Raw genomic sequence first — 121506 nt, 5'->3', positions numbered from 1 at the left:
ATGCCGACCAAGAGACGCTAGTGGATTCCATGCGCTTTTCTGATAGGACACCGGTCACTGCCATAGCCAGCATGTAGGGAACGAACCCCAGAACGCCGCGTGGTACGGCTGGTCAACTGGTCGTTTTACGTATCTAGCGTGCGGCGGTGTCAGCGTACCAGGCTTCTGCTTTTGCCGTAAAGCGTCCAAAGAACACGTGGAATAGGCCTTCTTGCGTTAAGCCTAACGACCAGTTCTGGCTTTGGTGTTGCGGGACCGGCCGTGTTAATCCGACATGCTCAGTCCCAGCTTCAACAGTAGTGCGGGAAAGCAATATCTCTAAGCTACAAGATTTTTCTAGCAGTTTGCTCAAGTTGGAAGCGAATGAGACGATAATACCAAACACGAAAAAATGATTAATGATCGCCTATATGACACGTAAAAAAACTGTCTTGCAGAGAAGCCTTATAAGATTCAGAGAGGATTGCGATCTTGATTTTTAATATTTATGTTCTTGCTTACGGTGTTCGTGGTTCTGAACACTTCTCCAGCTTAGGTCCATTTTTGATACGCGTAGCTTACGTAACGGTATCGTCAGGAGCAAAATGCGATATCGTAGTGCGAGTCGCGTGGAGATGAGAAAGAATAAACTTTTTCTGTTTAGCAAAACAACAAGGGATCTATCTCTGAACGCATACGGTAGTCCATTCTGTCTTTACCTTGGCTGTCTTTTATCTCAAAGCTAGCAGCGCAGTACTAGATTCATTCTCTGCATTCTTCAGTGCGATTTGTACGCCAAAAGATTTTCTGTTACCTCCTCTCACGGATTAACTAAATATTAAGTAAAGCAAAGTGAAGTGAAGCCCTGGGCTTTCGTGAAGCCACGCGTCTTGCTTCAGAATACCTTCCTTTCTGAAGCGAGCGAAATAGGGCAATGATGTGCGTTGCACTAGGATTAAGTTAGAACACCATGAAGAATTTCGGGGCCGGTGCTGTCATTAGCGTAGTTAATTAGCATTTCTAGCATTTTTATGACGGGCGAAGTTGTCTTCCTTCCATTCTGACCCTGAGCTCGGCGTTACAGTCGCGTATATATATTATTTATCTTCGCATGTAACTTCTAGAGAGCTTCATCTTGCTTCGTCAGGTCTTTCTTGGTATCACTGAGAAGTCAATTTCGTCTTCTTCAGGTTTTTATAGAGAGTCTTTACAGTGTCCACACGCTACACTATTCCGGGCGCATCAGTTTGGAACATGACTTTATTCACGTTAATTTATTTTCTTTGTACCTTTTTCTAAGAGCTTGTCGTCTCGATAACAAATTCGGAATTGCAAGGAGCATCAAGATGCTTAGTTCTTTTGGCCCATTCAGTAGTTTATAGCATGGTAATCCGCTAAGACAGGCATTTTGCAACGTTAAAGAGTACTGTACTGCTGCGGATCAGAAATGAAACAGAATATCTTTAGTGGATTGATCTCAAAGGCGCACTAACCTGCGAACCCAACGAGAGAGAGTAGAAGGCAGACGTCTGCGGCCGTAACCGGCGCTGGTATATGAGGCTCAAGCGGACCAGCTGCGACTTCGTAATCTCGACAGGAATGGTAACAGGAGTTCAGGGCTGAGTATAGTCGCAGCTGTTTTGCACTCTGTAGTTGCCGCGCGTTATCAGCGATGCCATGTGCAGCGCAGATGATGTTCAGAGTAACGGTACGTGCATTCAACGAAGCACGCAGCATGCCGCACGTGGCAAAGCGCAAGTGTTTTTTAGCCCTGGCACGAGGGCCTTGCGAGCGCAGCTATAGCGCTTAGAATAAAGTGTGCGGGGCCGTAACATCTGCTGAATTGCAGCTTACAATATATTCGCTATTAACAGGATTTTAAAGAAAGTGGGGTTTAACGTCCCATAGCAGCATACGTGCTACGGAGGACGCCCCAGTGAACTGCTGCGGAATAATTTAGACCACCGGATGTTCTTTGATGTGCGGTAATGTCCAACTGGATAGGGCCGTTTTTCATTTTGCCGCTATCGAAATGGAGCCAGCGTGGTCGGGATTCGATCTCGCGACCTTGAAAACATTACTGGAACCCCAACGACATCGCCACTGCGGCAGGTCCTTCCTACCATGCGGTACGAAGAGCCTTGTTTTGCTTGCTATTCTTTGGAGTGCAGTTTGGTTGTTGCATAATTTTCTGTCAAAGTAGCCACAAAATCCTGAAGCTAAGGCAGTAAAACACAATGCAAACACCATAATGAAGGTTTATTCAGAGAATTTATGCTTGGAAGAAACCTTGTAAGCAAGCGAGTTGTGTATTAATAAGCAAGCTTTTAAAAAACATTAAGTACTCTAAATCTTCTTTCTGTCTTTTCTGTCTTTTTAAATCTTCATTTCATATATCTAATCCTGTATGTGCCAATTTTCTGAATGAAGAAAGATATTTAAGAGCTTGGGATGCATGGGAGCAATGTCGTTTCTGGGCAATGTCTACTTCCTTTTACTTTTTTGTCTTTCACTGCACGGGCTCAACACCCACTTGTGCAGACAAGCTATCTGAGGAAAATAAATCCAGTGAAGCCATTTAAAGGGCCTTTTAGCGCAAAATAATCGTTTTACTTTCCTCTTCGGCCAGTATAGCGCATCTGCTGGAGACCTGTTGTGGTGGATGCACCGCCATTGTTATACCATATTAATTTACTCTGCAGGACTATGAGAAAAAGTGTGAAGCTTTGAGTAAGAAGGTAGCTTTCTGACAATGCATAGCAGCCCCGTAATCAGAAACCGTGAGTCGACGTGTGAGACAGAAAAGAAGAATAAGTGCGCGGAAAAGCAACTATGCCGTTTTGCTTTGCAAGTTATTGTGGTGTCTTGGACTGAGTTAGTCTCGTATTGCCTAGAATCGACACGTCAGTAGAATTACAGCTTTTCACACTATCCCTCACGCTACCATACTGGATGCTTCGAGAAGTGTTTATGCGGCAAGGTGATTGTTGCGGCTATTTCCTTCAATTGCGAATCATGCTCTATGGCTTTGAAAAAAGCGAGCATGGACGCGGGAACTACCGTGTCGCCTGAAAGCGTCCCCGAACGGTTGCTCACCGAAGTGTGAGAGACATGTGTGACAAAAAGCCCAAATGAAAAAGCCTCCGTTGAATGCTGATCATTGTTTGCTTACAAAAAGGTTTGATAAACGGTGCAGCAACGCCATACTACTGCGCCTGGAGAATATTTCAAATTCTCACATTTTTCTTAAACTTGTAACATGAATTGTTGCGAATTTTTCAGTTGTTTTTTTCTGGAGCCACAGTAGCTCTTAAACTCTGCCAAGATTTCGGTTTAAACTTTCGATGTAATCTTCGAGAAAACGACCGCGAATCGGCAATTAATGAAATGAGAGTTTTTGCCACCTCACCGTCGCACTAGTTACGTAGAATCGCGATTACCGCCGCCTAGGGCATTACTTGCAAGTACACAAGCATTAACATTGCAACTACACTTCGAATGTACCAGAAACGACATGCAAATTTTTGCATCTTTTCTACATTCAGATTACTTGTTTTAAGTGCTACGACTCTGAAAGTCCCTGCGCTTGGCAGCAGTAGTCCCACTTTTTGTTGCTTCTTCTTGCGTCGTGCTAATTTTGAGGGTTCCTTATCAACTCATAGTTCTACACAACGTGTGGTTCTTCTACAAGAGTGTTTCTTGCACCGCGCTCCGTGTTGAAGATAATCACTCAGGAGAACTCCGCGAATTCCCACGCCCAGTCTTGCTTCAAGGTTTTCTCGCAGCCATTTTTGGAAACACAGCTTAGAAACCAAATGAGGATCCGGTTTATTGTTTTCTGCCAATAAAATCTTTGAATCCCTAGAGAGAACTCCTGATTGCACTTTCTCGCACTTTGGCTCTAATCTGCATGAACCTTTAACACAGAACTGCGCGAAGCACATTACACTGAACCTTGGAATGCGTTTATTTCATTCTGTTTGCATATTACAGCCTGCTTGAAGAAGATAAAGCTGAAAACAATTGTGCAGGGCTCACTAACACTTGGAACTTTACTCGGGCAGGCAAAATATTTCGGACACATCGCGTTTTGTATTTGTTAGTGCTCAAAAGCACTGTTTTGCGGTCGGGATGTGCCAAATAACCGCTTTATTTGGCACTGCTTTGCTCAGGATTTCCGTAGAACCTCCTTGTTCTTGCGGATGGCGATGGAGCACTTGGGGACAATTATTTTGCGGGAAAGACGGTGACGTAGAAAGGAGGGTTCTGTGCAATATCCCAGATTGGTCAAGGGTCTTTCAGAGTGGGAAGCTAAGTCAGATAGTTGGAATACAGAGCGATTTGGGTTAACTTTACCGTCAAGTGGCAAATTGCTGAACGAAGAAGAAGAGGAAGAAAATATGGCACAGGGTGGGTGGAGAGATAAGAAAAAGCAGACGTATGACGCTACCTCGTTTTCCCACCCACCTAGGTTTGTGTAACATTGCATGAAAAGTGCTTGAGAAATCGCTGCAAGATTCTCGCTGAAATGCAATAGCTTTGGAGCATCATCGCCGGACTTCTGTTGTCAACGCGGAATACTCGACAGTGCGCGAAGCCGATTTTTCCCATTTAAAGATTACGGTACAGATGAGTGTGTATTTAGATAGTCCTTTTTACCAACAGCTGCCAAGAGTATTGAGTAGGCTAGTTGGTTACTGAATTCAGACATAACAACTAGAAAAAAGTGACACCGGAGAGAAAATACAGGGCACACGAGCTAGCGTCTGCTCTAACTTTGCGCTGCTGTGTGATTATTTTTGCGCTAGTTACTTTTTCTAGATTGTCAATAACGACAATTAACGTGTGCAAAAATTTGATATATATTGCTTATTTCGAACTACCGCGGCAAACCATGAGAGCTACCGTCTGGTGAGAATGCAGCGACTAAGAAAGGAGCATGTTAGTGCAAAACGTTGGTTAGTGCCATCGTGTTATGTAGGGCTACACAAAACAACCCCTGAGACACAACAGCATTCTCATCTTGAACGAACGTTTTCGTTCTGTACAAGGACAGAAAGATCCAACGCAGATGCGGAGGTGAAAGAGAAAAGAGCGGCAAATTGGAAAAGAAAAAATTCCGGTGAATGAGAGTTTAAACAAATTGTTTTGTAAAAAGCTTCTTGAATTAACGTGTCATTTTCAGATTGCGTATGAAATAAATTAGTTATAAATAGGACATGTGTCACAAAATTCGGCGCATTTTTCAAACAAACAAAGAAAAACCGCCGCGCGCACGGCGTCTCGCCGGCGCGAGCCAAACGGGAGAGAACGAAAACCCCCGCTGTGTGCGTGGCTCCGTCTCCCCCTCCACCACCGATCACCGACACGGCGTGCGCCGAGGGAATGAGTCATCCACGCCGATTTCTCTAGAACGTGCGAGTCGTTTCTACCGCTAACCGGGGGAAGAGGGGGAAGCCTTGCGTGCGCTAAGACATGTCCCCCTCCCCTGCACTCGGACGTCGGCGACGGCGCCACGACAGAACACGCTCGAAACTTCGAGATGCGACCCCCGTACTCTGACCAATGGGGATGCGCGGCCGGCGAGAGAAAGGAAGGGAAACTACACGGGAGATGCTGAGTAAAGGCCCTCGATAATTTGAAAGTAGCGACACTCTCCTCCACTCCGGCGTTTTCCTCCTCGAATATCCTCGCCCGCCGGCTGCGCGCGCTGCAAACGGCACGCTTTTTTGGGCATCGCTCGCTCGCCGTCTGGGCAGTTGGCTGACACATGCGCGCGCTCTTCAGTTCGCGCTTTTTCCACGCTCTGTTATTGAATAAAAACACGAGAAAGACATGCGACACGCGCGACTACCACGAGCCACATAAATTAGCGTCTCGTACGCGCAATGAAAGTGCCAATTACGAGCGCTTGCGGCACGAACAAAACCACTTGCTGCATACATCTCACATTCTTTTTGTCTTTTCAATACCGTCTGTCTCAACACGACATAGTATATCAAGCATAACATTTACAATATATTTGAGCATTCCTGAATATTTTCAGCATACCAATGTTTAGTTAAATGTAGATTCACTTCGAAATAATTATTGCAGAAGTACAGTTTATGAAGTTGTTCACGAGTGGAGTTTCAGAAGTGGGATGATTGCTGGGAACAAGCTGGGGCATTTGCTTCGATGGCCGTCCTAAAATTTTTCAGTAAGGTTCAGTCTGAGTTTGGCACCGCGCAGTGCACATGCAACGGCTTAATCGTTTTTGTAGTTGAGAATTTTCGCGGCGGCTTGAAAACGAATACGAACTTTTTTCTATTAAGCATGAAACGACTTCAGCTCCCGCTGTCGGCGACCTTGAGGTGATGTCGAGCCGAAGCCGAGAACCAAAGATCCGCGCACCGGTTTTCCGTCATCCAAGGAAAGTGCCCGCACCCCAAAATTTGGCCCTCTCAACCACCGAAATATGACCTTGTCCGAATTTCATCAAAATTGGTGTCAAGCCTAATTTTAATATGACCAATTCAATGATGGGCTCCAAAATTAGGTGGGCTATCCCCAAAATTTGTGTCTCTGGAACCCATAAATTTGACGTAGTCCATATTTGACCAACATTGGGGTCCAACCTAATTTGATTATGGGAAACTCAGTGTTGGCTTCCAAATTTTGGTAGACCACCCCTGTGTGTGACCGGCGCTGTGTGTGTCTTTTCTATCTGTGTCCCTGCCTTTTGCGCTGTTTTGAAGAATCATGGTTCACCAACTAGCCTGCACGTCTACCGTTGTAAGCTTCAACCCCAAAGTTTGGCACACTTGGGCATTTCCCGCCCATATTCTATTCCTTTTTAAATCCGCTTAAAGAGATGTTATGTTAGAAAAGAAAAACACTGATAGCAACGACCGTGACAAAACTTAAGAGAAAGTTATAGGGTCTTAGCAATTTGGTCAGCCACTGTCAAGGCTATCCTAAAGCAAGTGCCTGACTTATATAAGTCTTGAGTATAAATGCATTCACAATATGACACACAGTTTTTCAGATGCAATGTTTATTACAGATTAGTCGTGTAGTTTTACGCCGAAAATATAAATAAAAACCACGAATAAGCCAGCTGTGGACATCTGTCACCCGTTGGGTGCAGTCCTCAAAACAAAACACAGAAAACAAAAACATACTTAGGGAAATGAAACAGCTCAGATGTAGGCCTATAGTTTTTGAGCGGATGATGTATTCAACAAAAAGCTACGCGACCATGCTCAACTAAGGCAAATGATCACAAACTGTAGAAATGAATATACAAAAATGGCATGCATTGGATATTTACAATACTTGAGTACATTCAGGCAACAATGGAATGCACTGAAGCGATTAAAAAATGAATTATTTATGTGAATGCAATATGAAGTCTTTTCCGAGAATGTGGCATTGATAACCTCAAATGGTAGGTAAAAGCGTAACGGTTCAGCAAAACAACAAATAAGCGTAGATCGTTAGACAACTTGCATTCATAAAAAAAAATCTTGGTTAAATCTCGCTCGGGACATGCGCCGCTTTACTGCGATGTGCACCATTACCAGAGGTTCGAAAAATTTACCGCACCGCGGTTACCGCTGCACGCATACCAACACTTTTGCTTCCACACTTGCTAACACATGCACACACATTGTATGCATCAGCCGCCGCTATTATAGCATGTTGAGCGGAACCATGAAGTGACAACAATAACACGCATAACGACGCAAAATGATCAGTGAATTAAGAGAGGTTGTTGGTTTGTGATGCGCATGCGTGCAGTTTCAGTATACACAGTCGCTTGGAAAAAATGCACAGTTGCTCGCAGAAGTGGGCAGTCTTCGTCGGGGTAAAGTTCTTGCGGCCCGCTTTTTTCTTCTAATGCTGTCTTTCTTGTCGCTCGGAATCGCGAAAAGAACAAAGGCTTTTTCACGCCGGCTAGTGCACTGAAATGCGCAGCAACTCGGCATAGTGCTGCACTAAAAGAGCGCGAATAACGCGAAGTGCAAGCGCGCAATGCCAGGGAGCTCGGTCGTAGCAGCGGCGGCTGGCAAAAAAATGGCGGCGACGAAAAATGAAAACACAAAAAGAGCGAACTTTCCGCGCGCTTTTCCCGGAGACCGCCCGCGGAGCCAATCACCGTTGAGAAAAGCGCCGATGGGAGACATGAGAGAGGAGGATCGGCGAGGGTTCGCGGCGCGGCGGCATAGTTCACAGAAAGACGCTACTTTCAAATTATCGAGGGGCTTTAATGCTGAGTGTATGTGCGCGCCTACTCGGGCGCGTAGAACAAACAGACGTGGAAGCGAGCCTATAAACGAAGGCGTTGACCGCTCTCAAGTCAGTCCGGACCGCCGTTTAAGCTTCACCGAAGCGCGCCCGTTCGACTCCTGGGAAAACACCACTCGGCCAGCATCGGACCAACGAGACAACGTTCGCCAGTCTGCGAGACGGCATCGTCGTGGAACTCTGGTCGTCGGACTGCCGCAGTGCCCGGTGAACAAATTGTGTTTTGTTTGTTTACCTCTCTCTCGTGTGTTAGTGCACTTTAGGTGCAATATTGCCTTTGTATTGCATTCTCCCTCGAGTTTAACTTTGCACGAGTCGCATTGTTCTGTTAATCACTTTGTATGTGTCTGTACTAGTGCTTGTGAAACCCTCTGTATCGTCTCAATTGCTGTATAAACATTGTTTTCTTTGTGAACCTTTGGCTCCGACCCATTCTCTGGCTTGCGACCGGCGAAAGCTGGGCACCAAACGACCAAAAACCTCTTGTCACTTGGTAGCTAGTCTCCGCTGAGTTTGCCACGCTGAGTCGAGGGCATCTCCTTTGAGTCCGAGACCGCTACCCCCACACGCTCTAAGGGTGTCTGGGAGCTTCCCACGTAAAAGTGCGCGAAGTGTGGGTGACAACATGCAATGTTTTCAAAAATTGCGAGCTGCATTGATGCATTATTGTTGCTGAAAAAAAATAAGACGAGGACACTCTACGACATTTTGTTCAAATGTCTATTTCTGTTTCATATCAGGCTAAAAATTTATGTCCTGATTTTTAACCCCGACTCTCGAAAGATATAAACACCAGTAGCCATCGGCATAATATAAACGGAGAGGCTAACATTTGCCTGCCCGTGCGAAAAGTTGTACGAAAAGACTCTTGAAAAAAAAAATACTGTCTAGTCAAAGAAAATCGCTTACTTTAAAGGTTAGGAACTACGTTAAGTACAAAAGACGCCAGGATATATAAAATAAATGGTTCAATCGAGAAACCAGAATAAGGTACATAAAAACAATGTTTTACCCTCGATGACCCGGTACTTATGTAAATAATGCGACAGATCGTGGGCACTGCTCTTTGGTGGCGCTGTAATGAGCTCCCCATTCTTCACAGACAGCACCCGCCTTCTCAAGTGAGTAAAGGGTTCGTTTCCTCTATTCCCTGAGGCCACTGTCATGCCCCACCAGCGCCCTTCAGCACAAGCGGCGGCCTGACGCTCGCTCAGGCGAGAGAAGGAAGGAGAAGAAAAAGAGAAGAGACACGAGGCGCGGCGCAAGCGGCGCGAGGAGACGAGCTCGGGTAACGGAGCAGGCGAGGTCACGCTGAACGGCTTCTTGAACCCGGGTGACCAGGCCTGGGGAAGCCATCCTCGCCCAGCCCCGCGCAACCAGGAGCCTGCTGTCTCCTGTCTCCCGTCTTTTTTTTTTTTTTTTTTTGTTTTTTTTTAACACTTTTTGGACCCATAGCCAGCGGCTAGTTCGGGTCCAAGTACACGAAACACGTAAAAGCAAATTCAAAAACGGCGGACATATACAGAAAAGCGTAAGCGTTGTACAAGATTAAAAGCAAAGCAGTCTAAATAACACTGGTAGATAACATTCGGCGCGGCAAAAGAAAGAAAATAGCTTTGAAGACATGACATGCAAAAAGAACTTTCGGACATCAAGTGTTAGTAAAAACTATCGTGTTACATACAAAGTACATAATAACAGAAAACTGTGACGAAAAAAGAATTTCAGGTTAAATCAATTATTTCAATTAAGTGTTTTTTAAACATACCAGCAAAATTGTGTGAGTTTTTAAGAGAAATGGGTATCGCGTTCCAAATTTTTACCCCAGCAGACTCCACTAAACGCTCACCATATACATTGCGGATGGTAGGGAGGTTGAAATTGCCGAAAGAGAGGTTTCTAGTGGACCGAAGCGGGAGATGTAGTATTGATGCATGAAAAGGGTGGTTGTGTCTTACTATGTTGTGAATACATACAGAGATTTTTAATCGGTACAATGAATCAAATGGAAGGATCATTGACTTGCGGAATAACGGTTTCCTGTGCTCATAACGGTTGGACTTGTTTATTATTCTTAATGCACGTTTTTGAAGACGGATAATAGGATTTAAATACGTATGGTAAGTTCCACCCCATGCTTCGACACAGTATGATAGATGGCTTTCGATGAAGGCAAAATAAAGCATTCGTAATGTAGAGATGTCAAATAATTCCTTAACCTGATGAAGAGCATGACATCCAGATGCCAACTTCCCGCAGACTGCCTCAATTTGGTGTTGCCAGTGTAAGTGGCTGTCAAATGTGACACCAAGATATTTAAATGAAAATGTGTGTTCTATTAGTGCATTATTTACAAGGATTCTGACATCAGTTGGGGCGATTAGTTTTCTTCTTGAATGGAATATCAGGTATTTAGTTTTTTTCGTGTTTATTGTCAGCTTGTTAGCTGAGAACCATTTCGCTATTTTATGGACTTCTTGATTCGCTTTTTCCTCTAGCTCTTTCATTGTATCTGCCGTTATAATTAAACATGTATCATCAGCATACATCAGAAGTTTTGAACAGCCGATAAATGAAGGTAAGTCATTAACGTATAAGGAAAACAATAATGGACCAAGTACGGATCCTTGCGGTACTCCAGTGTAAAGCTTGTGCGGTGAGGATGTAAAGGAATTCATTACCACAACTTGTTCACGGTCAGTGATATAACTAGTGAGTAGGTCGGAAATATTATGACGAAAGCCGTAGTGTTTTAGTTTTGTTATCAGTATAGAATGATCAACTGTGTCGAATGCCTTTTTTAAATCCAAAAATATTACTCCAACTAACATGCCATTGTGCAAAGCCGTGTTAATTTTCTGGGTAAGTGACAGAACTGCTGTGGAAGTTGAATGGTGTGACCTGAAACCATGTTGTTGTGTAGTGAGGATACCGTATTTATCTAAAAACTTGTTGAATCTGTTTGCAAGAATTTTTTCAAAGATGTTATTAATTGTGCTAAGAAGAGATATTGGCCTGTAGCAATTTGCGTCGTTCCGGTCACCGTCCTTATATACTGGTACTACCTTCGCTGTTTTCAATACAGACGGATACTTGCAAGCATTAACAGAATGGTTAAAAAGCGAGCACAAGACGGGACCAAGGATGTCAAAATTTTCTATCACAGCCCTATTGCTTATGCCGTCTAAACCTGTCGCTTTATTCGTCGGCATCGTTAAAACAACAGACTGTATTTCTTCTAGTTCAATTCGGAACAAAACAAAACTATTTGGAATCTTAGACTCAAGGTCTATTACATTTAAGTCCTGTAGGTTCTGCGCTAGGAGTGGGCCCATAGAGGCGAAAGTTGAGTTGAAGTGTTCCGCTGTCCTCCTGTCTACTGTTTCAGGGAGTATATGCGGAGCCTGTTTGCTACCCACAATGTCTTTGAAAATGTGCCAGAGTATTTTTGAGTTTCCATTTGCCCTCTCTATGCGTTCTCTGTAAAATTCTCTTTTACGAGCTCTCATCATCGTTACCGACTTGTTACGCATCTCCTTAAATTGACGCAGGTAAAAGTCGTTCTCTTTTTTATGCTTCCATTTCTTGTACCAGTAGTCCTTTTTCTTTAAAACTTCAAGAATGGGCTTATTCATCCAGGGACAAATTGGTATGCTGCGAGAGCGACCTTTGATCTTTTCAGTACTGTTTGATATCGCACCTGTAAGAATATTAATAAAGTTTGAAAATTCGGTGTCAACATTCTCGTGATAAATCTCATCAAAATTTACTGATAAAAGATTGTCACGCAATAGTTGGTAGTTTATCTTGTTAAGGCGGTGAGAAAAATAGGTTTCTGCTTTTGGCAAATTATCTATGTCGACAAATATGGGAAGGTGGTCAGACAAGGGGTCATCGAAAACATCAGCAGTAATACCTGTGGTGAAATTAACGAGTGCATGATCAATTAACGTTGCTGATGTGCTCGTAACACGAGTAGGTGTCTTGATAATATTTTGAAAGGAAAAAGACTTGAGTAAATATGCGTAATCGCTGTGATTTGCATTGTTCATATCAATGTTTATATCTCCCACAATAAGAATGCGTTTGTTTGGCTTTCGTGTCAGGAAGGATAAAATTGCTTCAAATTTATCAAGAAAAGAAGCTTGGCAAGAATTAGGAGGCCGATAAACGACACCAACTATGAGCGAGGGTTCTAAATGAATAAAGAGGGCTTCAATAAAAGAAGTGCTACATGTGACATCATGCAAGACAGAGAAATGTTGACCTGCTTTTACAAAAAACGCAACGCCACCGCCGCGAGTGGAAGACAGACGAGGATGAGATGTCATCGTGTAACCTGGAACGACTACACTCTCTCCTTTTTTCAGCCACGTTTCTGTTGTTGCGATTAGGTGAAATGTTTTTTTTTGTAATGATAGAAAGGTGATAAGTAGATCTATGTTTTTTCGGATACTTCGAATGTTACTGTGAAAGACGGAAATGGTTTTGCTGCCATCCGTTAGCGATGCCATGAGGGAACTGGTTTGTTAGGGAATAGGAAAAGATACAGCTAAAATACTTTGTCGAGGTCTTCTTCGCAAGTCACATGAATGACCCGGGAAGTTTCTGTTTTCCGTAACAGTATTTTGCCTTCAGAAACCCATGCAAAGCGCCACTCATTCTCTCGTTTTGCCTTGATGGCCTTTCCAAGAAGTATCTTTTTCTCAGCACACAGATGTTCATTGATGAATACTGGGTCTTCTTCCTCAAAGCCCAGGTGGGATGTGTTCAGTCTGTGTTTTTTGGCTGCTTGCAAGACCTTATCTCGGGTAGCTCGTGAAAGAAACCGCACTGCCTCTGCCTCTCGCTGCCTCGGAGAGCGGGCGCCGTGCCGGGCACAGGCAGGTGCTGCCTGCCCGGAGATCCTGCCGGCCTTGCTGTCAGATCGTGCCTGCCGTCCCGTGGCTGGGACCCCCTGCTGTGAAAGGGTGCCTTCCTGGCCGTGCCCGGGTGTCCAGACCTGGGCGGCCGTCCCCTCTCTGGTGCGTCGTCCGCGCCACTGGTACTGGTGCTCCGCGCCCGACTTCCGGCCGCAGGGAGAACAGCCCCGCGGAGGTACTTGGCCAGCGCCTTTCTGGCGACGGGCAGCGGAATCTCACACCGGAGCCACTCCTCGACCCTCGGCCGCACAGCTCCATACCCGTCAGTGACTGCTCTCCTGTATTAACTAAAACCATTTTTGTTACATCTATAGACGTGCTCGGTCTGGGACGATTTTTCTGGATCCTCCGGGGCCCCACCTCGGAGGACGCTCGAACCTGCTGGGGGCTTTTTCCGTTCACAGCCACGCAGCAAGCAATGCTCGTGTTGAACGCGGCGAGGCAGGGGAAGCAACAAAGCGTCGATGATGGCGGCTCTAAGAGCGCTTATCCTTGGAACTGGCAAGCCGCTGCCAATCCCATTCCATAGCAATCTCACTCTGCTGGGCTGCCGAAGAGGACAACGCTGGCAGGTGTAGAACCCATAGCGCATAAGCTATGAGCACTCCATTAAGACCAATGTGCGCGCCGAGTTCGCTGAATTGCGGAACAATAAAAAGTCTTAAGGGATGCCATAGGAGCATTTTGTTAATCCCGCTGGATATAATCTATAGACGTAGGTCCTAGGTTCAGAATTGAATTTTCAAAAGGAACCTGTTCTACACAAACAGCGTACTTCAGCTATCATATGTAGCAAGTTACAGTAGTACCTGAGATCCACTTTCCAATGACAACGTAATTTTATCCACAGTCTACCATTTAGATTGCTTTCGTGCGCAGACTCTACAAGTAGGAAACCAAGCTTTAGGTTTCTTACCTTCTGCTAGGAGTATTTCGTTGTGTAGCCTCGAAGGTTTTTATTAGGGACTTTGAAATGTGGTCGGGTTTCCACCGCATCATTGTCTCCACGAAAACGGTCGGATGGCTCTATTGCAACAGGTCACGCAAAGAAAATTGCCAAGAAGGGCCCAGGTCGCCTACTTGTGTCTCTTTAGGGCCTTGAAAACTCCCACCTTCTCAATCTGGCAGAGCTTCGCCTTCATCCGATGCACAAAGCGGTCTTGTGTCGCAAGGAGCGAAAGTAATACACGAGAACCGCAGTGGCGTAACCGAGGTCGAGGAGTTCTGTTCCTGGGACGTATCAGCGACCACGGAGTCAGCTCGGCATCCGGTTGACATTGAAGGATCGCGCAATCAATTCGCCTCCCGAGACGGGGAGCAAAGCACCCGCTACAACGTGACGGGGTCCTCTTCCGACCCGATCGATGCGTACGGAGAGTCTCCAACCGCAGAGGCTGCGATAAGCCCGTCTGCCCTACGCTTTGGCCTCGCCCTATCGCTGTTACAGCTGGCGCACAGAAAATGACGGCACTTTCACGTTGCATTTGACGATCATTGTGCCATCGTGGCATTCCGCGGCTGCTGGGCGAGCAGAGCAGTTCCGATGAGTTCGTGACTACAGTTTCAGCCGCGCGTAGGAAACGTGACACTGTGCCACTTTCACTTTAAGATTAAAGACGAATGCAACTGGGGCCATATGAAAATAAATATTTATGCGACCGAATTGAAGAAGAGACTTTCGATGTAGGAATAGAATATGCGATCAGTGCCACCCGATTTGTTGCCTAAAATATTGCTTGAAGAGGCACGTGTACACAAATACAGTTGGTGAAGGAAACAGTAAATGCGTTGGAGAAAAGAGGAACGATCTGCCCCCCAGGGTTTCTGTTGTCATATCGGACATTTTTTTTTTTCAATTTGTTGACTATGTAATCAAATTTACAGTTCGTTACTGCGTAAAAATTATAAATCAATCCAATATCCTTATTAAAATGCATGCAAGGAGTACTAGCGTTTTCTTCTTTCATAAATGAAATTTATAGATTTTAGTCATATGCTGCGTGGCACACCGCTTCTTTTGTGCTCTTGTATTACTGCTATAAGATTGAACGATTGAACGTTAACTGTCCTGACGATGGCTCAAATCTTTTTTTCTTGGTTGTGATTGTAATAATATTAAAGCACGGAGGGAAGAAACTGATTCGCTTGGAGTCGGTCTTAATGCGCGTCTTGAATACAGGGTTGGAATAATGTCTTTGCTTCAAATGAAGTAAATGTACGATCATTAATAGTTGGTAACGAAAATCCGCCGGGATACTGTCTAGCTTAGATCCTCTATAGTGAAATTTTTTCGGGTCAGCAAGGGAAAACACAGCGGAAGACGGTTGAATGCCTTGGCAACATACCTGAGAAATTTCACTTGCATCACCTCAAGATGCTGCGGAAATAGTTCTAGATGTAATTCTTGCTTTTCTCCTCACCAACATAAGCTTTAATAACTTAAAACTTTTCTCAATGAACCGCGGCTGTGGCATATTGGTTTGAGCATCCGCCTCGCATGCCGGAGGTGCGGGGTTCGACCCCCGTGCATCCGGGTACCCACCAGTGATAAAATTGGTGCGAGCTTTCTCAGGCCTGGTGCTCGGCTTATTCAACTTGAAATGCTTGGGAAATGGGTCTTTGTCCCCACCTTGAGTAAACGTACATACCTTGCCCCGTGGCCCTCTTAGGCCGCAGATACCCCTGCGGTGCGAAAATTCCACATCATCGGCTTTTTCAAGTTTGTTTAAAAAATATATATCTCTAAAGGCTAATTAATGGTCCGAAATTTTTCCCCCTGACGCTAACCATAGCGTCCGCTCAAGAAAGATGTAGCTAAATAAGCGTGCCAAAAATCCTACGGCGGGTAAGTATTTTGCATAATGTGTAACTATGCAGCGCACATATGCTTGTGCTCCTCGTACTTTTCATCAGAGCGGTACTTGGCACAGTTTCTTAAGGATTACAACAGTAGACTCAGCTCGGGAATAAATACTGCGGCACTAACACGAAGGTTGTACGCGCAGGAAATTTCTGGCGTTAAAGATTTTTGTGGTGACTGGTTGAATTTAATAATAAAACCGTGTAATAGGAATTATAACATACTAAAGAGAGCTCATATTAATTACATATGGTCGTTTTTTATTTCTTAAATAATTTACAGCGCAAACGCCGCGATATTTCAATTTATTTAAATGTACAGTGAAGAGAAATCTGAGCCCGTATTTTTACCGCCGCAACTCGATCTACACGCCCCGAGCGTTCTTAAAAACTTCGAAATTACCCCGTGTGGCTGATTTCCGTAATTTAAATGCGGTTAAACGTCCCGGATTTCACCTTTTTTTTAATTCCCCGCGGACGGTGGGAGAGGTCGACCAACCTTTTAGCCAGTCCCTTGGCGGCTTGCCGCTCTGCCATCGGCGGAGTGATACGGAATGGTCGGCGACAGCAAAGAGTCCACCCGTGTTTTTATTTCCGTGGGTCTAATTTTCAGCTGTGTAGTCGCTGACTAGATCTATTTATTCACAGAAACCTAAAAAACAAAATAAAAGCAAGAGCACAGCCGCCACGTCACTGCCTGAAAGCCACTCCAAGAGTTGGTCGACTCTTCCCACCGCTGCGGGAAATTAAAAAAAAAAAAGGTGGGAGCCGTACGTCAATCAGATTTAAATTAGGAAAATCGGCCGCACAGGGCAATATTTCGCAGTTTCTATGAATGCTCGGAACTTGTAGATCAAGTTCCCGCGGCAAAAAGACGAGTTCAGATTACTCTTCAGTGCACCTTTAAGACTGAAGAAATAAGTGTACTTATGATTCTATAGAAAAACATGGAGTAAAGAGCTTAAAAACTTCAAGAGTAGACGTCTGTGGATCTCAGTGGCACAGCATATGTGGTACAAACCGCTAAAATTCGGCTATGCTCGGAGCTTGACAAGTAGGAACAGAATAACTTCGATTCGTTATTTGGAGTGCGTTTGGAGTGTGAAGAAGTGTGAGAGATGCCATTTTATGAATATCCAATGAGGGAAAGGAAATGCAACGCGCTTTAGAATGCTTAATTTGGGCTCGATTTTTCGAAACGCACAGCATATTAAAAAAGATAGAAAAACGGTGCATTACCTTGCCCCCTAATATCAAAAACGAAAAGTTTATTGGTCAATGACAGTTAATTATAAGTTGATTTATTAATGCATATGAGGTATATAATGTACAGCTTGCTGTATAATCCAGCTCAACAGATCGCACGAACGTACCTCTTACATCATGTAAAATAAAATTTGTAAAGTTAAAAAAATCAGCTTCTCGATTTGACCTCACTGCGCATGCATGTCGAACTCGCGTCTTTAAGAGTGGACGAAAAAGAAAGCGTAAGTGCATTTTAAAAAAATATGAAGAGGTCAAAAGGAAATTCAGTAAAGTAGTGTGGGTTCCCTATGGAGCTAAAAAACAAAGGACGAAACTTTTGTCGATGTAGCTTGTGTCTGCGCAACAATGATAAAAAAAAAAAGAATTTAGTAGCTTTCATTAGTGATCTTGTTACTCTCGGAAAAGCCCGGCTTCTCTTCCTGATGCAGTGCGGCCAACGCTACTGCCGCACTTGGCGGCCCGTGTCGCTCAAGTTTTGGGTAACAAGCAAAGCGCGCCAGCTTGCAGCTCCAGCCGATTAATTTGAACCAGCGACGAGGACTGCGGATGCGCAATAAACTTTCCCTCTTTCATTCTCACTACAGAGTGAACATCTCCAAGTTGTGCAAGGAAAGCTCTTGTTCGGGAAAATTTGTTTCTGGCGAAATTAATGTGAAGTCGCCGCTACCAACGGGGACAGATAGTACACGCGCAGACGACGGTAGGAGCATAGTGGCAAGTATGGCTGGTCCCGTCATTTGTGTGCGTATCAACTATCCCCTTTTGTGGCGCCATCGTCATGTTATTTTTTCCGGTTTGTAGTTAGTGGATTGGATGTATTCTCCTGCTAGGTTATTATAGCGTTGTTTTCTACAAGACGGCTCGGTTTCTTCGCTGCTTATATTGTGCGTGAAAGTGCGATCGTGGCTCCCTCCATTTATGGGAATTGAACCTCCTCCATTAAGAAGGGCCCCATCTGGACTGAACTTTTCGAAGCTGTGGTTTCGGAGATTCTGAGCGACTAGAAGCTTCTCAAATTGGAGAAGCGTTTACTGCTTGAAAAACAGAAAAATTCTACGCTAGCTGTGGTGCCTGTCCTTTAACTTACATGCGCCAATAGATTTTGCCGCCCGAAGACAAAGAAGTGGCTACGTCGTTGTACATTTACATCCCTTGGTCAAATGTTTTTCTTTCCTTTGTAACCGTATGGCTGAGCTCGGGTGGATGTCAGTGAGTCTTTACTCTCATATTTACATCCCTTGTTAAAGCGACCGAGTCAATTTCTCTAGTTCTGATAACTGCACAGGACTCTGTGGTCTTGCTTCATCGGATTAAGCTCAGGAGTCAAGACCACCACATAAAATATAAAGATAAAGATGTCTATCTTCGTAATGCGTGCTTAAGTATATTTTTGTTTTATGGATTGGTTCATACCGTCCGCTTAGAAGAAAAGCGGAATGCGAAATCCAGAATCAAGAGCATTCCTTGTCTTCTATGTTCTTGAGGGGAAACATTTTTGCAAAAGATGTGTCAGCTCTTCTTTCACTTCCTTGCTTAAAGTGCCGATAAGAAGCATTCAAGACAGATACTTTGGACTAACTTTGTCAAGAAGCAAAAAGATACTCAAAGGAGGCAAGTGGTTCCTGTGTCTGCCAAGGTGCGATAAAAAATATAATTCGGAAAATCTCAAGGGCCCTGGTCCCCCGAGCTCCGGCTAGCGGAGACCAAGAAGCGCATGGTGCGGTGAGATGAGGAGAGGCGCTCCTTCATGAGTTATTGTGACGGGGCAACCATCCCTGCCCGGAACGATGAACACCTTCACGTCGGAACAGCGTTTCACGCGCGGGCTGTACTCGTCTCGAGCCATGACGTTAAGAAAACAGCGAGCGAAGAAAGTGTCGCCGAACAGCGTTGGCCAAAGTAGACAAGCAAAGTTTCTTTGACGCAGTTTATTGACACAGGCTATGTACGCAGAGGCGCGAGAGAAACTTTTCCCCCGCATTCGAAGCGTTTGAAACACTGATACACCAAAACGGTAGGAACAACAACATACGGAGGTAAACAAAAGTTCAAAAGTGCTTTTGGACAAACTTTTTAACACTGAAAGTTTTTCGACGCCGGGTAAACTTTCGAACTTCAGTTTGAAGTTTCCTATTCGGTTCACTCCTTGTTTTTCTTCGCGAAAATCATGGCGTCTATCCCGACTACCACTGCAGAGATATTGTGAGGTAGTTGGGCGTACACTTCTTGTTTGTTCGCTGCTACAATTTAACCTCATTCCGCATGCGGAATCTATTATTTGTCTGGTGTATAATAGCGGTGTACAGATACGCTGATGCGCGTTTTCTGTCACACTGCTGAAACATACTGAATACATTAATTCCTCCTCAGCGCAGTGAGAGCATATTGGTAAGATGTATGTTGGTTGCGGTGATTGGTAGATCCCATTTATTGTCCGTTAGCTGTGTGGAGGGCTACCAGAGAGGCCGTAGTTGAAGGCAACAGATTCATTTCGACTGGCTCTGATTCTTTAAGGTGCACACTCTGTGACATCTCATTGTGATGGTGTGCATATTGACTCGATCGTAATGCGGTCGCCACGTTGGCAGGACCTCGTTTAAAGCTGTATAACACCTTAGCCACGGATCTACCAGGCCATGTACGGTCTATAACAGCGGGTTCGAAACTTGACATTCTTTGTCGCAACACTGCGAGCATGCAGCTATGTGGTACTGCATTTGGCTGAGGTTGTAGAAGGACTCTCTTGTTTTGAATGGTTTTTGTTGCAATAGCGTTTGGCCTAATCAGAAATCTTCTTGAACGCTGCTGCGGCTTGCATGGGGTGTTCTTTATAGCGCATTGAAAATTAATGAAAACGTCTGCTGTTCTAATTGAGCTGGGTCAGAGGACAAACGTGGGTTAATGGTACCTTACCCGCAGTCAAGAGGAAGAAATGAGGTTGTTCAGGGCATATAACGCGAATGCAAGACAACCGATGGTCGCTGAGGGCAACGGATTGAATTACAAGTAAAGGAAAGCGCAACAGGGGCGGGAGAAAGTTGGAGGAGAGGATGTGATTAAGATTAAGATTTTTTCGTGGATAGGGTTGGTGCAGATGGCACAGGACATGGTTAATGGTTAATTGGAGAGATATGGGAGAGGCCCATGTCCTGCGATGGGTGTAGTCAGGTTGGAGGTGATAGTTTTAGGTCACCAAAGTGCAGCAACCGTAGTAAGTTATGAATGACACAAATCGGACAGCTTTAATCGCGGTTCCACGTATTGCACTTCTGCGTATTTTTTTCTCGTAAAAGTAATTATTGATGGACAATAGCATTCTGAGATTTCAGCGGTAAGGTTACATATAATAAATGTGAGCCGAGTGCTGTTGATGTGTACCTGGAGGCAATGCCTGCTACTTGAAGCTGTGTATACCAGTGTTTTGCCCAGCGGTCTGTCTTCCCCGTATTCCTTATAGTGTGTCACAGCGAAATAAACTTCTTATTTGCCTTTACTGTCGCAGCGAGTACGTCGTGCGCATTTTAGATAATGTTGCTTTGTAACGCCTCAGCTCGAATGACAATGACGACTAAAACTCTTAAAGTAAGGAATGCAGAGATTAAGTTAGAGCAAAAATTGAACAATTTTAAGAAAAGGAACCCAGATTTGAGGCCTAATAATAGTTACAATGAATCCCTCATTTCAGAGAGTAAAATTGCTGCGGTATGCTGATAGTTCATCAAAACAGCATAGATTTTTACTTTAAGTTTAATCATGAGTTTAATCTCGGTAAGTTTAATTATGAGAGGGAAATAACCACAAGAATACGAATGGGGTAAAGCGCATATGGCAGGTACTCTCAAAACATGAATAGCAGTTTACCAATATCCCTCAAGAGAAAAGTATATGATGGTCGTATCGTACTGCTACTCACCTATGGGGCAGAAACGTGGAGGCTAACGAAGAGGGTCCAGTTTAAGTTAAAGACAACGCAGTGAGCTATGGAAAGAAAAATGATAGTTGTAACGTTAAGAGTTTGGTAGTGGGCAAAGTGGGTGAGGGAAAAAAACACGGGTTAATGACATTCTAATCGAAATGAAGAGGAAGAAGTGGGCTTGGGCAGGGCATGCAATGCGAAGGCAAGATAACCACTGGTCCTTAAAGGTAACGGAGTGGACCAAGAGAAGGAGAGCTTAGAAGGGGCGGCAGAAAGTTAAGTGGGCGGATGAGACTAAAAAGTTTGTGGGGATACGGTGGTCACAACTGGCAAAGAACACAGTTAATCGGACAGTCATGGGAGAGGCCTTTGCTCTGCAGTGGGCGTTCTGCCGATGATAAGGACGATCACGTTTAATACACTTTTTTCCCGCCGCAAGTCTAGGGAACGAAGGACGAAGTGCCCACTGTGCACGTGATTCCCCGTGCTCACTCGGCTACGCACCAGCAGGAGAGAATGAATTATCAGGGCTCGGCAACTAAGCAGGCCGGGTGGCAGTTAGGGCAGGAATTCTCGCATTGTGTTATGGCTGACAGGTCAAAGTGCTCCAAAAAGGGATCGTTATGAAGGAACTCTAATTGCGTATTAAAGTTCGCCTATATCGACTCATTCAATGACAATGAACAGCTGTTTTGCCTCGAAGGAACGTGAAACCAGTCAGAGGAAGCTATATAATCGAGTTTTACTGAGAACAAAAATTAGATGGAGTAGACCTCACCGTTCTTTTAAATTCAAGTCGTTAAAAATTGCTCTAGTACACAGGAGTTGAACTCATTCATTATTGATATTTTCAGCAAAACATTTATCGCCTTAAGCCCTCCTCCCCCCCCCCTCCCTACACACACACACGCAAAAAAAAAAAACACTGCGTACCCCACATCTGTCCTAAAAAAATACTGGTCAACCTGCTGAACTTTAGCAATTCTTTCTCAGTCAGTTCACGTCATTTGATTCTTATTCAGAAATAGGTCTGGAAAATATTGATTTAGACCAATTCTGCTTTGAACCTCGTGCTATCTCACACGAGCATATAAGCGCGAGAAAGGCCATTACCGTGCTTTAAGAAAAACGTACCGGCCACCATATTTCCCAAGAGGCTATACAGTGGAGTTGTTGCGGTTCTTTTGGTATCGTAGGCTCCAGACGAATAACATCGACAGTTTCTTTCAGTGTGATAAGGCGAGGAGTTGCTCGTGACGTAAATCTGGTCATACTTCAGGGGTCTGAAGGCAATCAGGTGTGTTCTGTATGCTCGAAGTGAGCTTGCGTAGCCGAAAACAAATGATCAAAATTGACCGTCTTACCTGAGTGAAAGGAGACACAGGTTGTGTTATAAAAAGAAAAAATTGGCAAAAAAGAAACGTAGCTCATACAGGTTCGACGTTAGTAGTCAATTGACGTCCGCCTTTAATGCAGGTGTAACAGACACGCTCTAGGATAAGCCAGAAATTCATAGTACCGGATTCTGCAGGAGTGTCGGACTTTTAGCCTTTGAAGCCCAAAGTGAGAACTTAGGATTCTGAGTGCATTATTGTAAGTTTAATCTTGTCGCAAAACTGTTATCTAATGCCATAGACCTTACGTGCAAAAAATCATAAAAACGCCAATCTTACTGACCGCCGAACGAATAGAGGGGCAGTGGCCACATCTAAGTAGGGTCTCGAATCATGAATGCGGTGTGGAAATACAATCGGGTTGTTTGCCAGCTCAGCATCGTCATCGCCCAAACCAAACCATCTTCCTTAAAGGGGCTTTGAAAGGAGCACATTGCAGGCGATTATGGCAAAAAAAAACGAAGCTTGAGTAGATGCAACTTTTATCCGCACGTAACACAATTTACTTTAGGAACACAAAGTGGAACGCAAAGGGATAGAATTTTTGTCGGTAGGAAGTTCTTCCTGCAAATTTTAATTTCACGTTTGCCCAATGAAAACAGCATACGCTAAATAAGAGAGCAAAGTGCACAAAAGTTTGGACACAATGCAGCGCACCTGTATGTTACATGTTGGAACATACATAGCTTTCGCAGAGAGCAATAAAAGTACCTAAAATGAAGGCTTCCTAGCAGAATGTTATGTGACTTCGCCTTGCTCTGGCCATGCAAGTACTTGCACACGCGAATGTAACTCAAATAAATATCTTCAGTTGCACATGCACGGATTGTTTATTTCATTTATTTATTTACGAATACTGCCGTCTCAACTGTCAGACATTGCAGGGGAGCATGGTAATAAAAAAAGAGTAGGACTACACAAACACACGTAATTAACAATGAAACAAGGCTAAATAAGAAAGAAAGAAGAGGTAATTTAACTTGCCATGTTATTACGCAGTGGATCAACCAATGCACTAGCTTGGAGCACTCGCACGGATCCATACAACTATTCCGCAGCTTAATTGTGGAAGGAAAAAAAACCGAATGTCTGAAACAATTCACGTGTGGTATATACAGGCAGTGGCAAATTCGATCACATATATCTTACGATGAGTATTATGACACTCCAAGATTATGCTAGTTTGGCGCATGTTTATAGCATGTGTATGGTGGCGTGGAAGTTGCGGAAATAGAATGAGGAAATTGATATGCTGTTCGCCAGGAACAAGGGATTGCACAGTTTTCTACATTTTATGCGGCTTTATGAAGAAAGTCCGAGGCCGATGCATTGCTCCCAGAAATTGCAATCGGTCCATGCCCGCTGAAGCTACTAAAGAATTTAGTGTAAATAAAAGAAGAATATGTCACGTCGGCTGCAGTTCGCAAAAGGGATTCCTTACGATGTGTTATCAGCAGTTCAGTGCACTGTGCCAAATGCTTTTCACAGTTGATTCGCCAAAGCTTGCTGACGTGGCACGGAAATGTGTTTAAACTTTTGCTTTAAATGAAAATGTTTTGACGAATATTCAGCTGGAAGGTCTGTTGCAAGTCGAGTTCTTGACCTGCCTGTGCACGTTCTGCATTATGAATGGCACTAGCGACGTTGCTTCTTTCCTACCTCCGCACACCACATCTTTCGAGTCATTAATTCATTCACTCACGGTGGTTTTAAGGCGGCCTCCCTGAGGAAGAGAGTCACCATGTTTTTTTCCGTTTTTTTATTTCCTTCTCCTTGATTCGCAGATACCAGGTGTGACCATACCCTCTCACAGGGATGCAGTTGGTTCACAAGACTCACACGCCTCATGGTCAAGGCAAAATGCACAACAGAGACACACGTTTAATGACAATTGTCTGAGTGGCTTGACTTGTCATGGGATGAAGCCCATGACAGGAAAGGAGTTGAATGTTGTGAAGTCATGGGTGATCACCAGGTTCAGTTATAAACCTGCACTTATTGTTGCGTTACAAATTCCAAAGGAGTGAGGTATCAGGGCAAGGTTCCGCCACTGTGCTTGCTAGCTTGAAACGGCGTCAAGGAAAGTCCAGATACATGGGTCTACGACCGGTTAGTGAAAAGTATGATTTTGATGGCTGTCTTTGTTTTGAGGTCTTTACTTATGGAATTGATAAATATTAATCTCGCGCATCCTCTCTGCAGACAACAGTAATGTCTTCATCTGAAGTTCACGAAGGTCAAGTCCAGGCGATATCCTTCTTGTTCTTGCGTCCCAAGAGTTTACCGCCTTCACCAGTGCCACTTCCACATTCGATAGCGCTGCTTACGTTTTCCCGCACACCGCATCGCAAACACAGCAGGTCTCGGAATGCCCTCCGGAAGTCATGATGGAAAGTTACGTATATTACGGGGTTTAGCGCCGAGTTGGCATAGCCAAGCCACAACGCGAAGCTGTGAGCCCACGGCGGAAGAGGCTTGCCTCCTAGCGGCCTAACTAGTGCGATTGCAAAAAAGGGGAGCCAGCACACTGTGAAGGCTGTGAGGATGATTCCGAGTGTTATGGAAGCCTTCCGCTCCCTAACGGCAGCTCTGAGGCTCCTTGTGCGAGGCCCCGGCCGCGCCCTGTGCTCGGCCTCGACGACCTTCTTGGCAGCCTTGTGAATCCTCCAATACATGGCGAGCATTACCAGCAAGGGTATGTAGAACGCTCCTAGCGTTGCGTACAATTGGTACGCTAGAAGCTGACTGACGAGGCACGTGGGCATCTCTGGAGTCCCGTGCTCGTTCCCCAGGACCAACAAGGGCGGAACGCTGATCAGCGCTGCCAAGATCCACACTGCACCGATGCAGGCCCACGCTCTTCGCGCCGTGCGTCGAACGCCGTAGGTCAGGGGACGAGTGATGGCGAGGTACCGGTCCACGGAGATCATGCACAGGTTCAAGATGGAGGCGGTGCAAGAGGCCACGTCCACGGACACCCAAGCGTCGCAGGCCGCTCGGCCCAGGTACCAGCGGTGACCGGTTAGTTCGAGGTGCATGGCGGGCGGCATGACCAACATAGCCACGCATAGGTCCGAGACGGCCAGTGAGACCAGGAGATGATTGGAGGGGTGCCGCAGGCGGCGAACGAGGCATACAGAGAGGCAGACAAGAGCGTTGCCCACTGCCGTGGCGCCGATCAGCGCTCCGAGGCAAAGGGCCAGCGCCAGCGCAGTCAGATTGAAAAAGGACGCGGCGCACAGCCGCCACGAATGCTGCTAATGCTGCTTGTGGTCATGTTCCATCGGGACTCGCGCATCCTGCGCAGAAAGCAAAAAAAAAACAAACAAGCAAAGTAAGTAATGCGCTTTGCTCGCCATTTCCTTAAGTAGGGTAACTGAACGCCAGAGTCAAAAGTTAATCAGAAGAGAAAGGTTTAATGTCGCTTAGAATCAAGTGGAGTCTTTTTTGCCTGCTCCGGATTAAAGGTCGTCTTCGGTATTTAACCTGTTCCGCTGACTGATATAAAAGCCGTAAAATATTCGCCTGACATTTCTGTAAATATATGAACGTTTTATGAACCTTTCTATCACACCATAGTCTAGTCTTGTTAAATATCAGAACATTCTATTTCTGTGTCCATCTGTACCCTCTTTCCTGCGATACAATTTTTTTTATTAGGTATGTACATTTCCGATATGAAGGGAGCTCTGCGTATACTAAACTTGTTTCAACTTTATTACCAACCGGTGATATTTCCCGCAGCCATGGCTTAGTCTTTTACATTATTTTAGTTTCTATACAAGCCCTTCAGGGAATGAAGACCTGCCCGAAAGAACGGCAGTGCTGAGGATTTTGGAAAACGTTGGCGACATAAATAAATGGAGTAATTCCATTCTAAGCTGTTAGAAAACTCGAAGAGGATATTTGCAGAAACCAGTGGAGTTAAAGGGCACGCAACACGATTGGAAATAGCAGCTCAGTCTAGCCGATAAAGTATTTCTGCAAGCTTCGACAAATTTCTAAATGCGACCAAGTGTTGCAGAGATTTTCCTCCTTTTTCGTAATCAAAAATTAATAATTTGCATTCAAATCTATTTTCTTTATGAAGAAGAACGCAACCCTGAACAGAGTGACAGGAAGCTATTTTACTGCTTTGCAGAGCACTTTTACATGGCGCATATCAACGATGCGCATCGATATTGCAAATTTTTATGAAAGACACAATGATGTTCTAATGTTCATAGGGAACAGCACTCTCTGGGGCTATAAAATCTGCCAAAGCCATCCCTCGGATTTGTTACATGCAGCTTACCTTGATTTACCAGATTTACTCATATAAATCTAAAAGTTCTGCTTCTCTTTATATATTTTGTGTAAATTCTGGGGAGACTGTTCTGTGCGGGGAGAATGACCTTATTCCATATGTTTTCTTACGTGAAACGCACTGTTATGAAAAGGTGGCCATCACTCCTGGCTCGCTCTTTTACAACAATATGTCAGTGGATATTGATGTAATGCCAAGAAGCACATATTTAATGAAAGATATAGACAATTTTGGCGATATACAATGAGAGGAATAGGCCAGTTAATGCTTCCACTCTTGTTTGTCTCGTACATGTCTCTTGTGTACGAGACAGAATCTGCTCGGTTTTTCAGGAGAATTGAAACTGCGAAGAAAAAGGCGGGGGGTGAGGGGTGGAGGAGCTTTTTCGAGAATGGGCAGATGCTTGGTATTTTACGGTAGGCACGGCGGGCGCCGGCGAGCAGAAAAAGGACTGCAACACGATGGTTTATGGACACAATTTTTGTTCTGTTATCCGCGGCCCCTTTAATTTCCAGGATTTGCAAAAAAATCGCTACTTATTGAAAACACGCTTTATTTATGAAAACATTTTTTAAAGACTCCGTTAAACCGCATCAAGACACGATCGCGCTAGTAGAAAAGCGCAAGGTGGTCCCCACCCGTTTTGGGAGTGCATAACAAGCTACCAAAAAGAAACTACTTCTACTAAGCATTATGAATATTTCCGGGTTAGCACACCGCATCAGGATTGGCAGCTTCACCTGTAAATGGGTTAATGTACGCCGTAGGCTTCATCGCACAAGAAAGAGAGAGAGAGATAAGCTTTCAAATTGTATTGGGCATCGGCTACTCCACTTGTACAATTTGTCGCTCAAATATGAGAGATGGATCCGGCTTGCACAATTAAGCTGCCACCAGAAGTTCTAGGGCCCAGCACCAAAAGTTCATAGTTTTTGTAGTCACATAAGGAGCCCGTAGCGGCTTGATGCCTTGCGTCATCACTGATGCGAGCATACGAATGTTTACCCCACCCATAACGTGGGCTTCGCTTAAGAAGGGCGATTTAGGCACCTGCCTAGGGCTGAACCATGAAATTTGACTTTAAGATTTTCTAGTTTTCTCTGCGTCCTTAATTGTTGCAGATGAACTCTTGTCAGCGCACCGGCGTACCAGGACAGCCGCTGATGAGTGATCGATAAATCAATCATGAGCTACTGTTCTTTACAGTAGCGGGCCGACAGTGTATTTCGTCGTCATTCCAGCCGCTCGCAGCCTATTTGCAAGGAGAACTATGAGACTTGGCAAGAAAAGTAATTTAGCGCATCAATTGAAAATGCCGGCCCATAAAGCAGCGATACTAAATGCAAGAAGGCCAACAAAGCCAGCTGCAGGTTGCTTGGTGGCGGGTGTAGTTTCTATAATAGCGCTGGATTTTAGCGAGGGTAAATCTGGTATCAGATTCAAACGAATGAAAACACTGCAATAACAGAAAGAGCACAAATGAGGATGAATTACATACACGAAGTATTTTTGGCCGTTAATAGTATTCCGTCAGAAGAAGAAAGTTTGCATTTCCATACATACAAAAATGCAGGAAATGTTACAACCCGATTTCTTCTTTTTGTCGCAGTTGATCCAGCATTACGTCTTTCAGGTGCCCTTTATTGTAAGAGGATTCTGGTGTGGGCTAGTTGGTTCATGCTTAATAAACAGATTCACAACAGCGCTACGGAACGAGGGCAGAAGGAACACGAAAAACACAGGACGGGCCCTTTATTGCTTCGATCGAAAGCATATATTTTATCTTATGTAGCCCATGTAGGCCCCAAGAAATAGAATTCTTTACTTTTCGAACCGCAAGCAAAAATGGTTAGTATTGCATGAAGAAATGAAGTTTCTTAGAAAATGTGAAAATAGCGTGAACGTATAATATGAAAACACCTTTACAGAATCAACATTCCAGGGAGATGGAATTGTTCATGGTTTCGAAAGAACACACGATGCAAGAAATCCAGATCAAAAATCCATAGTAGTACTGGCGGAAAAATTTGTGAGCATGAAAATGGAGCAGGATTTGCCAACGAGCTCATCGTTTTGTGAAACACCTATTACTGATTTCATTTGGCAGAAAAAAGCGACCTGTTTGCAAGCAGTAGGATCCTGAATCCGCCTGAATCAAAGAAATCTTTGCCTGCTAGAGCAGACTACAAGAAAATGTTCCGAGTGCACAGTTAATATTATTGTGTAAAAGGTGCTTTTAAGGGTAGGAGTCCAGCATCGTCAAATCTTCGCCTAAATGTTCAAGCATTGGCATCAACTAAGTTTTCCTACGTATTTTAATACGTTCGATGTAATACTGAACAACTGTTCAATCTTCGTGCATCCCAGAATGACGACAAACTAGTTGCGTAAGGAGGGGAATGTGGTTTGTATATAGGAAAAAGTTTCAACAGTGAGCGATTTTCTAATACCCATTTTTACCTATATTTTAACAGAGTAAGACGTTCGCCGCATGTGGTCTTTCGTTTTCATTATAGTTTGAGGGAACTTCTGCTCGAACTACTTTTGCCGTATGTGAAAGTGCACGCACCAACGTGCACATGTTCTGGTAGGGTTGTGATAAGGCTGAAAAGATTCACTCAGTCTTTGTCCAGCGTGAGACCTAGATAGAATACAAGGCGGTCCGCTTGCCTTTCTGGAATGTTTTCTACGAGTATACTTTCATAGCCTTTTGCCTCACACACCATACAAATCTCGTAGTACGGCGCTATGTTTCACTCTCCCTTAATCGCACTTGCAAATTAGTGTCATTACACAGATAGCCAATCCCAGATACCTTGGAGCTCCTCCCCGACCACATTAAAGTGCAGATCGATAGACCTCATTTACACCCAAGTGCCTGAATTGTTGAGTTACTGCTCGCTTCCTTTTGTTCGCCTTTGTACCCTGGGTCGAAATATTTCGAGCTCGAAGGTTAAAGTACCAAAAGCCGTGAAGAAATTGCGCTCCAGACATCGTGCCTTAAGTCGTTTTCTTTTTAATTAGGCGCTCTTCGTCACGGACACTCAGGCCCATTAATAATATGTCTTATTTCTCTGCGCGCCATGCTCCTTCTATCCTGTGGTGAGTAAAGGTATTTGGTAGTTGACAACTTTTCTACGATTAGTACGGGAGAAAGAAAAACAGCAGAGCACATCTGTTTGTCTAGCGCCGAAGTCGGATCGAAGAAGTTGTTTTGAAATCAAAAGTTTGCAGGTCTCACGCATGACTGTTTTGTGGCAGTTAATAACGTGGATGAAAAAAAAGAACACTTCAACTGGTTACAAAAATGTTGATGGTCAACCGCAATTACTTAGTTACAGACATTGCTTGGTTATAGGAATGACCTTGTTAATGACCTCGATCGCAGCCGTCGCATGAGGATTGGCTTGCCAATTGCTGAGCAGGTGGAGGACGATATCGACGGCGTCTAGCATTCTTCTGATTAGTGCTCGATCCGAAGCCATCCAAAATGTGCGCTGAGGATGAAATCTATGACGCGCCCCTGTTTTTAACCCTGCCCGTATTGGTTTCAGCGCCGGCTTTTCTTGTGCACATTTTAGTCCAAGGCAGCCTTAAAGAGGCGCAGTACTGTTCCGCATGCCAGCGAATCTTGGTAGATCATCCGAATGTACGAGCCTCGTGAAAGTTTACCCGGATTGTGCTCCAGCCTGCAGAAGCTTTGGTGCCCAAAAAGCGGGTCTTCGAGGTACAATGTTGAGGACCCCGAGATACTATTCGAAATGTTTACGCCGTCTTCTTGACGCTGAAGTTGATAAGACCAGCAGGAAAAGGGGGCACGGCGAAAAATCGGCCCTTAAAACTTCCAATCCCTCAACATTTTTTATTAGCTTTTCCGCATGACCCACAAAACTCGTTGCCTTCACTTAGACGGCTTCGCCACAGCGCTGCAGTGTGGTACGGTGGAGAAAAAAATGCCAGACCGAAAGCTGTCAGTTGATTCATCACGAACTTCATTTGGTCAACAGAAATCGTCGTGAGCTTTCGGAGTCCTCCTCTATCATTCGTCTTGGGCTTAGAAAACCGGATGATCGTCGATGCAGACAAACACAATAGACACACTGATAACTAGATGCGCTACGTGGACTATCATGCCCAACATTTTGTGGACAAAAATTTTGAAAATTGAGAAACTGTAAAATATTGGTATAGAAATACTGAAGGAAATGATCCATTTTTCCGATAAGTACAAGCATCTTTTCTTTTATAGTGTTTCAATCGCACGCATCTAACAGTTAAGCCAGCCATAGAAAAGCAATGGGGAAATGATAGAAAAACTTTAACAGCAAAAAGTGAAAGCTTGCCGACAGGATAACTGCAGATATATTGATTGTTATAGTGAAAACTTACAATATATGAAAAAACTGCGCTCATACTTTTTTTCTGTTCACAAATGCTTTTCTGTGTTGCTGTTCGCCATGTGCACAGTAATTTTAACTTTCTGCGTTCAATGGCCGCTGTAGTGCTGCGCGGTGTAACAAATCTATATGTCCTGTGCCATGTGGCCTGCGTGGTTAAGTCGGTGTCCAATGCATTTATTTCTCGGAAGATTTTATTTCATGAAAACGAGATATAAAATACGGGATCTTCTTAGAGAGTTTCCACGGGGATTAGCGGTTACCTTATTAAACCCACAGCTGTTAATGCAACAACATTCGACTTATATAATCCGGTTTCGCGCCCGTTAGTCATAAAAGTCGCTGATTGCTTGAGAGGGCGAAGATGCCACAACCTTGTGACGACATCACAGCCTGCCAACCATGTCAAGTGGTAAGTGAACTAATTCAAATGCATAAACAAAATTGCCACCTGCCCACTGTGTCTCTACGTCATGCGATTTCGCGTCCTACGTTAGTCACAAATATCGCTGATTGGTCACGATCACGACTACGTCATCAAGACGGTCGTCACGTCACCAGGAAAGAGCGAGGCAAGCACACTGGAAGCGATTGGGTGGTATCGGCCCTCTACTTGGATGGAGGGACAGAAGGTCGTACAGGACGAACTGTACGAAGATATACTGAGGGCAAGGTTACATGTGTGCCCATAAAGATACGATGACAGTGAACACTTTGAACATGTGGTGAATGAACTGACACAGACGTAGAAACTTGTAATAGCAACATTGCTTATATTGCTATCGCATTCCATTCCTAAAGTTACGTAAGTGCCAATAATTTTTTATTTTGTTATGAAATGTTTCGTTATTGTGATGATTGGCTGTAATTACGTGTTAGATATTAATTTTGAATACGATTTTTTTTACTCTTTTTCGCGGTGGTGCTACCTGATGGCGTCTACAAATCCTCTACTATTTATGCGCGGCAGAAATACAGTGATTTGTACGACAGCCACGCAGCCCTAGAAAACAAAATTGATCTTAGAAATGGCTTTCGAACGCGTATCTTTTAGTTGGCCGTACAGTCCTCAAAACAGACTGAAAAATGTCATATATAAGCTTGAAACTGGAGAAATCTTGGGCTCACAGAAACAGCCATCCTTAATCGCTTGACGGCATGGTTTAGCATCAAAGATGGGCACCATATGCTTCCCACTATGCAGGGGCTGAACGTCTTGTAGCTCAGAAATAGGCATTCGACTTTCATTCAGCTCTGCGAAAGTAAGATTGGAGCCATTTTGTGAGCAAGCATGCAAAAATTCATGGCTTAGGCACTTATTGTACGCACTCGTGTGGGGTTGGACATTGAGATATAGACTTATCGGGGAAATTACAGCTCACACCGAGAAGCTATATTGTCTAAAAGAGTTGAGAAAAAGCGGAGAGAGGCTTCCTGAGCCTCAGCTCTTGAAACACTGGTTATTCAGTTTGCCTGCGAGAAGCTAAACGGCACATCAAATTATGGGATTCAGAGTCCGTTTGGTCCGGAGGCTTCAGCGCTTTTCTACGCTGCGGAAGAAGTGCATTTCTTTTCTTGCCCTATGAACGAAACTTCGCTGTTGAGTTTGCGCGTTTGGTTAAAACACGGGGTTTTGTTTCTACCAGGTCTGGTTCTTGCTTGAAACTCTATCCCAAGGAGAGTTATGAGGAGGATCAGTATGCTAGGAGAAGTGAACCAGTGGACTGTTTTATTCGGAGTGCTTCCCTGTATAGTGAATTGGCGCGACGAGAGTGCTTTTCTACGTTATGGCTGCATTTCACCGCCTCGGCGACCTCATATTTATCAGGCCTCGCAGGGTCATCCGCGTAGTTTCGCCTTAAGACATTTCGCCGGCTAGTGGGTTATGGAGCATGTTTAAGCTAACAGCGCAATCTGAGATACGCACCGTTGAACGAAGAAAGAGACGAACACATTTCCGCGTTCGTCTCCTATTTGTGCATCTGCATCTTCATGTATCTCAAACTGCTCTGTTCGCTTCACGATGTGTACGTTGGCATAGTGCAGAAAAAGGTAATCACATTGATGAATATCTGCGCCATAAGTCTATGAAACATCACTACCGAAATGACGCGCTCAGGAAACTGCTACAAATATGTGCTACACAGGTCAATATTGATGAAACCAACGGCTCACTCAGGTCTGGTCATCAAGATGGAAGAAAAGAAAACGGAGAGCTGTACCTTACCAGAACATCGCGTCGTGAACCACCTGTATTGATGCGGATAGGAATGGTGTGACGTCACCATATTTAGTACGTTTGGGATTTGGTATAGTTTGGACTTGCGCCTGGGGCGAATAATCGCTCGCCGAGATACCCTTCAGGCAACAGCACCACGACTTATGTAAAGTGTGGGAGTATTGGATGTCACTGCAGATATGAGTTGAAGAATAACTAAGACTTTTGACGCTTGCATGCGCATTGTTAATTCTTTATACTGCTTGAACAATGTCGCCGCACAGGCGTTTTATTAGTACTTTTATTATTATCAATACTGTTTTCGTATGGTTTGTGGCGCTGCATGGGACGCTTTCTTCAGTAATTTTTCGCTTTGCATATCCGCAGAAACAAGCCGCAAGCAAGCTATAAAAGCTTCTTGCCACGTGTGATGCATTCAGGCTCGCGTGTTTTTACCTCGAGGTGCAATAAATGATTTATACTGCACTTCAAGCCCAACTATCTTCACCACAGGGATACGTGTTCCTTGCAGAAATCGCATTATCTTCTGACACTTTCCAGAACCCCATCAACGAAGCGAACTAGGACATGGCTCAGCTGGAGGTACTTGATTCACCGTCTTTTTTCAGAAATGAGCATCGGTAGAGGTGCTGATGGAGAGAAATGCAGGTGTACGGACATTACGACTGGAGCTTGGGACTTCTGCCACGCTTAAGGATGAGGACGTTATCAGGAGGTAAAATGCGCCTGCATTTCAGCAGCAATCTCGCCGAGTACTTGCGAAAAATCACGGGTCTCATCTAATGCGGAAAGAGGGTTTTAGCAGCCAGGCTGGCGGGAAAACAGCCATGTAAGTGCTCTAGTGGCATCCTCAAGTTACGCCGCTGTCCGAGAAATAGCAGTGGTGAGCAGGATACGGCGATCAGAGTAGACGCGGTGAGAGGTTCTTCGAGAGCACACCTCAAATAGAAATATCAGGACGGCCCTGGCTACCATTCAACGTGCAGTTTTCGTAATCGTCTGCCCTGTTTTCATAATTTTTGCGCCTGAACATGCTATCAGAATGAAATGAAGGATGTCAAACATCTCAGAGTTCACAAATGACCACGTTTTGACGAATCTTGGCAGCAGAACCCATTGGGTCACAGAAATCTATTACCATCATATAATAAATGAGGAAAATACTTGACTAAAGGGTGACAGTTCGCGTGCTAATTTTTCCTTCTTCCATATAGAAAGAAGTTGATTATTTTTTGAAATAATTTTTTTTCAGCCAATAAAAGGAAGAAGGTTTAGAAGCTTACTATTATTCCTATCATGTAAGGCTCCGCATCTCGAGGCATCCATGGAAGTGGGCAAGGGAGGCCTCCGTAATCAGAATGCTAGATGCCTGGAGGACACACGTTTCTTGATTGTCTAGATCTTTGTCACTAATATCATCTGTTGCGAGTATTCCAGCCTGATATCAGAAGATACAACGGTACAGGTACAACAAGTCCTCACCTCTCTCAAAGAATAATTTCTCCTGGTGATGCTACCGTTTTTCTCGTCTTCCTGGCTGCACCAAGCACCATTGCATGTTGAAAAAAAAATTGACTGTGGCTTAAGTACTGCTCAAACTTATTAGAGAGCGAAAGCTCTGATTTGATCTCATCTGAAACAAACATATCAACTCAATTATTACGGCAATTATTCTGTTTAATTAGTGTTTATTAGTTTGCTCCCTCTTTCCATAGATGGATTACATGTGGACATTTTTACGTTTAGTAATTATTGTGCTCATTACTATACTATGATGTCATAATGGCTAGCCGCTGTAAAGAGTACAAACCTATATGCTATCAGTCTAGCGATCCAGCGGAGCTATGCCGGGGCGAAGCGAGGAGCTCGGCGAAGCGACCACCTGTTTCTAGACGCAGATCCGGTTGCTAGTGACGCCGTTGCTAACCACCGGCAACACGCAGCGAAAGCTTGGTGCAGACCAGCGTAGTAGAGCTTCCTAAAAAGCAGTGACTGGCTCTGTTCAAACCGCTGCATAACAATGCACAGAGCCTGAAACCGAATTTCTCGTTGTTGCTGGAAATTAAAGGTCATTTGGTGATCTGTACTACCCCTTTCAAGATAGTTGTTTTCAGCTGAAATATCCATGCTGTCTGGCACCTCACCCCTAACGCATCATGTTGCGGGTAGACGGAAAACTCAAATATGAAGTAGTGGCACGTAGAGTTCGCGCTCGTCCTGTTTTCTTCGGTTTGCCTTTTCTGCACTGATTTTGCCTCTTAGAGTAAGCGAACATCATTTGTCGCCATAGACTGAAGAGAGATTTCCACGAATATTTCACAGCTACGACTCCATAAGAAACTCTTCAACGCTACCGGCATTCCTCTCAGCTGAAACCTTATCGAGGTCGCGTTGGGCTTGCCGTAGGTGCTGTGAAATAAAAGATGGGAAAAAGAAGAAAATGAAACGTCGTCGTGCATTTCGCACTTCCATTTCCAAAGTGCACGCAGGGCTCAAAAGAAGGGCAATCGAAGAACGTCAATAGGAGGAGCGAGTAGCGTGATTCAAAGAAAGAAGACCACTCGGAGCAGTTGATCGACCGCAAAAAGCTGCCAGCCACTCCGAGGGAAGATCTCTCGTTTCACCTTCGTTCGAAACGGGCCCCATACTTGACAGCAGCGAAGCTCTGTCTGCGGTACTCTCTTTAGAGCTCGGTTCAAGCACACACACCAGTGACACTGCTCGCGTCTTCACTTCTTCGAAGGTGATAGGAGGCACTGTTTGCTGTAATCAAACTCTCGTCGTACGGTATAATGCGGTACCAGGTTCTTTTTATTTGCGCATTCAAGATGAGAGCTCTTCCTTTCGACGTCTAGGTGGGAAAAGAAAAATACATTGGCGATAATAACGCGAATTGATGCGGAGGACGACTGCGCAGAAAAAAAAAAGGATGGAGTAGGTACGTTTTTCACAGAATTTAGCCCGTTGCTTCTTCGCAGAAAATATTAAGAAATATTAACTCACCCCTGCATAAACGACAACTTGTGAGGAAAGTAATCGTTTATCCACTCATTATTTTGTGTTTGCGAGGGCGGACTGTCCTGCGTGCGAGCACTGTACACGCGACGAAAAAAAAAGTACATCTAATTTCGCACTATTCCGGCTTCGACACCTAACGAGTGTCCCCAGAGTTATCACTGTGGAGAACAGATTCTCGTCTCTTTGCTGAGGGAAGATTCTGGGAAGGTCGCTTCAACTTTCATGAACGCACAAGGGCACCAAAGCACTATCCGCGTAGATTAAAACCGAGGACTTGAAACGCCGGGTATAACGCGCTGCGGCCGTGTTTTCACTGCCCACAAAAGAGCCGTGACCAAGGGCAGCACCGGCAGGTTTTTGAACAGCTTTGTTCGTTTTTTTATGAATACCTGTTTTCCTTTGGTCGTGTTCTCTGTAGGAAAACGTGTATTATCATGCCTATCCTACCGGATTCTTCTTTCCTCTTGGGCTGCTTTGATAAGGTGTCATTATTTATTTTTTTACTGACATCGCATGTTTCCCAGAGACTAGATTCTGAAAACTGAAAGTTAACTCTCTTACGGGGAATTGAGTGGAACCAGTTGATAAGCTTCCTGCTTTGCGCCATCAATTAAAAGAGCTTCCTCGAAAGTCAATGCTGCAGGCGTTTTAGTGCGAAACTGCTATTCCGATGAGTAAATCCCGAGCAATATCTTGCGATGTTTGTGGATTTTTCCCAAGTGAATTAAGAAAAAAAAAAGAAGTCAGATATAATTCTGCGACTGGAATTTCAACTCACGGAGGAGCGGAAAAAATCAGCTTTGCTGGTCACTGCGCGAGAGCACTTGGCTCTCGCAGTAGCCGAACAAGCTTCCTGTTGAACTGCGCCACACTTTAGCGCTGTGCATTGCACATCGTCTTTTTTATCAGCTAATAATATTATCGAACTAATATTCGGGCTTTGACCTATTTGGCGGCACTGACAGAGAGATGGGCGCTGCAGGCCTTCACGTGGACAACGCTGTGCCGGAAACGCTGCACTAGAGAAATACGTGTTGGCCTCGACAACACTATTGCAGAAACGCGGCACTGGAGCATAGTCCACCGGCGTACATTGCGCAAATTGGCATTAAAGATTAAAAAGTTTCAGACACTCATATCTCGCTCTCTGGATTAGTGGACACCTAAATCCCGCTTTCAGGTACGAAGCGATTGTGCCCAACTGAAGAAAAACATTTAGTTCGCACAATATTTCGCGCTTAGCAATGCCAAACCGCACACATTTTTTTTCTAGACATTTGCACTTTGTTGGGCTTGTGGAGAGCCAGATGATGCGCTTTTTTATGTAATGCTCCTGCAAACGGCAATAAAGAACTGATGTTACTCAACGTTTCAATTATTTGAGCACATAGTCTACACGCATTGCGTACAACATGTAAAAATCTCACTGAGCATTTGATAATGCAGATGTACTTTTCCGGTAAGCGGATATATCATGAACGGACATTGTGTCACTTGGATGGGCACTTGTGCAAGGCGATATTTTTTTATTGCGATATGCAGTTTCTACTCTCGGGACCGTAATATATACGTTATAGAGAATTCCTTTAGAAGTGACGGAATTTCAGTACTCTTTGCCGGCAGCTGACCGATGGTGCAAAATCGTGAAATCAACATGATTTGGGTTTAAAAAACATTGGCACTGCCAGACACTCGGAGCCACCAAAGTATTTTTGTCGATGGAAAATAATCTCATGCTTCCATATTGTCTGTAATCATGTTCAGCCGCAGTCTTTTCGAACTCATGTCACTACGCGTAATCATTGAGAAGCATTTCGGGTCCCACAGCTCTACAGCCAGCGAAGGAAAATGAGAGAAATTGGAAAACGGCCCCGCGCCCCTCATGCCGTATAATGTTGCTTCTACAGCGGCAACGCAAGCGAATACTGGTCGAAGATTTCTTCACAGTTGGTTGATCACTGCGTTATAAGTATTACACTATTAGCAACCAGCTGGTGTCTTAATATAAAGACGTATATAGAAATCCAGTACAGGCGAAAAAAAAAAACATATTTCTAGCCCGGTGATCTATAAATGCCAGATAAAATATTCATGACCTCCGGGCCACAAGACATGCTTCCTGGGCCACATGCGACTCGTAGGCCACGCGTTTGAGACCCCTTTCCTGTAGTGTATGCGTGAACAAGATCCTGGATTAAGCAACACATGTCCTTCAACAATCATCAGCTGTTCATATTTTGAACGAATGACGACTGTCATATTTCTAGTAGTCAACAATGACACTGCTGAGACTGCTTTCTTTCTTTTTCCTGTACCTGTGTTTATCTGGCCCGCGTTTCTCCCATAATAAGATTTATTCTGATATATGTGCGCTACACTAGTTCTCCACTCTGAGAAAAGAGGCCGCGGACGAGGGAATTTGAATGACCGCAAAATGTTGTCATAATATTTTGTAGAATTTTTTTTCCGAAGCGGTGCGCCCAATGTCACATGGTTGATTTTCAGGGCGATATACAGCGTCTCAGGCTGTATTCCTGGCTGGCCCCAGCTCAGAATGGCCAATTATTGCTTGCAATAAAAACCTTAACAAGATGTGCACACTTTAAAAAGAAGCCACATTGCGCTGAAGAAGATGACGAAGATTTCAGTGATATAAACTGCGCATCAATGGATATACAGAAGGAGGTCCCAGAACACGATATCTGTACGGGAACCTCCTATCGTTAGTTATACGAATTCAAATACAACTAAGAAAACAACAGCAGTTCACAGTGGAAGGACAGAAAAGTATGAAAAAATATTAAAACAAGACCACTAACTAACGTTTTAAACTATCAGCGAAAAAATTCAGGCGACGTCATAAAATGAGAATGTAGTTTACCCTTAAAGATACCCAAAGATGGTGATCGTCTAATGTCACCAGGAAACTGGTTTCTGCCTTACAATACAGAAAAGGGACTGGATTGTCTGCCATAATTAGTACGCGCTATTGGGAGCAACCAGTTGTTACTCGTTGCAAATCTTGTGGAATTGTTAAGGAGCTCGTGTAAAAGATACTGATTTGAAAACATTTTTGACAGCTTCAAGAAGAACGGCCAAAAGATTGAATTTCACCATGGATCGATTTGGCAATATGCGATGGTCATAAAGAAGTTTAAGCGCATTGCTACAGTGCGGCATAAATGTTATGATACGAATGGCTTGATTTTGTCAATGTTTTAAAGGAACAAGACGAGTTTCGTGAGTGTTTCTCTTTGAAGGTATACAATAGGTAATGTGGCTGTGAATTAGTAGAAATGTTCTTTACAGAAATTTATCGCACCACCCTACCACCTAAAGTGAACACAGTGTAAGTTGTCTTGGAGGTATTTATACGCAGTCAGTTACGATTACATGGGAGAAGAACGTTAATAATATGAGTGCTATGTTTCGTAGCTGAGGAATTTAATGACCTATCATTGATTAGTATGGTGGTATAGTCTGCGTAAAGAAAGGCTTTCGAGTAATTGATGCAGTCGAGCAAGTCATTAATGTAACCAAATAAAAGCGGTCCAACTTCTTGAGGGATGCCTGTGTCTATGCTTAAAAAATCGGAAAGCGCGCTAAAGATGCAAACCGCTGATTTCTTTCAGATAAGAAGTTTCTAGTAAGGGTTAAGTTAGCATATAAATTAGAACGAATATATGAGCAAAATGTTTTGGTTAAATCACGAAATATTCTACCAGCAAAGCTTTCCTTATTATTAGCGGTCCTAATGTTGTCACTTAGACGCTATAGAGAAAGATAAGTAGAAAACAGCCTAGAAATACAAAATGATCTGGCGATAAAATTCTACAATGTGAAAAGTACTCAGTAAGATATGATTCAAAACACTTCTCAGATACCTTGCCAAATAATGCTAGTATATTATAGGACGATGGATATGGGTTTGATTTTAACCACCTATGAATTTTATTCGCACATTATTTGGGAGCCAACAATCAATTCGTAAGGCCACAAAGTCATGAAAAAGTTGCGTTGTGATCTAAGTGATCAAAGTTTTGCAATAGTTTTTTAGGCCCTTTGCATATCAGAACAGCGGTTACTAGTTAAGACAGCCGAGTACCAGTTATTCAGCTGGTAAACTGCTTAGCCACGAGCTTTGCCTTTTTGTAAAGGGCGCCGCGATATGCCGACTAGTCAGTTTTTGGCGAGTCTCTGCGCATGTCGATCGAGAGGCTCAAGAAAAATGGCTGAACCAGAACTGCCAACAAGAATCCTGTGTAGCCATGCAGTTTGTGGCCCTCATGATACCGGCCCTTCCACTCCTGCTGTCTTCTAGGTCGGTGAGCCCGCATATCAACTCCTGTCATCGAGAAATGAAGAGCTCGTCCCAATTACTGAGCAAAGGCTCAGGACATGATGCACCGAAGCTGCTAATTACTGGTCGGCTTAGGGTCCACTTTTGCAATAGGCACAATTTCAAAATACTTACACTGCATTCTGGACGCCCGCGTAAAGAGACTTCAAAGCAGCGAGAACACGAGAGGACACGCACGCCTCAATATAGCCTATAAACGCATGCTTGCAAAGGGAACGGCTCTGGTCGGCTTGTTAAAGAGGCTCAAAGGACAATTGGAAAGCTCAAAGCTGGCGGGTCCGGAGGAGCACGAAAGTGTTTCCGCTCATAGCTTTTTTTTTTTTGTAAGTTGAAGGGAAACCGAATGCAACCGAGGCGGGAACTTTAGAGGCAACTATGGGTCAATCGTCTCTGTTTCCCTCTGTGGCCCACCGCATCTTCGGTTTTGTAGACTGGCTGAAGGGCGCTGCATATCCACAACATCATGGGTGCGTCATGCGTCATTTGATTAGTCAGAAGTGGTTGACAAAATTGGAGTTCTGTGCAGAGTTCTGTTACTGAAGTATGGCTAATGCAGGTTCTTTTAGGAGCGCATTTGTGAATATGTCAAAAGTGCGATTTGATGCAAAAGTAAAACTCCACTCAAAAAGTCGATCGAAGCAATGAATTTTGTTTGCAGGAGCATTGAGAAAGCGCGAGGTCATTGAACTAACTACTGCGAAATCGTAAATAAGGATTCTAGTAATAAAATGAAATATAGTTGAGTGTGTTAGCCTTCAACGAAAAAGAAATGCAGTGTCCAGTGGTTCTCGTGTGTCCTAGATATATTTAGATCGTGAACTGGCAAAAAAAGTCTTACTGCCTTTTGGATTCCAAATAACCTGATGACTAGTGCATATTTATTTGGTCCCTCCAACTCGCGCACTACTTCGCATCGTGCACAAAGAAAATGAAACTTCACCATGTGCTGCAGAGTATTCCGGAGCCAGTAGCATTCCCTCGTAATAATCAAATGATATTTCTAGTCGGGAGTTTGCGTTCATGCCCTCTTTCGCATCTTGATAAAAAAGGGCTGTGAGCTTGCCTTTCAATAAATAAAAACCCCGTGCACTCTGTTTTAATGTTGTCTTTTTCTTTTGTGAACAATCTGACATGCATCGAGAAAAAACACAAGGATTGGTTTGGTTTAGTTTATTGGGGTTTAATGTCCCAAAGCGACTGAGGCTATGAGAGACGCCGTAGTGAAGGGCTCCTGAAATTGCGACCACCTGGGGTTCTTTAACAGTGCACTGACATCGCACAACACACGGGCCTCTAGAATTTCGCCTTCAAGAAATTCAGCCGCCGCGGCCGGGATCGAACCCGCGTCTTTCGGGCCAACAGCCGAGCGCCGTAACCACTCAGCCACTGCGGCGGGGCAAAAAAACACAAGGAATGGAGTTTGGATGAAAAAAAGAAGCATGATTTTCAGCCACGCCATTGCTTTAGAAGAACCCGTTGAATCTATAGACCAGAGCACTAAATAAATTTGAACGCCGTCATTTTAAAAGCGTTGTGACGCCATCTGTTAAAAGTGTACTTCCAGGCTACCATGCCAGGCGACAGGCCAAACGGCGCACACAGAAGCAGTGGCTAAAAGGCACTATGTAAACGTTGCACGGTGCCGTAATTGTAGGCATGATTTGCAGTGAGCGAGTTTATTATCCTGCGACTTTCAGCGAGGCCGTTGTGTCCGCTGGTGATGTGTTTTGCAGGCCCCTTGTTCACCACAGGGGTAAATGCCTCCGATGAATGCAACAACTTCGCATGCGATATTATGAAACCTTGTGTTAAAAGTAAGCTAAAGGCGTCCATCTTACCCTGAGTAGTTTTAGGACGATAAACCCTATAAAACCAAATCAGACGATGAGGCAGGGTTCAATAACGCAGCGAGCATTGCTTTGAACTGTGCGCGATATGCGGGATACGTCCGATAAGTTTTGTCACGCGACTACGTCAAACCTTAGTTCCGGGGCTGGCTCTTTGTTGCGAGCTGCGAATTAGGAGCGTGCTTAGCCGCGATATTAGGAGATCCAGTGTAAGCGATAATTGGAGAAATCCTGACGAACCGTTACCCATACAGCACATGGGCAGTCGGTTCGAACGACTAAAATGGGCTCATGGATCAAATTCATGGGATTCTATCGTTCATACAGCAAGCCAACGCGCTATTACAGCGCGACCACATAAATCGATGCTGCTAACGTGTAAACACAGAAATTGTAGCATCGCGCTGCACGGCCACCGGCGCGGAGCCCGCAACCTCCGCAGGGAGGAAAGCGGCAGAGCGACTCGCTGCAAGACAACAAGCTTCCAACTGCACGAAGGAGACGTTTATTAACCCCGTCCCGAATGCTATGAGCATTCCAGCATGTTCCCATATCGCGGTCATTGAATGCTAAACGCATTGTGATGGCCACGCAGTTAGGTCGACCGTTTGAAACACAGTACTTACTCGTGCTTTTGTACTTGCCTCATAGTTCGTTCAATGCACCGCTGCAATCCATATTTAATACAGGTTGGCTTTATTAACGCCCGAAGGGAAACAATGCAGGCTGAACACTCGGCAGCGGCAGAGCTCTTGACCAAGGCTGCGCACATTGCGTACAGCGCTCCGCAACCCGGCTGCTTCTTTTCCGCTGGCTGTTACTGAATTCGTAAAATACGCAGTGGTGCCGAGATGACTTCTTGTACTTGCAGGAAGAGGACAGGGACAAATTCAAGGACCCTGAGAGGTTACAAAGCTCGCTTGTTGCACCTGGCACGAAGGCACTTCGCAGCGATTTGTCAGCCCGGCGGAAGATGTCGCCAGCTGCCTGGGTTGGAGAGTACGAGCGAGCCGATCCCGGTGCGAGAGTATCGTATTCTGGTAAACAAACACAAAAAATTGGCTGGGGCTTAACTCAGTTATGTATGGATGTGCGTAGCGAGAGGTGCGGTTAATCTGATTTTTTAGCTTGGTTATCTCTACGGTTACATCTTTATCGTTTAACTTGGTACGTCTTAGTGTTTAGGTTTCCTGGTTTCCTACCGTGAAGTTATGGTTATATTAAAGACTATACATTTTTAAAGTGTTGCGCATTTATTTTCAAAGTCTTGATCTTGCTGTTTATCAATTGCCACAAAGACGGCCTGATGGTCGGTGAAGTAGCAAGCAGCCGTCTCAATGGCTCTGACACAGTACTTTGAGGCCATGGTTTGTTCTTTTTGTTTGTTTGTTCTTGGTCATGTTTTTGTTTGCTTGCTGGTTCTTCCTCCGTCTCCCCGGCTCGCTGCCTCCGCTTGGTTTCGCTCCGACCCCGAAGCCTGGCTTCTTTCAGTCTGTCCGACTCACTTTCCATATCTGCCGACAAATCGCACCGAGCCGCCCCTTCTGTAATACGATGAATCACCGGCTCCTCCTCTGTTGTTGCTACGCAGTTTCACCGGCTCCTCCTCTGACGTCATGCCAGAAGGCGCGGCGAGGGGTGCTGCCAGCTGCGGGGGTTGCTAGGCAACGGCTCAGCACGCGGTGGGGCCACCGGCCACAGTGAAAGGGCAATAATATGGCCAGTGTAACTCTCGCTACAAAAGCTAGAGACAGTCTGATGGTGATTAGCAGTGTCTGCCTCCCGCAACGCTTGCATGATCGTGATCACTGGGCACATCATGTACAGTGTAGTACAGCATCCGTATATATCTTAAGTTAAGTAAGCTACACTCAATTATTATCCGGCGTTTATCTATTTTTCCGTGCGTGTGTTGGTCGGTCTAGCGCTATCTTACTTCAAGGACGCATGCCATCTTCCAAGCCTTGCAATTCTGCTCTGGGTCTTTACATCGCTCAAGGCTGCCGGCGCTTGTGAAACGGACGGGACAGCTTGCGGACTGCAGTGAAGGAAGTGCATCATTGAACTGCATAATCTAGCTCGTGATGGAATGCAACAACCTCGTCAGCTAGATGACCGCCTTTCTGGGCTGAGCAGCGTTTAAAGTCCTGTAGTCAACGTCCTTTGGGCGCATTTTGATTCAAAGACAATGGAAGCGTGCTTTTGCGTTCAAATTGTTAAGCACGTGGTTCAACTACAGGCGGTCGGAAATAAGTTTTTGCCATACACGCACTCTTGCATTATTCATAGACCAGAGGTTCTCAAACTTTTTTGCTTGGAGGAACCCCAAACGCCTTCAATAAGTTCCAGGGAACCCCCCCCCCCCCCCCCCCCCCTGCTTTCACTTGCCAGCAATGTTGTCGAGTGCATTTTTGCAAAGAGAGAGTTGCACAGATTAATACAAATGTTTTTTGCACAGATTAATACAAATACTAATGTGATGGGTGGTACTGCTTCCCTTTTAAGAGCAAGTCAAAGCGTGGCTCAGTAGCACTCAGAGCCAGTCTCATATCAGCTGCCGGGTCAGGGCCGGTGAGGGTTCTCGCGGAACACGAGAAGACAGCCCGCGGAACCCCTGTATTCCGCGGAACCCAGTTTGAGAACCCCTGTCATAGACAATGTATCCCTTGTTGACATGAATTTAAACTCATAATTTTTGCGTAGAATGCGTAGTTTTAGCTATGCATTTCTTAAAGTACCTCTCTGCCGTGACGTGCATAAGGAATAGTGCTTTGCTTCTTTGTTTCCTGGATTAACCCTTGAATTTTATATTTTCAGAAACAAATTGTAAATTGCGAGCTGTAGGGATTAGCTTCCCGAAGCGATACATAGGTTAAGAGAGACGCCGTAGTTGTGGGATCTGTTCTTATTTATACCATCTCGGGCTGTTTACAGTGCGTGGACATAGCACACAAAACGGGTGTTTGTTTAATACGCCTCAATCGTAATACAGTAATACATCCGGCGCGGTGAGGATCGAGCCCATGGCCTAGAGGTCAGTTGCCGAACGCCAAATCCACTCAGAAAACCCGGTTAAAAAATAGAGTACGTGGATTCGTAATGCATAAACGATGTATATTTCTTTTTGTATTCAGTACAGCGCACGAAACAGACAAACATTATGATAGCGGTAACCACGCAAGAATTTACCCCGTATGTGGCACATTCTTCTACAGATGATACGTCCGAGGAAGGCTGGAGCAGAAAATGAACACGAAGTCATATGTAATACGAAAAGACTACCAATCGATTCTCGCGTTGCGTAACAGTACGCAGACGCAGGGAAAGATAACGCGGCTTCGTTTGGTAAGATGGAGATTATATGAATAAACTAACGAGACTAAGGCAGCCACGACAGGAGCCATAGACGGCTAATTACACACCGATGCCAGAGGCTTTGGCGTAGAGTGGAGGCCAACTGCGTTACTGTATTAATTTATGTCTAGATTTTCACAAGCGAAGGGTTCTCTTCGCCGTCCTCGCATCGGCGTCTTTAACAACGCAACTTGCACAGCCCATTTTGCCATGTTGCGTCAAAGCACCGAAAATCAAAGGGATCATTCCCGCAAGAAACCGCAACAAACTTCATTGAAACATTTCATTGTCAGAACTCCGGTTTCCTTTTCTTTACCGATTCGAGTCTTTAAGAACACTGTGAAGTGTTTTGTGGGCAGTTTGTACTAAGATCGCTTTATTGTATACGACGACCTACTTTACAAGAGATAACAAGATATTGCTAGTTTGCCAATAGAATCAACTACCTCAAAGGATCATGGCATCAGCGATCAGCATTCCTAAATCGAACATGACTCGCATGCTCAGACCTTATTTTCGACAAAAGATAGGAAAGCGATACTCGCGCATTTTTGTTTCTTTCCTTTGTGCGCTTAAGGAACCCGTTAGTCTGAGGCTTTATCGGGAGCTCTCCTATTCTCCCTAACCGCGCCTCTTTTCAACAGGCATTCAAGTCACGTCACAGACGCAGGGCTCATACAAAGCCCCAGCTGGCGTAATCGACATATAGGTACGGTAGAAATGGCATCTTGTGCAGGCATGTCAGACGGAATGCCAATGGTTGTGTGCTTCGGCGAGCTCGCTGTTTGGTACACCTTGAATACGTACGTTACTGGAGTGACGTTCTAGCTTTTAAATGAACCAGCATGTGAGTAATTCGAAATACACGTAACTGCGAACAGCTTTTTGAATTCGTCTTAGCCTAGATAGATAGTTTTTAAAAGGGCGGTTTTGTCGTGAAGTAAGCAATAAGAGAGAGAAGTATTCACTTCGTGCGACGAGTCCTAACTAGCTTTTGGTTTCCGGTCTTAGTTATTTAATCACGATGGGTAGTTTTTGACCCCATTGGGCGTGCTGAAGACAAAGGTTCTGGCGCGGTGCTTTTGCACAGAATGCGTGTTCTCACCAGTTGGAAAATTCTTCAGATGTCAAGTAGGAAGGACAGTTGGATGAAATCTCATCTGGTCGGGGACAATGATAGTAAGGCTTAAACTGTTGGCCGAAAAAAAAGGAGACAACAAAAACGACGTTTCTTCTCCCATCGTTTGAAAAATTGTCTTTTATTCAGATGTGGTATCGATAGCGTCCGCGCACATTTTGCTCACGAAAAGAAAATTCTTTCAGCTGATTACCAACGTTCCTCTATGTGTTTACACTCCTTGCTTTGTCTGTTGGTCTGTCTTTTTTTTTTAACCCTGTCACAATTTTGGTAGGGTGGCGGGTCACGCAGCTGTGTCTGTCGTTAAATTATCACACGCATTAGACTGCTCGCGCTTTCTTCAAGCCTATGAGGCGACTACAATGCCCATTCGCCAGAGTCCGCTACCATTCCAAGCTAAAGCCACTCCGCTCCCCTCCACGATGCAAGGAGGGCTTAAGCCACGCTACTCGCTGTACAAAAGGCCAATCCAGTCCTATCGACCTCCCTAATCAGTGCATGATGGGAACTCCCTGCCGCCACCTGTGACTGCCTGAACAGCGCGCAAGGCTTCGTGAAAGACACGTCTGGTTACGGATTGAACTAATTAAGCGTCACAGGCGACTCTAGAGGCAATATTCCCTCTCCGGTTGCCAAAGATCGTCAAACCGTCCGTGTTACGTAAATTGCCCTGCCACGAAATGACAGTGACAGGGCGACCGGGGGAGAATTCAGTCTAGCTCCGTTCGCAGGAAGTGCGAAGGTCGAAAGGCTACTGACAGCGGCAGACGCGCCGTGTTGAGCTAGCGTTGAATTTAATGCACCATTGTACCAAGTGGGGCGCATCTGGTTAAGCCAGAATAGAGTGTTATGGCTCAATCTTTCGGAAGATTCAATCCTCCAAATTGTTGGTTCCTTCCACACTGTCGCCACTATAATAGCGTTATTCGTAAAAGCAGGCATGCCTGATAAAGGTCGTTTTGTTCTGTGAGAAAATATTTCTCTGACGCCGTGTTTACTAGTGCTGTGTAATTTTAGAATTGAGAAAATAAGTGTTACCTTGTTTTTCGTTGTGTGTTTCCTTGACAATACCACTTCGCTTGCCACAGGTCGTCGTATAAATGAAGCTGCATAAACTTCAAAGCGAACATGCGAGGTTTCATAAGCAAGGTTCGTTTTTTAAATTCAAAATTTATTTTAGCCCAGACATGGTTGTACCAATACATTACGGAAACAAGAAAAAAATTCCACTCGAAAGTTGAAAATGTGTGAATATATTTTCCATATTTTGTTAATAATGGAGCTTGCAACAGCTGGACGTCTAGTTCGAAGAGCTTACGAGCTATAAGAAATGATTTAAACCCACATTATAGAGTTCTACTGGAACTACAAAACACATCACAGTTTCGCAGGTAGTGCTTATCTTCTTGTCATTGTTTACCGAATAAGATAGAGAAGTTTAAAAACAATAAATAAAACATAATCGTTATCATGCCAGTGTTATACCAGCCATCAAGAGAGAGAAACAAATGTGTGTATGGAAATAAAACCTGCAGAGGAACTGCTCGCACTACGGCTTCAATTCCTGATTCCGTTCTGCTGGCTGAGTAGAGCGACTAGGAATCACAAAAATGTTTTTAGCCCCTGTTATAAAAACAAGCTGAGACTGCGAAAACAGCAATTACTATCCTGAGTGAAGGAAAAAGGGAGACAAAAGCCGGGCACATAATCCTAAAATGTGGATTTCTGGGAGCCTGATAGATGGCGCAAGCTACGTAGATCTCCGTAGTATTTCTCTGACTGGCATCGGGCAAAGGGGGGTTTGGTTACTACCTTACGCGGGGCAGGACCGCATAGTAAGCTTTAGAAGAAAGCAAACATTGTTTCTTGCAGGCAGCTGCCCTCGAAAAAACAACGACAGCGTAGGGTTAAGAAACGCGTAAGTGAAAACAAAGCGCACGGGCAGCCTGCCGCCGGCAGTTCAGGCTGACGTCACAAAGAGTGAATTGTATGGCTAAGATACCTTGGTCTCAATTTATAGAACAGCCTTGGCTTCCACTTGCGATAAAACAAGTATTGCTGAAAATTTGAATAAATATTTTTACAGTGTCTTCATGAAATCAAACTCCCCTTTGCGTGAAACTTCTGTATCATGTCCTCCCGAATCAAACAATGCATCTTCTGGAGCTGTGTTTTCAATGTTAATCAATCTGAACACAAAAGTGTCGCTTGGTCCTGACGGAATTCCAAATATCTTCTTGTGCGGTTATAGTGAAATGGCATCAAAATTTCTTCTCATAATTTTTCGTGCAAGCCAATCAACTGGCAGTGTTCCTTCAGATTGAAGAGTTAAGCTGAGATTTCCAATACTAAATAAAAATACGGCCTCATCTGTTACAAATTTTCGTCCAGTATCACCTACACCTTCCCCCTCCAACTTATCGAAGACATTGTAGCCACTTATATAAATATCTTTCTCAAGAACAATTACCAATGGGGAACGCTTTGACGACAGCAAAAACCGTCCTCCAAGAAGCGCAAGCAAAGCAAGACGTATCCTGCAGTTCTTTTTTACAGGTTCTTCAGGAAGAACATCTGGCCGACAACACACCGCGTGGAATTAATTGTGAAGTACCCATTAAGAGCTTGAATGGTTTTCAAGGACGGGGTCAATGTATTCGTGTCTTCCGTAATACGAAAAACCTACTGACACCTGAAGAACGACAGCTCGAATTTCCAACTTTATCCGATTCTATTATACTGAAAACTTGCCGTCATGCTTCCAAGTCAATTTGAGTTAAAGAGCAAATGGTCATTCAGATAAATGCATGTCCCATCTTGACGAGAAACAGCTACAAGAAATTAAGGGCCAATATTTAAGCATGCCAGTCTGCTTTCAAAGAGCTTGTTTCAGTGTCTATATGCCAACTTTTTAGCTTGTTCCCTCTTCTTCGCTCTCATGCCCAGCGACTTTTGATTGAGATCATTAGAGTTTTACTCCTAAGCCAAGCGACAGCAAAAATGTTCGTAATGAAGCTCCTGGAAGTAAATCGTGTACGCGTATGCTATTTGGCTTATTTTTCAAAGTCTACATCTAACATCGAAGCTTCTGTTTAAATTACTTAAGTACACGGTCAATATCTGCCTAACTTGTTTCGCGTGAGCTTACGGGTCGTCAAATAAATATTTTGAAATCATCCCCCTCTGCTTTAATGAAAATATAGGAGGAAACGTAAGCAGAATGAAAAAAGGCGATAAGCAAAAGCCGCAGTAAAATATAAACGCAGAGAAGTGAGGCAAGCAAATTAATGTTGAAGGTTAACGGAAGAAGTTGCCGCGGGCAAATCGGGGGAGAAAATATTTGATTACTCGGAAGCCTGCACTGAAGCTTGGTTAATGAGCCATCTCGAATCGGCCCGGGTAAAACGTGAAAAGGTAATTAGAAGCGACCTGTTTACTTCCCTTAGCGTCTCACAGGTTCCGGGTGCCGTCTCATCAACAGCGCTTCAGGCAAATCAGAAGTGTGTGCGTGTGTGCATGTGAGGGGGGGGGGAGGGGAGTGTCCGGCTCATTACGGATAACTGCTGAAAATTAGCGTGCATGGTTTCAAGGGAGAAGCAACGGAGCGTGTATTTCTGAGGGGAACTAGGGAAAGCGTGTCAACCTAGCGCATTATAAAACGTATTTTATGTTCCTGGTTGCACACGTATACTTAAACTGATGCGAAGGAACCTCTACCGATCAGCTGGACAATAATGCAAAAAAATTCATTCAGACCAAAGTAAACTAGAGTGCAACAGAGGCAGCGCATAACTAACATATCAGCGGACGATAAATCAGTCTCATATGTTGTCCCTCGGAGTTGCTGTTTGCTTTGCGTAGTGTTCATTGACGAAGATCACAGCTCCACTTGTTTGCTGAATGACACGCGAGAACTTTTCCTGCTTGCAGATCAAGAGCTACTGTGAGCGATGATTTGTTTGCCTGCAGTTGTTTTCAGCGGCATTTAATGATGTGTGCAAATGATCTGACTGTTCGCTAGAATTTTCAGACGCTCGACCGCACAAAGCGGTTTCGTCGTGCTCGAGATTTGACGTAAATTTTTTACAGTAACGCGCGGTTATTCTCGCAGGTTTTAGCACGATTGTACTTAGGGTCACTGGTTGGCTCCGGCGTGTTGAGAAAATCGAGATTCATCCTGACGTTTCTGACGTCACAGCCACAATACCTACCTCGGGTAATTCAGACACCCCAGAGGATCACATAGTGCAACAGTGAGGACGTCACTGCTCTATTCTTCATTAATCGACAGGGTCATGATGTCGTTCCACCACAATTACGTACGTAGTGCCTCTCAAAAAAGGATACCCTTGCTCTGAGTAAAAAAATGGTCGAGTCGGGACTCGAACCACTGCCTCTTAGGTCGTGAGCCGGGTGCGCTACACTCGACTGCTGAAGAATTTTGTATGTTGTGTTCAAAGAAAATAAAAATAAAATACAATAAAATAAGGAACAGTCTCCGTGTCTGCGAGGTGATGTCCAAAGAGAACTCCGCACCGCGGACCATATTACGCTACCGCGCCATACCCTTAAGGCGGAGCTTAAGTGTATTCCGAATTTTTCTTCGTTGTGTATAGGGCTAGTGAAGTAGTACTCTTTTAATTGTGTGACCAAGAATGGCAAACAAAGAATATGACTGTTTTTTCACTTCGCCCGCTTTCCTGTTTCTAATAGCCCGTTACCTAATGGTCTCACAAACTCGTCCGTAACTAAATAATGGGTCAGTGTGTCAATAACCAAAGCTTAACATGTGACTACGCATGGAGGATTATATGGCACTCTGGGAAAGACACCGGGGTGGGGAAGGGGGTTGGTACTTGTCTACTGAAGATTGCTTGAACTTTTTTGTCAGAAAAATTACCCCACCCAACAATTCTGGACATAAACACTTTTGAGCGGAAGAGGGTGTATGACAGAAATTTTTCTTATATTTTAAGATTTCACTATAAAATTCAATATATCCGCAAATGACCCTTCGAGAGACTGGAATGTTTTTGCTATGGACGGTCCTGCTGTAGCCAAAAGCGTTTCACGCTGGTTTTTTATGGAAGTATTAACTGCTCTATGCGAGCGATGAAAAAAGCGTAAAACAAAGGCATTGCTGCCCATCGGAAGATTGGACGATTGCCTTCAATATTTCTCTCATAGCCTGAGCTGCTTTGGGACGTTAAACCCCTATGAACCAATGAATCAATATTTCTAGAACAGTACCTTGCACTTTCCTATTCAAAAATTTGTTTAGAACTGTTGGACATGTTTTGCCCATGGCTTCAACCTTAAATGATTTTTTTCTAGTGCAACAATATTGTGCTGCTCATTTTGTGTAGACGGGCCATGAATATATCTATTTGCCTGCGTAAAAGGGTTCCTCGACTATTTCCCATTAATGATCGCCATGTTCACTTGTCTAGTAGCCTCATCGTAGGCTTTATTGCGGTGTAAAATGCGCCGCGACTGAAGTGAGGCGTTATCTTTCCCTTCGTCAGCGGATTCATGCGCAACTGTGTAGTGTAACGGTGGGAAAACTCACTGACTTGTTGACAAGAACAAGGACTACATTCTTCTTTTTCTCTCGTTGAAACTATTGTTCCTGAATCAGCACTGGAAGAAACTTGCAAACGTGTGATCAATGTCCTTGAAGCTCCTAGTATCCAAAAGTATTTCTTGGCTTGGTCAAATAGTCCTGTCATGTGGCTGTGACTTATGTGTAAAAAGGTGGCAAAACAAAAGCTTTGGCTCTTTTTGATAAAAATGAGACAAAAATTTAGTACGCCTTCCTTCACAGTACTACTTGGAGTCCATTTTTTTATTCGTCTTATGATTTGCAGACTTTGTCTGGAATATTGCTCTGTACAGTTTATCAGAAAAACCAATTTTCACATGCCATGGCACCTTTCTGACCCGCAATCACGCATATAGAATTAAAGATGGAGAGCATCATCTTTGGAAAACTGACGAACACACGAGTTTTGGGCTTGGTTAAAAAAACGTCGTAAAGAAAAGAAATCTGTGAAAGAAAATTGTGAATGGTCGCCAGCGTATCGGGTCCTACGAAAAGGCAATGAAGCACAGGTGACCATACGATGTGAATCCAACAATACGCGTTACAATTACTTTACAATTACGTTGGTCGGCTTCAAATTTGCGCAGGAGCTGGTAGGTGCTTTCTGGTAGGTGCTGGCTGGTGAGTGGTGGAAGCAGGTGTGTATGTCCTGAGCGAGTGAAGGTGTTAGGATTGATCTAGTTGGCCGGTGAGTGCTGCCTGATCTTTTGGATGGGGGTAGTAGGTGGAAGCTCGTCTGTGTGAGGTGCATTTTTATCGGCGAATCTCCGAAGGTAAGCTCTCCGGAGTGTACTCGGCAGAAGGCACCTTCCGGAAGAGCAGGGTGCCTGGTATGCGCCCCGATCCGCTTCGAATCAGAGGGGAGGGGTGAAGTCATTACAAAGCCACGCGGTCCACACCTTTTTTGCTGCCTGCCGAGAGAGATATGTAGTGCTGACGCAGCGAAAGGGCGACGCGTGCTGATACTTTCACAGGCCACGTGATCCAAGCAGCTATGAATGATGCTGTCACAAAGAATGGCAGAAAAGAAGGCCCCCCGCTGCGCTTCATAGTTTAAAATAAGCTAGTTTTAGCAGATAACGCAATCAAGAAGGACGAGCTGTAAACTATTATGTAGAAACCAGGAAGAGGAGAAAGTTTAGCTTGATCGATTCCCATTGTTCCTGAGCTAAGTAGAAACTACAGAACGCGACTGCTTCCGGTACGGCGATTTTATGCAAGAAGCAGCGAATATATCTGCATTATTCATCGTGCATAATGTCGGGACCCCAATTTGCAGAACTCTTTCTTAGCACTCTTGAAACTGGATAAGCGTGTCTTATATTTTATTCCTCCTTGAAATGACCACCTAGTGTCTGTTTCTGAAAGCTCCAAGCACACTTGAAGGACTCCTTAAGCGATGATGATTAAACATGCTAATAATTTTACAAGCTGCTGTCGCAGTACGGTGAAAACATTTTAAGCAACACCAACGGCTATCATATCGAGTGGTCCATGCAAAACTAAGTCAAAACGAAAAGCAATGAAAGTGCATTGTAGAGAGAACAGGTTTTAGCCGGCGAAGATTAATATACTGAGTAGCCAACTTCAATTATATTTGAGTAGAAAATATTGCGGTGAAATGTATATACAGCCGAGCTTTTAAGAAAAATTACGGATGATACAGCGTGGTAAGGACATTATACAAAATAAATGTGTTCGCATTTCTGTTTTCATTTCGGTTCTAGGCTCGGAGACCAAGCAGGCTTCAGGCAAAGAAAAGCGAAATTGGTGAGTGGGGGTCTTAATTCTAGCGTACTAAATCACATAGGGTCCTGTACGAGCGAGACAAACTCACTGCTGTTGATATTTCTGTTAGTTAGTTCATTAGTTAGTTCAAAGTTAGGTCATTAGATCACACCAAGTGGCTACTTTTTAAATATTGACCTCGGAAAAATGGCTTGGGTTATAGGATTCAACGCCCCAAATTGACTCAGCCTGTGTGGGACGGCGTACTGAAGGGTTGGGGGAAATTTCCACCACCTGGTGTTCTTTAATGTGCACTGCCATCGCACAGTACACGGGCCTCTAGAATTTCACCTCTATAGGAATGCGAACGCCGCGGCAGGGATCAAACCAGTGTCTTTAGAGTCAGCAGCCGTGCGCTATAACCGCTGAGCCACCGCGACGGCCAAGGAAAAATGTTTCATCGCCTTGATAGCTGGCTGAACTGTTCGCCTCAACCTACTGTTTACATAGTTTCTATTGTCCGGACTGGTCGAAAGCAAGCAAAATTCAAACTCCACGTAATGACAACCATGCAACTTCAGAGCCCGAAGATGCACAGTGGTAGAAAAAAAAATCTTATCTGTGGAACGTGGCTCCGAGAGAGCTTTATTGAGCACCGGGTGCACGATATGACATAATCGGACTAATTCCCTATAATTGTGGAGAAATGCATTTTTGAACGAGAAAGATTTTATGAACGCAGTTTTTTTCATATATTGCACGATTTCACTATAATACTCGATATATCCGCCTGTCTCCTGTCGACAGCGTTGAATTTTTTTGCGATTAACGTTATTGCTATCGTCATAAGCGTTCCCCATTGGTGTTCTAAGGCAGTCTTATCTGCTCGATGCGAGCGATGGAAAAACTTTAAAAGAAAGATTTCGCTATGCATCGGAAGAATGGACCAGTATCTTCAATATCTCATTAGCAGTATGTTACAGGCTTCTAATAATCATAATTTATGTCCAAGAATGTTCGTCATGTGAGTCACTAAGATCGCCTGCGGGGCCCACAAGTAGAAGCGCTGTCAGTTGATACAATTTCAATTTCTCGCGCTTTCTTTCAGCGCTAACTAGAAGACTTCGCAAAAAGTAGCTCTCTGCTAGCACTTCAGCTGGCTGATTTTCAATGTATCGACAGATTTCGGCGAGACACTCCTTTTTGCGGAGCCAATATTTCAAAAAGGTCGCTATTTAGTGCTAAGAATTCACGCTGTAGAGTGAAGAAATACTGGAGACTAGACCTCGTGGACATCAAAAGCACTGAGTTGGTTTCACTAGGCAATGAGATGGGTCTTCCTTTAAAAACTTGGTTGCATTTAGCTGGGACACCTTGTATATCATTGAAGGGCGCTTCGATGTCGCCCTGCAATTGTAAAAAAACAGCACAGGTAACATTTGTTTGATTCCGGCATGATGGTGCGACATGATACAGCGTTTACGAAGACGATGTCAGCTCAGCCGGAATTCCGGCATCCACCTGTTTTGGAAAGTGGTCTCGTATGGAACACAAAATGGTATCTTTTCGCACGGGCGTTCATTTTGCTAGTACGATCCAAGGAATACGAGCTGGTAATTATGCTTCAGTTAGCCACCTCATTAGGGAGCTTGGTGGAAGGTTGTTTAAACAAATAACATGCCTCACGGCTTATCACCTTGTGAGAAGAATAAAATGGTAACATCAGACGTATCGTACGTTCAAATGCATGGTGCTCTGTGGCAAAAAAAAAAACGCTTGGCTGGTTCGTACGAAATGAACCTACATGTGTAACATTATGGAACAAATATTTTGAAAATTGGTAAGTTACAATACACTTTCATAGAAATATTTAAAGCAATTGTCTATTCTTCTGTTCGTTCGCACTGAGTACTTGGAGACTACCGTAGAAAACCAGTGGGGACCGCTTTTCACGATAGCAAAACGTTAATAGAAAAAATGCAAGACTGCCGTTGAGATATCTGCGGATATATTGGTTGGTACAGTAAAGTCTTACATTATATGAAAAATTGCGTTCATAAAAAGTTTTCCGCTCAGAAATGCGTTTGTGCAGAGTTGTTGAATATGTTTAGTCGACGGCAATGGTTTAATGGCTGTGCCCTTAAGCATTTCCGCACGAGTTCAAATGTTCGACCTCATCTCGACGGGGGGAAGAGGAAAAAGCAAATACACAGGAGCTTAGTGATTACTGAGGAACTTACTGGTGGTAAATGCTCGTGTATACTTCTTGGTACCGGTACCGTTGCGCTTTGGAACTACGGCTGGTTTCTGCTGCGAAACACAGCACGTTGTGTTGTGAAACACATACAATCAAGTTTACTTATAGCGGACCAGCTTGTGCTGAAATCTAGTTTAGCACGAACGCGACCATGTGGCGGTCGTGATGCATACCAGGGCTAGAGCACTGATTATCAAATAGAACTAGAGTTCTATTTATCCCAGCACCCAGTAACAGCAAACATGCGTATACGCCGGAAGCTCTCGCGTGGGACGAGCTCCGGGGCATCAGTCTGCGACGAGAATTACCGCCCTTTGCACAAAAACCAGGAAAAAGACTCTGAGCTAAGGAAGAAAAGTTGACGGAAGAGAACCTATTGCGCTTTACCTAACGAGCTTTGCCCGCTTTCAGAAGAGTCCTTAGTGCACCGAAATAGGAGCGGCGAAGTTATGGGATTTCAGCACTTCCTGTGCTCCACTTGAAACGCGGGACTCGAGCGATTTTCCATTCGCCAGCCCTACAAGATCAGATCGTAAGTCTCCTCAGCATAACCTAAGTCGGGAGGCAATGCTATGTGCTCCTAAGCTAGAGCACGACCGTCAGTCACTCCACTTGTAGCTTGCGCTGCATGCATTGATCTCTCTTCCCCTTGAAGCCAGGTTAAGCGTTGACCGATGAAGAATTCTCGCGTCTGCTTCCAATTTCTTTTTGCGCTTTGAGAGTAAGCGATCGTGCAGGGCTGCCATTTACGCCAGTCATCTGCCAATGCGCCGACGCATGCCAAGAATGCACTCCCGCTTTCAATGCGCATGTGCTGAACTCGACGAGTGTCGCTGCCTTTCAGTTAGCCAACGATTCCATTCTCGCTATGACTAAGCATGAATGGAATGGAACATTTTTATATGCGCGAAAGCTTCCGTCGCGATCGCACCAGCAAGGAGCGTCGGCGTGCTGTTCAGCGAGCGGCTGCTACCTGCCACGTTTCAGAAAAAAAATAACTAAGCGCGGTAAACGCTTGAAATACCCATGATGGCAGGTACAAACTCACATATGCGCCTTACCTAAAAATGCTTTATACGCGCTAGGCTTCAAAGCACTCCTCCGGCTGACGGCCGGCATGGTGACTGCGCTACGCGAGATGTTTTGCTCTGCTTCTTAGGAGAGGCAGAAACGGACAGCAACGCGAAAATACTCCAGGTGGGGCGAAAACATCTCCGGGTGAACTGTGACCCCCGCACATTGAGTAAAAGTACACCTTAGGAGACTGGAGCTTACGGAAGTGTGATGTGCTGCGTTGAGCCCACTTTCAACGAAATTCTCGTTATAACGAATGAACAATGTTGGACTGCCGTGCAACGTTATAAGCCTGATTGGCTGTATTTCTTTTCGAAGGCTAACGTGATATGCAGTTATTGTAACTTCAGTACACCTAGCTGAGGCTTCTCCGAATGTTTCATAAATCATAGTAGCTTATCACTCCCCTTATATTGCTCAGTTCATTGTACCTGCGCCGTGGACAAGTCAGATTCCAGAAGAAGTTCACTTTTCTCATAACTCCAGATTTACAGAGAACACGCGTTGACGCTTGTCAGGTCTCGCCCACGCTCGTCTAACAAGCCCCCGAGAATGCTCCAAGATAGCATCTAGACGAGAATATATCGCCACCTTGGCGAGGTTGCTCTCCCATCTTGCATTCAACGTCAACTCCTTCTCGTGCTTCAGGAGACTGACGATCGAGAGGTTCCCGGGCAAAGCTTTTTGTTCTTGTTCTTTTTTCTTTCCCTGGCACCGCGAACAAACAGGCTCATAATAACAAACAAATAGAGGAGCAAAGACGTTTCTCGAGTGTTGAAGCTATTCTCGCCTACGCACTGCGCTTTGTTACGGGACCCTTACGCCGTGCCTTACGATGCGGTCTTCCGAAGCGAGGCTCAACTTCACTCGAGCTCTTTGAGCCGCTCTGAACGCGAGACGATTTTTACGAGTTCGCGGTGCCGAAGGAGCGGATTGCTGTCCGAACAGCCACTCTCGAGAGGGTTGTCAGCGGCAGCGTCAAGAAGTGAAGACATGATAGCGTGAAGGGGGTGCCCTACTGAACGTGCGATGCTTTTACGAGCTGGGGCTCCTGGGGTAGCGGGTCGCAACGACCCTCTGAAAGGCGGCCAGGCAGAAGAGTGTGCCTAGAGCGAGGTGTCGGCGTGGGCGTCAACGAGCGAGATCATACATTTACACGCGAGCTAGCGTTGAACACGGCGTGGCACGTGTCCGGAAGTTTCCGGGCTGGAGCTCAGCCTTAGCAACTGATTTTTCTTTCTACTTTTGAAAAGGGCAGAGGTAGGCTTGCCACTGCTTTTTCTTTGGCTAAGTGGGGACTAGGCCGCATGGAAAGCTTGAGTTGTTCTTGTTTCTGAAGTCGTATTTACTTCCTTAGAATTGTGGCTTTTTTATGTTGTTCTGTTGCTCCTTGATAACAGCGTGAAACTTTCAGCGGTTGCCAGGGCGAAACATATTGATTTACTTCAACTTGAAAGCACGTACAGGTGCCGTAAAAAGTAAATGGAAGGTAATATTCGCGAAAAAAATTAATCGTTGGCCCCCCATTTATGCATTCTTGAATACATATGATCAGCCTAATTGTGATTTTGCGAATTGTACTGTGCACCAACAAGCATGGACCATTATGCTTTAGATTTAAAGAAATTAGATTTTTTTGACAAAGACGCTTTTCATTTACTTTTGACGGCGAGTGTACATGCGTGATGAGGACACTGACCAAGGAGGAAGACTTACCGGGTTTACGGAAATCTGAAAAGTACGCACTTAGAAGTATGAATCAACTCGTTCAAACTAAAGCATTAATTGAGCCTAGTTGGCTTACTGGCCCAGAAATTACGATTTCCATCTCTGCTGTCGCTCCTTTCCGTCGTAGTTCAGTTATCGAAAGCTGGAATCCTGAAGCTGCTTCTCGAGGTGGTATGTACGAAACATGCTTTTAGTGAAACGTGCGCTTTTCAGTTGGCTTTAGGTGGTGAGCATTCCGACAGATAGAATTAAAGTGCTTCTTTGATGCGCGAAAACTTTGAGAAAATTTAAAACTCAGGCTCTCACGCAGTACTTTGAGTTTGAACGCGAGAAAATAGCATATATATTGTAATCATTTTCGCTTGCGATGACAATATAATTTCTACCGTGTGCGCTATGATAGAGAGTATTTTTTTGTGTTTCCGAAAACTGCAGTCTTTGATGGTTGTTGCATCGCCATGGCCACCCCACATGCGTGCCGAAGAATAGGAGCCGCGCCGTTCAGCAAGACAGCAGAACATCGGTTTATTTCCCAAGCTTGGCTCGCTTTTTAAGCATGCATCACGTGAGAAAGCGAAGGGGCGAGGGAAGAGAGAGAGACCGCAGTAGCGGTTGCCGCAACGAAACTAAAGGGTGTGAGCTGATGACGCGCGCGCAAAGAACAGGATATGCCAGAGTATCATGTCGAAATGCGCCCCTGATTTTCAATTTCAATGCAATACTGTTTTGATGGCTTTTTATTCATGTGACCGGTATTCACGATTACGACGATGAGGAATGCGGCCCCTATATCCGGTTCTCATAAAGTGATATGTCCTCCTAATCGTTCTGACCGTCAAAGGAATGCGAAGCGATGAATCTATAAACGATAGTGACAATCGAACGGCGAAGGTGGAACTTTACCAGTGGATACATAGACCACAAACACATTAATGTTTAGATCGCCAAGTTAGTATATTTGAAGCTTCTTTTCAGGATTAACACACGCATGCGAGCGAAGTGTATCGGCTATTCAAACTAGACGCGTGGGGTTAGCAGATTCAGCTGTGAGCGCACATTTATAGTACTACATAAAGTCAGTTTATTTTCTTACAGGGCAAGGGTCACTACAGAGCTGGCACTAGAAATGATGCGAGCCTAATTTGTCTATCATGGAAATAAATAGGCTCCACTGAATGCTTCACTGACCCTGCATAAGGAACTTGCGCCGGAAGTTGAGTCTTCTGAAAGAGTTATTATGCTAATCATTTATTGGTGTCTTCGGCGTATATACCCTGTCTGGAAAATCTCCACCTTGCACACGCTGAAGAATGAGAATGCTGTCTACCCGTACCGCCAATAGCGCTGCCATAGTGAACTCATTGGATACGCCGCTGGCCTAGTCTTCAAATAATATGGGCTTGGCCCATACCCGGCATTTCCGAGAGGTATATTTGAGAGGTAGGTTAGTGGTACAGGCTTTGGAGGACATATTTTTTACTGGGAAGGGAAAAAATCAGAGCTTTTACCACATATAATTGTAGGATGTCCGTTTCAACTATTTATTTTAGCTTCGGGCGCATCTAGTCAGACTGGTAGGTTCCCTGGCGAGCGCGTGGCGAACGACAAAGCCTCTGGGAGAACGGTGAAAATGAGGGCAGGTGGAGAATGAAAGGAAAATATAGAAAGCGCGCCATGACGCCGTAGTAAAGAAATGCGGGCATAGGTGCACCCCGCGAATCACTGCGCGAATCACTGAGTGAAGAATAAGCGGAAGGCTCTTTCCACAGCAACTACGTATTTCCCCTCTCATCATCTCTTCCTCCTCGTGACGCTGAACACGACCGATCTGGAGTGCATGAGTGAGGACTAGTGAGCCAGGTAACGAGCGAACAGACAGAACAAAACTAGTCATTAAAACAATTGAGTCCCCTCGACTATGGTTGTGCGCACCACTTACAGATATTTAATTTTTTTTATATAGGAATAGTTGTAGGAGGAAGTATTTCTGGCGTGAACTGCACTAGCGTCTCCGTTGCCGGTCGCAAACAATAACTTCAATGGTGACCTACAGTACAGGGAGAATGCTACCCAGGTGCCCTTCAGTCACAAGGGAGACGTGAAGTCGGATGCGGGTGTTCTCTGGGCAGCGCTGTCTAATGTCATATGCCCTAGTTGGGCCTAGGATTAAGCATGTTGGTGACGTATAAGGCAGGCGGGCTACAGCTGTTGTACTTGTTTCTCGACTACGGTGGATCGCGGCAAATCTCCGAAGGTTTTGCCACCTTTACTTTTTTCGAAGCCATTCTTTGCTACCAAAGAGAGAGGGAACTGCAGAGAGCATACAGCGTCTCTTAGTGAGTATGCTGAATTAGGATATAGAAAACACATCTACACTACTGCCACCGGGTAAGTGTAAACAGAGCTGGAAAAAAGAACTATTTCAACTTTTTTATGTATGCAGAGCGGATGTATCAGGTCTGCACTTAGGTACTGCACGTGTAGCACTAATAGCCACAGGTCAGTGCTTTGAGGGTCATGTAATGAACACCTTAAATTTTCGAGAATATTCGATGATTTTTGATTCACGCACAACTGCTGGAAGATTGCTCCCGAGAATAAGGTGGGCAAAATACAGATTTATAATTTTGTAAAAGAAATATGCTCCCTATGAGATTTAAGGTTTCGACGACATCTAGTCTGGCCCGCTAATCCCATCATTAAAAAAGGGAAAGGAACGCCGATCGAAGGTTGTTGGGCGGCATTCTTTTTTGGTTTCCATATGAATTTTCTATTTATCTTTGATATCCACGCTCGGCATTCAGGCTTACTTAATGTCTGTACCTCGTGTGTTACACATTGCACGCTAAGCCATTCTGGACGGAGTCTTCGTGCGCTTCGCGGCGCTCGATACACTTTTCTGAGCCATGCCACGCGAAGGAGTTTCATAGTTTCATAAGCTAGCTTCCATGTCTGCTCTGGCGTCCACACCACTGCTTGTGGCTGTAGACATTTTATTATGGTCAGAGTATAATACATCTGAACGAAACAAACCTTCGTGGCGGTCTATTAACTGCGGTCGACATATGATGGAAGAAGGTAGGCGTTCAACGCCTGCTAATTTTGCCTCTCGAAAAATTTGTGCCCGGAAAACATTCTCATATGCTGCGGGAACGAGTTACAATGCGAGTTCATCCGAATTCAGGAAGCGTTACACTCACGAAAACATTATATTGTCTACGGTATACCAAGAGAGTTTTGGTTTGATTTGGTTCATTGGGGTTTAACGTCGAAAAGCAAGCAAGGCTATGAGGGTCGCCGTAGTGAAGGGCTCCGGAAATTTTGATCGCCTGGGGTTCTCCTCTAACGTGCACTGAAATCGCACAGTACACGGACCTCTAGAATTTCGCGTCCATCGAAACTAAGCCGCCACGGCCGGGATCGAACCCGCGTCTTTAGGGTGAGCAGCCGAACGCCGTAATCACTGAGCCACCGCGGCGGGGCGAGGAGGGTTTTGGGGTCGGAAGGTTAATAGTACTTAGTGCAGGAAGAGCCAGCAAATATATATATATATATATATATATATATATATATATATATATATATATATATGGGGCTCATTACGCAATAGATATGATTAGAGAGCCCGCACTAAAGAAAGTAATTCTCATGTGCAAGCAGGCAACTGCCTTCTCCAAAAGCGTAGTTACGCAGCAGGGCTAGCCTAATAGCAGCACGTGTAAAGGAATCCGTACACGCAACGCCGCCTTGTCGCAGCAAGTTTAGCGTTTACGCTAGACATGCTACACTACGTTTACGCTACACTTATCTCGCGCTTTCCTCGCCCGGCACCCCCGGTGCAGCCTAGAAGGACAGTTATTACGGCCCCGTTCCAACGAATTAGCGGATCGATAACGAAGAGGGTCGTACGAGAATTAAGCTTGACGTGCAATTGCTTCACGCGCTCTCATAATCCGCCCCTGTATGCCCTATTCGCATGTAGAGCAGCCTGCAGTTGGCACGCGCCGCCTTTCGCAACTTATATGAGGCGCTTCGCTCCCAACATTCTTCGCGTAACTAGACTGGCCGGTCGTGATAAGCTGACCTTGCTTCATACTGCCGTCCCTACAGGTTCTCCATGCTTTAAATGTCACTTGCAGTGCGCCTCCCTACTGCTGTACAGGGGAAATTGTGAGTTTTGAAGTGTTTTTATTTAATTTGTCCAAACTTATGCCCCAATATGCCCCAGGTTGCACTGCACACGCCAATACATTCCGAGTTTTCGGGAAGAGTTCCCTGTTGCAGAACCACGCGAAGAGTGTTGTATGGCTTTGAAAAGATCCTACGCAACGTTGTATAATGAATTCAGAAGTGCGTATTATTACCAGGGTATATGTTGGTTTCCGAAATGCGTCATGATTAATTAGGGAAGGCAGAGTGAGCTCGGCGAGCGAGAGATAACTTCGATGGTTTTTCTGGTGGACCAGGATGACGAAGCGATCAGAATTGGTGTGCATGCTACGGTAGTATTGCCCAATAAATGTGGGAAGGGAGAAGAACGTCGAAAATAAAAGTTGCTTCTTAGGAAAAGAAAGGGCGTAGTAACTGCCTAACTCTTCGGAGACATCCGTGCCGCGCCATGAGTGAACGGAGCAAGGAGAAAGCAAAAGAAAGCAGAGAGAAAGAGGCACCGTATTGGGGAGCTCCGGAATAATTTCGACCATCTGAGGATACTTAACGTCTCCTGACATCGCGCAGCATGAGTGCATTTTTGGGTTCCGTCTCGATGACCTATTTCTGCTTTTGTCATTGTCGAGTAGAGAGTGGCGTCGCAATAATACATCGCGTAAAGCTTCGAAAGGGTTCTCACCATAACATTTCTGGAGTTCATCATGTTCTGCTCCGCAGGTTTTGGTCGCATTTAGCCTGTTTGCTGCGCTAGTAACACTTAAGAGTGGCATCGTACAGCACAAGGAATTTGTTGCCAATGTTATGTTGGATTCCTTTCACCTCGAAGCCTATTGATTGCATCGATTGCTGTCGACAGCAGTCACGACACAGGGGCCCTTATTTAAAGCTGAGAAGGCAAAACAGCGTGAAACACGCACGAAAACAGCACAGATAAGCACGCATTTGGCTCGACACAAAGCAGGCGCCTTTATGCCGGAAAAAGTGAAAAGGGCAGGAAATATTAAATCTAGTGGAAGACGCGATAACGCGCAGCCTCGTCATTCATTAGCTAACCTTGACACCGTGATGAAAATTAATTGAAGAACGGCCATCCAAGATAGTCTGGATTCCAGGGCTAGCTCCTTACGCCTCCAGATTACTTGTAATTAAAAGCCGCCGCGGTGACTGAGTAGTCATGGTACGTGGCTGCTGACCCGAAAGACGCGGGTTCGGTCCCGGCCGCGGCGTCGCATATTGATGGAGTCAAAGTGATAGACGTCCATGTACTGTGCGTTCTCAGTGCGCGTTGAAGAACTGCAGGTGATCGAAATTATCCGAAGGCCACTACTACGGCCCCCGTCATAGCCTGAGTCGCTTTGGGACGTTAAACCACATGAATAAACCAGTAGTTACCTATGCCAGACGTTGAAATGGCTGAATAATGCAGATGTTTATTGGTATTTTCTCAAATCGAGGGCAGTCTCCCTTTGCGTGTATTCACAAAAATAACAGGTTTCAGAGATTGTGGAATCTCAAATTAACCACTAGTGGCTCTACCAGGATAGGGATGGGGTACAAAGGGAGGCGGTTGACTGCTTTCTTGAGGATCGGAATCTCTAAATAGTCCGCAGAAACGTTTGCCTTTTTACTGTAGACCTCTGTAGGGATCGTGGTAGCCTCTTGTTTCGGAGAGTATATGCCGGGAATTTCAGACCAAGATTTGCATACTTTTAAAAGCCATCGCTAGGGATGCCGAGCCTCAGTTGACTTAGTCTTGGAACAGTTTTGCAGAGCAACGCAGTTGGCTGATATGGCCATCTGTGAACTCAGATTATGGGTGCGTTTAACACGCTTTAAAATTCAGCAAAATAGTGGTGTTATATTTAAGTTCAATCCTGCAACCCTCGCTAGTGCTTATTTGCGCAGGGTGGTCATTGCCCCTTGAACTATGCAGTAACTCCGGCTAGCATTCGCTCTTCGCGTTAAAATTTTTGTGGTCACGTTTCATTTGCACGGTTAACATGAATCCTACTGCCAGCAGTACTTTTATATCTGATCCCCAGTCTAGTATTGATTCGTTAAGCGTGTTATGAGAACTTTTTTCACCGCGAATATCTGAGAAGGTGCGAATTTTCATATTTTTAGTCACTTGAGGGAAATGGAATGTATTTTTGCTGTGGCTCGTTATAAAGGGCGGTTGTTTTGCTGATTTAAAGAATTAGAGGATATTGTTCACAATATATAACTGATGCATTATTATATTCAACCTAAAAGTAAATCCTACAATAAACTTGAACAGAACGAAATCGCCGTTGATTGATACTGAAGTTATCTTGCGGCTCCATGTACAAAAATCAGAAAAATATCTTAATTAATGTTTTAGCTAAGATAATTCCGCTATTCTTGAATGGAATACAATTCGCACGCTAGGAGCAATGTTTATATGTGCAAGAAAACCCTGATTTTGCTTGGAGAGCAGCACTGACAGTAAAAAGTTGATCTGGAACAAGCGCACCTGCCCTTGTTATTTCTGGGGGTTCCCTGAAGAGAGAAGCCGTAATTTCGTTCACGAGAACTCGTATTGTGGCCCTGTAAATGTAAGCTTGGATTCACTGCTCTATATATTGCGTACGTATGATGACATCTTTAGATAGCTCTTCGATTTGTAACCAATGCGAATTAGAGCTGTTGGGACATTTCTCGCTAGGATCTACAGAGGTTTCGTTTTTGTTGATTCACTACATTTGCTTGGAAGGTAGCTTTTGTCGTGAATTTCATGTTGCAAACGCAGCAAAAGCGTAAAAGAAGCTAAACTGACCTAGCAAGCTAGGCCGGTGATTACTGCTCTTTTCTTGGGGAACCCCATCTTTCGTGAGAGGTGCCACACCTAAATTTATTTCGCTAAAGTAGTCGAACTTATCTCATAACGGGGACACCGTGCTAATAGCCTGCGCTAGTTTAAGAAAAAATGGCTCCAACATTTCACTTGCTATGATGCACCTGCTGTCGGTGAGAGCTTTCTACTTCGAGGTCTTCCGATAGTTGTAAACTACCCGCTTTTTAGTGCTTCTTCCGGTATGCTGCACTGAATGAACTCAGGGGTATCCTCTGAATAATGCAAGTAGTAATTACAATGACCCCACTCACATAAACTGCAGTTAAAGAAGCTTCTCCGATTGATCACCAGCTGAACTGTCTTCCGCCAGATGGCGCCACTTATATCGAGAAAGCCAGTCATACCTTTCTTCTGCTACGTTAAAGTTTAATAGCTTCTCTTGGAGTTGACTTTGTTGCTGAGTTAATCTTTCAGAAAGTAGTTAATATCAGCGGTTGTCCAGATCAAATCTAGAACTGATTGATTAAAAATGAAAGGCCCTACATCAACAACTTGTTCAGGCTTTGAGTTTTTATCTTGCGCTATTCTGTTCCCTACAAGGGTACACTTCGTGCGCAACCAATGAACTTTTTTTAATTTTAATGACAAATCAGTGACAACGTTTTATGGTGCTTTAAAATAGTTATATCCAAGCACGTTACTTTTTTCGTTGGTTCATTCGTTCAGTCAATTATCAATTCATGTGCACGTCGCACCTTAACAAGATGTCGCAGTTAGTGCACTGCGCGCATTGCGTTCATAATTATTTTACGTCGAGGAAAATAAAGAGGGCTACGTAGTCTTCACAGTACGTCAGTTCCCGCCCATTAAAAACTTGCGTGTAGGAAATCATGCTCGGCTTCAAATATCCACCAGTTTTTGACAGGTAAGAATATAAAGTACAGGGCTTATATACGGAGTACAGGTAGATATAAGGTATATTAGACTGAAAGTGTGGTCTGCCTTTTCTAAAAACGAAGCAAGTAGCGATTGCTGTTCAGTTGGCAATGATACGCAAGCTGGCGGTGACATGGCTGGCACGTTCATTTCCCTTGACGTTAAACTGGTCGGTCGGTCGGTCGTCAATCAATCAATCAATCAACCAATCAATCAATCAATCAATCAATCAATCAATCAATCAATCAATCAATCAATCAATCAACCAACCAATCAATCAATCAACCAATCAATCAATCAATCAATCAATCAACCAATCAATCAATCAATCAATCAAAAGCAGTTCACAAAAGGCTCAAACGAGCCTAAATAGAGAATCGTAACATTTTTCTTATGACGCCTGACATCCACTAAGTACGTCAGCAGCCGGCTTCGTTGCTTGAACGAGCGAGCGGAAGCGCCACTGATTGGTGACTTTGACATGGGAAACAACTAGCCTGGCTCCATTCTACACCCATACACAGGTCACTTGACCAACCATATCTTCCTTAACGTGGCACGGCAACTCAAGAAAACATGTTGCGCTACGGAAGCTTTATTTTGTTGCTTGCGAAGTTTATTTCTTGTTTACTCCCTCAATCTAGAAATCCTGAAAAAAAAGGCAGTAAAGCGGAAGTAACTGCCGCCATTACTTTCTCCCACTGCGTGTAATTGCCTTTTAGCGAATATTTACTACCTCCGTAAAAGTAATGCCGTAAAAGCTGACACTTACTGACTCTTTGCCACCTCTGGTGGTTCGTTACTACCCTGATAGTAACAGTTCGCTTAAAGCTCAAAGAGAAAGTTATACAAGATACTTAAAACACGGAGTTTTGATGATGTGATTGTTGTCTAAATATATGTGCACTATCGCATGCTTAGCAACATCTCTGTTTCTGTAATCGCAGGGTCACAATTAAAGTGGATATCTGAACTCAACCAAGAATATGCACCAGCCTCGACCAAAGGCCTTATTTACGCAGTATATACTGGACCAGGAAGTTATTAGCTGTGCTTGCACAGCGAGCATGTCGTATTTGGGAGCCTTCCTAATTGATAGCTTTTGGTTTTTCCTGCAGCTTTAGGTGTGCTGCTTAGAATTCCTTAATTGAAGTCATATCCTCCCAGGCTTTGTACGCTAAAATTCACGCCGTATTTAAGCCATAATGTGTTCGCCGTGAAAGGCACACTGCTGGAAGCTCTCACTGCGTCTGACAGTGATCACAATAATTATATTTCTTATTATGTTTTCTTTTTATGCCGAATTGAACACTCTCTACAAAAAACCTGGTAGAATACATGACAAGCAGTCAGAATAAATATTTATCAATTGCCATCCTTTCATTCCAAGCTTTACTATCTATAAATGTCTATAACGTAATTACCGGCATGTGTTCAATATATGTATTTATTTTTGCAATCTCTGCATGAAGTATAGGGCCCTTATGTATCCTTGTTTTGGGCCAAGTTCGATGCCTTCGTTTGCTGCCAGGTCCGATGTCATTACATGTTCTCTGCCTTTGTAATCGATTTTATGTTGTATGTTCTGGTTTTTGCTCTGTTTGCTATCTGCTTCTTTTGCAGTGTACTTGTCATTTTTATCAATATGTTTGTACCCCACTCCTGCCTAAGTTCTGTAACACAGGCTGGCAGTATTTGCTAAATAAATAAAATAAATAAATATAGGCGAGGACGCACTAAGAAAACTTGGCGGAGGTTGTGCTGTGAGTAAGGTGGTCGCAGATAAATATCGATTCTTGCTCCAAAGTCACTGACCGCTGCAAATTATAGCTCTTGAAATGAGCTCCTGTAAGTTCCTTCAAGGGGTAGTAAATGTTACTACCTCGAACTTCACTAACTGCTAGTACTAACAAGGTACCATAAATGTAACATATTTGCTACATGTTTATTCATTAAGTATTCGTAACCTTATACTAAGAGTTTAAAATGCCACTTATTGCGTTATATGATGACACTCTAACTCGATAGGCTTGCGTCAGGCGCAATTGTCGTATTGTTTTTAACACCCTGAAGAAAACAATCTTTCGACGGAGCGTACTCAGCGAGCTTCTCAAGGTCTGTGGTAAACTCGTCAGTTAAAGTGATAGCTCACCACAGTGCGAAGAACCATTAACAAAAATTTTTGTAAAGCAAACATCGGGATATATTATGCAAGTCTTTAGCAACAGCACCTGAGTCATTAACGCAGTCGGCTAATGAAGGCAAGCTAGGTTGAGGAAACTCTCCCGGCCGCAGTTCATTGGCGGTGAAATGTAAATATGACCGTGTTCCCTGCATATCATGAAGTCGTGCAATATTATTTCGGAGCCTTTCACTACGACAAGCTTCCTAGCCCACTCTTCTGTTATCACACTCGCAACCCAATAGGTTAATCAAATCAATTTTGTGCGTCTGTAAAGTTCATACTTGGCGGCTCAGCTGTCCGGCGTTTGCATCGGGCTGAAACTGAAAATATAAACCTAAATTATTTCGTAGGACTACTCCAGTTTGATGGCGAATAGAAAACAAAAACGCAGTTATCATGCGCCATAGACCGCAGCACGAAAAAACGGGAACAGAATAAACACAAGTATGACAGGACGTATGCTGCAGCTTACGTCCTGTCGTAATTGTGTCTATTTTGTCCCCGTTTTTTCTTGCTGCTCCGTTTTCAAGATGGATCAATACCAACTTGTCCAAACTTCGGTGTTTTGCCATAGACAGGGCTATGAGTATTGTGTTAATGACTGAATAACAAGTTTAATATGTCAGTGATAGTTTAAAATTTTCGTTATGTTAAAAACGAGCTATCAGATGAAAATTTCACAAGGCAATTTGCTTCTAACATTACGGCAGGATGGAACACGGCCTGCGCTTTTTGCAATCGTGTAAAACTTTCATCAAGTTTGTCGACAAACAGAACGTCGTGAAAGGAATTGGTGTTGCTTTTATTAACATCATGATGAAATCAATCGCGCATGTATTCCGAATACTATTAAAACATTATCAGCTAGTTTGCACTTAATCGGTTGGCCAGTTGCTTCCCAGCTCTAACTAAATCTGAGTCAAACTACGGGAGCACTGAGAGACAAATTTATCATACAGCAGTCTGAGCCCCAAGGGCCTTGCGATATAGCCCTCTTGTGAATCAGAAAATACCATTGCTGTTCCATTCAGGTGTTCTGAAGTGCGAAGCGAATAATTAATTATTCTCAGCTTTATATCACAATTGCAACAAAAGCAGTTTATAATGGGGGCACGATCTACTTTCGTTTTAAGACGAAAAAAAGTCGTTTGATATCAACTGATGACATCTTTCGGCCCGTTGCTGTGACATAAAGCAAGTTTTTGCAAGGCTCTTGGAGGGACACAACTAGTTTAACAACTTAGTTTCACGGAGCTCAAAACTGAATGGAAGCCTAAGTGCATAAAAATAGTGAAAATGAGAAACTAGTATTGTTAAGATTCAGTAAAGAAAAAGAAAGAATTAAGCGAACACGAAAGTAATACGGTTGCACCAAGTGATACTCACAGTAGAGAAGACGTCTACTCAGCAGGAAACCGACTAAGTTCTTCCATGGAGAGTCCTACACGACGTTTAGCGCACTCATACAAAGTCACTGATAGGGAAACAGCAACAGCTCCTGATCCTCGCCGTAGCGGACAAACTCCCAGGACACTAAATCAACCGGTTTTAGTTAACACCGACGTTCACCACCGCTCAAGGCCGAACGACGCAAAAGTTACTTCAGCCTGTTATGTTTTCAGGAAACGACCCCCATTCACAACACGCAGCATTCTTCCAACGATATCAGCGACATCCGTCGAGGAGGCGCATCAGAGCTGGCCACTTGGAGCGAATAAAACAAAGTCAATGCCATAGTCGGTCCCGCTGGGTCACTTGTTGAAGCGGAAACTTGCCGTCACCTCATCGATTGCTGCTGCCGGCAAGCGCGTTGGGAGCGTTCTATTCGGAGGCGCGTCCGACTCCGGATGCTCGACCCAGGACCAGGCCGCTCGGAGTCCTATAACAGGCGGTTCGCGCGCGGGGCGCCGTGCAGAGGGCGCTGTCCTACCGCGAGGGCGAAATCGGGGAGGACAAGCGAAGGAGTATAAATGAGGAAGAGAGACCGATCAGCTTCTCTCCACTCCTCCTTTCCTGTGCGCTCTCATTGGTCCTCCGGGGTCGGAAAAGAAAAGAAATGAGAAGATCGCGGAGAGGGAGTGCATTTGTTTTGGCGGTGGTGAGAACCGTCGCGATGTGTTCCATAGCGTTCGCGAGCAGGTTTGAAAATGTGTCGATCTTGAAAGAAACCTGCTAGGACCGTGATGACGCTTTCTGGGTGAAGCTATGCAGGCGTACGTCCTCCCATTCCGTGGGCGGTTCTGTATCAGAACTTTAAAAGGCGTAAAACCTCCACAGTTAATTCTTCTGTGATCCTATTGACGAAGTGCATTAGGAATTTAGACGTTGTTAAAGTCACAGCAGTATTCCACTATTTGTAACAGTTGTATCTCGAGAAGATTTTGAATATCGGTTCCAGTATTTTCGCCTTGAAAAAAACGATGACATGAAGGATTTACGAGGAACGTGGCGAGGTTAAAAAAAATGGTCCCAAATACCGAGACAGTAATGGTTCGGTGTCCTAAAGTTTCAAAACTTTTGCCGCTCTAGCTATGAGAAAAACTTTGAATTGCGCTTTAATTAGTGGTTAGGCTCTTCGCGAGAACATAGGACTCAATCATGGTGAAATATTTCAGCCATTTTGCAAAAGAAATTTTAGAATAGTTATACATCCTCCATTGGATTTCTTGCTCTAAGCTGCTTTCATATTAAGACGGCCTGAAATCAGTTTCATCTGTCTCAAGAATATTTTACTTGATAGCGTATACACCTCATTTGGTCGAAAAGCCGTCGTCGTGAACTTTGATTAACCGGAAAGCCTGGAAACATGGCGGCAGTATTCCCAGAAGTTTCAAATGAAAAGTAAAATTCGCCACCATTGTTGGTCGAACCGAGGCCCTCTGCGTGCCAAGCGGGCAACCAACGCACACGCCTTAAAGGGTTTTTTTCTTTCATGGTATTTATTATACATGGATATGAACACAAAGGATATATATATATATATATATATATAGAGAGAGAGAGGGGAGAATGAGGGGCTCGTTATAAGTATATGAGAGAAGCCAACATCCACAGAAACAAAGGGACACAGGAGATTATAACTAATTTATTTAGCTTGGTCGTTTGTGGTGTAGGTTACTTTAGAATATTACTGAATGTGTTATTGCTTAAAGCTAATTGATTAGAAAAGCAGAAGAACAAACAACCACATGCCGCCGGTGGGAACCGAACCCATCTGGGTTCGGTTCCCACCGGCGGCATGTGGTTGGTTGTTCTTCTGCTTTTCTAATTGGTTCAATCATGTCAGAGCGACATCAAGTGAACGCGTTGTGGTATGTATGACATTATATGACGGTAAAGTGTGTTGGGGAGTTGCACTGTTGTTTTAGTAATAAAAAATAAATAAAAAGGAAGAGGCACTATTGCGTCTACTATTAAGGCTCAACATAAACGTCCTTATAATTTTTTCCAAGCCTCTGGTTCTCAGCATACAAAAAAAAAGGAATTAACGGCATGTCAAATGCGTAAGAGGCATGTTACAATAATATTTTTTTCGTTTTCCTCTGCCTTTTGCATTGAAGAAAGAAAAGAATTAAGCGAGTTTAAAACGGAGGGCCGAAACTACCGGGTGTGTTGCCCGGCTTCAGAACCTTGAAATGAATGTAAATTTGCTCAGAGTGGGCTGCCTCCTCCCCCCCCCCCATTTCCTTTTTACTCTCCGTGAGCGCGCAATTGCCTGTCGGACTACACCACATGAATACGTAGAGCACATTCAACACAGCGAATCAGAGAGTAAAAGATTGTGGAACTGAAACAATAATAAAAAAATAATGCATTCCAATGGTCGACTCGTAACTACCACTGCTATTGTGAATTACAAGAAGAGAAAAAAGAACCTTCATTTGACAGCTGTTATAGTTATGATATGTTGTGAGAGTGGTCAAATTATATACCTTGACTTATTCTTTTAGGCTTACAAGCGATAAAGCAACAACGGTGTAAACCTCTGTAAGGCACATTGTGTTTTGTCTTCTCCACAGGGAGAGGCAAAAGATAACACAAGATTTGTTTTCACCTTGTCAGACCTTGTCACCTTGTAGGCCTTGTCAGGAGGCATGCTTGGTCTACCTCCTTTAGCCTCACCTCGAGGGCATATTGTATATAATATGGCCAAATAAACATACTACTACTACTACTACTACTACACTGGAGGAACTTGATGTAGAGAAGTTTACACATAAGCAATGACAAGCATAAGAGAGGCAACACACAGGCGCTCTCTTGTCCTTGTCTTTGCGCTTTAATTTTAAACCCCTCTACATTAAGATGAACTACCAGCTCACCCAACAGGAAGTTTTAATAATACTGCAGCAAGTGTAGACATACCGTTGAGCAACAGGGCAGCGTTATCAAGTAAAAAGTAAATATTTGAAAAAAAGCCGTTTGAAAACGTGTTCAGTATTCCCAATGCAGGGGGGTCATATGCAGGTCCTTATTAAGATATGCAGACCAATATTGCGCGACCGGATCACCTCGTGTGCTTTTCCTTCTCTTATCTTTTTTTCTTAATTTCCAAGAAATGTTAAGAGTTTTTGCATTTTTGCGATCGCGTTCCTTTTTTCTGTCTACTGCCAGGGGTCTGATCCGCGGATATTGCGTTATTTCCGTCAAGATGTCACTTGCGCGTAAATAAATGAAAAAGACAACCGCCCGGCTCTCCGGTGTATATCGCAGAGGAGCTGTGAGTGGATAGCCCCGACAGCAGCACAAAAGGCCGATTCCCGAAAATTGTCGTATACGCGCCTAACGACAGCTCATAGGTGAATTTTAATCATCCCGGTAGCGAAGTTCAGGGTTCATTCTTTGTCATGCTTTATTATGTAAATGGCGCGACGCCGAACAATGCGATGAAGGTTAAGAAGGGCTATAAAGATATATTGGTCGCCTACATTGTTCAGCGAATAGTTTCTATCTTAGAACACTAAAATTTATACTTTAAAGCTAGCAACAAAGTCAGAGTGAAAATTTCCTACAAAGAACTGCATCACTGCGACAATAAGAAACCGAGCATCATATTAGATATTCTTCACGCCTATCAGCTAAGCTCGGTGGCATGGGTTCTGACGGCTGTCACGGGCCCATTCCTTGAGATGTAAAGTGTGGAATAAGTTCCACGCTGCATGGCTTGCTTCGCAGTCGTATTCTGGAGCACTTTTGCCAGACATCATTATCTTTGTAAAATAGAACTTTTCTTTCCTGGCATGGCCTTTTAGTCCCAAGGTAAGCATTATGGGCTCCACTATATGAGTGAGATGCAAACCTTCGTGGCTGGTTACTTTTGGCAAAGACTGTACAAGAAATGTCATGGGCTTGGGAGGCTGTAAATCTTGAGGGCTGCATTATTTTTCTTTCTGTGGGAAACTTTCCGGCCCAGCAATGACCAGGAGCACCTTTGCCGCACGTTAAGCCTTCTGTTTATTCAATGTGCTCTTGGCGTTGTTCTCGCATTCAATGGCCTTGTTCTCGGAAGTCATCTGTGTACTTTTTAAAAGCTTAAAAACAACTAGTCATGCCCAGGGAGAATTAATGGCGTTCTAGAAGTACGTCGGAGTGTTTACGAAAGAAATAAAGATGGTAGAGGGCGCAGCAGTTTGTGAGCTGGGGTTGTTAGAGAAGGCAAACTTATTCGAAATGCCAAATGAATGTTAAAGATGTGCTATCGGTGACAAAAGTAGCACAGTCGACGGTGCAGGAACCGGAGCAACTGAAAACTGCGTTGCAACGGCATCTACAGGCGGCATCTGAGATCGAGACAGTCAATGCGTGACCTGTATTATCAGCAGGCATGTCGGTTGGCTCGTTTCATTGTTTCGTGCTTTAGCTCGCCAAAATGCCGCAGTTTTCCGCTCCTCTGGCTCCGGCCGCGTGAAATATACCACTTTTGTCCCCGATAGTACATTGTTTCCGCACAGAACATATACTACCTGTTTGTCTTCGAAATATGCAGACCGCATATTCGAAGCATTGCGGGTTAAGAACAGAAATATAACTGCAGGTTTTTCAATTAAAAAGAAAAAAAAACACTGCTCAGGTGCCTCAGAAGACACAGCAAGACTAGCGTGAAAAAAACATCCAATGATTTGCTCGCAAATATTGTCGTGTGACCACATAACATGCACGCAATTTTGCCCGAGTAGACTTGCTTATGAGAAAAATTATATCCGGTTTTTAGTTCATGAATCTGCGTCCAAGTGTGGCGATGACTTTGACCGCACGTAGTTATGAACCAAAATAGAGCTCTTACCTATCTGGAAAACAAACTATACACTTGAAATCGCGGCCGTACTAAGTTGAACACCACTTCTCTCTTGAGTGAAAGTTGGAACGAGTTATACTGTAGAATTACTTACTTTTCATATTCCGGATATTAGTCTGGGAAGCCTTACTAACATAAAAAGAAATGTGCAGAAGAAGAAGCACCACCTTTTTTGCACTTACGGGAGGAACTCTCGTAATCTGAAAAGCTCAGATATTACATGAAGGGCGACTATGACACCAGGACAGAAAATCTGGAATTATTTCGTGCCGTCATTTTTAACTAGTTTTCTGTAAGCACACGCACAGAAAAAGAAAGAATTTTATTTTCATGTTTCGCACTCAGAAAAAAGAAGCCAGAGAGGTAGATAAAATAACTTGGATCAAAAGCATGTGCTTTAGTTTATTCCGACAAGCGACGAATTCGGGGGTATACGCAGTGCGCATAAGCTGAAAGCGCCTGAAGTGTTTCTTCCGCCAAGGAAAAATTAGTTTTCTCTATTTGTTCGAACACCAGTGACAAATGCATAGACAAGACAAGCAGGTTCGCATCGGCGTTGTGTGTTCATTAAAAATGTATACGCAACCTACCCAAGGCGTCTCATTAGGTGATAACTTTATAATTATTTGCTGCTTCATAAAACTGCATCTACTGCTACTACGACGCCGGAAGATTTTCGATCTAACCAGCTTTATACGCTTTCGCGTAATAAAAAAAAACAAGGGTAAAGGCTAATCAGTCCTTTTTGTTTGTAGCAAAACATACGTGCCACTTTATGCTGTTAGCTTGTGTGGCATATCTTATTTTGGGTTTTATTAGTGTAGTATTTTATTGCAATCGTTTATTCCGTAATGTTATAGGACTTCCAATTCCTTGGAACTCAAAAAGGGGGATTGTTGGACTGCGGCTACGCGCTGCCTCAACGCTAGGAAGTTGCGAAAGAGGTAAGTTTTCTCGAGGACCCAAGGGTAATAACTGGGCCCGGAAAACGGCAAGGAAATGCTGAGGTAGATGCGCATATACGCTATAACGGATGCAGGAAATTGAGTGCCTACAATAAAACGTTGATCATCGCATTGCGCACCATAATATTCGCTGGCCCCGCGGGATGTGTTGGGCCAACGCATACAATTCGTAGCCTGTTGATGACTCTGCAGGGGACCTTGTTATCTTAGGCTGTCCTATGTATTATTCTTCACTGAGGCTTGTAGGTGTTCTTTACGAAAACAAAATTGCGTCTTCCAAGGGAATCGAGGGAGTACTGTAGTGAGAACGCTTTACCTTCGAGTGGAGTCAAAGCGAATAAGTGCTTTCAGGGGAAAATCGTTCAGAAAAACACCGAGTACACTGGAAATCAGCCATCGTTCGTCGCAGTGCTCAGATCATTTGAATTATCGGCGGGTACCCAGCAGAGAACACTGAACGAATAGAACATGCGAAGACTAGGTGAATGGTGTCAGAGTGTCTGCAAGCAGTGCTTTAAATGGAAAGTCAGAGTCCGCTAGGAATGGGTTTAGGCGGGAAAAAGATGAAAAACTTCTACAACCGACTATGATTAATGCGATCGTATATTTTGAAAAATTCTTTTCCAACTTTTTCAAAAGTGCGGCAGAAAGCTGAGCGCATCGAGAACCCGTTAGCCGGGAAGAATTGCGCTATCACCTACATACTGCGCATGCGAACGCTGAGTGTGCTTGGTTAACGCGCTGACCAGTATTAGAAAGGCCGAAGGTTGCTCGATATTGTTTAACGTATGAATGACATCAGTTGCATGCGGGCGAACAATGACATTTTATTTTGATCTGATTTTTTTCCATAAAAAAGGACGTACAAGTCTGTGGTAAAAAACAAGGGGAAAATGCTGCAAAGAAGGCAGCAGTAGTGGCCCCAAGTTTCATTTACACTGAGCTAGGCGGGCGCTAGAAACGCTACTACGCCTATCTAGCTGCCGAAAAGAGAGAGGCAACAAAGGATGTGCTGGCGACCTTTTAAACCCTTTGCTTTGCACTTGTCGGCTTCAAGGCTCAACTGGCACAGTGTGCAGCTGTGGTGTCTGTGGCGAATATCCGAGTAGGTTCCTGAGCACGCTCTTACGCACGGGAGCTGAGTCAAGCCCTTGTATCATATCCTTTTCTGCGTTTCTTTTTTTGGTTCTGAGACATGTTCGTTACTTCAGCATAAAACCTAGTTTACGTTCACTAACAATTTTCCTGTTACCTGCAAAAAATATCTTTGGTATATGCAAATTATTTTAAGTATAACGTACCGTCGTTGTGCCCTAATTTGCAGTTACAGATATGCTCAATTTTGAGAATGACAGGGTAAAGATCAGGACAGTATGTAAAGTGCTTTTCAAAACCTTTCACATCGCTAAGTAGCAAGTTTCAGTGTGCAAAAATTCTGTCCGCCTTGCGAATATGCAACGTTCAGAAAGTGATGTCCACGATGACATTTAATTTGTAGTTTCGCTCTCAGGAGGATATTTTCTTTTTTTTTTCTGAGTTATAGAAATGTATCTTTATAAAGTTGCGTTATGCTTTTTGCCTTATGAATCACACCAGTTTTAGGATGCTAATAGGTTTTTTTTCAAACTCGCCGCGGTGGCTCAGCACCGCGTCCTAGGCCCAATAACTGGAGTGGAGTCCCTGTCACGGCGGCGGTATATCAGCAGAACTGAAATGCGAAAAGACCCCCTTGTGGACCCCCTTGTGTCTGGTTGTGTATGTGCACGTTAAAGAACACTAAGTGAACAGAGCTGTAAGCTCTACGACACTCTGCCTAATCAGAGTGCAGCTCCAGAACATTACAGCAAACATGCAATGATATTATTTCATTTGCTCCTCGTAAATCGATATCATTGAGCGTAACTTTCAATAATGATTCACTGCAATGACAGCGTAATAACCGAAGAGCTTTCTGCCCGTAATAATCATCAGGACAGACTGGCAACATTTTCTCCTTTAGGCAAGCATTCTTTCCTAGTATCGCCAGAAATCTGGAAATTTCTGTGTGCATACTGAAAACCCCGATTTCCCAAATAACATGAACTACTCAAAAAGTTGAGGAGTGCATGCACTCCGCGCATTTCCACGCAGACGGAATTACCGATATATTTTTCAGAAAACACATTTATGCCCCTACTGATTAATTTCGTTAACCGAAAAAATTTCGGATTGAAAAAGCATCTGCAGTGTTTTTTTAGTGGATCATTCCACCGCCTGTGAGAAGAAGGACGTGAGAGAACCAGACAACGCTTCCTAGGTCAGATTTGCAAGTCGGCGAGGACCACTTCTACTTCTTGCTTTAGAAAAGCGATTATTAATTCGAGACACTAAATACCCCTGCTGTTCTGTCAAGCAGGGATCTAAAATTTCGCAGACATTACCGTCTTCCAGAAAAGAGCCCTAGACTCCTGGAGGAAATCTTGGAAAACTGGCATCCGTAAACGTGGACGTCGTGCCCCAACTCTTTACTAGGCCTTACGAAGCTCGGCCGATTTCCTCTTTCGTACACAGTCGCATTCCTAGTCTCTCAGAAGCAACTTCCCGGTTTCCCGGGAAATGGCCGGTCTGAGAACCTTGCCGATGTGTTTGTCTTCATTACGCACTGCTAGCCGAAATCACGACGGTAAGTGTTCTGGCACCCAGATAGTTTCCACTTGCAAAGATACCGCTCCTGGACGCAATCAAGATGCGTAGTGTTTCTTATTAAGTATATATTTCTCGATATTTTCTGTATGTTATGTTCTTTTTTTTTGCGAGCGTCGCTTCGAGAGCTCTAATTTGGTGCACACACTGCGTGCTATAGGAGCAAAACAACGCACTGGTCTAAAGGATTTCTTGCGTTTTCACGGTTGGCTTCAGTCTTTTTGTGCGGTAATTTTTGTTGGTGTTTTTTTGTTTCTGTGGTATCTTTTCATGTCTCGCTCTTACTACACAGTGCTCTTTGTCTGCTGTAGTGAGCATGCGCATGACTGTTTTTCCTACGCGCGTCCCTCCTCACGTGCTGCCATATTTTCACTACTATTTACCATGTTTCAACACGAAGTTTTTACAAGAAACATCCTACCAATTTTACTTTGTTGTATATAATGGCCACGATGTAATAATTTCGCGTCTGTTTGGCATACGGCGCTGATAAATCTATCATAAAATTATTTGATTCCAAATCGAAATTTGTGATGCTCTTTTTATCTGGACAGCATTTTTAGAGATTGAAATGGAAAGGTTTGCGGTGGAAGCGCCTGAAATTAAGTTGCATGAACGCGGAGCGGTGACTAACGAGTAAGCGCTGAAGCCTTATGAATGGGCAGGTCATGCAACTGGCGCAAATTAAAGCACTGCAGTGAACCGCAGTGTTCCTTCGGTTAAGGTATTTATTATTTTATTTTACAGCAATTTGCAGCGCAAAAATAACTAGCAGGTTAGTAACCGAAAAACAGCTACAAAATTCTAGTTTACTTTGACGACTGTCACCTCCGCAAACTTCTACCATTCAGTGGTGTAGAGGGAGAATCACAGATGATTGACGACGGACCGAATCGCAAAAAAACTGTCTGTTCCAATAACCACTGGAAGATTAATCGCTGAGAGAATGCAGAGATAAACAGGCGTTGCGGTTGTGGGCTCCCGATTAATTCTCGAAACAAAGGGTTTTTGAAAGTGCTCTGATATGGCGCAGCGATCAGGAGATAATACTGCTTGTATTTTATGCGCTAAATTATTCCATTGAAATGGCCTGACGCAAAAGTAAAGTGCTATCTTTTCTTATTGGGAACCTGAGTTTCATCCCCCAGTGGCCGCCGCGTGATTTTAATTTCATTTGGTCTATGCGAAGCACGATGTAGGACCGCCTATCTCTATCGAATCAAGACCTTTCTTGGCGTAGCGTTTTTGCCGCCGAGTTCATCGCTGCTTTCTGGTTCAAAGAGAAGGCCTCAACTGTTACCCGTTAATGAAATTCAGGTAGTGTAATCTTGCTACCCCAAATTCTATTGCCATTACTTTCAATTTGATAGGACGATAACTCCAGCTCAATTAGAGTGGACGTTAAGAGCATATTTTCAGTACATGGCGTTCTTTAAGAGAGCTTAATTTTTGAAACAAGAAGCGTCGTAGCAGTCCTGTTATTGCATCTACCCTAAATCGAATTGCGCCATGTCTGACACCCGCTAAAGAGAATCTATAGCCAAGTGGAATTTCATTAGGCTTAGCAAGTTAGAAATGCCTCATGCCGCTTTGAGCAAACGGCCTTGGCTTTACGCTCGCCTCATTTTTTTTTCGGTGCTCTCTTTCAGTAGCGCTTTCCCTTAGTTGCTTAAGCCGCCCGCTTTGTGCACCACGTGCGAAGCTCCGGCGGCGGTTATACCATGTGTTTCATCTTATATGTTCCGCGGTTTTTCGAAAATAGGCTTTTTGAGTTACACGAGGGCTTGTTTCGGCATACCACTGTTAATGGCGTCGCGCATCGAAATAGAGCTAAGTCGTGTTAGCTAGTAGGCTAGTTAAGTAATATTGAATAATTCACTGTTTAACTACTTCTGTTCGTCTTCTTATTCGCTTAGAGGCCTGCAGCCCGCCTTATGTAATATCCATAGCAGTTTCTAGAATTTCGAAAACGCAGTTACCCTCGGCGCTGTGGCCCTACAAATTTTGGCTATTTCCACGAGTTACGTGCAGGAGACGTTGATTTGCCTGCAACCTTTTCGAAAGCGCATGTATTTTCGCTCCATGTAGGCATAATTTGTTAGGCCACTACGCCAAGGGTAACTGCGTTTTCGAAAATCCAAAAGCACATATTAATATTACTGACAGTGCGCTACACGCCTCTCGCTGTAAACAACGAGACGAACAGTAATAGTTAAAAAGTTAGCTATAGATTCAGGATTAGGTAATCAAACAACTTGTTAGCACGTACTAGCTGTATTTTGATGAGCTACAGCGCTGAGAATACTATGCCTCAAAATGTGCTGTTCTAATTCAAAAAGCCTACATATAAAAACTCGGAACATCTTATGTGAAGCACCGGTTATTGCGCTGTCGCCAAATTTGCCAGCACTTACGCTGCTTCATTCTGCCCTTACAGTTGGGAAGGGGGAGATAAGCAAAATGACTTGTTACTACGCCTGTTGGACCAAAACATTAATCGGCACCTAATAATATCCGCATAACATCGCAGTGGTGACAAAAAGTGCAAAAGTTTTATACTAAGGAAATAAGAGGGAAATCTGGCGCTGCGGTGTACCCCTGCCCCCCCCCCCCCCCCCCCCCCCGATATTGCAGCCATTGCAGATAACAAAACCTTTCACGACGCATTAACTAACATTGTTTATTCTGAAAGAAGTTGATCATGTGTTATATCTGTTTCCACTGCGTTATGTACATTGATTTTATGCTATTTACGCTTTTTGAATGTTGTTTATCTGGAGAAAATTTATTTTGTACTACCTGTTTTCACTGTATTATATTCATTGTTCTTTGTCCTAATTAACCCACTCCCCTCTGTAATGCCTTTGGCCCTGAGGGTACAATAAATAAATAAATAAATATAGGCACCTGCCGCCAACTGGGCCGATCACATGCAAAATGCACTCTAAGCAATGTGCTAGAGCGCAATTAACATGTTAAGAGAAACATTGCAGAGTCTCAGTTGTCGAAAATAAATACAACACAAGTTCGTTTTCTCTTTGAAGGCGCAGCAAACTGCAATTGGAATTGTTAATGAATCTGCTCATTGTGACGACCACCGCGAAATTGGCCTAGGGAGAGAAAAAAAAGAACACGGGCGCTATTGTTATCTCGGTGTTGGCTGGTGTTGCCTGGCCCTTGTCGAATTTCACGCTGGTCGTCAGAATGTCCACCAACTAATTCGCCCAGTAAAGCGTGCTTCAAAATGAAACTCTCCTATTTTTCCCAGCAGGTGAATTTTCTTCTTTAGTATTCGCGTGTGTGCTGTCTTGTCGCTTCGTGCCGGTAGTAAATCAGTCGATTAGGCATCGAACGTTAATTGGGCTTTTCAGTGTGAAAATTTCGAACCACTTTGAGAATTTAATGTACATTTTCTTACATTTCTTTCAAGTTCGTGCTTTTTTTGGGGAGGATATGAAAAAAAAGGACGTAATTAAAAAGAAAAGAAAAGATCCATATTCACTGGCTATGCGGGAAGGTTTAGTTGACCTTTAAAGACCCCTGGCAGGATATGACTTAAGGTGACAAAGAAACACCACACATATGACAGGAATATATACAGCTAAACACTAAACCGTTGATCAAAAGACCTCAATCAACTTTCTTTGCGCTTCTTGGTTTTTGCCATGACTTACATTTTCCATGACTTACAATGACTTACCATGACTTACCATTTACCATGACTTACATGTTTAAGTTTAAGCACATTTCTGCAATAAAACTTACGGTTTTTAGTTAGCGCTTACAATGTCCGTATTTGATTTCCCTCTTTCTCCACGTTAAGTATTTCTGTCAAAACATATTCCAGCACTAAGGATGCGTGAACCGATCCGTGATGACATCCATGCACTTTATATCTTTCATTGTATGTCTCTACTATTTGTATGACTATTTTCATTCAGTGAACCTTGTTGAAAACACCTCGGTACTACCGAGGTGCAGAGTAATTCACAGTACTAGTAATGAAATACACATTCCTTTTTTCGATATCAGACTATCAAACGACGAATCACTGCGACCGTTCTTCGCTTAACTAAACTACTTTGTGTTTAACACCTTGCGAGTGAGGCATGAGAAGGTTTTCTTCATGAAATTTCCTCCTGTATTATTATTTTTATTTTCTTTTATCTCGCCCAACTTATTCATTGTCATCATTACACCGACAGAAGATCCGCAGTACATTGCAGTTGCACACTCCGGCACCTTTGTCATGAAATCTCCCTTATGTTATTGTGTCTTGTGCGCACATTTGTGTGTTTCCGAGAGAATTTCCCAAAACAGAACAAAAAAAAATAAAGGAGGAACGAGCATCGTTTGAGAAGAGAAAGCTGTCCAGGTGTGCAAGAGGTTCAGGAATACATAACTAACCAGTTTTGATCTTTAATGTCCGGTCTTCTTCAGCTCACAGTATATAAAAATTCTGGTTGGAGGGTCGGTCCGCAGACATCGTTTTTTAGATATAGCATGGCGAATCTTCTCTCGCTGTGTGGTTGATTGCACAGCCGGCCAAATCTTTAGCTGGCGTGCGGGACGGCCGCGTTTTCCGTGCTCCTGTAGCTTATGACGGTGCAAGCTTGTGAAAATATCAAACTTAAGGACATGCTCACTAAGCCCCTGCTTAATATCGAGCTTTCGGCAAGTTTGCTTCATCCCAAAGCGCAGGAGCACAGAAAAAGGGGCCGTCGCTCACGCCAGCTAAAGATTTGGCAGTTATACATGAAACTTGGCTTCGTCAAATTTGCGAAACGTGACTTCAGTGAATAAAAATAATTTATTTGCATTCATTGCTCCTCCCTTGCACACCTAGGATTATGCTGCATATGTCGAATCTTGTCTTCGCCAAATGAAGGCAGTGCAATTAAGTTTCTCCGCACATATGATGTTCAATACACTTTTAACTGCAGTTGTATAAAGACGCCAGGGGCACCGTGCCCCCCTATCTCGAAACTCTAGTCTCTGGATGGGGCTTGCGCAACGACAGCTCGGTACACCTCGACCGTCGACTTCGACGAAAGCGCCGAAGTCGTCGCAGCTCTTGAGGCGAGATAGGTACTGCCTCAAGTCATGCAAAATGACTTCAGTGTCCTGTTAAACGAATAATGATGAGGATTATGAAGTTTTAATAGTGAAACGATAGCTTGGCCGAAAAGAGTTATGACACAAGTTTGGTCGACGCAAGGTGAACTTAAAAAGCGCATTTTGCGAGGATTTCACATCAGACAAGCTGAGCACTAGACTAAGGGTATGCCTGCACTCCCTGACAACGGATGAGTACCCTGTGGCACTAGGCCATCTAGCTAGCACTGCACTTCCCCTAATACAAGGTACATGCATTTTTAATGACTGTTAACATTCCATCCGGGTTGGCGCATTAAACCTTGCGGTTTTAACATGTTTTTTTCCTTTTTACTTCGCTTCTATCCAGTGACGTTGAGTGTTTCTGTTTCATCGCGAGTGCGCAGTTTTTTTTATGTTACCCCTCCGCACCCTCCTTTCTTCTTCGCCTGTGTATTCTGTGCGCCCAAATAAAGGTAAGGTTTTAGTCAGTCTCGTGTCATGTGTCCTTCCTTTATTGTGTACCTGATTGGCTGTTGTTATATTTGTGCTCAGAACCCTAGGTTTAAGATTAAAAGGCTATAATAAATATAAATTATAATAACTAAAATAACGCAGGGAAATGGTGTAGGAGGAAGAGGAAAGGCGAGGAGGTTAACCGATAGATGAAACCAGTTTTTTACCTTGCACTGAGAGAAAGAAATCAGGAGATATAAAAATGAGTGAGGAAAGAGAAACGAGTCGGTGCGTGTTTAATTATGCGTGTTAATAGGACGTCTTAGACGACAACAAATTCCGCAGTTCTCTCTCGTTTCTGCGGTGTATATTGTTGAGGTGGGACACAGGTAACAAAAATAAATTTCAGATAATAAATCTCAGATTAATACCTGCATTGATAATTGAATAAGTGCTGAAATATCAACCAGAATTTTGGGTCATGCCTGCCGTGCAGTCAGCTTGGTGCAGTCAGTATATCTATGGCCTGTAATGCAGCACGGGAAGTTTCAGCGTTTTCTTCAGAGCACGCACAGCGAGTAAATTGCTAGCTCAGTCAGAAGCACGGTGGCACTATTTCATTCTTCCACCCGATTCTACTATATCCCCGGGCAGTGACAAAGGTATCCGACAAAGCGAGTTTTAAAAATCCTGTTGTCCGGTAGTGATACCACGCTTCAAAAACAAGGAGCTTTGCCGGAATGTCTCAAGCAGACCTAGGCGCGATATTTGTCTTTATTATTTTCCTCTAAAACGGACAGACTACGTCACCATAGGCGACTCCGAGAAATGGCGAACATCGCTCTTGCGTCCCCCTCCGCCATCTTTTTTTATTGAGATTTATGTTGGCTGCAGCTGCGGTGCACTTAGTCGTGCTGTCAACGCCGGTTGCGACAGGCGAACTCGGTAAGAGAGGAATATAAAAAAATATTTCCGGACAAAAGCTTGGTCCTTTGTGTTACGTATTCAAAAAAAAGATAAAATGACTTCAAAGTACCTAGTTTAAGAATTATATCCGCCCCTGAGAGGAATGTGGAAGCCACGGACCACGAGAAATAGGCGACGTAGAAAAATTTCCTCAGCGTGAAGCGGCGAACGTGTAGAAATATAAGGTGGCGTTCGAGATATTTCAGCAGGAAAACAAAAGAACCTTGAGCCGGAAACTTTGTCGCTGCGTCATCGCATGGATCAAAAAGCGATCACAAGGCAACGAAAAGCGCTGAGAAGCTTTTGCTTGCGCAAGCGTAGAGGCGAAGGCATAAGTTTAGGAGCCGCTGTTGACACAAAAGATTTCCGGATGGGTGGAGCCTACAGAGGCTGTTTCGTCACGCCCGTACACGTGAGAACAAGATAGCAGCTCCCCTGAAGGTTCCTGACCGCAGAACAAATAGCCGCTTTTCATTGTGCCCCTCTTTGTTCTTCTCGTCGTGCGGGGCGCTGAACTGCAGTCGGCTGCACAGTGGGAAAGGTTCGAGGATTGCGAATTGTTCGAGGTTCGTCGCACATTTTCGGAAACATTTAATTCGGCTGATGTCGTTCGATCAGCGGACTACATTTAGGTCGGCTTTCGGCCTCTTCTAAGCCTCATCTGTAAATTCAGCTTATAAGAAAGCGTACGAACAAGCGTGGCTTGCTGGTTGCATTCGAGTTTGGAAATAAAATTTGCAGAAAAATTTCTTTCCAGGCTTTCTGCCGTACAGATGACAAAGTTCCAACGTAAAACATCCTTTTCTACCCTTCTGTCTCTTCTTCGCTTACCGATGAGTAAACCTGCTGCTAGACCCACCTGAGGAGCTTCAGCACATACGCCACTTCTTTTTTTTTTTAAGCATTCCTAAGTGTACACCTCTTTATGCATATTTTAATGCACCAAACAATATTTCCACATTGTGATGAGAAAACCAGGCGTGCTTGTTTTGTTATCACAATGCGCAAGTGTTGTTTGGTTTTTCTGCGGACTGACAATGTAGTCGAGGCTGTCACGGCTTCGATAGATGTGTGGCGGGTCTTTCTGAACACACAAAAAAAGCAATTCAGAACCACTGGAACTTGCGCCAGCAAGTGAAAAATGCCATTAGAGTAGATGTCAAGTGTTGGAAGCTTTATCGCCGTAATGGGCAGAACATCTGCCTAATTGGCCACATTGAATGAAGGCTGGAAAGTCAGCGCTAAGGAAAATGTTTTAATGAAATAATGGAGGATTTCTAATTCTGAAGTGAAATAAAAATTTTGTTTAGAATATTTTAGTGTTTTTAATTTTGTAAAGTTTCAGCATGTACGGTTTAAGATAATTCTGGCGTTTTTCCAAGATTCCCTTACGCTCGAGGCCGTGAGATGCTGTGTATACAGGGTGGACATTCTTTTTAGCGCAATCTTAGCAGAATACTTCAACTTATCTGCAGTTACCTGACCCTCACCTGCTATTTTAGCCATCTGCATTGCTCCTAAAGCTTTAATTGGATTCTCTTCCGTTACAGCGCGGTGTTTAATCACTCGGCGCCGCTGCTAATATCATCCTGTTTACTGTGGCTTCTCTTTAGGTAAGTGTAGAACTCCTGGACTACATTAATTATTTCATCCATATATTTTATGGTATTGCCCTTCCTTTCTCCTAGCGCATAAGTCTGATTTCTTCCGGCGCCTAGTTTACTCTTGACCACATATAGGCTACCTTCGTTCTTTATCGCATATCTATTCTTCTAAAGCAATACCAATCTGGTCACTACTACGAGGCCATCCACTCGTGATTTCAACCTGCTCACAAGAGTAAAGATTGCACATTTTCGACGTCGCCCATTATCCCTCCTCGCACCCTGACAACAAACACAGTAATAGCCTAGAAAGAGCTCCTTCTTCGCCGCCCTTAAGGGTTTTAACCATGTGGGCTACCGCTTTGCAATATGCTTGGAGTTGCCACCAAATAAAAATTTCTTTATTGGGTTAGTGAAGCTTATGAGCATTTACAGAATCAAGAACATTTTTGCAGCGACATGTACGACGGGTTTGGCGAGAATAGAAACATTCGGAGGAAAACGCACAATGACTGGCTCTAAGGGGCCGTAAGAGAAACGAGAGAACTCGTTGGGAACCGACATGCCCCTTTATATAAAGATGTACAGTGGTGGGCAAAAGTAAGCCCCAACCCCCTTGTGTCCCGAAGCTTCACTCTCTGCATGGGAACGCCACCTGACAAAGCATTCTTGCTCTCGAGACCGGCCCCTTTCTCCGGTCTTAGTGGCGCCCCCATGCACAGAGGCAAGCAGCGTAAGGGGGGAGTCACTTTTTCCCACGACTTTATGTACCTTGTTGTGAGGCAGGCTGCTGCTGCTTTTCATTAGCACTGGTACATGGCTGAATGGAACAAACTGGAGCATATGCTGTTTAGCAGTAGGAATATATTTCACAACAGAGTGGTTTGTGGTCACAAGCCGAGGCACCAGAGAAATACTGACAGGAGAAAAGCTACATCTTAGCACGACGGGCTTCGAAATTTTGCGGTCCTAATGGGAGAGAACAAAAAAGTGCTTGCCGTTGTTACGGCAGCAGACAGGATTCGAAACAGCGACGGCGCGAACAAATGAGCTCCTCTTCTGGTGCTTTATCCTACTGGACACATGCCGTAGTCGCCATAGCCATACTTTGTATATCGTTGTCAGCATCAACTCTCATCCGTTCGTTCAGAGCCGCGTAGGTTGGCGAAGGCCGATATATATATAAAAATTCGGTTTTAGTGACAGAAAAGGTGCAGTAACGGTATGAATTTTCAATGTGCGACTCAAACACGTTGTAAACCATAATTACGGAGCGGCAGTCTTCCGCGCTCGCCTAATAGAGGAAAAGCGGGTTCGACGCCAAAAGCAAATAATTTGATGCCGAAGCGAAAACGTCCAAAATCTAAAACGCAAAAGTGAAACTCACAGTTTAGCCTGCGGGTAGTGCAGCGAAAAACGGCAGCAAGACGAAGAGAGGATCACATGCACTACACTTTGGCCAATCGCCCCATGTGAGTATGTGCCATGCTTTAAGAGGAAGAAGAAGAAGATGGACGAACGCTTAGACGAAGAGAAGACCACATGGACAAACGCTCCGCTCTTCGCCTGTCGTCAGTTTTTGCGCTTTACCGCCCGCAGGAATGTACCAACCAGCTCAACTGTCCATTTTAGTGCTATCGAACCTGATAACGAAGATTTCCAGCGTAACATTGCATGGCCCCCTACAAGTAGTTCTTTTTGCAAGCTATGTCACATTCTGGTGCAAGCGCGGGACGGCATAATATTTTACTTCTCGTTTTATTTTATATGAAAGTTTTGCTGTGAAACTGAGAGATCCCGGTGATGGCTAGAACCTGAATGGGTTACCCGCATGCTAATGATGAAAACAATAACCTTAATTTAATCTAAATGCTAAGGCTTCATTGATGAACTTTTGCAGCACGAATGGGGAGAAAAGTTTCGGCCAGGCGAAAGTTCTCATTCCATAAAACTCGTGTAGTCATATTTTTGCTACTTTGCTGATCCAGGAAATGCAGTGGAGTGATAATGCCATTGTGCGTATGGTGGCGGTATTTATCAACGTCAGAGTTGAGAAATGGAAAAAATAAACAGTTAAAAGAGCTGACACTATTTGGTGCTGCGTTGAGACCAAATAGTAGCATTTATTTTGAAAGCGTTCAGTGCGCATTACTAGTTGCATTTTGATAGGTTTAGCAGTAACATGTGCAAAGCAGAGAGGCTATACTGCTTCCAGTCTTGTAGTGTTTGTTTCCTCGCGCTGAAAGGCGCCGGCACGCGGCATTATAATTTCGTTTGACATGAGGAGCGACGAGACATATCTCGATATATCGGGTCCGCGTATAATTCCTCCCGCATTGTTCCAGACTTTTTTAGCTCATTTGGCGCCTTATCTCGATGGTTCCTTGCCAGTCTTAAGACCACATGTTACATGTTTACTGACATGTTTACTGAGGAGAAGAAGAAAAACGCCCCGCTCTTCGTCTTCAGTCCGTTTTTTCGCTGTGCCACCCGCAGGAATTTAGCAACCAGCTCAACCATCCATTTTAGTGCAACCGAACCTGGCAACAAAGATTTCCCGCCAGCCTTAAATTGAGCAAGGCCTAGAGAGAAAGGCATTCGCTTGCAACAGCCGTAAGCTACTGTGCAGGACAGTTCAATTTCGCTAGAAAATTTTTTCGGTAGTTATCAAGGCACTGATCCCACCAATATGATGTTGAGTTCGAAGTTATGACTCTGTGAAAATATTCGAAGCGCCACTTCTCACGTGTGTCTTAAACAGTAGTCCCTTTTTTGCGCTATGCTTCAGTATCCTTTCTTTACGGCCCTTAAATTTCTGTTCTGTCACTTCTTTTTGTTTCTACTGTCCACAGTACCAACTGCCGCTGATGGAACTGGTTCAGAATCTTGCAATGTCTGAGTAAAACTGCAACTTCTATTACTAGCTGTGCTGTCCTTATATCTTAGAATAACTCTAGAGGACGTTAATGAGGAAACTGAAGTTCGAAATTGCTGAATATGTGGCCAATTATCTCCGAAATTAAAGTTTCCGCTAATTTTGTAAATACAAGCAGGTAGGTGGTTATATCCTTTTTTAATCTCTTCTAAAGAAATGTCCAATATAGGAGCCTGTACGGATCAAACTGAGCATTCATATCCGGCATGGTGCCATAATAAGCGTCTGTAAACCTGTCGAATGGCGCAGTGATGTGGTGATTCATGTTTTTACATATTATTTTCAGTTTCGCGCTGAGGGACAATATTCTTAAAAGCACTGGTACTGATTTTTTTTGTGCGAGAGAAACCCGGTGAAAAGGCAATTCTTGATAAATTCCTGGCGTGGTGGAACCTAGATAACTGCTTGGTGAGCATGAAGGATTAAGAAATAGAGTTTGTAGATAATCAGAAGAAGAAAACAAGGACCATAATTTACTGCGATCAAAGATTGCATGAGATGTAGAATATAAGTCCGAAAGCATTATTCCAATGAGTAAACCCTGAGCAAGATCTTGCGATGTTTGTGAGTTTTTGTCAATTCAAATGAAAAACAAAAATCACAATAAATCAAATAAATATTGCTGCGAGTAGGATTCGGACGAGCGGTGGCGCGAACAGATCAGCTTCGCTCGCCACAGCGCGATGCGAGTGCACTAGGCTATTTTTTTCTTTTTTTCATGATATTTATTTACATGGTTTAGTACAGAAAGAATATATATACATATGTGTGGGTGTATACATACACAAAAAAACTATTTACACAGCACCTAGGTAGGCTATCGCCGGAGCCGAACACGTCGCGCGTCTCTGATCGCATCCTACTCCAATTATTCATTTATAGTGTGGGGCACAACCACAGAGGGTAATCTAAACGAGTTATTAATAGCACAAAAGAAATTTCTACGCATTATTGCTAACGTACCATTCCCGCAATCTACCGCTCAGCTTTTTAAAGAGTTCAATATACTTAGAGTTAGTGAGCTATATAGGTTTAGGTCATCACGAGAATATATTAGTCAAAAGCACGGAAGCAATACCCTAACTGACATTGCCAGACTATGCTTAGCCGATCCAGTATACACCACTAGGTCTGCTCCATTTTGGAAAATATCTACCTGCCGGACTAATTACGGTCGACAAATGCTGCGCGATCAGTTACCACGGATGCTAAATGACTGCATAAATCAGGGTATCGACATTACTAAACTGACACTTTCTGATTTCATTGCCATGTTCACCTGTTGAAACTGCTGAATCTTACTCTATTTTGCGTACCATGTGATATGCGCTAAATTGGTGTATGTAGTTTATTTTAAGAAGTTGCATGTTTGGAACACTTGGTATGGTTCCATTTTTATTGTTGCGTATTTTGCTTTGTTTTAGCGGTGTTCTCACTGCTGCCAGTGCTTGTTGTGGGGCCAAGGCCAACTCAAGCCGTGCCTGAACGGCTTTTTTCTTGGTTCCTTTTCTTTTTAGCTTTATAGTGAGAAAAGAAAAATAAAATAACTGGCAACTGTCAACTGCAACGAATTCTCTAGCGGTGCATTGCACATCGTCGTCTTCAGCAACTAACACTATAATCAAACTAGTATTCGCTCTTTGAACAATGTGGCGGTATTGAGAGAGGCAAGTGGGCTGCATGCGTTGGCGTGGACAAAGCTGTGGCAGAAACACGACACTTGAGCAAACGCCTCAGCGTTGACAACATTGCTGCAGAAACAAGGCACTAGAGCACGGGCCACCGGCGTACAATGGGTAAACTGGATTTGACGATGCAAAAGCTTAAGAAGCCCATAACTAGCCTTCGAACAATATCTCTTGCCGCAAGCCATTTTTTTTAATGAAAAGATGGTGATAAAGCTCAGCTCATGAAGAGCACATTTTGACCTCCATGAAGGCCCCAAAAAATGAAATGAACGAAAAGGCCCAGGATATTTTTCCTTTATTTTTTCTCTCTTTTTTCTTTTTGCCGTATAATTCGTGTTTATGTCATATGGTTCGGTGGCTACTCTCCCAGAAGGTTTAAAGACTAGACAAATTGCTCTTATGAAACTCCTTATAGCCTCCTTAAAATTTCATATTTACGGAAATTCATTCATTCATTCATTCATTCATTCATTCATTCATTCATTCATTCATTCATTCATTCATTCATTCATTCATTCTATCAGTCATTCATTCTGAAAATTTGCTCTAGTTTATTGCTACCTATGTTGCACCACACAGTGAAGAAAATATGCTCGCTTACGCAAGATTAAAATATCAAGGACCACGACGAGTTGTTTTAGTTCTAAGTGGACAATGCGTATCGAAGTTTCTTAGGGTTGACTATGATAGCTGAGTATATATGCTTACAACTTCTTTTCTAGCACCCCAAACGTCCTGTTCGAGAATTGTAGTGAACTCAATTCATATTCTTTTCAAACTGCCAGCACCAGTTCTATAAAATGTCGCTCCTAAGTAGAAGTTTCAATAGATATCGACGTCACAAAAGCTGCCCGAGCGAAGTGGAATCCCGCTTTAAAATTTCCCTAAGGCAATTAGTGTCGCGTAGGCACCTCTGCCGTTTAAAACCGGGCACGTGATAAAAGGTAGGTGCTGAGCTGGAAGCGAGGAATTGTAGTTTTGAGAACGTCCGCTGCTTTTCGAAGCTTATCTCCATGAATATAACATTCGCTTGAGTTAGTTGCTGATGATACATGACGGTTTTGCACTACCGAAATACCGACGAAGGACGAAAAAAAAAATGATGATAGGGTGGTCTCGAGAACATCTATTGTTCTGTGCCTAGGCTATTTTCGTTGGGGGGTTGTGTGTGAGAATGCCATAAGGCACATTTAAACGACGATGGATGCTGGTTCTGAGGTCACGCGAAAGCAGACAGTAGATGTGTTACACCAAGCCCGCTTTACACATAAAGCAGAAAATTCACCTACATCAGTTGTGCTGCAAAGGCGGTTCATCGTTTAATAATTTGATCTCACTAACGCATACTTCGCGCAAGCGGAATAGAATTTTTAGCAGTCCGCAGATTCGCACTAACCTTCATTCAAATAAAAATGAAACCCTCGCTTGTTTACATCTTCCCAAGTGCAGCTATCGTTGTGCAAGCAAAGGTGGTTGTGCGAAAATTGAGTTTAGCCCTTGGGATAAAATCCCTGCTTTTACAAATCTGTTAGTCTGCTTGCGCTTTGTTGGTCGGTTTTCTTGCAGTGTAGTAACCGATGCAAAACTAACGCTGTTTGGCCAACCGTGCTTGCAATGAAGAGTGCAATGCTCTTAAAACCCAAACTACCGCTTGGAGCTGAAATAAGCTAGGTGTTGTTTTATTTTTGCCTGTGTTTGTGGCTAAATCGTTATATACGGCCTTCCTAATCTCAAGGGATTTTGAGCCACTCGTCTCTATGGCTCTGAGAGAACTGGAGCGTTCCCACACACACAGCGAAAACTTTTTTGCGGCTCCCCGGAGAACATAGACTACTCGAGAGGGGTGTAAAAACGTCGGCGGCCGCAGAACACAGGGAATAACTTCGGCTGCCAGAGCTCGAGTACGCCAAAAGCCATGGAGTCTCGTAGGAAAACGAGAGATGGAGGAAGAAGGTTGCCATAAGCGCGGCGCGGTGGCTGTAAAGCATTAACGCCTCGACCCCCGTGCAATCAGCCGACGAGCACGCTGGTCTCTTGAGTCTTGGTATGCGGGCTTTTGCGCGAGAATGCTCTTGTTGAGCGAGGAAGCTGGCAAGAAGTCGTCTGGGTAGGTTTGCGCCTCCGAGTTAGGCAATATTTTGCATCTTCATTCGCCCTAAAGAAAGCCAGCTTCTTCTCTGGGTGGATTTCAGATTCCTGCGAGGGAGCTTTGCAGCTACGGTGGATCGCGTACCACGTAGAAGGTAAGGTATAGACAAGTAAAACGATCGCGATTTTGCGTTTACAGGGTATTAACCAATAACACACTTCACAGCTTGGACGCCGCAAATATAGGCTTAGATGGAAAACACAGCCCACTCGAGCATTACGTGCGCCTATCCTGAATCGCTGTTCAGAATAGTTTGAAAACCTCTAGGGGAAAGACCTGTTCGCATCAGCTGTTCTGTTCGGCACACAACTGCTGGAGCCGCGGTAAAGTCAGCATTCAAAACAGCTTGCGTCAACGGCTGGCTGCAAAGGCTTCAAGCGGAGGATTGCGCGTTCGCTTTAGAAACGCTTCGCTTAGGGTATGGATCCATTTCACGTTACGAGCATGAAGCGACCAGCGCATGGAGTGCATGTCGGCATACACCTCAAAAGAGGCTACCTATAAATACTGCTTCAGAGGTTTTAATTAAGCGCCGTAACACCACCACTCCCCTACGCTTTCATTTGCCCGGGAGGAATTTGTGCTGTCGCAATTTTGTGAATTTTTATCAAAGCACGCCTAGAGGCGTTTCGTATTTGTAGTAGTTGATATCAGAATTCTGTTATAGTGATTGTAGCAGTGGGCAAGGGGGGGGGGGGGTGAGGGGCGGTCGACATATGCATAGTAACAAAGTACAGACTCAACATAACAGGGGATGTCAGGTAAAGTATAAGTGCAAACGCATAGCTAAGTATATACGCATGATGCATAAAATATATGTATAAGGAAGTCAACAAATATTCGCGTAGAAATCATTTGCACCAGTAATTTCAAACAATGCTAGTGTTGCGACAGCAGCAGCGGCATGCCGTGTTAAGAGATCAGCTAAAACGATCTACTGTGAAAATATTACCGCACTGCTTCTATTGTGGTGGTGGTGATGCGCTCGGTTTAATGTCCTGAAACTGCACGATGGCTTTGTGCGGGACGTCATTGGGCAGGGCTGTGCTTCAAAAAGAAACAAGTTCTTAAAAGTGTACCCAGCATCCAATTTTGAAATGAACACATGGCTTAACTGTCACGTGTGTCTGGATGCACCACTGCGGTCCGAAGGCCGTAGTGAGCATTCTATTCTGGGAGTATGAGTGTGAAGGCTGAAATCCGTAGAATTGTCGAGGGCTTGGTTGAAGAAAGAGAGGTGATAAATGGGGTGAGGTAGAGTATTTTTTTTTTTCAGAGAATAAAGCGAAAAAGAGTATTGGCGAGCTTTGAGCCTCGGTCGCCTATTTTAGCAACGGTCAAAAAGGAAATCACGGCAAGAAGCAAAAACTTTAAGGCCGTTCTCTAGTAGAAGGGTAAACACGTGTGAATGAAAGCTGCCCACGCGGATATTGAAGAGAGGAAGCAATATTGTTTGACGCAGGAACGCTTCGCCACAGTTCTGAGTTCAATAAACTTGGCTTGAGGTAAAGACAAAGTGAAGAAAGGCTGTCAGCTTCTGTCCTACGCACAAGCTGGAAAAAAACCCCACATTTGCCTTAAACTGTTGGTACAAGGATTTCGCACCATGGCGCAACCTACGAAAGATGTGTCGTCATACTGGAATTCTTGAGGACGAATTATTGTAATGCGGGTGACTCACGACTCCAAAAACATACCCCGTATTTTGCCCTTCCGATCTCTTAATTCTCCGACAAGTGCGCAACGGTATGGGGCAAGAGGGAACTCTTGCTCCTGTAGTTTTGAAGAATTTTTTTTGCTGTTAATCTGTTGAGCATCCGAAACCCATTGTTTTGCCATTGATGTTCCAATTCTTTGAAGTCCTCAATAAGAATTATATTCTATGGACGCGAAACCAGAAAGCGGTATATTTCTTGGCAAAGCACAAAACATGCTTTGTTTTTCTTTACCACGCTGTGTTCATATTTTATGGGGATCCTGCGTTCAGGTGTACAAAGCCTGAGCGTCGGGTAATCGCCACACCTTCAGGATGCGCTCTCGAGAAATTCTGAGTCATGCCGTTCCTGTACTTTACGTCTGCAAAAAGCAATTAGGATACTAATCATAAAGATTCTGTGCGATACCCTCAGAGTAGGCAACTGTTGGCAACGATGTGGTGGAAAAAGTAGAAGCATCTCTCATATATGAAATCGCACTTTTGGCACTGTAGCAGAAGTGGCTCTCTTAGTCAAGCTGTAATCGTTTTGCGGTCCTTTGGTATGCGGTATTCTTCATTTGTTTTGAGTTTCTCAGTGCGCTAAATACTATTCATAAATATAAGCAATATCATCTTCTTATACGACCTTTTAAAGTAGTGCAAAAAAGCGGCACCGTGCCTAATCTAGATGCCCATCACACGACGCGGTGCTTTAGTAACCATGAAATTCGGCTGCGACGGCAACATTTGAATGGCGGCTAAATGCAGAAGGTACTTGTGATACCACTCGGTTCACACTGGGCCTTTACGGCGTACCTGCCGAAGAAAAAGAAGGGAAAGTTTTTGCAGCAAGGAGGAGGAAAACACGTAGAAAGGGTGACTGGGAGGCCGGGGCCCTCCCAGCTCAGTCCAGGGCAATTTCTCCTGTCATGCGAACCCGCGTGATCAGCCGCTGCTGACTGATCGCGCAGGCTAGATCTGGATACAGCATCTCCCCATGAGGAGGCTGTGGGGTGGGGTATAGGTGACTGCCCGGGGGGGGGCACCTCCGCATAGAATGGTGCAGAGTGGGTTGAACGCTGTTGCATGACGGGCAGTGAGGATTCAATTGGGACGGGAAGAAAGTGTGCTTGCGGTGGAGGTCAAGGGAGTTCGTCAGGAGTTGGCGTCTTGCAGTGGTGTCCGTCATTGATAGGGATGGGTGAGGCGGTGCAGGTGTTCTTCGTTGCACTCTGTAGTATTCTAGCACGTGCGAGTATGTAAGTGGCTCTGCGGGTAGTGCGTCGAAAACACTCGAAGACGAGCTGTTTTGTTAGCACGTCTGAGCGCACGCCCCTAGCCCTCGCCCTCTCCCGGCGGATTTGTGAGGTGGCGTGCGCGGATTGAAGGTGAAAAATTGCTCGAGCACTATAGAGAACAAATTCGAGAAAGAAGCAGCTTAATGCAGTCTGCAGCGCCTAATCCCTTACTCCTCAACCACCGCCTCCTTCAAGAGAGTTCTGGACTGGTTCTGTAACAAGTGTGGTGCGTGGTGTTAAGCGGTTCTAGGTTGTGGCTTCGCGCAACGAAATAGGCGGGCCCAGCTTCTGAATTGTCCTAAAGTGCGAGCGTTGAGCTGAAGTGTTACTTACTGTGTCAGCTTCAGTAGCTGAGCAGTAAATATAACGTATCGTGTAAGCTTCGGTAGATGAGCAGTAAGTATTCAGTCAGCTTTTGTAGCCGAGCAAAATTTCGCTACCTTCTGTGTGAGTTTGTTTTTGTATCGTTGCTGAAGTATTATAAAGTCTTCAACGTTGAGTGCATTCCGGACAACCTCGGTACTCACTTTTTTCGAACATCTGTGATTTACATGCTCATAACGAAATTAATCACGAACGCCTCAGTACATATCTGAAAATAAGTTTCTAACATATCTGTGCATTCACTAGGGTTGACAACGGTTCAGTTGCATTAAGAATCCTGCTGGTCGTGAACAGGGCGTCTTTAGTCGCTAACAACTTGGGCATGTTTTCACATAACGCGCGACAGTAGCAGAAAGTCTTGGCCAGTAATACTTGTCTTGACTGCGGCAAGGGGTGCGAGAAAACAGGAGATGTCCAGTTGTCCCCTCGTCGTGCGGCGCCTCTAGAACTTCATAGTGAAGACTTACTGGTACGAGTAGGAGGTAAGTGGTTCTGTTTGGTGCGAAGTTTTTCATCACGAAGACATTATTCTAAAGGCAAAACGAGGACAATACTGGCTTGAACGAGTCTGGGGTGAATAAGCCTTTCTTTCTAGGCACTCGATGAGGCGTTGGATTTCGGGGTCCCAGCGTTGTTGCTGTGCAAAAGTGCTGAAGTTTATAGGCCTCACGAAGGCGTCGCCATCGACATCCTGCGGTGGTGCATCTCTAGTGTCTCGTCAAAAGGGACTGACATCAGAGTGCTCGCGTTGAGATTTGTAAACGACGGTGACGTCAAACTCTTTGTGTCGAAAGCTCAATCAGCGGGCAGTCGGGCAAGTCCTTCAAATTGGGTAGCCAGGTACAGCGTGTAAAATAACCACAATAGCCTGGAACAATCCAGAATCGACTCCTGGTGCGATCAATTGAGATAAATCGGTTCACGACTGCTATCATAAAAAAAAATAAATCTTTGCGTCAATATTTCGGAAAGTTGACCAATCGCTCAATGATGAGGGAAATGTACGAAAGACACCTGTGGTGAGAAAGTGCTCAGATCATACAAATTAAGAGCAGCTTATAATGTGTTGAAGCGTTATTGACAATTATTGTTTGGTGCTCGTCATTATTTGTATTTTTCTGTCAGATTTTAATATGCCCTTGCTTGAGATGCGCTGCCCATTTTGTTAGTGGGGATATATAACCTTGACAAATAAGTAACACAGTTGACAAAACTCAATTTGAACCATGCATTCTACTAAATATTTGGTAATTCAGCCGTGACACTACTCGAATGCTGTTGTGGTTAGAGTGTGCTTTCACTTTTGCCTTGCACATTTTTCGAAAAAAAAAACGAAAATGGGCGCAGAGTTATTTGATGTGCTCACTCTCGTTTAAAATGCGTGTTTGCACCCAATGCTAGGTGGAGGACACGTATGCAGTTGTTGTGTTGTGAGCTATAGAGAGGCGCGTTCAAATCTCGCTGGGAGGTTAACTGAAGAAACATTCAATTAGGTCGCATGATAAAGGAACTCAGCAACGGTCAGGTTCTACCGCCACATCGAAGTGCGTTCTAAGTGCATTCCAAGGTACTGGTATTTATTAGCAAACGCTACATTCGTAGTTCCCATGGAACAAGTAGGAATTCGAAATTGTACATGACAGTGACTTTCAGAAAAGCGTACAGAGCACTTTCGAAATGAGAACCAAAGCACTAAATTACTATCGCGATAAAGTGCACCCGGCAGAAGAAAGAAAACCTTTGGAACGTAGCTAAGCAATGCGTTCCGCCTCCCTTAACGGAAAGCCATGTTGGCCTGGCTTGCAAAAAAGAAAGGAAACCAGAAAATATGAGAAACTCAGTTTAGCAAAAAAAGACACTTGTTCTCGCAGCCCGCTTTCCAGCACCTGCGATTCAATGGAAGCGCGGCTTCACAAATCAGTTTAGCGTTTATCGTAACAAGAATATTTAATAACGTTAGAAACTGAAAGGAGTGTGACTGGCGTGCCGAGGGTAGAGAAGAAATTTTCAGCTTGCCGGAGTGTGGTGAGTCGGTGCGACCGGCGCTGAGGCTGCTTGATACTGAGAAGAAAGGAAAGGTGTCGGCTTTCCTGGTGAAAATCGGCTTATCGGCGCAACATGGGCGCGAAAGAAAACTCCTGGGCAAGAACAAAGGCGAACGTCCTCGACGTCACGCTCTATGGGCGCCAATAGAGCACCGTTCTTGTCTCGCTTCCCCTGATGTCGTGCTTCCATGGAGATCAGGTTTAGTGATATTTCAGGCTTGTTGGCGGTAAAAATCACGCTTCAAGCGCTTTTAAGCAAGCCTATGTTCCGAAGAGAAGAGAATAGACAGAGCAAAAGCTGTAAAACTTTGTTTTGGCTCGTCAGGAGAGCAAAGAAACAAAAGCCCAATACAGGTGAAGCGCGCCGCTATCGTGTGGACGGTATATCGGCTTATTCCTAAACTATAAGTAGCTTTAATGCGGAGGCGAATTCAGAAACATAGCGTTCACATTTCATTCAAGTTTTCAACGCCACTTTCAGTACATAAAACAAGTTTGGCACCCCTGTTTTAAAGCTCCATAGTGGGTTTTCACAGGTCAAGCCGTGTGGTTTCCTTTAATTAGGTTCATTCGGAGCTTTCTAAGAAACATGATGGTCGCATCGTTACAACACCATACGCATTCGTGAAGGAAGTCAGAACGCAACGAAAAAAAAAGAAAAGAACCAAATGCGAACAGCTAGACGTAGACATCCGCATGGCAAAATGTGTAATTTCCTGTTACGTTTTTTTTTTGTTGTCACGATTTAAGTTCCTTATCACGCCAACAACTCCTGACGCAAAACGCCACAATGAAAGACCAAAGAGAACCATTTGCCAGAAAAGAAAATAAGAAAGCACATTCCAATTTTAGTGAAAAAGCAGATGCGATCACACTGCCTGTTGAGAGCGGTCACTTTATCTACTAAGACTTATTTAAGAGCTTCATCCAAGGCGTGATGGCAATTAAACAAAGTTACAGGCTATGAAAACATAACAGAAGGAGTAAAGTGTCGAAAATTCGGAAAGCCTGATTTTTGCAAAAAATTTGGGCATTTTATAAACTAGAGGACAAGTAACGAACGTGCACTGATTTTCCCAAACAGCCGGAAGCGGACGCGGAATAGTGCAGTCGTCCGCAGACCTGTCTATAGCGCCCGAAATATGTTTCATCTGCGCTGCGCAGTGTGCTGGACGACTTCTAGCGGCAGCACCTGGTTCGAGATAGCGCATATCTGCGGATCTGACCGCGCTCAGATATCCGCTATCTCGAACCCTGCGCAGCCACTAGACGTTAATCTGCGCGCTACGGGTAGCAGACGGAACAGAGTTCGGGCGCTATCGACAGGTCTGTGGACGACTGTATGATTTATATACACTAACGAACTGAATATAGAGCTTTACATAATTACATTTTGTATTCAACTGATTTGTAAATATTTCAAAAAATGGCTGTGGTTCAACTTGGTTAAGCAGGGAAATTGGGAAAGCACGTCTTTTCCTCTTGCGTTTGTTATACTTAATCCGCGATGGACGTAAAGGAACATTAGGAGAAGGAAAAAATTGTTCAACACTCGCTACGATACAAACGAAAAAAAAATTGCGATAACATAACATAGTATACGCGCCACTGATGTGAATTTGTTGTATTACTGACACTTCTTCTTTAAATGCGCGTCATAATTCGTCTTTCTATGCCCATGTTTCATTCGGGTGTGATTACAAAGGCGAGAGATGCATTTCCCATTTTATTTTGTGGGAATGGTCACTTTGCGGAAATATAGCACACGTTGGCGAAACGCCATGTGAGCAATGCCTGGTATTAAAATTCGTGAATTAAGCGCTGTTATGCCTCTAAGACTGCTGTGTTTAGCGAGTGTTTCGCGTTGAGCGAATGTTCGCAAAAACATCGAAAACTGTTGCACAATTATTTGACGGACTAACCCTCGCGACTAATGCACGTTTCTTCCCATTGCTAGATGGAGGACAGCAATTTGTTTTCTTGGCCATTTCATAGTGGTGAAGACGAGCTTTGAAATTTGGGGTAAGAGTTTAACTGAAGTTCTGTTCAGTATTTCGCATGGCGAAACAACTCTTAGAAGAGTATGGCCGCCCAGCTGTATCGAAGTACGTTCAGAGTCCCCGCAAGCTTTAGTAAGCACAACAGCATTCCTAGGTCCCGTGTAAGGAGCAGGAATAAGTAAGTATTTACACGACACTCACGTTCAGAAACGTGCAGTGACGAGCGTTAGGAACAGGAACCAAGACACTACATAACTGTCGGGTCGGGAAAATGTGGTCCCTGTTCAGACAACAACTTTTAGTGTGCTACTATGCAACGCACGATCATTGCCTTCATATGAAAGTGCGTCGTGTTGAAGAAGAAAAAATAATTAAAACTAGTTAAAATAGCAAATATTCCGAGACGACAGTTTTAGTCTGCGAACAAAATATATTTTACTCGGTCGCCTTTATGCAGGATAAGCGAATCAACACAAGCACTGTTTCGCAAATCAACTTACCGCTTATGAAAAGCCCGATTTTTACTGATGTGCACACAGGAAGGAGCGTGACGGGTGTCTGGAGGGCGGGGAAAATTTTTCGGCGCGTGGGAGCGTGGTGAATAGGTGCGGCCTGCTCTAAGGCTGCTTAGATGCCGTGAATAAAGGCAGCGGCATCGGCTTTTCTCCTCAAAACTGGCGTATCGGAGCTGCATGCTGGCAAAACACAACTTCTTGTCCAGAACAAAGGCTAACTTCCCCGACGTCACGCTTTCTTCACGCCAGTAGAGCAGCGTTCCTATGTATAGCTTCCCCTGAAGTCATGCTTTCATGCCGCGCAGACTTAGTGACATTTGAGCTTGTTAGCGCTAAAAATAGCATTTAGATCGGTACAAGAATAACACCGCTTTGCAGCTCACACATGTTTCAGTGAAAGCATAAGACAAAACTAATGCGTCATGCGGTATTGTTATGTTGTTGGGGCGACACAAAGCAAGGATACAAAGCCGCATTCTAAGGGAAGTGAGGCGCTTTCGCGAAAACAGTCGCAGCATATTTCCCAACTCTGAGCAGCTTTAAGCGGGTTCTACTTCAGAAAAACAGCAGTGCCATTTCATTCACCATTTCAATGCACCTTCTAGCATAACCTGACTGGGTTTGTGACCCTTTCTTAAACCTGCTCAGAGGTTTTGACAGTTCTAACACTATTCGTTCGCTTTAATTATGTCATGTGGTTGGGAGAGTCAGAGGTTTGGGTTTAGATTTATGGGGGTTCAACATCCCAAAGCGACTAAGGCCACGAGAGGGGCCGCAGTGAAGGGCTCCAGAAATTTCGACCACCTGGAGTTCTTTAACGTGCACTGGCATCGCACAGTACACGGGCCTCAAGCATTTCACCTCTATCGAAATTCGATCGCCGCGGCCCGGATCGAGCCCGCGTCTTTCTTTCGCGTCAGCAGTCGAGAGCTATAACCACTGCGCCACCGTGACGGCGGACGAGTCAGAGTGTTGGAAGGCATGCATTGCCGAGAAGACCCCTTTGCACGAAGCACGGAGCTTGAGGAAAGATAAAATGAGGTGGAAGGAACGCAAAAGCTATGGAGTCATCTAGGGCGAGAAGGGCAGTAGAGTCGACTCTGAACAGTGCGAAACAAAAGGAGACCTAAGAATTGTTATGGCTGCTCAGCGTTCGATTTTCGGCATTCCTTTCTAATGCCAAAATTTTTCGATAGGAGCGTTGGTACTATCAAGCTTAGCTTAGTACAGTTAGTACAATCAAGACCAAGTTCCGCCAGATAGTGAGGAAATCAATGAGGGAGGATCTTATAACACTGAAGATCACTACGCATACATGTAGATATATATGAGGTAATACACTGACACCCCCTTTTTTATTGAGCGTTGTGTGGTGGTAGTTTAATATTAATAGTTATTTCTATTTATTTTTTCTCTCGCCCATCTCTCTCTTTTATTGCTGAGATGATAGACAGCTAAGTGAGAAGAGGAAGATTCTCATAGCTAGTATTTTAGGGAGAGGGGTGTTTTTAAGTTACTATTCACTGTATACTTCTGAAGGGCAATCTTGAATGTTGTTAATAACCACTGGCGTTCATTAGTTGCATATTCCCTAAAGGAAAGTCAAAGAAGCGTTATGAGGAATGTTACCTGCCCCAGTGGTTTTATTGAGATGGTCACGTGGTGCTTGGAGATGCCTACGCTCCTCAAGAAATAATCTTCATCTTGTCAAACTCTGAAGTACGGTTTGGAACCTAGAACCGAAACATACGAACTGCTTTCACTGAACAAAAATATCTGAAACAAGACAGAGGCCGAAAATCGTAACCGGTGCCTTCTACTTGGTGTCGGTATCCTGATACAAACCGCTCCAAAAGTAAGGACCCGCCAGGATGTAAGGTTAACCAAGGTTGTCAATCGCTTCAAGTACAATCGTCTCTGTCTGCCACAAGGCGACAAAAAAGAAGGTTTATTGCTCTGCCATCTACCAGGATACCGGCACTGTTGCTAAAACCATCACTCTTGTGAAGACAAAGGCGACCAAAGTACAAAAGGCAGCCATATCCCTCTGCAACGACCTAAAGTTGTAGAAGCTTGGAAAAGCCATCGGGGACAGCGGTAAACGCAGCTTAACGGTGTTTTTTGTCGCCAATACACATGAGTATGAGGTGCCTCTTTTTTGTATCGCGAATGAGATGGACACTTGGCAGCTTCAGGTAAGCCGCTATCTTCTCAAGCAGCTAAACTCCACAGTCCTTGATGACCTGTTAGCCGCGAAGAACTATATGGACGTTGTTACCTTCTTGGAGCAAAGCAAGGCCATTTGGTTCGCGTTTTCTATTAGTGTCAGAGCTTGTTCTATTTGATCCCGCACATAAACTGCCCCCGCCAATCAACATAGGGTCTAACACTGTCATTTCTTGTCAAAACAAGGCCGGAACTTGTGTGGAAAACTTCATGCTCCCCTCGAATTTTATCTCGGTGACACGTTAGTCTCCTTTCAATACGACCTCTATGTACAGGGACAAGGCACCTATCTGCATGACTGCATCTAGAATCCCTAATCATACAGACAACGGCCAACACGCTAAACAAGAATCAGGGCACGCTTTATCATATTTACGTGAAAAGATTGCAGAAGATTCTGAAGCGTATATAACCATCCCTTCTTCTGCGACAGCCTTATTGTGAACAAAGGCCCCGTGTGGGACCCGAAACGTCAATTTTAATCTTTTGACTTGGTCAGTTACCCAATTTTAATTTGTGAATAAATCATGCTTCGCCCTGACCAGACGGTGTTCCGTCGAACCTTGAACTATGTAAAACAGCACAAAATAAACGTAATGTTACACCGACAGCAGTGCCATATGTTCACAGGATGTCCGAAAACCTGAAAAAGGTGGTGAATAAGCATAAACTACCGGTTGATTTCTCAGCTTTCCTGGAATTCGCAAAGTTCGGCCACCGGTTAATGGCCGTAAGAGACAAAAATGTTGGATGCAGGAAGCGCCATGCCTCTCCGTATGGGAAGTGTGCAAGCGGCGTTGCGTACGAACTCTCTCTTTCATAGGGTAAGGTATACACAGGCCAAACGGACAAATGAGGTAATTATAGGGCGCGGCACCATGAGCTGTCAGTACTGAGAGATGCAAACCTACATCTGGTATAACGCTGCAAAAATTGTAAATGCAAACCAATGTTGACCAAAATAAAGATCCTAGGCAGAAGTCGTGATATCGCTGCAATCAAACTGCTGGAGGCTTTCTTTGCCAGAAAAAAGGCTGATGTACCAGCGACACTTCATTGAGCTTGAAACGAAAACAAGAGCATTTCTTGGCTACACGTATAAGAGATTCTCAAGCTGTTGATATGACGAACGCCTACATGCATATATATGTACGAGCGTGCTTTCTAAATAAACACTGGTTCATTAGCGCGTGTCTTGTCCCCGTGACGTGCTGCGTTAAAAAGTATTCCGCCTAGGAAAAAATTATTTTTTGTGAAATGAAATTTACCAAATGTCAGTACACAAGACCTGCTTTCATGTTGCTGAATAAAGTATGCACTCGATATGAAAAAGTAATTTTCATAAAAATGTAAAAATTAGGGCCTACTTCAATTTCACAGGCAATTATAAGGCTGTATTAGCCATTTTTTATTGCGGCGGAAATCAATTAGAATATCGAATTTTGTGAGCGAGGTTCAATCGGCATGGATTCCTTGCACTTCGCAGAGTTGAATAGTGCTTCGTAGTAATCACCACCATTCTTTACAGGCGTAAATTTAATTTGGAGACAAAGAAAAACTGCCTGAAAGAGCAAAGCTCGTATTTACATTAGCAAAGAGAGAAGAATCTCGCATCAGCTGCGCTTTTCTCGCGCTACCGAACTGCTGGAAATGCGATAACAAACTACTAATTTCAAGAAAAAGCATGAAGACTGCGAAAAGTACACAAAAGAAAAATTTATCTTCGAACAACAACTATCAGGCGTTCGTCACAGCAGCGCTCCTTTCTTGAGACCTCATCTTTTTGCCCTGCCTAATGGTGCAGCGAGGACACTAATTATTTCTTTAAAGTACATGCAGTCGCGAATAAAATAAAGACGCAGACCTTTCCTATTGTGTTAGCACTCACAGTCACAAACCAAATACATATTTAGTCGGTTGATGCTGTGGTGAGAGAAGATTCGGTTCGATCAAGGTTGGTTCTATAGGCGGCGTTTTGCGTCAAAAGGCGATTCAGGCTATGAAGGCCGCCGTACTTAAGGGCTCCGGATTATTTCGACCACATGGAGTTCCTTAACCTGCACTGATGTCGCACAGTACGCGGGCCGCTAGCAGTTGTCCTCCATCGGATATGCGACAGCCGCGGCTGGGATGGAACCCGCGTCTTTTGGGTCAGCAGCCGAGCGCCGTAATGACGCAGCTGCCGCGGCGGCAGTAACAGAAAAACAGAACGCAGCATTTTTATACATCAACTTAGTCACCTTTTACAGGGGTAGAACCTTTCAAAATTTTCTCATAACATGTGAGACAGATTTCACTTGGACTGGGAGCCAGCCTCTTTCAGAGCTCAGATACAAGAATAACATTAACTGGTTCTAGTTGTTTGCGTGAACACATAACTGATATCTCAGCACCTTCAGCGTGCCAAACCCTCTGGCGCTCCCCTTGGTAATGCCTGCATTTTGCTTATTTTGTTATGTACCAGCCGTCAGCGGTCACTTGAGGAAATTAATATCCGGCGCTGGTTATTTATCTAGCCTTCTAAGGCGATCGAGGAGCTTCGCGGAGAAAGGCTTCCGTAGTGCACTGAGAAACACAAACAGAGAGAAAAAGATAAGCGATGAAGATGCCCCTATTTCGAGCCAAGCTTTCTACGGACGAAATAAGTTTTGCTCCAACATCTGTGCTTGTTGTCGCATAGCGTTTATTTCTTTGTTTTTGCACCATACCCTCAAATGTTCTCTGCGCGGCAGAGAGCTGGTAGTAGGCGGCGATGATTAATATGCGACGCATAGCCTCCCGATGTTTATTTTTTCTCATCATTTTGTCATGAATGTTATACCCGAGCGAGCTTCACGCGTAATGTTCTGGCAGAGAAATCGATCGCGCGTTCGTCGAGACATTTACGAGAACCGGCAGCTGCAGGAATCAGCAGATGGATTTCGCCGAAGACAAGAGTGGCGAATGTTTTCGCGACACGTTTTTCTGACTACACGAAGCACGCTTTCGCTGGAAAGGACACGCTTCTTGTACGCAAGGGAGCCCGATTGATGCCACGTGAGGCTGCAGAGACGAAACGTGATGTCAAGCGTTTCAGCTGCTGCCGACAAGACTAAGAGGATGAAAGTGGACGCCAGCGTTGCTACCAGAACGTATATTTAATGTGCGTTACTATACAAAAAAGATATACACACACACAAACAAACCAAGCATAAAGACAACAAGCAAACGAAAGAGGTGAACGGGGTGGTCATCCGATCGAATGACAAAAGTTACGCTCGCTCAGATGATCGCGGGTTAGCTCACGTCTCTGGCTAGGGCGACTAAGGTTGCTAGTACTGTGGCCACGAGGTAGAGGAGACATTTTCGCACCAATTTCTAAGGACTGCACAGACACAGTTGTCGCCTGTAAGAGCGCAAAATAGGAGCTGCCTTTATTGTACATCACAAGCACTGGTTATCGCTTGTATATCACTTTTTTTTGCGTGCTACATTCATCTTGAACTGTCCTTTCCGCTCAAAATGGTGAGCAGTGATAGCGAGTGGAGGCCCTCTGCTTCCTTTATTGCGGTCATATAGCTGTTCGTGTCTCTCTTCCAGCATCTTGAATGATATTTTCCACTCCACCCATAAACATCCACCTCCTGCGCAGTAGCCTCTCGTTCGTAAGTCGTTTATATATAGATGTATCGCTACTGCAGTAGTGCCTAAGAACGAAGAGGAATTATGCGTGCTGACTTCGTAGCCCTCCACCCCCACCCCCCCGCTTCCTTCTCCAGCCTTGCAGCCGAGGCGGTGGCATTCATGCTTCTTTCATGCTGCCATGACTTTCAATGTGGCGCCCGCTTTCGGTGAGAGGTGCTCTACGGCATGAATTGGAGTCGCTCTCTTCGAATATATAGCACCGGCAGAACACTCAACTTTTGGCGATAGAGGAACAATGCTTGAGCATTTTACTTAAGTACTGATCCATAAAATATAAAATATTATGTCGTGACGCCTTTTTGAACGCGCACAAATGGGTTTTGTTTCGCTTGCTGCTAAGACCAGAAACGAATTTCGTTTATTTGCCAAAAGATAGTAATCGTTCGCTGCTAATATGAAGCGCCTGCGGTACACCTTATCTGAGTCCTAGTCAGAGTAATTAGCTACAAACAAAAATGAAAAACCTTGCCAAGGCTGCAGGGCGGCTAATGTACAGGTTCTTATAAGTGTTTGTCTCTAATTGAGCATTTCCTTAGAGCAGTATAAGCAAGGAAGAGAAAATTTATGCACAGCTTGGTCTAAATTTCTTTCTGATGCAAATCATGCGCTTACGTTACCCTTGCAACTACAGCCAGAGTTTCTTGTAAATGTGTGCGCCTAAAGGTAAACATATTCTTGGAAAGGAGTTATTTCAAGTTTAGGACATAAATACCGTAATTGTAAAAGGAATGCAGCATTCCATGCTTTTGCTTTTAACTTGGTTAAATGTAATGTTATAAAGGTTTTATACATGATAACGATTCTACGTCCTCCGAAAATAAATCGAATAGTTATAGTTGTTATGTTTTCCTCTGCTGAAGCCGCCATGAAACATTTGATCAACTGCTGGAGGACGAGGGTGTTTGCTTGCCTGCTGGTAGAAAAGAACTGCGTGAAGAGCAAAAAAAATTATCCAGATATGATCTGTTGAGTGTAGTAGCTTTTACAACCCAGAATGTTTTACGTTTTCATCTGTTGAAAATAAGGCTACTATCCCTTAACACACGCATTGTTGATACTTCGAGGATCGGATAATATGCTGTCTCCTGTTTTTTTTTTCGGTATCGTTTGGAATATTTTCGGGTCACTCCTCTCTTTTTCGAACAGTGCTTCCTTCTTTCCTGTGCACTTTGGCCTCATACTATAAGCCTCGCATACACCTTTTAAGATGTTAATAATGTTTCGGCATTTCTAGTGTAATGAGTTCTGGCTCAGATACACCATAATCGGCTCATGTTATTTCTGATGCCGTTGCATGGAATATTTTTGTTAATTAATAGGTTTTGCTGAATTACGGATGCTTTCTGGATGCTTACAAGATACCACCTTCACAGTGAAACAATATCTAAGCAAGAAGATAGTGTCTAGAGCTAACTATTCTGCCTGTTTATTTAAGGCTGTCGTAGATGCATATAGCAAAATATTTATTACACAAACCTCAGTTCCAGCGAAATATTATCGCTAGCTGAGCGAGATGATATTTCTGCGAGGCTTTTATTATCAGGAATAACTGTCTGTAGTAATTTAAATTTTAGGCTTGCCCGGACGCTTCATAGATGATCCTGAGGAACAGCGTATGGTCGAGCACAGCGTTACTGATACTGCAATCTCAGTATGGGTAACGCTGGGTAACCCATTCATACCTCTGCAGAGAGAAACAATCTTAAAGTCAAGTTAATTTATTCTCAGTAATATACGTTTAATATTGTTTTCATTTTCGTGTTCTAATTAAGATGCAATGGTCATCGTCTTTCATGGATTTCATGAATGCAAATATTGTGACGATCTCTCGGTACTAAGCAAAAACTCCACGTCAAGAAACAAACTCTGCGGATGCATGCACTGTCCCTACGAGAGAAAACAACTGCGAGGACGGGTCGGCAAATGCGATGGTTCTTCTTGTCTGTTCAGTGTAAGTCTTTGAGGCTTTGAGTACCCTCTGTCAGCATAAGCAGATACATTATTAGGCCGCAGGTGTTTAAATCATATGGAAAATAATTATCCTATCCTTACCTTGGAGACCTATCTGGTGACATACGTAGTTTTCCTCGTATTCGGCAGACGCACATACAAACTTTAAAATTATCTTTAGAGTGGCCACAAGTTATTCAAAAGCACAAACCATGAGGCTATAAACAAACACCAGAAAAACGAAGCTCGTTGTAGGCGTACGTTTATACAAGGCAGGTAATTTATAAAATAAAATGGCGCAGTTAGCAAGTCTATCAGCAGGCTTTGTTTCTCTTGTGGTGATGTTCAGCAAATTTTATTTCATATTTAAGTAAAGATGATGCATAACAACTTTTGCCAGATATCGTAATTCTTGCTCTCCCATCAGTGGCTTAGTTATGGTTACAAAGTCCTTTGATAGAGAACTTTGTGCGGCCGTCCCTCTCATGCAGAGGACTTCCAAACCAACTGGCGTTTTCGGGCTGCATTGGCGCCCAGCTGGAGAGCAGCAAAGCAGTTCTCCCTCATCAGTTGCTTTCATTTTTCCAATGTGGTGGAAATAACTCCACTTTGCGCTACATGGTAATTGGTGGATTTATAGCCAATAAATGTTTTAAAAGTTTGTCTTTATTTTTTACCTTTATCTAGAAGCCTTTATGCAGCATGATTACTCGCATAACAGAGACAATTTATGTCAGAAAATAGGTGTTTTCTGTCAGGTAAAACAATACTGCAAGACAAAATTTACACTTTAGTTAATTAAAACTCTCCTGTTTACTTGCACATGACATGGAGCCTATTTTAAGCTAATCGGTTTGTTATTCGAACAAATATGGATGACTAGATAAGCAGTGTTCCCACATTCGACAGATGAGTGCCATTGACCTCTGGCGAGTTCATAGCATTTGGAAGCAAAAAAAAACAAGTATGACGCAACCAGGATTGCCGCGCATTTGGCGCTTGCCTGCGTGTCTTCCTGAGTTACAAGCAGCAGATAGATATAGTTAGTCTTCGCGGCATATGGCGTGACGTAAATGATTTTTATGTATTTGGGAATTTCACGACGCTGCTATGCACTAGTGAGACAGAACTAAATGTTTTAGTAGTTATTTCGGGTCTTGTAGAAAAATTGATCATAAAACTCATTTAGAAAGATGTGAAGGAAAAATAACCCTAAAACAATACATTTACAAGCAAATTGATGTGAATGCAATGCACGTACCAATATTGTTCAGCGCTCTCAGGGTATGAGCTCCTTTGCACTTCAGGAATCTTTTTGTGTGCAGATCATACATTCGAAGCGAACCATTGCCTAATTGGCATTTATATCGCCCCCACACTGACTCATACTCGCATGGAGGATGATCAGGATATCTCATGGCTTCAGGCATACCTGGGTGTGAAAAATAAGCAAAGCGGTAGGATCTACTTACTTTCAAAGCAGGCTACTGTTAAGGAAATCGAATGCCGGTAAATTGAGAGGACACCTGAGGATCTGAGAATTAGGACGGAACTTCGGACGGAGAACGGGTGACGTGAGCAGTATACCAAATGTATTTTTTCGTGGAAAAGCCGACGAAACTGCTTTACAGAGATGCGTCCTCATGGTTTTAAAAGGTGACAAAAGCATTACAAAAATTTTTTTGAAACGATATTAGGGTTCATTTTCTACGTGAAACAACTTTAGAGCACTCCAGCTTGCACAACCATTAATAAGTCCACGCCCCCCCCCCCCCCCCAAAAAAAAAGCGATACAATATTGGTGCCAGTTCTGACAAACTAAGTTTAAGTTTTCCACTATTTACGGAATGGGTCTTCTTTCACTGGAATATTTTCAACCTCAGAGCTCTACAAGTAATAACGCTTTAAATAAAATATAATACAGGACTAAGGAAGTCAAAGTTGGCAACACAGTTATCAAGTATATAACAGATGAGTGCATCGTTCTCCCATGTTTTCCATTTCGAAGTCTTCGGATATGCAAAATACAGTCGAAAGTTTTCAATACAAATGAAGTTGTCGAAAAGAAACCTTTGTTTTTTGCATCCGTCAGCCAACATTTTCTGAGCTAACAAAATTTTCAATGCCAGCCATCGTGCTACGTAGTTTACCATTGCCTGCAATCTATTCTCGTGGAGTGGAGCAGCTGAGAAAATGGCGGCGTCAGGTACCAAAATTGCCGTATCGAACGCCGCATGCATGCAGACACCTTCTTTTCACCTAGATAAGAAAATGGTGCTCGAGCGTTATTGCTTCTGTCTGCTCCCTAATCCTCCTTTCTTTGATGGTGGCATTCAAGTCACGCATTGGCGCAGGGCGTGCAAGAGGCCCCAGCTGGCGTAATAGACCTATCCTGGCGGCAGAAATAGCATTTTTATGGTATGCATATGAGACGAAATGAGAATCATCTCGCGCTCCGGCGACCTTATAGTTCCTAGTACCTGAGGACCTGCTCTAGTAGACTGGCATACCAACTCGTACAGAGGGCAAGATGCATGTATAGAACAACCAAACTGCACGTTCCACAGCTGCCGAAGCCGCTGCGACCAGGCAGGCAGAAAAGGACGATGAAATTCTATGAGTTTAAGTGGACATGCTTACTTCCACACCCATTTTTAACCTAATGTTATCGCTAAATATTGCGTGTTCAGCCCGAAACACGCCCAGAATATATCCCAGACAAGCGCTTTGCCCTCTGTGCATGTATCAGTATACGCGCAGTGCGAACTGCACATAAGTTGGAAAGGCCTTTTCGCTGCTCCACAACAAGGGGTTGGACGTGTCAGCTTTTTTCTGACATTTCGCCGGTCGTTTTTCGGGGTCATGTTCACAATCCTGTTGTCGTTTTTACCTCGATGAATACAATTTTCGACGGATGAATAATCGTTTTCTGTCGGTATTTGAAGGCAGTTTTTCCGTGTAGTCGAAAGTAACTTGGAGTGTATGTTCGACTTTTTGTCAGCGATAGCATTTATGTTACAAGGTATTAACGCATGGATGATCGTGTTTCAAGGGGTGCATGTACAAGAGAGTCCTATCGCCATCTGAATAGGAAACGTAGCTCACAGATAGGGTAGTAGGACAAACCTCGAGTCGAAGTAGACTGCGCAGAGGTAAGCTGTGTTTTTAAATTGGGTTGTCTAGCTTGATTGAGAGAGAGGAGGAGCATCACATCGTCAGCGTGTTGACGGTATATGGCCAGCCACCACAATGGGCACGACATGACATTTTTCCTGTCGCTTCCGTGATGCTTCAGTGGTCTTACAGGCGTTGCAACATGCAACAGTGCAACGCTAGCCGCCGACATATGGGTAGGCAGTGGAGCCCCACTCTGCTCTTCGTATATTGAGGAACGTAGAGTAGCGCAAGACTGCACCAAACGCATGACAGCGTTACTTCCAAGGATACCGTCTCGCCGCGCTCCTGCCTTGAGTACTTTATTTTCTCCATTTTCTCCATCGAGCGTGCATTATTGTACCTCACTTGTAGCTAGCTGTGCAGTGCTTGCATAGTGGCTTTCTTCACGATGAACCCAATGTCCAATAGAATGCAGCGTACCTTTATCATTTTTACTCGATTTAAGCCGAAACGTCCAATTCTAGTTATAGCCTAGCTACAGCATAAAAAAAGTCTGTGTCGCGTGGAATGGTCTGAAAAGAAAAGTATTAGATTTGAAAGCACAAGCTGATGAGCGAGTTGGTTATTCATTGTTTGATTGGAAGCAGCGCAAGGCCGGAAGCCAAAGAAGAGAGCAGAGAAAGAAACGGACAACACAGCGCTGAACTAACAACTGACATTTATTTGGCACGCTGCACGTATAAATACATTCAGGCACCAAAATAGAAAACAAAGCAAAGAGCTCATTCATGCACTGGGATTCTGCACGCCAACACAATCTAAGATGTGCAATTCAGGAAGCGAAGTTCTTTTTGAGATTTGTATCGCGAGGGTAAAAAGAAAAGCGTTAGATTTGTATCGCGAGGGAGACCCACGTTTGCTAAAGACGCTTTTGTCACTTTTTAGAATCTTTCACGATAGAAAGGCTTTAAAGGTACTCAGCGTATGAAAAACTCCAGTTGCAGGAAACGGTTTCAGCAATTGCCTTTGTTATCATGGGAGTGCAGATTTTTGAAAGATGTATCCGTGGTGTTGGCGCCCGCTATTCTGTTCTTGGTTCCTTATATTGCTGCTCTTTGTCGGAAGTAATTACACGCGGTCCCATTATAAATGCATTTACTTGAGAGCCAATGCTCGTATGTGTCTTATATTTCTCCCTTACCTCGTTTCATAAGCTATTTTTGTGTAGATTACCCCTTTCTCTTTGGGTGAAGTAGCAATGCCTCGCGCTGCAAATGCCGTGTGCTGGATCCAGTGCGGTTCGGTGCGGTTCCGCTAGCAAAATTACCTATGAAAGCAGACGACTAGACCGCCGTCATCATAGCTCGGTTGGCAGCGCACCGGACGCGACACTTGAAGTTGAGATTGTTTTTTGTTCTGCATTCTAACTAATTGTCTTTATGAAAATTACCCTCTTCATCTCCCATTGATGAGCACTACAAACCATTAAAAAAACATCCCCTATGCTTCTTCCCTTCTGTGGCTGTTGCCTTCCGTCATTTAACCAGTATGTTTTTTTTAACGCTTGAAAAGGCGGCGATTAGTCTTGGCTTAGACGCCACTATCACGTCAGCTCTTGAGCAATCGCTTTCCCTTGAGGAATTAATGCGAGCTTAAGCCATGTATCCCGCAGCACAAAGGGCCACCCCACTCCCTCCATGCACGCTAATGAGGAATGATGTGAGGTCTATTGCGACACCTTTGGATGCCTGAACGGCGCGGAGTGCTAGGCGAAGGACATGTACGATTACGGGCCGAACTAATTAAGCGCTGAACGCGACTGCGAAACAGAGATTCACTTTACGCGTGTCAGACTACGCAAATGGTCCTTGTTACGCAAAGCCTTGCGACGAGAGGACTGAGACAAAGTGAAGCAGGGTAAAGTGAATGGTGCTCACTTCACTGGAGCTTCGGAGACCAAAAGGCTGGTGAAAGGAAGAGAAGACACCTATTGACTTAGTGATACATTTAATGAACTCTTCTACCACAGCCCTGTGTGCCTCTTTGCGTTGAAATATATTGTTTTATCCGAGTCGATATAGAGATTAGGTCACAACATAGTGTGCCTAAGGGAAATGTTGAGATCATTTAACTTTGAGCAATACCTTTCTCATCTTCTGCATGAAATAGCTGCCGATGCAACCGTGTTTACAAGATCTCCATAAAAATTTTGGTGCAAGGCAATAAATAAGCGTATAATCGCGCAATTCCTGAGGCGAGCTACTGCGCTTTCGAACTTATGCCACTGATAGAGATGGAAGTGGAAATTATTTGAAGTTTTCAAGTTTAATAACGAATTTCTCATTCTACACAACATTTGTTTTATGATCAACCATATATGCCAAAAGTAACCAAGCAACAAACTGCGTTTTTTAACCACGTATCAGAGCACTTATGGCAGCCTTTAATCTCATATTATGCACAAAATAATGGGAAACTGGTCCCGACCTTCCAGTCCCTTTTGGTCTTCACAGGTGCCGTCAGGGCTGCACTTAACAACTTAGTATCACACCCAGTTTCCTGGTTACTTCTAAAGAAGACGGCACACAGCCTCACCAGTAAATCAAACTGCGTATAGATATTCGCGAACGAAAAGAAGCCGAAATATGCAGACGTACGCAAGAAGTTTTGCGAAGAAAATTTCTTGCAGCTGCTGAAGTTCTAATTCAGAAAGCTTTTGAATCATAAAACGAAGCTAAACCCACAATGGTAGCATTGCATTGAGCACGATAAAGCAGAGCAGATTTTTGCACCAAATGCTTCTTCTCTAGAGGCAAACATTTATTGAATAATGTGAAACGCCAGAAAAGCAAGGAAATATAACAACTTCTTTATGCGCGGGACACGTTAACTTGAAAATGAGAACTGTAAGCAAACTCCCATGTAAAACACTCCTGTCGAGCTGCGGCCGACTATCCCGGCAACTCTCAAAAGCGATGTCAACCTTGCTTCATTAATTGCTCCACTGCTGCTGTTTTAGTAGACACAGGCAGCATCATAGACGCTTTAATAGCTACTATTTTGAAAGCGCGCTTAGGCTGGGCAAACACCTAGGGTAATTCACAACAACAAAAATGATGATAGGGAAAAAACCACCTATAATTCATGACGGATGCCTTCTGGCTGCATGGCAGACGGAGAAAATTAAGTCAGGTGAATCGGAGTTTAAAATTCGCGTTTCTAAGGACTGCTGTTTTAGTACTCCCTTATAGAGCACCAGCAGGCACGGAAAGTTTAACAAGAAATGATTCTGTTGTTTTATGCCCCTGCTAGCCTTTAAAATCAGAGGCGCCCTAGAAGTATGAAAAGGAGGGAATAGCAACTTCCGGATTATGGTTCACCTAACTTCGGATAGTAAAAAAAAAGCGTCCTCAGGTTGGTGTTGCACCGAGTAAATTCAATAGTTGAGGTATGTTGGCCTAATTTTATCGACAGTTCTACCGCTGCTATTTTAGTTCCGAAGTTGACGTAGTTCGCTAGAAAAGCGCCCCAGAGTTACAATCATTGCGTGTACGGGCCAAGAAAGCGCTCCCGTCATCTAATTCAGCAGTCATACTGGCGCGTCACTTTTACAATGGGCCTCAGCCCGTTTCCCGCACCGTCAGAAAAAAACCTTTGCAGAAAGACAAATTGTAGCTGGACCTGGCAGCCTACGGGACATCTGAAAAGCGTCACCAAGCCCATTCGCTTATATCTCGTATCCCGTGGTCAGTGAGTGTGGTCGGCAAAGAGTAAAGCGCTACGCAGTGTGTTTTCATGTGTAAATATTGTCGTAGATGCGGCACTCTGGCGTAGACATCACTACGAGTTGTGGGTGCTCAGATATTGATGTTAATAACACGTTGTGGTTTTTGTATTTTACCGTGTTCAAATCCTCTCTGAAGAAAGGTCTGTGTTTGTTAACAAACAATAATGAGACGTGCTTATTATTCTCAGGGAGCTCCGTTTTGAAAGGTCCACTGATTTTTTCAGTCACTGTGGACATAATAATTAATCTGAGAAAGAGGTGAGATAAGATGGCGGAAAGAGAGATAGAGAAGTAGGCGCAGTAGGGAAAGAAACTGTTATAATTTGACCTTCTGAAGTTCATTAGTGTGCAGTGACACCGCATAGGGCACAGCCACTTTAGAATTTCGCTGAATCGATATGCGACTCATTCATCTAAGTCATAAAAGACGAACAAATTCCTAATGTTTAAGATTTGAAGTTTCCGACATAAACTAATTTTAACAAACGGCATCCTTGTCGCTCAATTTGTTAGTGAAAGTAGATTGAAACCCGAACGGCCTTCCAACTGTTTGACAACCTCGTAACAGAATGTGACTTTTGAAGCAAACTAGAGTCTAAAGTTTAAGACGGCAGACTTTCTCAATACACTTTCCGTTCGCTTGTATGCCCACTTTCGTCAAAACTTTCTTAAATCTGACGACTGTGTAGTACAAATGTGATATAAACTCGAACTGAAACGCGTTCAAGTGAAATAATGCGTCTTTACGATGACAGTCCTATTTAAGAACGAAGTTGATTTTGCATTACTGAAGAAATCTGTTAGTATCAGCGGAACCTCCGGCGCAGCAACTTAGGGCTCCTAGATAAATGGACAAAATCGGTTTTCGTATTTTTCTAGCGAAGACAGAAAAGAGAGAGAGAAAAAAAAACCAGAGCTGCGGAGATAGCATTAGGAACTTTAAAGGCTGAATGAACGAAGAGCCTAGGAAAAATGAAAACTTTGTGATTTCCCACAAGCAATCACTGTATGTTGTCTAATTAGCTGTCTCAAATGAACCCGGAAAAAAGGCAAGAAGCTAATTAAAAGAGGACTGTCAGCTGCTTTAGAGGGTCACGGGTTCTGATTCCTGTCGCAGCAACAGCGTTTGACTCGGGACGGATGTGAAGAGCTCATTTAGAATAATTGCTGGAGATTTGCGTGCACGGTTTCCGGAGAGAAGCGAATCAGCGTGTGTTTCTGAGTGGAGCTAGCGTAAATGCGGGAACCCAGCACTTTATTAAATGTTTGGATTTGTTTCTTGTTCGCGCATTTGTTTTTTTATCGGCAACAAAGCGCAATACGAAGCGCCCTATATTTCAATGCAAGAGTAAGTTCCAACCAAAAAAATTTCAATGACAATGCCAACAACGCCAAACTTACAGGGCACAGGAAGAGCGCAACAGCAGCTTCTCTTGTGATCTTCGTACTAGTCAAATTTTCGCTGCTGCTGTTTGGGGGACATCCAGCAAGCTTGCACTTTCTCTCGGTGACTGAGCGACAAGGCAGGGCTTATCGCAGAACAGCAGCTAGTATTAAGAGGATTTATTTGCTTTTTGGTATTTCAGACCCTGTAATGCACGTATGGAAGTATTGTTTACCTATCCCAGCATTTCAAGACGCACGGAAGTGTTGCACAGTTCTTGTGATTTCACATATACGCTTCGCTTTGTTGTATGGTTCCTCCCGCCTACATTCTTCTCGTGCCCTATTGTACGCTAGTGGCCGTTCAAGCCGTCCTATAACAGCGAATTAAGATGGCTAGCAAAAGATGTTCTTGTCCTGACACTTTCCTCTCATTATTTTTGCGTTTGTAGTTTTCATGTGTGTCTGGTTCTCACAAGATTGTCAAAGATTAATTCAGCCTTCAGAGTGTAATTCACTGACACCGAATGTCTAGGCCTGCTGGGAAGAATTTATGGCCAACGTGGGCTAAGGTTGGAGGGCCGGCAATAACGATGGTAGAATGCATTTCCTTAAATTTATTCGCCACGAGTGCTTCTCGTGGCATGAAAAAAGCGGTGATATCTGCGGGGCAGCGGAGTCATGCTACACATTTATTGTACGTACACTAGCTGCAGCCATGTGCATTCCTCAGTGAAACATCATTGTAGTATGGCAAGTTTGATACGCAGCACCCTCACTGGGCAGTTTTAAGTGTCGTAAAAACGCTTGAATTAGCTTTCTCCTTAACGTTGAGAAGCGCGTCTTGTCCTAGCTATTCGCGAGCAACATGTCACACAGCTGTCTCGTTTGCCTTAGCTTAATCAAGCCCGCTTGCACAGGGCCCAAGTAGTAGAGGTAACCGGCTGGTTTTGCTAGATGGTTTTTCTTTGGTCACTTGCAGGACTGGCCTTTGCCAGTACCTTTCCAATATTGGGCCCATTATTTGTGCTTCTTAGGGAGAAGACGAGCCGACGTTATGTTTGTTATTCGGAGCTTCATTCTGTGCAGCAGCTCAGCGAATGTGCAAGACAACAGCCCGGCGAGCCTGGCGGCTTTCGGTAAAGCATCGATACAGGTTTACTAACATGCTTCAGCGTCTTACGAGCCCGCGGTGCCTCGGCGTAGTAGCACTTATTTCATTCTTTTCCACTGATTGCCGCTTCGAAGAAGCTGGTGTCAGAAAACAAGGAAGGAATAATGAAAATAAGAGGCTTCGCAAGTACTGAAGGGCACTTCGCACACGAACCAGGCTTTGTTATAGGGACACTGTGTGTTAAGATGCTCTGTTCTGAAGCAAGGCTCAGCTGCGCTTGAGCGCTTTGATCGGCTCTGAACGCAAGATGGCTTTTACGAGGTCGCGGCGCGGAAGAGGGGACTGCGGCCTTTCACAGGTCGTGTCAAGTGGGATGTCAGTGACCGTATGAAGGAGCGAGAACATTGTGGCTCGCAGTGGATGCTATGCAATGTGGGATGCTTTTACGATCTCGGGTTCCGGGTGCAGCGGGTCGCAACGTCTCTCTAAAGGGGAGTAGCCGGAAGGTGTCATCGGAAACGCCAAGTACCGAGAGCTTGTTTTTCCACGCAAAGTGTGGAATAGACTTGTGTGCTTAGAGGCTAGACGTAAGTGCTACCAGGACATTGTGGGGTTTTCACGTCAAGACCGTTAGGCTTGCATTCGCTTTTTCTGGGCATAAGGCGGAGTAATGCCGGATGCAAAGCTTCCTTTGCTTAACGGCGAAGTGATATATATTATTTTTCATTGTTTCCCTTTTCGCAGTTCTTTTGGTTTCGTAGCACGCCTGGAACATGAAGTTCCTTCCTTCCCGATATATGCTATCTTTATTTGCCTGGTGACGGTCCAACTGAGATTTCTTGATTTTGGTGTTCTGTTGCGTCCCTGGGCAAGTAAGCCTCTAGACCCGCAGAATGATTTCCTGCTGCTTTTGTCTTAGGGGCTGCATGCGAAAAAAGTTCTTGCTCTGAACATTTTTGTTCAGCACGCTTTGGACTGTTAGCTTGCGGCAGATACCGGTCCGAAGTGTCACATTAATGAGGGAAAATAAAGTGAACAGTTCAAATCCAGCATAGTGTGTCACACCTTCAGTCTCCCTGCGTGGAGTCGATATATGTACTGGAATCAAATTTTCTAGAAACCACTTCAGATACGTAAACCATGCTCATCTAATTTAGAGTACTGTCTTATGGTTCCCAACACTACTCTTAAGTGTATACCTTAGGAGAAGTACTTTTCTTAATGCACATTATCCAGTGCTTACATGACCGGCAGTGATGAATACTATAATGTTAGAAGATGTCAGCACCTGCAGCTCTAGTAAAGCATAATATTGTCGCATGCGGAGTTGTTACCTGCGAAGCGAGCTTTCAGCTAATGGTGTTGGAACTCCGATGGCGATACAGCAGCCGAACATTCTAAGCTACATTACGGTGATTCTAGTTGGGCGAGCTAGATATTTTAAAGCCCCTTCTTAGACCTCACGTGTGCATGCTAAGTTAACGATATTCTGACAACCTCCAAGTTGGTGTAAGCTACGGTAACAGACGTTCTCAATATGAAACTGGGCGACCTATTCCGAAACAGGTCAAGGCTCATTTCAAGGCACAGTAAGGAAGGAGTTCATGCTCGTGCCAAACGCGATTCTCACACCATAAAGCACTCGTCTGAACTTTTGGAAAACAAATAGTCTACAGAATCACTTGCAGCTGGCG

The 121506-nt window shown here is 44.1% G+C and overlaps 1 pseudogene across 1 annotated transcript; it reads right to left on the bottom strand.

The window, feature by feature from the left end:
- Window positions 1-24430: 24430 nt before the first annotated feature.
- On the bottom strand, window positions 24431-71644 carry LOC149333755 (5-hydroxytryptamine receptor 1 pseudogene; annotated as a pseudogene). Its single transcript, XR_016284970.1, has 2 exons — window positions 71166-71644; window positions 24431-25924 (listed from the first exon to the last, which is right to left on the bottom strand). The product of XR_016284970.1 is annotated as a 5-hydroxytryptamine receptor 1 pseudogene (transcript).
- Window positions 71645-121506: the final 49862 nt, after the last annotated feature.

Source organism: Amblyomma mixtum, chromosome 8, assembly GCF_055824585.1.
Source record: "Amblyomma mixtum isolate Tamu chromosome 8, ASM5582458v1, whole genome shotgun sequence".
Classification (NCBI taxonomy): domain Eukaryota; kingdom Metazoa; phylum Arthropoda; class Arachnida; order Ixodida; family Ixodidae; genus Amblyomma; species Amblyomma mixtum.
This window is presented reverse-complemented; position numbering and strand designations above follow the sequence as displayed.